This window comes from Sciurus carolinensis, chromosome 13 (assembly GCF_902686445.1).
Source record: "Sciurus carolinensis chromosome 13, mSciCar1.2, whole genome shotgun sequence".
In the NCBI taxonomy this organism is placed as follows: Eukaryota; Metazoa; Chordata; class Mammalia; order Rodentia; family Sciuridae; genus Sciurus; species Sciurus carolinensis.
Genome location: NC_062225.1, coordinates 5,887,599 through 6,026,777, shown reverse-complemented (window position 1 = coordinate 6,026,777; position 139,179 = coordinate 5,887,599). Strand labels below are relative to the sequence as shown.

The 139,179-nt window shown below is 51.6% G+C and overlaps 4 protein-coding genes across 14 annotated transcripts in view; 2 read left to right on the top strand and 2 right to left on the bottom strand.

Annotated features, from left to right (window-relative positions):
• Lman2l (lectin, mannose binding 2 like) overlaps positions 1-16,678 on the top strand; it is a 24,043-nt gene extending 7,365 nt beyond the window's left edge. Inside the window, 5 exon segments of the mRNA XM_047523451.1 lie at positions 10,088-10,120; positions 11,201-11,362; positions 11,456-11,570; positions 14,854-14,973; positions 15,276-16,678. Of these exon segments, the coding sequence (XP_047379407.1) occupies positions 10,088-10,120; positions 11,201-11,362; positions 11,456-11,570; positions 14,854-14,973; positions 15,276-15,418 (573 nt within the window). The 3' untranslated portion in view covers positions 15,419-16,678.
• Positions 16,679-17,813: 1,135 nt separating this feature from the next.
• Positions 17,814-66,598, bottom strand: Fer1l5 (fer-1 like family member 5). Its single transcript, XM_047523067.1, has 53 exons — positions 66,514-66,598; positions 63,748-63,800; positions 63,113-63,204; positions 62,458-62,566; positions 61,095-61,149; positions 60,522-60,631; positions 59,155-59,283; positions 57,140-57,202; positions 56,374-56,424; positions 52,742-52,772; positions 51,126-51,241; positions 50,887-51,001; positions 50,491-50,543; positions 48,591-48,659; positions 45,588-45,631; positions 45,412-45,494; positions 45,245-45,336; positions 44,243-44,371; positions 42,444-42,621; positions 34,273-34,397; positions 33,453-33,553; positions 32,652-32,829; positions 32,420-32,575; positions 31,275-31,406; positions 29,809-29,972; positions 29,475-29,589; positions 28,802-28,904; positions 28,108-28,286; positions 27,865-28,017; positions 27,584-27,722; positions 27,399-27,476; positions 26,439-26,620; positions 26,083-26,244; positions 25,712-25,816; positions 24,769-24,915; positions 24,532-24,694; positions 24,400-24,425; positions 23,816-23,866; positions 23,612-23,716; positions 23,295-23,414; positions 22,656-22,817; positions 22,408-22,499; positions 21,858-22,028; positions 21,514-21,662; positions 21,146-21,285; positions 19,854-19,942; positions 19,546-19,641; positions 19,248-19,389; positions 18,950-19,049; positions 18,681-18,874; positions 18,402-18,511; positions 18,042-18,189; positions 17,814-17,927 (listed from the first exon to the last, which is right to left on the bottom strand). Exons 1-53 carry the CDS (start codon positions 66,596-66,598, stop codon positions 17,814-17,816), a joined length of 6,048 nt encoding a protein of 2,015 aa, XP_047379023.1.
• A 4,977-nt stretch (positions 66,599-71,575) lies between these two features.
• Kansl3 (KAT8 regulatory NSL complex subunit 3) lies at positions 71,576-122,736 on the top strand. Of its 10 annotated transcripts, none has more exons than XM_047522178.1 (23): positions 71,576-71,637; positions 72,668-72,932; positions 77,090-77,260; positions 87,971-88,061; positions 88,177-88,362; positions 92,912-93,043; positions 93,258-93,374; positions 93,454-93,555; positions 93,639-93,710; positions 94,703-94,777; positions 94,946-95,103; positions 97,947-98,010; positions 98,378-98,578; positions 98,741-98,897; positions 100,245-100,322; positions 101,420-101,611; positions 101,988-102,057; positions 102,409-102,533; positions 102,668-102,786; positions 103,174-103,396; positions 103,636-103,769; positions 108,086-110,214; positions 117,204-118,969. In XM_047522178.1, the coding sequence occupies exons 2-22, from the start codon at positions 72,718-72,720 to the stop codon at positions 108,104-108,106; spliced, it is 2,703 nt and encodes a 900-aa protein (XP_047378134.1). In that variant the 5' UTR covers positions 71,576-71,637; positions 72,668-72,717; the 3' UTR covers positions 108,107-110,214; positions 117,204-118,969. The 10 variants fall into 10 exon arrangements, with proteins under 10 accessions (XP_047378134.1, XP_047378139.1, XP_047378136.1 ...); XM_047522183.1 differs by having other exon boundaries at positions 71,618-71,637; positions 72,790-72,932; XM_047522180.1 differs by lacking the exon at positions 71,576-71,637 and having other exon boundaries at positions 71,880-72,932; positions 108,086-108,135; positions 108,245-110,214; positions 117,204-118,970.
• Positions 122,737-130,717: 7,981 nt separating this feature from the next.
• The window catches only part of Arid5a (AT-rich interaction domain 5A), a 14,003-nt gene continuing 5,541 nt past the window's right edge, over positions 130,718-139,179 (bottom strand). The window contains exons 2-7 of one of the 2 annotated variants that reach the window (XM_047523505.1): positions 136,989-137,107; positions 136,147-136,267; positions 135,815-135,867; positions 135,358-135,455; positions 135,055-135,214; positions 130,718-134,774 (exon numbers count right to left, since the gene is read on the bottom strand). In XM_047523505.1, coding sequence (XP_047379461.1) covers positions 133,566-134,774; positions 135,055-135,214; positions 135,358-135,455; positions 135,815-135,867; positions 136,147-136,267; positions 136,989-137,107 — 1,760 coding nt within the window. In that variant the 3' untranslated portion in view covers positions 130,718-133,565. The remainder of the gene's footprint in view (positions 134,775-135,054; positions 135,215-135,357; positions 135,456-135,814; positions 135,868-136,146; positions 136,268-136,988; positions 137,108-139,179) is intronic. The other variant, XM_047523506.1, reaches the window with a different exon arrangement.

The following is a 139,179-nucleotide window of genomic DNA, read 5'->3' as shown; positions in this document are numbered from 1 at the left end:
GGCATGGTGGTACATGACAATAAAGCCAGCAGCTCAAGATGCTGTGAGGCTAGTCTGGGCAGCTTAGTGAGACCTTGCCTCCGGAAAATAAAGAAAGGAAAAGAGGGCTGGGGATCTAGCTCAGAGACAGAGCACCCCTGGGTTAAATCCCTGGCCAAAAAAAAGAAAAGAAGAAGAAAAGGAAGAAAAATTAAGGAAGACCTGAGTAACCAGAAAGATATGCCATGGCATGGATTGGAAGACTTAGAATTGTTAAAGTGGTAATGCTGCTCACGTTGATCAGTAGGCTTAATCCCTGTTTATCAAAAATTTAACTGGCTTCTTTGTAGAAATTGACAATCTGTTCTTGTAATCCATAAGGGACCCAGAATAGCTGAAATAATCTTGAAAAAGATGAAATTGGAGGCTAGTCATGATGGTACATTCTGTAATCTTCGCTTGTTGGGGGCTAAGGCATGAAGATCAGAAATTCATGGCTAACCTGTGCAATTTAGCCAGCCTGTCTCAAGATAAAATAGAAAGGGCCAGGCATGGTGGTACAGTAACTCGGGAGTCTAAGACAGGAGGATTACAAGTTCAAGGCCAGTCTTAGCAACTTGGCAAGGCTCTAAGCAACTTAGTGAGACCCTGTCTCAAAATATAGAAAAAAGATCAGGTGGTGTAACTCAGTGACATCATGCCCCTGGGTTCAATCCCCAGTACCAAAAAAAAGAAATGTCTGGGCATGTAGCTAGCTCAGTGGTAGAATACCTACCTTACCTGAGCCCTTGGGTTCAATCCCCAGGATTATAAAAAAATAAAAATAACTGGGTGCTGTGATACATGCCTGTAATCCCAGCAGCTCAGGAGGCTGAAGCAGGAGGATGGTAAGTTCAAAGCCAACCTCAGCAAAAGTGAGGTGCTAAGCAACTCGGTGAGACCCTGTCTCTAAATAAAATACAAAATAGGACTGGGGATGTGGCTCAGTGGTCAAGTGACCCTGAGTTCAATCCCCAGTATCCCCTCAAAAAAAAAAAAAAAAGAAAAAAAAAAGAAAAAAAACAAAAATAACAAAAATAAAAATGTATCAAGGATCTGATTTAAAAATTAAAACTATAGCCAGGCATGGTAATGCATGTCTATAATCCCAGCATCTCAGGGGGCTGAAGCAGGAGGATTGTAAGTTCAAGCCTGGCCTTAGCAATTTAGTAAGACTCTAAGTAATTTAGTGAGACCCTGTCTTAGAATAAAAAGGGCTGGGGATGTGACTCACATCCACAGGGTTCAATCCCCAGTTTACCCCCATGTGCCCCCCCAAAAATTTAAAACTATAAAACTCATAGAAGGAAATACAGGTTTAATTTTTCATAACCTTGGATTAGGTAGTGGTTTCTTAGATATGACAGGAAGATAGACTTCATCAAAATTAAAAATTTGCATTCATCAAGAAAGTAAAAAGACAACACATGGAATGAGAGAAATTATACACACATATCTTGTTAGAGACTTTTTTTCTGGAACATACAGCACTATTACAACTCAAAAAGAACCCAGTTAAAAAATGGGCAAAGCATCTGATTAGATACTTTTCCAAAGATAAGCAAATGGCCAGCAAGCACATGAGAAAATACTCCTCACATTAGCCATCAGGGAGAAGCAAATCAGCCACTCAGGATGGCTAAGATAAGAAAGATGGATGATATGTGTTGACAAGGCTGTAGAGTGGTCTGCTAATGGAGATATAAAAGGGTGCAGTTGCTTTGGAAAGCAGGTATTTCTTAAAATGGTTCAAGATAAATAGAATTTATATGATGCAGCAATTCCACTCATAGGTAAATACCCCAAAGAAATGGAAACACATCTACACAAAAATGTGTACGAATGTTCATAGCAGCCAAAAGATGGATGGATACACCTCACTTGTCCATCAGCTGATGAATAGACAAAACATGATATATTTATATGGTGGAATATTCAGCAATGAAAAATGAAGTTGTGATAGGTGCTTCAATGTGGATGACTTTTGAAAACATCTTCTAAGTGAAATAAGCCAGTTACCAAAGGCCATATGATCCCATGTATATAAAATGTCCAGATTAGGACAGCCTCCAGAGACAAAACAGTGGATTAGCCGTTGTCAAGGGTTGGGGCACTTGGGTGGGTGTGGAGAATGACTCCTAGTGGGCACAGGGTTTCATTTTAGGTTGATAAAACTAAGACCAGTTGTGATCATTACTCTTTAACTCTGCATGTACTAAAAGCCATGAAACTATATATGTAAATGAATCATGGTATGTGAATTATATCTTAGTATTACTGTTATTTTAAAACTTGATTTAAAGAAGACCCAATCATCTTTTCTTGGCACTATGAGTTCATGAGCTGATGATCATTGGTGGTGCATTTGAACTCAGATGGTAGTGAGAATTGCTGGGAACTCATTTGCATTCTTTTCTGTTGAAATGAGAGTAATAGCAAGAGACTTCCTGTTGATGAGAGCACAGAAGTGCAGCCCTTGGCAGGTTTGACGCTCGTTCTTCTCTGAGATCTTTGGGTCTCACCCAGTGGAGGCAGAAGCAGTTGTTTAGAGAGTGGGGTGAAAAGCTCTCTAATCTTCCTAGGTCAAGTATTGTAAGGCACTCCCCGTATATTTATATTTTTTTGATGTAATGGTTGTTTTTCCTCTGAATTGGGAGAAAATTAATATTACTTTGCTGTCCACTTTGAAAACACATTGTGGTTGGGTGTGATGGTGCACGCCTGTAATCCCAGCCACTCTGGAGGCTGAGGCAGGAGGATTGGAAGTTCAAAACCAGCCTCAGCAATTTAGTGAGGCCCTAAGCAACTCAGCAAGACCCTGCCTCAAAATAAAAAATAAAAAAAGGACTGGGGATGTGACTCAGTAATTAAATGCCCCTGGGTTCTATCCCTGTATCCAAAAAACAACAAAAACAAACCCTAAAAACAGCAACAAAAAAAATAAGTAAAAATACATTGTGGGCTAGGGGTGTAGCTTGGTGGAAGAGGCAGTGTTGAGCAAGCATGAGGCCCTGGGTTCAATCCCCAGCACCACACCAAAGAATAAAGAAGTATAATAAAAACATACTCCCTCAAGCCTTTATCCTTTTTTTTTTTTTAAATACTGTTTTTGTTGTTGATGGACCTTTATTTTTATTTATTTGTTTATATGTGGTGCTGAGACTTGAATCCAGTGCTTCTTGCATGCTAGGCAAGTGCTCTACTACTGAGACACAACCCCAGCCCAAGGCTTTCTCTTGAATACACCATTTCACTTTGGTCTTTTTACTGTTGGCATAGAGAATCTTCAAATCATTAAAGGAGTCCCATGACTTAGGTTCTCTTATTATCACCCCACGGCATGCGATTTAAAATCTTTATCTGTGTTAGGTGGAGTGACACTTTCTGAGAGAAACTCCTGGAAGTCAGGCCTATAGAGCACATGGGGGCCAACTCTAGAGGGGAGTAGATCCTGAGCTGGGCTTCGCTGGTGAGAACTGGCTTTGGAGGGAAGTGCGGAAGTGGAATGGCTTTCTGCTTATGAAGGTGAGAAGGAGATGTGTTTCTTGTCTCTTGACAGAAAGCAAGAGAAGAAGAGAGCAAGAGCTGGTGCTCTGGGTGGGGTTTGCTCTGGGTCAGCCTTCCCTTTGGGTTTTGACCCTTTGGGGTTTGACTGCTTAGAAAGATGCACGCACAAATAGGAGTTGATATACAATTTTAGGAGGTTTACACTCCCCAAAGTACAAGGATAAGCAGGATCTCTTGTCCTATAGAGTTGATGACTCTTCTCATTAACAGAAAGGATTTGTGTGGATTGAAATGATGGCAGTCGTGAAATCAGGCCCTGTGGATGAGGCAGCATTCTGAAACTTGGCACTTGTAGTAATGTGGGTGGGTGGTCTATGAACTTGAACCCCCAATTTAAAGTTTCCTGATTTTGGAGTACTCCATTAGTCCTCAAGTTGCTTGATTTGGGATTGTTCTAGTGGGACCACAACTATGATAAATGAGATTAAAATGATTCCTTGAGTTTCTTAGATCATGATAGTGTTCAAGAATATGATGGTCTTATGGCAGTTAGTGGGCCTGCGAGTTCCAGTTTTCCATGTCTTCCAGTTGAGGAGCTGTGAGACCTGGATCAGAGTCGCCAGTGTGGGTTCATGGAGTTGAGGGCTATGGAGCCTTCTCATGCCGCCCTGTACTGGGAGAATCTCACTGATCACGATACCCACTCTAAATAAAACGGGCATTGCTCAGTTACTCTGTCCCTATCCAAATTCCTGCATACAGGCCTAGGTAAGAGTACTGTGGGACCTGCAGCTAAAAAGTGACCCGTTTGTCTAGAAGGCAGTGAGTGATCCACTGAGGGAGATGAGGGAGAAGCTTTGCTTCTAGAACATCTATACAAGAGCCATTGATTTTATTTGTTATTTTTATATAAAGGTTCATTACAGAAAAACCAGAATAGGCTGAAAAAGAAAACTCTTTACTTTTTTTTTTTTAACTATTTTTTTTAGTTGTTTGGACATTTATTTATTTGTTTGTTTGTTTATATGTAGGGCTGAGAATCAAACCCAGTGTTTCAGACGTGCTAGGCAAGTGCTCTGCCACTGGGACACAACCCCAACCCAACTTTTTTTTTTTTTTAAAGAAAAATATCACATCCCATTCTACATACTGTTCATATATATATATATATATATATATATATATATATATATATATATATATATATACACTTTTGAAAATTTTCAGACAGAAAAATTGGAGTATGGTATGGTGAAAACTAGATTCAGATTTGTCTTTTTTTTTTTTTTTGGTGCCGGGGATTGAACCAGGGCCTGTGCTTGCGAGGCAAGCATTCTACCAACTGAGCTATAGCCCCAGCCCCAGATTTGTTTTTTTTATTTGGATAAAACTTTCATACTTACCAATAAGTTATAACAATATGACAGAATTCTGGAATGTTATTTACCCAGATTCTTTCAAATGTTAAGTGTTTTACTACATTTGCTTTGTTTTTTCTTTTATGTCTGTGTGTTTGTGTTTTCATGCATGTGTGCCTATTTTTTCTTAACTAGCTAAGCGTACCTTGCCTTCGTGATGCCTTGTTAATCCTAAATACATGTGTTTTTCCTAAAAATGAGTTCTTTTACGTAGCCAAATGGTCAAAGTTGGGACTTTTATGATAAAAGTACTGTTTTCTAATCCTTTTTAAAAAATATTTTTAGTGGTAGATGGACACAGTACCTTTATTTCATTTATTTATTTGTTTATGTGGTGCTGAGGATCAAACCCAGTGCCTCTCTTTCCAGGCAAGTGCTCCACCACTGAAATACAACCCCAGCCCTGTTGTCTGCTCTTTAAACACTGTTCAGATTTCATCAGTTGTCACATTATGTTCTTTACAGCAAAAGGAACCCCGGTTATATCTTGCATTTGGTTGTTGTTTCTCCTGTATTTTAATCTGGAACCATTTTGCAGTATTTTTGTGTGTGTGTGTGTGTGTGTGTGGTTTTTTTTCCCCCTTTTTCTTTTTGTACTGGGGACTGAACCCAGAGGTGCTTTTTCACTGAACCACATCCCCCAATCCTGAGCTACATCCCCATCCCCTATTTTTTATTTTGAGACAGCATCTCACGTAAGTTGCTGTGGCTGGCCTCGAACTTGTAGCCCTCCAGTCACTGGAATTACGGGAATGTACCATTGTGCCTGGCAGTTTTCTTTGTATTTTAGGGTATTTTTTTAGACCCACGCCCTTATTATTATTGTTTTTTAATAGTACGTGTGAAACTTTTTTTTTTTTTTTTTTTTTTTAATGTTGATAGAAAAGCATAGAATGGTGATCGAGTCAGGGCTCTGGAACCATCCTCTGGGTTTCAAATCCTGATTCCACTGCTGTGCGCTCTTGGATAAGTTTTGTTGTTGTTGTTGTTGTTGTCGTCGTTTTTGTGGTGCTGGGATTGAACCCAGGGCCTTGTGCACGAGGCAGGCACTCTACCAACTGAGCTATATGCCCAGCCCCTGGGATAAGTTTTCTTGCCTGTGAAATGGGGATACTACTGCTACCCACTAGGGTTGTGGGAACTTAGTGAATGCAGGTGTGTTTGGTATGGAGGACAGTGCCCGGCAAGCTGTCAGTAAGTTGGCCGTTGTTCCTTCTTTAAGTGGATTCCTCAGGGACATTTTGCAGACTGCTTGGCAGTAGATACTGTGGCAGCATTCTCTCCTTTCCCATCCTTCTTTTCTTCACATCTGCATTTCAGAGAGCAGATGGGCAGCTTAGCAGACTGCAGTGACTTGGCCTGGGAAACACTGGTCTGAAGGAGTGGCTCTCAGATGCTGGTTCCTGAACTTATGTTATTGGCAACAGTTCTTCTGGCCAAAGAATCAGAACAGTGCAGTAATTTTTCATAAGTACTAAATGTATCTAGTCACTGTGTCATGAAACTACATGGTCCTTTTTCATTTTTGGTGTTAAAATGTCCTTTTGTAAAATGGTGTGTATTATCGATGATTGTTTTAGCATTATTGTATATCAGTATATTTATTATGCAATGAAAAAACACTGAACTGATTAACCTTCAAATTGTTTTTAGGGGCTGGGGATATAGCTTAGTAAAGTGTGTGCCCTGCGTGCATAAGGCCCTGGGTCTAATCCCCTGCACCACACACACACAAAAAAAAATGTTTTTGGAGGGGCTGAGGTTGTGGCGGCTCATTGGTAGCCCTGGTTTCAGTGTAAGGCCCTGCGTTTGATCCTCAGCACCACATAAAAATAAAAAATAAAAGGTATTGTGTCCATCTACAAAAAACAAATAAATACATAAATAATAAAATAAATACTTAAAAATGTTTTTGGAAATTTTACTGATTCACGACAGACAAAGGTCTGAGAATTACTGCCCTTAATGATGAATGTTTGAGGACTGGGGTTGTAGTTCAGTAGTAGACTGCTTACCTAGCATGTGTAAGGCACTGGGTTCTATCCTCAGGACCACATAAAAAAACAAATAAAATAAAGGTATTGTGCCCATATACAACTAAAATATTTTTTAAAAAATGATGAATGTTTGATGTTGAACAATATTTGTATCTAGAAACTTATTAGTTTAGCTATTGATTGATTGAACATTTATTACCTTCCTCCTGAATGCCAGACAATGTACTAAATGCCGAACACATCTCAGTTTATCCTTGTGGTTAACCAGTGAGCTGTGCATGATTCTCTCTACTTCCAGGAGAATCTCAAAGAGGTGAAGAGGTCCACACAGGTTGTGTAGCTGTCAGTTAGAACCCAGCACTCCCTGATTACAGGGGCTCTGTGTGCTTTTCCTTTTTCTTTTTTTCCATGCTGGGATTGAACCCAGGGTCTACACGCAAGACAGGTACTGTACCATGAGCTACATCACCAGCTCATGTTTTTTTCTTTTTCTTTCTTTTTTTTTTTTATTTTTGGTACTGGAGGTTGAACCCAGGGCATTTTACCACTAAGCCACATCCCCAGCCCTTTTGTATTTTTTATTTTGAGACAGTCTAGCTAAGTTGCTGAGACTGGCCTTGAACTTGAGATCCTCCTGCCTCAGCCTCCTGAGTTGCTATGATTTGGGTGTGCACCACCATGTCTGGCTTAGCCCATCTTTTTTCTATCTAAGGATTTACTTCCTGTGTACTTGGGATCCATGGAGTTTTAGCCTAGAATCCATAAGCTCATTGTTCAATCAACAAGTGGTAGAGGTAAAATTATCCTCTAAAATGATCTGGTAGTGACCTTGTAGTACAACAAGTCAAAAACATTTCTCTACCCTGCAAATAATCATTTGGATAATAGGTGGGAGTTCCTCATTTCTGGTGACTCTTAAATTAGGAATGAAACTACCACCTTGCCTGAATTGGTGTGATTCTTCAGCCTTTGGTTCTAGCTAGAGGCTGCTTTCCAGGGGGAAATCTGCTACTGTGTGAAATTAGTGGCTATCTGAGAAACACTTGAGGAACTTCTGCCTAGCTGTGGAAAGTAAGCCGGCATTTAACGACTTACTACTAATGTGGGGTTAAAAGTTGAAGGCAAGTTGTGAGTTGCTGAAGCAGACAAATGACAGCTGTGGAGTATGGGGCTGTGGCCAGTGCAGCGTTTCTTTGGCTGCACGTCAGTGTGCTGTGGTGCTTTTTAAAAAGTACATACTCCTGTGCCCCATTCTAGACCTACTGAACGGCACACTGACTAGGGCCCCGTATAGACGCACAGATGGCAAGCTCCCCCAGGTGATCCTGAAGTGCTGGTTGTACCTAGCAGTGATCTTACAGTTGGATGCCACACCATTCTTGGAAAGAGTGAGGCACTCTTAGGCTAAAGATTACTGCCTAGTTACTTTATAAAGTTGCAGCTTTATAACCTTTTTTTTTTTTTTGTACTGGGGATCAAACCCCGGGCCTAGCCCATGCCAGGTAAGCACTCTATCATTGAGTTAGATCCCCAGCCCTTCTTATTTTGAGAGGGTCTCACTAAGTTGGCCAGGCTGCCCTGGAACTTGCAGTCCTCCTGCCTCAGCCTCCCCAGTAGCTGAGATTGTAGGCAGACACCATGGCGCTTGGCTCAGCTTAAATTCGTGACAAGGGGTTGGTACTAGATGTAATATGGGAATCAAGCTGTGGGACATTGGAGCTCCCTAGGGTATTTTTAATCCCTTCTTTTCTTTAATTGTTCACTGAAATTGCAAACTTTTTCTCAGAAGTCCATTTCTATAAACTATGATATGCCTGCAATTCCCTTGTTATAAATGATAGCTGTAGAAGAGTCATTTTATGGCAATTTAATCGTCTGCTGTTTGGCTGTATACCTTTCTGTATCCTGTGCATGTCCTGCTACAGGCATAAAAACAGCTGGTGATTGCTCTGGGGCCTCCCCCAACTCCTTGCTGTGTCTCCTGCCCCCAACTCAAACCAGCCACCTCCTCACTAGCTCAGACACACTGTCATCTTTGAGTTCCTCATGTATGCTGACCTCATGCTTCTTGTGCCCCAAATCTTGTGGTGGCCTCCCTCTAAGTACTTGGGTCTCAGTTCAGGTGTTGCCTCCTCAGAGAGAGAGGTTCCACACCAGCCTCTGTCATATTACCTGTGTTATTTTCATAGCATTTATCACCATCTGAAATAATTTTATTTACCTGCTTATTGTTTGTTTCTTCCACTTCCATGTCAGCTCCATGAGAGCAGATACCCATCTGTCTTGTTTTCCTTTGGACCCAAGCTTCTGGAACAGGGCCTGACTTGTAACGGTTGCTCACTAAGTACTAGAAGAAGGAGTGCTTTGTGGTCCATCCCCTTCCCTGCCCTTCCCACAGGGCAGGGCTGAACCTGATGTAGCTTTCTCTTGATGCTGGAACCTTCCAACTGTGGAGGTTTTCTGAACAAAGCTTGACGCTCTCAAGCCTGATGATTTTCTAAATCTTTCCTACGGCAGTTCTGCAGAGCTGCTTCCTTACCCACGTGTTGTGAGAACGACAGTAGTTGTTTGAAAATAAACATCCATTGACTCAATTAGAGGATAAATGATTCCTTTGAATTAGAGCTGATTTCATAGTCCCTCAAACAGTGGGGTTTTTGTCTTCTGGGTGAGAGTTGTATCCTAGGCCCCTGGGCAGCAAAAGACATCACAAATTTAGAATTTAGCCCTGCTTGCCTCTCCCATCCTCCCTTTTGCTCTGGAAATAAAGTAGTCTGGAAACAGGCAAGCTTGTGACTGTTGGACTCCCAGAGACATGCGTGGGACCTGTCTGGCCAATGGGACACTGTTTTTTATAAAACTCCTTCTGAAGCTTCAGGACCTTTAGGATAGAGAGGTCTTCCTTGTGGACTCCTTTGAGAATCTGATGACAGTAACAGACCTTCTCAAAAAGATGTACAAACACGTGTGCATATGATTTTGTATATAGTTTTGAGCCCTTCATGGAACCTAAAATTCTGTTTGGGGATTTTGGTTGGTTTGTTCATCCATTGCAGCTGGGTCAGCTCCCCCATGGCTGTTTCTTTCTGACTTGGTCTTCTGTCTTCTGTGCCCTCTCTTGTCTAATAACCTGCTGGACCCTCTCAGGCCCAGAAGAGACGATACTCTCCAGGAGTCCAGGTACTCAGTTCTTGACCCACCATGACCATCCCTTATTCCCATGTGTCCATCCAACATTTGTGCTACTTAGAGTCCATGTGGCTGTTGTCTCAGGAGCCCGTCTCTTGTCTCGACTGCATCTCCACCTTGCATGTTGACTGTCTAGGACAGGGGAACTCCCCAAGGAGTGGCATGCCTTGTGTTATGTTCCCTTTTCATCTCCCTGTCTCTCTGCATTGCCTTGGCATGGGGTTGTTCTAGAAGGGTTAGTTTAACAGTTCTAACGAAGAATTGGCTCCTACATCTCTGTTAGAGGTCTCTGGAGTAGATGGGAAAGCAGGTTACGGGGAAGCTTTTAGTTTTTCTCCTGGGGTGGAGGGGACCCTCGCCCCCTCATGACTAGCCTTACTGGAGGAAGTTACTTGTGAACAAAGCTTAACTGGGCTGCAGAGGCTTCTGACTCAGCAGTCATTGTGGCTGGTTAAGCCTGTGCAGCAGCTGGGTTCTGGCATTGTGCTTTCTGAGTCTTCATCCAGTTAGTATCATATGCTGCTTGTGGGATTTTAGAATTTGAAAGGAACTATCCTGAATGGAAGGATTTCCCTTCCCAATCAAGTGGGTATTTTCAAAATACCTGCTATATGCAAAACACTTAGCTGGGAGTCTGGTGGAGGATGAATGGGACTGAAGTGGAGATCTGGGAAGAAACATAATAAATAATTATTTATCTCCAAGAAATAGTTGGGAAGGTGGGAATATTCACGTAAGACGGGAACCCCTGACACTAGACAATGTGTAAGTGCCAAGTGGCGTCCTCTGGGAGAATCCACCTAACTCCAGAATCTCTCAGGGGCTTTCTCAGGCCCACCCCATATCAGGAGCAAAGAGAATCACTGAAGGTAAGTAGGGAGATCATGGCTTCCTGGGTCCATGTCCCTGGAGTGAACCTTGGCCGTGGGTGCTCAGGGCTGCTAATGACGAGGCTTGGTCGTCTGGTCTGCTAAAGACACTTGGCTTGTAATGTGCAAAATTCTTGTTGCAATGTGGGCGTTCCTAGGCGCTCCTCCTCACTGTCTCTGCTTTTCCCTCTCTGTGTCCCAGCGGGTATTTCCCTACATCTCAGCCATGGTGAACAACGGCTCCCTCAGCTATGATCATGAGCGAGATGGGCGGCCCACAGAGCTGGGGGGCTGTACGGCCATTGTCCGCAATCTTCATTATGACACCTTCCTTGTGATCCGCTATGTCAAGAGACACTTGACGGTGAGTCCCGGTCATGGACCAGCTGACTGTGTGGGCCGTCTTACTCCTGTTCCTGGGGCCTGTCCCTGATTGAGTTCTTCTTTTTTATTCTAGATTATGATGGATATCGATGGCAAGCATGAGTGGAGGGACTGCATTGAGGTGCCTGGGGTCCGCCTGCCCCGGGGCTACTACTTCGGCACCTCCTCCATCACTGGGGATCTCTCGGGTACTGCTCTGTGCACTCTGTCTGCCCTGAGTATGGTTTCTAAGTACCAGGCCTTGTGAAGCCCCTCGGAGGGGAGAGCCTGGTTGGGAAGCAGTGCTCTGAGTGCTGCTTCCTCATATGTAGATCCCTTAGGAGCCCCAGCCCAGGCTGTCTGGTATGGGAAGGTGGTGGTGCTGACACAGCAGTGTTTGCCTCTTCAGCCAGCCGGCTCTTCCAGCCTGGGTGCTGCACGCCTTTCTTCCCCCTCTCTTCTGCCCCTTCCTGCTTTCAGGCCCTCTCCCTGCATCTGCCAATGTGCCCAGCTCCCCTTCTCCTTGCCTATCATTCCAGCAACTCGGGAGGCCGAGGCAGGAGGATCACAAGTACCAGGCGAGCCTGAGCAACTTAATGAGTCCCTGTCTCAGACTAAAAAATTAAAAGGGCTGGGGATGTGGCTCAGTGGTATAGCACCTTGGTTCATTTCTAGGGGGATTGAAAAAATAGAAGACAAAATAAAATAAAACCCCATCCTTAACTCTGCCATCCCTTTCTGACTGACCCCAGACCCTCCTTTTTGCTCATACTGAGAATGCGTTGTGTATAGATGCTCTTCATTCCTCGGGCATGTGTCTCCTTCCCAGGCTGTTCTCAGACCTGCATCTCTACCTTGCTGTCACGAGTTACTTCTAGCTTCCTTGCTACTCGCGGTGCTCTGCTCTTGGCCTCGCTCAGCCCACTTACTTGTGTGCCCCGAAGCTCGCCTTCCTTGACTTCTGTGGCATCAGCAGTGCCTGGTCCCCACTCTTCTGTCTCTTTCTCTTTGTGCCCAGTCATGGATTCCCTGTGTGCTCGTTAGCCCCAATCGCCCCAATCATAACACCATTTGGGAAGAGATAAGGGACTGAACTTGCTTTTTTTTTTTTTTTTTTTTAATTTTTTTAGTTGTTGATGAACCTTTATTTATTCATTTGTATGTGGTGCTGAGAATTGAACTTGGTGCCCTATAGATGCCAGGCAAGCGCTTCACCACTGCACCACAACCCTAGCTTTAATTAATATAACTTATTATGGATAAAGCTTGATTTTCAAATAGAACTTTCTTGTGGAAAGATGGAAAGGCAAGTGCCACTTTGGTTGGGCAGCAGCTGCTCAGCTCTAGCCATTTTTGTCAAAAGGAAATGTGGGCTCATGAGCCCAAATCTCCTGGATCTTTGTTCAAGAGAAGCTGAAAATGTGGATTTTTTAAAATGAAATCTTGGGGTTTTAAAATCCCTGGAAACTAACTTTTTTTCTTGGGAAAAAAAAAAAAAAAACTGTTTTGAGGTACGCTACGCCTAGACCAGAAGTGCCCAGTTTGAAGAGTTTGACAGATACGTACACTGCATAAGCACCTCTTGGGAGCAGCGCAGAACTTGCCATCACTTGTCAGAAGTTCTCCGTGCCCTTGGCAGTACTCCCCCTGCCCTGGCTCTAGGCGGGCTGTGCTTCCTGCCACAGGGATTTACTGGGCCGGCCAAAGCTGTGGGACAGGGCCATCCTCAGCACAGGGACTGGAGCCTGGGCTTGGAATCGCGGCCTCGTGTTTTCCTTTGAGCTCACAGATTTCCATGTTGACCTCCTGGTGTACTGTTTTTTTTTTTTTGTTCTTTTTACTTATGTACTTCTTAATCGGAAGTTGTTCCCAGCTGCCAGCAATGGCAGGAGAGAATTTTTTGTTTATCCTAAGGAGTTCTTTGCCTTGGGCTTTCAGGGATAAGGCTTAGCTTAGCAAGTCTTGTGTTCTCAGCCTATATAAAACCCCTTTCCTCTAAGGCCTTTCTTGTTGGCATCATCTTATTTGTTGTGCAGTTGCTTTTTGAAAACTGCAGCGACATTGTTGAGACATTGCCCGTCTGTCTCATGCCCCTGCATTATGAATAGCATTGCCTTGGCTTTTTATCCTGTCCCACAGTTTAAGCTCAGTTCTGATAGCTAAAACACTTTTCCAGTTGAAGATAAATCCAGTTTTGTACTATCTGGGGATCTGCTAAAGAGTCTAGCAGTTCATCCAGGTGTAGTTGCGCATGCCTATGATCCCAGTGACTTGGGAGACTGAGCCAGGAGGATCACAAGTTCAAGACCAGCCTCAACAATTTAAACTCTGTCTCTAAATAAAAAAGAAAAAGAACAAGGCATGTAGCTCAGTGTAGCTCAGTGGTAAAGCACTGAGTTTAATCCCTAGTCCCCCCCCAAAAAAAAAAAAGAAAGAAAAATAATTCTAGTAATCCAAGCAGCCATGGATGGTATCCTAATAATAGAAATGATCAGAAATTCAAGCCCCAGTCCATAACCAACCTTGCAGCAATATGTACCCTTCACACTTACATTTGTGGTCTCTTAACACCAATTCCCACTAAAAGGAACAGAACTTCCTCAAGAAATGGCTGGTGCCAGTTCTGAGGCAGGAAATGTACAAGCCTGGAACTTTTCAGAAAAGTGAGGAAAATATCAAAAAACTTCTGAGTTTGTTTAAAAAGACGCAGGAGCCAACTTGAATAGCTCCCACTGACAAGATGGGTTGAGTTGAACATGAATAGAATAATGCCAGTGCATTGAAACAAAATACTTTTAAATCTTAGGGTGATGCTTGGGAAGGGACGAGGAGTCCAGCTTCTGATTCCTTGATCTGGCGTATCAGGTACTAGCAATCATTCCCAGAGCTGTGGAGAACCGGGCGTCTGGAGCGGCAGTGTCTTCCATGCCTTGTCTGTGCCCTGCCTGTCTCCCACCAGCAGCTGCCAAGAGACCCTTTCCTGCTGTGTCTGTCTGCATGCGAGTCTGTGGTCTCCACCAGGGGGAAGCCACACGCTCTGTCCCCCTCGCTCTGCTAGAAGGCTTTAGGGTATGGCATTTAATTCTCATAAACGTTATCTCTGAATGTATTACTTATACAAGTAATGCACGTTTGTTGCTAAAAACAAATACAGAAGAATATAGAATATGCCCTGTTCTCCATCCTTATTTATGGGGGATTGAACCCAGGGGTGCTTAACCACTGAGCCACATCCCCAGCCCTTTTTTTATTTTTTATTTTGAGACAGGGTCTCCCGAAATTGCTTAGGGCCTCGCTAAGTTACTAAAGCTGGCTTTGAACTTGGGATCTTCCTACCGTGGTCAGCCTCCCAAGTCCCCGGGATTACCCCAGCTCAATTATCTTTTAAGGTCACTGCTGGTTAACCATGGAGCAGAAGCTGAACCAAGACATTGACTCTAAGATGCCCCATTTCCCGATGGCTAAAATAGTCTTCCTTACTTTGTCTTATAGATAATCATGACGTCATTTCCCTGAAGTTGTTTGAGCTAACAGTGGAGAGGACCCCAGAAGAGGAGAAGCTACATCGAGACGTGTTCTTGCCCTCGGTGGACAATATGAAGTTGCCTGAGAGTGAGCTTGGAGGCCTACCTGGGGAGTGGTCCGTGGGCAGGAGGAGGCTGCAGTGTGCATGCGGTCGGGTGCCTGGCACCCACGGCATGCAGGGCAGCGTCCCTTCTTGCGATGGGTCTGCCTTTCCTCTTGTCCTCCCGTTACGGAAGCAGCAGGCAGAGCGTGCTTTTAAAATCGAGCCGTCTGCAGGGGTCTAAGCTCTGCCCAGAAGTGGGTATCAGAACCTGGGGCGAGGCACCAGTCAGGTGGTCCTTCCAGTGGGGTGGGCCGTGTATTCTGACTGGCTTCTCTTGCCTCCTCAGTGACAGCCCCTCTGCCGCCGCTGGGCGGCCTGGCCCTCTTCCTCATCGTCTTTTTCTCTCTGGTGTTTTCTGTGTTTGCCATTGTCATTGGCATCATACTCTACAACAAGTGGCAGGAACAGAGCCGGAAGCGCTTCTACTGAGCCCTCCTGCTGCCACCACCTCTGTGACCAACACCCATGAGGTGTGGAAGAGCAGCTGCTGGCCAGAGCACACCATCTGGAGAATCTGCTCTGGCCTCCAGCAGCCAGTCAGGGACTGTGTACTGGAGGTTTGAATGCAAGGACCCTGTGTTCCCATGGTCATCCATGGGGACATTAACCTAGTCCAAGAAGCCACACGCCCCAGGACAATGCTGCTGTGATGTGCCTTTCCCTGCAGTCCTTCCCCTTGGGAGTGAAGAGGCATGAAAAGAGTACATGCTGCTGTGATGCAGAATCAGAACAGGACGGGACAGCCCAGCTTGGACTGGACTCAGCAGGCCTTTCTCCACAGGGAATAGAAAACTGCTAACTCACCTTCTGGACCTGTGTTTCCTGGGTTTTGCTTTTTGCCCAAGCCTATCAACCTGAGGAGCTTTCCTTGGAAATCGGGGTGGAAACTTCCCTGGTGCACCCTTCCTCTGTGTCTCCCTCTGTTCATTGTCCTCTACACGTGCCACCTAAGCTGGAAGAGATGTTTGGATTCCTCTGTGTTGGGACTGCGGAGCAAACTTGGCTTTCTGACCCTCATTAGGTGACCCCAGGGCTTTCTGCTTGGGCTCATTGCTCTAGCCTTTGTTTTCTCATGTGGGTCTGGTTTGGTTGGTGTGTTGGTGGCCTCCTTAATCAGATCCCTTGAGCCATTGGTCACATTTGACAGTGTGCAAGTCAAGGGGAGCCTCAAAGACTTTGTGGACACCATGAGATTGACTGTGAACCCGACTGGGTCCAGGGACGACACGGAAAGCAACATCTATCGTGTGGTCTGACCAGGTGGAGATTTTGTAGACTTTCTGGAACCTGTTTAGCTGCATGTTGTGTGTTTATCGTGATGTTTGGATTCCCGTTTTGAGTGTGGGAAGTATAAGGAAGCTTTCTTATTACCTGGGCTTGGATCCCTCCCAAGGGGGAGTTTGACTTTCCTTAATGGAGAAGAATCAGCTGCTTCTCTCATGTTGCAAATCTGAGAGCAAAAGACGGTCATCATCTGTGCCTGAAGAGTTCATGGTCAGAGCAGCACAGCCTGAGTGCTGTCCCCTGTGTGTCACCTCTGTTCCACTGCCTTACCTGACAAGGGGGTCACATGCTGCTCACCTGTTTGCCCTGTGATTCAGTTGGTTACAGGCCAGTCTCCATGGAGGCCTAGAACTCCTCTCCTGTGGGCCTCTGTAGCCTGAGGGAATTCTTAAACATGGCTGCTGGAACCAATCATGAGCTTCTCTGTGTCCTTGCTTGTGGGGGTGGGCTGAGGGGAGGTCCAGACCTTTTTCCTGAGCCTCAAGCCCAACACCTCTTCTTGGCTGCACTTGGGTCCTTCCTATGTGCTCCAGAGGACGAAGGTGGACTGGAGGCTGATGCCATCCTCCTAACTCCTTCCTCACAAGAACAGGGTAGCTCCAGGGCACTGACGGACAGGTGGGGACCTAGAGCTTGGCCTTAGGACCAGGGAGCACCGGGGAAAAAAGAAAAAAAAAATGTTTTGTCTATCTTGAGCTCAAGGGGAGGACAAGTGGACCCTTGCGATGGCCAAGGTGGGTGCGGCGGAAGGGGTCTTGGCACAGGGGAGGGGTGAGCATCTCGAGGCTTTTCAAAGAAGGTACGGAAGCCATGAAATGCAGTCCCCACCCAGTCGAGGACCTTGGCTTCTGCCCTCAGAGAAACGGGCAAGAAGCGCACCCTGCCTGCTCATGTGTGTTCTGCTGTGGCTCTCACTTTTAGTTCTAGAAACAAATGTGGGGGTGAATATTGTTCTGGGTACTGTAACCCCAGGTGTGTGCCCGAGGAGGGTGGCGTCTGGTCTGGAGTGGCTCACGTGCATGCACATGTGGGGTGACGGCAGTGGCCTTGGCGTGCTGCTGACCCAGGAGAGTCCTCCTTTCCTTCATTTCTTCTGATGGAAAGCCTCGTAGTGCACAAGAGACCCCGAGGACTAGAGGGCATGTGTAAAGGTGACGTCATTCCATTCCCGTGAGTCTAGTCTGAAGACTGGTGATTTCAGCCTTTCGTGTTGTCTTCAACCCCCAAATTATAAGGTGACTCGCCTTATAAAACTTGTTTATTTCAGTGGAAAATTACAACTCTGCTCCCCTTGTTGGAAGTGGTTTCTGAGCACAATAGCCAGAGTACGCTTAGCTCCTTGTATATGTCCTGGAAGACAGAAACAAGGACCTGGTAGGAAGCCGGAGGGAAAGGCTGGCGGCAGGGAGGAGAAGAGCCAGGCCCATGTGGGCAAATTAGTCTTGTGGAGCTGGAAGTTCTGGAAGGATAACACTCAGGTGATTCTTGGGTCCAGGGAGGGGTTTCAGCTCATGATCTGTTAAAGCTGTAGAATCAGATCCTAGGCAGCAGAGTTGGGAGGCTTGTTTTGGTTTTGTGGATTCATGACATTGACTACTTTAATGGGAGGTCCCATCCGAAGTTCAGGTTTGATCCAGGTCATGGCCAAATAGCTCTAGAGAAGACAGACAGCAGAATTAGCCTGAAAGGGCGACCCAGAGGCATACTGGGCAGAGTCTTCCCAAGAGCAACCAGTGCCCTTGTCCCCGTCCCCGCCCTCGCCACTCACTGGAGCTGCATAGATGAATTTGAACAGCATGTACGCCACTATCGACAGGACCACGAGGCCTACGATCTTGAATCGGTAGCGTTTACAGCAAGCGAAGCAGAAGTTTTTAATAGGTGACCTCAGCCACATTAAAGAACCGCCAGCACGTCTGTCCAGGATGGGGAGGGGCCCAAGAACAGAGGGCAAAGAGGAAGCTTCAGGTCAGTGTCCAGAACCCAGAGCTTTCTTTTGAGGGAGGGCGTGTCCCCCACACCCAAACCCATTCTCCTGCTTTTAACAGCTGTAGTACAGGAAGAAACTACCCCTCCTACTGGGAGGCTCATTCACTGCCACACACAAACCGAGGAGACGGGCCCTTACGGAGGAGGGTGCAGTTTGGGGTACTGGTTGGGCTCCGACTGGCCTCTGCCGGCCGGCCTGATGAGGGCCTCCTTGTCTGTCAGGATCTCCAGAGTCATCTTCACTTTGCCCTGGGAGCACCACCGGGGAGGGAGGCGGAAGACAGGGAGCAAGGTGGTTTTAGGACCATACCCCAGCGTTCAGAGAGGAAAAGGATTTAGCCAAGGTCCCCAAAGTCTGTTGGAGCCAGGCCTTGTGGCAGAGCAGTCCCATTCAAGAGACACCTTCCCCAGTTCCTACCGACAAGCGCCACTTGTCGCCACTGTGAACCTGGCAAGGCCACCATCCTGTTACAACCTTCTTCTTAAAGAGCGAGAAGCGCTTGTACTGGGTGAAGGGGGTCTGCTTGGAATCGGTGTCCATCATCTTGAGGGTACATTGATTGGCGTGCCGGGCTGGGAAGGGCATGTCGGTCAAGTCCAGCTCCAGGACCCCTGAGCCCAGAGAAACGCCATCAGCAAGCAGGCCCTCCCTGACCTGTGGTCATAAGCCCTATGCCAGGACCTCACCTAGGAAGCCTTCACTAGAGAAGATGTCATTGTCCCAGATCTGGATGATTAGCCGGGCTGGGAACTTCATGGATGTGGGGTCCAGGCTCCATATGTAATCCTGGAAGATTCCGAAGAGCACGTCCCCCAGTCTGCCTTCTCGATGTTCCCCTTGGAACCTTACTAGCCCGTACACTGCAGGGACGGGCTATCAAGGAAGGGTCTCCACCCGAGGACGGGCTCCCGTCACAACTTCCAGTCTCTGGGTGGGGGAGCTCCCGGCCTGGGCTGACCCCTCCTCCCGCTGCTGGCCTCTCACCTTCTGGCTCTGGACGCACACACACTCCGCTGCCAGGTAGTCCATCAGAAAGATGAAGCGCCAGTTGAAGTTGCCCTCCCCAGTCAGGGAGTGGTAATGGATGTCTGTCTTCTGCATGTCCTTCTCCAGCCCGAACAGCCACCTGGGGCCAGAGTCCTTTCATCTGGGGCTCATGGGTGTGGTCCCCATTCCCGCCAGGCCAGGGGGTAGTGGGGAGGTGTCCCCCTCAAGATTAGGAGGCCCAGGCAGGGTGACCACTGGGGCCTGGCTCTGCCAGAGGCCTCTTCCTCCACCTCACCCTTTGACGTAGATGTCGCTCATCCTCTCTCTACTGAAGGTCTCGTGCACCAGGTCCACTTGGGCCGTTTTCCAGATAATGCAGCGCAGCTCATACCTGCAGCCACCGTGCTCTGAGGCTTTGCTGAGACAGCCCCAGCCCCAGCCTTGGAGGAGGAAAGGCCTGGAGGCTGCCCGCATACTCTTGCCCAGGTTGGGGAACTTGGGTAGAAAGCACCAGTGGAGCTTCCTCTCTTCCCAAAAGAAGAGTTCCTGCCACTCAGGATCATGATACCAGGCACCCCAGTTGGGACCTGGGCTGTCACTCACCGTTTAGGCTTCCTGGGGTTGATGTCGACTGGTGGCCCGGGTGCCCCCAGCTTCTTGGGGAAGATGTCCACCCATATTTGCAGCTTTCCCTAGAGCCGGGGTGGATTCTGGTTGGGACTGCTGACCCCAGGGGATTGTGGCATAGAAGTTCCTTTGAGGTGGCAGGTGACCTTTCCGTTTTGGCTGGGGAAGTGTGCAGTGAGGTGGGGCATGATGTCTCCAAGGCCAACGGTGTGGCCCAGGACTTCACTCAGGTCAGATCCTGAGGGTTGAACCCTCAGCAGAGCGTGCTGGTGACCTGAGGACAGGGCCCACACTGGGGTCGAGCCTTCACTTTTTTTTTTTTTTTTTTTTAATTTTTTTCTTAGTTGTAGAGGGACACAATACCTTTATTTTATTGATTTATTTTTATGTGGTGCTGAGGATCAAGCCCAGTGCCTCACATGTGCCAGGCAAGTGCTCCAACACTGAGCCCTAGCCCGAGCCCAAGCCTTCATTTTTTTTAAGCAGCACAGTGACCCTGAGTAAGAATAAGCTGGCAGCTGGAGCCGGTCATTTTCTGTTAACGCGACCACAGCCTAAGACATGAATGAAGCTGGCCACGAAGCCCAGAGGTTTCAGGAAATGACGAGGGAGGAAAAACGGTAAGAAAACCAGCAGTGAAAGGGCCACGCCAGCCTTGGAAAGGGAGCACTGTGCCCGTCTTCCAAACCCCCTTGCCTGATTTTGTTCTTTGGAAGTCGATCCACTTGAGAAAACAGGTTTAATGAGAATGGTTACAAAAACGCTCAGCAGAGGACTTTATCTAGACTGTAGCCTCAGTTTGAGAGATTTGAGAATTAGCTGAACCATTTTGGTGGCTGGAGGGTGAAGGATAATTAGGGTGCCCTTGGGGATCTGTGTCCCACTGTTTGGGGTTCCTTGCCACGGAGCGAGCAGCCTGCATTAACAGTCAGAACCAAGGTTGTAATGTCTACTCTGCTGTGAGGCGTCCGCTCCCCACCCCTCTGGAGTCTGGGCTGTGGGGTGCTGGCTGGTAGGGCTCCCTAGCATTTCTTGCCACAGATGTGTGGCCTCCATTTCTTGTAGACAACTTCCCACTTCTGAAATTCTCTAAGTGACATCACTCAAACTTCTCAAATGCCATGTGCAAAACACGCTTGTCTCCTGTGCCTGCACATACCCAAATGTCCCGTCCTTGCCTCTCGTGGTGGGCGCTGTCCTGGTGGGTGGGCACCCCACTCCTGCTCCAGCCCATCCAACGGGAGGTGGGGGGCCCTCCAGTCTTGTACCTGGTCAATGCCTGGCTGGCTTTTACTGTACAATGTGCGAGTCTCCACGTGCTCAGGCACCAGGCCCAGGGTGTTCAGGATGTATAGCGCAAGGCGTTCCTTCTTGGGCCCCAAACCATGGACAATAGGGGGCTCGGTCTCTGGAGGGGAGGGCGGGGATCGTGGGGTTGTTGGTCCTCCTACCTCCTAGGCACCCTCCCGCCCAGCCTGGGTGGAGGCCAGGTTGCCTTCTACAGGAGACAAGGGAGGAGGGTGGGCTGCCCTCCGTCTCGGCAAAGCTCCTGGTCCTCCCCTGGTCCCCTCCATCTGGAGCCTCCCTGGTTTAAGGGGCCAGCATCTGTGCTCTGGTGGTGTGCTGAGTGTCTCACCAAAGGTGTGCAGGCTGATTTCCTCCCCGTTGTATAAGACAGAGTCTTCCTCCAGGTCGAACACAGGTGGAGGCTGCCCTTTCCGCTTGGTGTAGCGCTCCAGGAGGTAGCTCGGGCGTACCTGGTCGCGCCATCTAAAGGGCCCTGACCTGTGTGGTTACGTGAGGAACCAGTGGGGAGCTGGGCCTGGTTCTTCCCACCTCTTCCCCCGCCTGCTGCTTTGTGCTGCAGGACACCAGTGATAGAAATGTGGAGACAGGACAGATCCAGCCTGGCTCCCAGCCCCTCCCCAGGGAACTGTGGGCTCATCCCAGTCCCCATTCCCTGGACAAGCCCATTCTCACACAAAGTAGGATTTGGAGAGCCCACAACAAGCTCCGAAACCAGACAGGAGTCGGTTTTCCAAGTCGATGACTGTGCTTCCGATCTCATCATCAGGTGAAAATAGGTCAAAGTCAAAGAGCTGGATTTCCAGGTCCTTCTCCAGAGGGATGTTACAGGTCAGCTCAAAAACCCTGGAGGTGAGGACGCTGAGACTGCAGAGGCTGTGCTCCACACTCGCTGTGCCCTGGGGGCCCCCCTTCTCCATCCCTTTCCTCATTCATGGTGAGTGTGGAGAGCAGAGCGAGATGGTCTGCGAATAGCCCTACCACGGTCATCACTGGGTATACATTCTGAGGCCTGAGCTCCCTCCCAGGCAGAAGCAAGAGAGGGCAAAGCCACCTGCCCCTGCGTCTGTCGTCTCTACCTGTGGAGTGCCCCACCCCCCGTGCCTGAGGCCCTGTTCTTGGAGGGAACTTGGTGGCTGGGAAGGAAGGCCAGGGTGTCTGCTGGCATCCACCCCCAGCATGGTGTGGAGCGGGTAGAGCTGGGGTCGGTGGAGGGGCAGCTCACGAGCCAAAGACAGGATCCAGAGTTTTGGGGAGATAGGCGTCTCGGCTGCCAAGCTTTGTCTTCCCCAGTTTCAGGATCACATAAGGGTCACACTGGGGGTCAGATATAAGCAGGGAAAGGAGAGCAAATGGGGGAGTTCATCAGGTTGGTCAGGGAGAGTGGGCGTGGGGCCCCTTGTGTCACATGGGGCCTGTGGGTATCAGCAGCCCCAGGAGCTCCAGCGGCCGGCCCGGGCAGGGCGTGCTCACCAGGCCGTTGTAGTCCTGGGGCTGCAGGTTGAGGGCCCGCACCACGTACACCCGCACCATGCACAGCTGAGGGAAGTCGTCTCTCTCGGGCAAAATCAAGAACTGGCGGGGGGGCTCCTGGCCCTCTGGATTCTCAGGGAAGGGGTAGATGCGGAAAAGGCCCTGGGGAAGGGGAGGTACTGGGGACCCAGCCTGGCAGTGCTGGTCAGTCCAAGTTCAGCAGAGGGAGGGCTGAGCAGAGGGTGGCAGGGACAGAGGCTGAGAGGACAGAGGCAGGCGTAGCAGAGGTCTTCCCCAGGCGCCAGGGTGTTGGCGGTGTTGGGCAAAGGAACCACAGTGCGGAGGTGCAGTCCCAGTTTCTGGCGATGCCAACACTCATTCCACCCGCCTCCACCCCGTCAGCTTTGCACTGGTTGTCCAAGGCTCCGTGGCCTTGGGACAGCAGCATAGGCCAGAGCTGGATGTGAGATGACCCTTGCTCTCCCCTCTGAGGTCAGGCCTCCCCGAGTCTCTGTGGAGGCTACTCTCTGCTCTCCACTCCCAGGACCTGCCGGCCTGGTCCTCTCCATGAGCACACAGAGCAGGGCTTTCGTCAGTCTTCTAGGGACAGAAGGAGCACAAGGAGCTGGAGCCACACACCTTGAACTCGCCCACCACAGGGCTGTCCGCCTTGGGCTGCTCCTGGTAGAGACTGAAGGTCTCGCAGAAGTCCTGCAGGCCTTGGAAGTCTGGCACGGCCTCCAGCTCACAGTCGTACACCTGCGTGGGAGCAGAGCACCCCCGGCTCGGGGGATGGAAAGACCACCAGCTCCCAGGGCTTCCCCCAAGGGTCCGCCCGTCAGAGGAGCCAGGGGGGCGAGGGGACAATGCAGAAACTCCACTGCCGGTCCCCACAGGACGCAAGCTAGGTCTGCTGCCCTCCCTGTGGGAGGCGCCCCTTCCCTGGCCCTCCAAACCTTTATGGTGTGGTACTCCTTGTACTTGTACTTCAGGGCCCTTTGATTGTCGCCCGTGGCCCAGAAGAACTTGCTCCACCAGTCCACCTCGTGCTCATACTCATCCTGGGAGGGAGAGGGTCGCGCTGGCCTCGGCCGGGTGAGCCCCCAGCCCCCTCAGCTGCCAGGGATGGTCCTTATTCCCTGCGGCTGGGCCTACTTCACCTCAGCTTTGCTGGACTTGAACCAGAACTTTTCGCAGAGAAACCAGAGGAACTGAAAAGGAAGAGGGTGGACAGGGTGAGGTCGGCAGCCGGAGCCACGGGGCTCTGACTCCTGAGAGGAGAGGGGTCGTGGCTGGGGTTGGCTGCCTGGCTCCCCCGCCCCGCACGTCACATAGTTGAGACCCGGGCCTGGTTCTCAGTCTTCCCAGTCCAGGGCAGTGACCTGGGTTCTAAGGGGCTCAGAACTGCAGAACTGCCCAGCCCCCAGCCCGGGGAGTGGGAATCTGCTTCGGAAGAGACACCCCAGACTCCCATGTGCCACTCGTGTGGGGAGGCTCTTGGGACTAAATCCCTGTGCCCGGGACCTTCCCCAGCAGCTCTGCTGCAGCTCCTCAGGGGCCAGGGTCTCGGCGTCTAAAGCCAGTCCAGGCATCTAAAGCCAGTCCCGGCGGAGGATCATGGTCTTAGCAGTGGCCGCTAGGCTCCCCACACTGGGGCACAGATGCCAGGATTTCCTCAACCGCCTCCTCAGGGACAGGGTTGGCCCCTAAGAGGTGGGGGAGGGGGCCTCGGGCCTCTTCTCACATCGTGTTGCTTCTTCTCAGACAGCGCTGCAGAGAGAAGGCGGTGGCGAGCCTCAGGGGAGAGGCTGAGGAGGACACCAGCCCAGGAGCCTCCCAGGACACCTCCCAAAGGGGCTCCCAGTAAGGGACATACTTGGAACCTGTGGGGGTATGTAGCCCTGAACCCAAGGGTCACAGAAGTAGGGCTGGAGGACATTGATGTTGGCCTGACCCACCACCTTCTGCTGGCCAAAGTCCTTTGAGTCCACCACCTTCACCACGAGGGGCAGCGCGTAGACCGCCTCCGTAGGCATCAACTGCAACCCAAGGGCAGAGTGAGGGTGAGGCCCCTCCACGAGGAGGCTGCGCCAGTCGCCCCAGGGCCTCTTACCACCGTGAGGAAGAGGACCGACTCCAGGAAGTTGGGGTTGCTCTGGAAGTCACTGATGGGCTCTGTGCTCAGGGACTGCTCCCCAAATTCCACCAGGAGCTTCGGGTAGTGCACCTTCTTCATGTTGCGAAGGCCCCAGGCCAGAATCTGCTAGAACCGAAGAGGGCAGGTCAGGGTGGGGCGGTGCCTCTGTAAGGGGGTCCTGGTTGCAGGGAGGGGCCTTGGGAAGGACAGTGTGGCAGGGTGTATGCGGGGCCAGGGAATGAGGTCATGTGGAGAACCCAGGCTGCAGGCGCCCAAGGTCTCCCTGTCCTGTGAGGGACTGTGCTTGTACCCAATGTCTCAGGGTCCTCTCAGGCCATTCAACTCACGGCTGCCCTGTATCCCAGAGAACTCCACGGCACCCTGTGTTTCCTCTCTCAGCTGACACTGGGCACCCAGGAAGTCTGCATACCTTTCTTGGTGAGGGCCTCCTTGGGCCCAGGGAAGGGGCCTGACCCTGGAGAAGCCTCCAGCCCCTGGAGGAATGGACCACCCTTTGCTCTTTGCCAAATTGATGGCAGGGCCTCCACGTTGCAATGCTGGGCCCTCCAGGCTACTTGCAAAGGGACATCCTGGCATTTGGAGCCAGGCAGGGCTGGGCCTAAGCTATGGCTCTGTCATTTAGTTCCTATCCCTGTGCATGGACTGTGTTCCCTCAGAACCTCGATTTCCTCCTCTGGAGGCTCAAACATGAACGTCACTGCCTGTCACCACCCGCCAGTCTGGCATGAAAGTGATTTACAGTGTTCTGTCCGAGACTCTGCTCACTTCTCTGTCTTCCTCCATCCCCCAGGGGGTGTCATCTTGGGTTCCAAGCTCTGAGCAGGTGGTCAGGAGGGCAGAGCTGAGAGCGACAGGGTGCTGCATGTGCTCGGGCAATGCTGTCCCCCACCCCACACACCTCAATGGCCATCTTCTTTAGCGTGGGCTGGATGCTCTTGGGCAGCATGTAGATCCCGTTCTTCCAGGGAACACTTAAGATTGGCAGATGCTTCTCTTTCAGCTTCTGGAGAGCAGACGCGGGAGAGCAGAGAGTGGGACCTGCGGCTGCTCCTGCTGCCCCTGCGCCTGGCTCAGCAGCTCAGCCGAGAAGCCCAGACCCCACGGAGTTGGACTGGAGGGCAGTTAGGGGACAGGCTGCCGTCACCAAGCCATTGTTCTGGTTCCCAGGCCCCAGCCTTTCGTGAGGGGTAGAGGTGGGCCCCCCTGGCTGCGGAAATCGGTGGCTGGGGCAGATCATGGAGGGACAGCCAGGCCTCCGTCTCCCAGTACCTCGGTCTCCAGGATCAGCTCACAGGATGCCAAGATCTCACCCTCTTCTTCTCCCAACTCTTTTACAAATGGGTGCCACCTCAGGGGCGGCAGGATCCAGTCTTGGAGGTCCAGACAGACCACAGGGGGCCACATGCTTCGTCCCCATAAGATCTCCTTTCCCTGGAGGGGAGGGGAAGTGCGTGAAGTGTGGAGGCAGGCCCAGCTCCTGGGCAGGGCTTCCGGCGAGGACCAGGACAGACATTCCCGTTTACCTGGTGCTGGCTGCACGCCCAGCCTCGCTGGGGCAGGTTCTGAATGCCCTCCTCTAAACCCCTCAACAAGCCTATGGTCCTCCTCCCAGCCCCTGCCCGTACCCAGGGGTCGCGCTGCCACAGTTCCAACGCCACAAGCGGGGGGTTCTCTTTGGTGTCCTGGGGGTTCTCGTACAGCAGGAGGTGCTGGAAGATGAGCGTCTGGGCCCAGGTGGGGGCTGCAGAGTTCACCAGGACCTGGGTGCACTGGCTGTGGTTCAGGAAGACCACCCGAATGAAGGGCCCTGGAGGGGCGAGCAGGGCAGGAATTGCCAAGTCGGTCTCTGCTCTCCTCGTAGAACCAGGCCAGGCAGCCAATGCTCCTGCCCACTGCCCAGCAGGGTGCCTTGGTGTAAGCTGCAGAGTGATGTCGCAAAAACCCAGAGGCTGGGAAGACTTGGTTCCGGCCACTTGTGCTTCACGCCCACCATGGTGAAGCTGGGGCTGCCCAGAGGTGAGGGCAGGGGCCCCTCTGGAGTGTGCTGGGAGGACGCGCCACACCTCAGCCCCTACACGGCAGCAACCAGTGGTCCCTGGGATGTGGGTGGTGAGGCCCGTGGACATCCTTGGAGCCCTGCCACCTGCTCCCTGGTGCCTGTGAACAGTGCCACTGAGTTCCCTCTCAGTGGGTCTTCCTCCCAGGACTGCGGACAGGCTTCTCCCACGCAGGGCTGTCTCCCCACCCCCCCTTCTGTCCAACCACAAGTGACCTGTGGTTCCCAGTGTGTCACCCTCTCTCCCCTTCACGTCTCCTCCGTCCTCTACCAGGTCTCACGAGGCAGTCACCCCTGGGTGACGCCTCCTCAACTCCCGCTTCCGATCCCTCAGCCCCGCCTTGGAGTCTTCGTCTGGGATCTTTTCCCCAAAACTAGAGAAAGAGGTTCTTGGGAGGAGTCTGCATTTTTGTCACGTTCTTCTGTTGGATTCCTTATGCTGTCGGGTGACCACGTTGCCAGCACACCTCCCCCCATCCCGCCCCGGGGAGGCTGGGGACAAAAGCTGAATGACAAGGGACTCTCCTACCCTGGAATGTCAGGATCTGGTTGGACATTGAATTCCGAGCCTGGTAGATGTAGCAGAAAAGCTGGTAGTAGTGGGGCTCTGGGTAAAGAGGAGCCACATCCGTCACGGCCCCAGGGTCCCCATGGTTGCCCTCTGCCTCCTGCCACCCCCGCCCTCCGGTGCTGGCCCTCCTGTCCAGGGCTCACTGTTGAGGATGCAGTAGATGAAGGGCATGTTGGGCTGCCGGGTGTCCTCAGGCTGGGGCCTCCAGGTGTCCTTCAGAGTACGCCACGTCCACGCCTTGGGATCCTCTTCTTTCTTGGGGTGTGCTTGCAGGTCCAGGATCTGTGCCCGGGACGGCCACCCCTGAGGCTCTAGGTGCGTCCCTGGCCCCTCCCCGACAGGCGCCACCCTCCCGAGCCTGGGCCAGCTGGGGCCCTGCTCCTGTGGCAGCAGGCAGGCGCCACCCTGTCCCTGGAGGCTCTACCAGGGATCCCTCCAGGAGGAATATGGGCGCGATGCCCCTGTCCTTGTTGGGGGCCAGCCTGCGGTGCCAGCAGCGGCGGCGGAAGCGGCTCTGGGGGTGCGGGTTCAGGTGGAACTTGGAGCCGAAGGTGCCGTACTCCCAGCCCTCTCTCTCCTTGGCCTGCTCCTGTTTCGGGGAGGAGCGTGAGTTGTGCATGCTCCCCCGCTGCCCAAGGTGCCCTGCCTGTGCCCCCCAGGGCCCTGCCCCGTGGCCTCTCACCAGCTGCAGGAAGGAGAGGGTCTCTTCCTCAAGGCCCAGCTCCCCGTGGTCCCGGAAGCGCACGCGCACCCAGTGTCGCCGCCGGCGCGAGTGGTAGGTCTTCTCCACGGAGCTCCAGACCTGGGGCAGGCCCGAGGGCGGGATCCCCACTCCGTACTCCCAGCCTGCAGGACAGCACCGTGACCGCTGTGTCCCAGGGGTAGGAAGCTTGGGCAGGCCTGGGAGACGGGCACTAGTGGACAGGTAAAGGGGTGGGGTGTCCCTCGCGTCCGGGACACCTGGGCACAGCTGCCTGTCCTACAGATGAGGAAGGAGACTCCCAGAAGGCCCCGCAGCTGGAAGCAGCCGAACTTGCATCCGGAGCCCTAGCCAGAGACTCCCAGCCGGGGCTCCTGCCTGGAGCTACCCTGGTGAATTCGGTTTCACATTCGCAGACAGCGCCACACCTCATCCGGCTGGCCTTAGGAGGCACGCACAACCCGCACCACCTTAACACTAGAGGTTGGGGGACCCTAGAGGTTGGGCACCCCGGGAATCCAGGCCCAGCCCCCTCAAGAGCTTGGCCACTCAGGCTGCCAGAAGAAACAGAGACCCGAGGCCGCCCAGGATGGTTCTGGGTGGCTGTGGTGATTCGGGGTCCCCAGGCCTTCGTGACCTCAGCCCCAACCAGAGAACTGACCCTCGCTGTCCACCGCGCGGTTGAGCTCCACGATCCAGTCCTTTCTAAAGTGCCAACCTTTGGGGCACCTCACATTCTCGGGGGCCTCCACAGGGTGTCCATTCTGTAGGGACAGTGGAGTGAGGGAGGGGTCCCACAGACCTGCCATGGCCTCCCGCCCCGGACCCAGCAGAGCTTGCTCCAGCCGCTGCCACCCCAGCAGTCCCTCAATATGCATCAGTGACTTAGTGACTTAGGCCACCACAGGGTGGCCAGCGGCCAACGGGCTCCTTCCACTCAGATTCCTATTCTGTTCCTCAACCTCGCTTTCCCAGGGCTTGAGCCCCACGGGAACAGAGTGGGTACAGCACACTCCCCTCGCGCGGAACGTTCTGTGGACCAGCGTGGGTTCCGGCAGCCTGGGACTCTCCCCGTCGGGGTGAGCACGCCTTCCACGGGGCCTGGAGGCGAGCGGTTGCCTGCCTGCGCTGCTTCCACGTGGTACTTAAAGTCTCTGGCCTGCACCAGGGCACGACCCCCTCCGCCAGGCCAGGGGAGGGTGCCTGCAGCTCACGGGGTCCCCCAGCGTGGAGGGAGCAGGGGACAGACTCGGCTCCTTCCACTGGGACGTGCCTGCTTCCCAGGCTCCCGGCTGGCTGCCATCCACCCCCAAGGCGGCTCTGGCCCCGCTCACCACGTCGGTGTTGGGGACGGCGGCGGGCACCCAGGCGCCGGTGGCATCGCGCTCCTGGTTCTCGTACACCTCCTCCAGCACCTGGCTCTTGTTGATGTCTACGTCCAGGAGCAGCCTGGGGGCAGCGAGACCCCAGGTTCCACAGCTCCCTGAGCCGGCGGGTCCCCAAGTCATCCTCCGCTGGCCAAGGGCTGCCCTGGTGCCTCCCCGCCCACTTGGCAAGGAAGGATCAGGTGACAGGCAGGATCATCTGCCCCGGCAGAGTGCCCACCTCTCTGGACTGCCACCAACAGGGAGCGTCTGTGCCCTGGCCCGGGCCTGGCCCCTTCCTCACCTCTTCTGTGGTTCCACTATCCAGTTGTCCTGCCAATGCCACCCCGGGGGTTCCCTGAAATCCGTCTTGGGCAGGGCCTTGCGTCCCGTGACATCAGAGAAGTTGGGACAGCGGTTCAGCCCCTGTAGTCCCCACTGGTCTTTGTACTTGGCCTCATTCTCATACTGTGGGAGCAGAAGCCCGGTCAGGACCTACCCCAACTCCAGCATGCAGTCCTGGGGGGTCAGGCCCCGCCCTGGGCCCCCACACCCTGGAAATGTGGTAGCCAGACAAGAAAGGGCCTCACCCCCATCATTCAGATGAGGAGACTGAGGCGCAGGCCACACCAGCCCGTAGAGTGGGTGACGCCTGAGTTTGAGCTGGCCCCTCAGCTGTGACCCGCCCCCTCCCTGGTCACTGCAGACCAGGGCAACCCAGCCCACGCGCCCCGTGCTGCCTCTGAGCCCTCTCCTCCAGTTCCCGCACCTCCCCCTGAATCTCCTCCCCATCTCGGCATCGCCACGCCCTCCCCAGATCTGGTTAGACAGAGACACTGCTGTCCCTCCATGTCCTCAGGAAACTGGTTCCAAGACCCCCTCCCATCTCAGATGCTCGAGTCCCTTAAGTTAAATGGCCTGTGTTCGCCTACGACCCAGGCAAACCTCCGTTACCGTGGACCCTGTCCGGATGACTTTCCATACTATTACAACTTGAAAGTGTTATACTGCATTTTGGGGGGAATAATGACAAGAAGGAAAACACAATCTGTACTTGTTCCTCACAGATGCAGCCATCGCAAGCCTAAGTCCGTCTCCACCCCTGTCGGTGAACCCGCAGATGCGGAGGCCGACCACGTCACGACGGGCTTAACTGCACGGCAACTCAGACCACAAGTGAGGCCCACTGAGAGCCTGATATTTGAATCTTACTTTCCTTCTGCTGCCAGACAAGGTTCCTGAGCCATGTCCTACCCTGGGGAGCAAAGGCCACCTCCTGGCCTCTGGCTGGCTGCTCACCCTGCCACCACACCCCCCAGACTGATGGTTGGGTGGGCAGATGCCTCCTGTCCTCCTCCTCTCTGCTCCAGGCCTCCCCCACTCAGGACCACCAATCTAGGGCCCAGCTGGGGTCTGCAGGGTCCTCGGTTGCCCTGCTGGGGACAGAGAGGCCCCATACAAGTGACAGCCTTGTTCACCCCTCACGCCATGGCCAGTCAACCTCCACCAGGGAGGGCATGGCCAGGTCCTGCTTTCGTCACCAGGGCCTGTCCCCTGGGTCCCCGAGGGGGCAGTGTAGGAGATGCTTCAGTCTCTGCTCCTCTCTCCATCTCAGAGCTGGTCAGCAGGAGTCCCTCCGTCTGGGCTGGACCACTGCAGCCTGCCGCCCTCCCGTCCTGAACCTCCGGCTGGAGCCCAGACCCCTCACCCCAGGCCTGGTCCCCTCCAGCCCGCCTGCCAGCCTTTCTGTTGTGCCTGGCCGTTGCTCACCGTCTCTGCGTACACCACGATGTCCCCCTGATGCAGCAGCTGCAGATCCTTGCTGTCGGTGACATTGCCGAGCCACATGCACACCCGGAGGTAGCCCGGGACTGTGTTCTTGGGTCCTTCACCCTCTGGGTACTGAGCCAGAGGCAGGTCAATCCCAGCAGGTGCCAGCCCCCGCCCCAGGGGTGTGGCAGGGGGTGCACACACTCAGAATGGGCTACCCCTGTCCCTTCCCTCTGCCCCTGGATCAGGGTCCTGGCTTCCATCCCCAGTGAGGCCAAAACGAAAAAAAATTGAGTGTCCTTCCCTCCAGACTGGGAGGCCACATGCCAGTGGTCACACCCTGTGACCTCACACCTAGCAGGAAGCAGGGTGGGGACATGGGAGATGCTGCCTCGGGAGCCCGGGAAGGTCCCACTGAAGCCATGATCGTGGTGACACTGGTGATATTATCTGGGGCATGCTTGGCACAGGCCAGCACGGTGCTCAGTGCCAGGCAGGCAAGGCTACACCAGACCCGCTCTACAGAGGGGCAGACCGAGGTCTGGACAGTCAGGAGCGGGCCCAGGTCACACAAGCCAGCAAGCTGCAGATCCAAGTCTCAGGGGTTCTTGGGGAATGAGGAGGACTCCCTCGGGAGGGGCCGTGCAGGACAACCAGAAGGGCAGAGGGCAGGCAGGTCTGGCCAGGGAAAGCCCAGTGCGGCCCATCTGCTGAGAGGTGGACATGGCCAGAGGTGGCTGGGCCAGTGGGGAGGTTGTCCACTCTCTGGGAGGCCATGGGGAGCCAGATAGCTCTGAGAGTCCACCCGCCTTCCAAAGGGGACAAGGCTGTCACCAGGGCTGGGAGGGGCTCGGCGGGTGGACAGCTTTGTTTATACTTTGCCTCTCAACCGAGGGGCCATTGCCTAAGCCTGTTAGGCACAGAACATTTTGGAGGTCACCCCATCACGGTCCAGGGAGATGACAAGAAACTAGACCAGATGGTGACCGTGACAGTGACAGAGGAGACGGGCGTGGGGCACATTCATGGGGACGTGGACGGGCATGGCTCCCATGTCTGGGCCCAGGTCCCTCCCGGATGCAGGGTCAGGGAGAGGAAGTGGGGCCACGCCCTGGGCCCCGGCCCTCCAAGGACCCGCTGCCCACCTCCAGGAGGAGGTTCTGGATCTTCCCGCAGAACTGGCCTGAGTGCAGGGCCCCTGCCTGGGAGAACAGAACGGTGTGGGCGGGCACCCGGGCGAAGGCCACGCGCTGCTCCTTGGCCATCAGCCAGATCATCACGTCCGGGAGGCTCACCTGGGGCTGCCAGGGCGGGAGGGCGTCAGGACCCGTGGCAGCTCTCAGCCCTGCGCCCAGAGGTCTGCGTGCCCGCGCCCACCTCCGGGAGCACCACGTCCAGGCGGCGAAGCCAGTCCTCCACTGTGGCCACCATGTCCCTGGGCTCGGCTTTCTCAGCCTTTTGGGCCAGTTCTTGGAGGAGCAGGTTGCGGACCTGCCATTTCTGCCTGTCCAGGTTGGTGGCTTTGGGATGATCCTTCACGCAGGGCAGAGGGTTCCTGTGGCCAGGACAGGGCAGCAGGCGCTGGGCCTCTCTCACACTCCCTAAGTCACGGCCTCTGGTCTGCTGCGGGCCAGCGAGCCTTCCCCAACCTCCAGGTCTGTGTCTGCCGCTGGCCTGGCAGGAACCCCAGCCTGCTCCCTGTGGGCCGGCCCATCCACCAGCGTCTGCAGTGTGACAGGCCGGTGCCCACGGCCTCCCCTGGGGAGGGAGGCTGGCCCTGAGACAGGGGCCAACCAGACCCTGGGGCAGAGGCTGGGAGAGCCTCTCCCGTGAGTCTCCAGAACAGGCAGAGGCCGGAGGAAGGAGCAGTGGGAGGGATGTGGCGTGGATGCTGTGGGCTCGTCTGGACTGGTTGGGTGGGAGCATCAGCCTTGGGAGTTGGGACAGCAGTGACCAGGCTGTGTGGGGAGGCCAGGGCCATTTTCTGGGGAGTGTGGATGGGAGGGGAGAAGAGATCAGGGTTCAAGCCCAGCAGAGATGAGAGCGGAACTCACAGGTCTGGAGGTGGGGCAGGGGTGTGGCTGAGCCCCGCCCCTGGGGCCCCGCCCCTTCTGGAGCCCCACCCCTGGTTGAGCCCCGCCCCTCCTGGAGCCCCGCCCCCGGGCGCCCGGAGCCTACTTGCAGTCCTCTGCCAGCTCCCTCAGCAGCTTCTGCCACTGGAACAGCAAATCTGGGTCCCTCGGGTTCCGGATGGACTTCAGGGCGTCCAGGTTGGCTTTCTGCCAGCAAGAGGGAACGGGAGAGAGCTGGTCTCATCATGGAGCTCACCAGGGACAGGCTGCAGGGCGGATGGGCGCTGACGTGGAACCCAGTGACATCCATCCAAGGCTATCCCAGGCCCTTGAAATACCAGGAGATCCTCCTCGGCCCTGTTCCTGCTACCCGACAGATTGGGTGGCAGGGAGGCCCCATCCGAACCGGAAAGCAGTGCAGATCCTGGACCCTGAGCCCTCATCTGGAGGCACCCGGTGTGGGTATCCTGAGATCTGTACTCCTTGACAGCTACGTAAGACCCTCTATGATCTGACCCTTCCCAGCTTCTCTGGCTTCATTTTCATGCCCCATTCCTCTGCAACTTCGAACACTGGCACGCCACCTCACAAACTCCTACACAGTCCTCAAGACCCACAGTTGTCACCTCCTTTGTAAATACCTCTTCTGACTCGTCCATCCCCCATCCCTTTGGCCCTAAACCTCTGGGCGCCTGGATCTCCACGGCAGCCCTGGTGGCACAGCACAGTGACCCTGTGCACATCCCATCTCCCCAGATGGTGGGGACCAGGGCAGTGAGTTCGTCTGTGCCTCTTGGGTGCCTGGCACTGCATCTGGCACCCTGGTCTCCACGGTGGGAACGTCCAGGTGAGCGCGTGACCCGCAGTCCCAGGACACGGGCAGGTTCCTGAGGCTCCCTCCCTGCCTGGTGCTCCCTGCCACTCACCAGGCGGTCCCGGACGACCTGGAGGGCGTTGAGGCAGCTCAGGCGGAAGCCCACGTCCTCCCAGTTGGAGGTCACCGCCACCATGGGCTTGGTGTCGTACCAGGGCACGTAATGGTAGGTGCTCCCTAGACGGCAGTGGGAGGGAGTGTCGGAGGAACCCTGGGCGTCCCTGTCACTGTCCCCTCGGCGGACCTCCCCTGGGCCACCTCATTGCTCACTGCGCTAAGTAGACCCTCCAGTGGTCTGTGCACCCGTGAGGGATGTGGCTGGCCCCTGCCCAGCCTTCATGGTGCTTGGGACACTTGGTCCCTGGTTTACAGGTGCAGAAGCCCAGGTCAGCCGCTGGAAGCAGCTGAGCACAGTGCAGGCTTCTGACCCGAGGCCCGTGGGGCAGCCTGGAGGTGGGGCTCCCTGCCAGGGCCCTGTGAGGCTGAGCAGCCGGGGACCCGCCTGGGCAGAGGGCTGTGGTGGAGAGAGGGGTCTGAGTTCCCCGGAATGTTCCAGATGAAGAGGGGAAGCTGGAAGGATGTGAAGAATTCGTTTTGTGAAAGGCACTGTAGCCTTGGTCTCAGAGGAGGAAACCCACGGAAGCCAAAAGGCTGAGGGTTTTTTTGCTTATGAGTTTGTGACATTGGGGATTAAACCCAGGGGTGCTCTACCACTGAGCCACATCCCCCTTCTTTTCTATTTTTTATTTAGAGACAGGGTCTCACTAAGTTGCTTAGCCCGGCCTCAAACTTGAAATCTTCCTGCCTCAGCCTCCTGAGTTGCTGGGATTACGGGCATGCGCCACTGTACCCAGCAGCAAAAGATTTTTAAAAAGCCTGTGAGGCCAATAGCTAAGTTATGAAACCAATATGTGCCCTCCAACAGATGAATGGATACAGAAAATGTGGTATATATACACAATGGAATATTATTCAGCCATAAAGAAGAATGAAATTATGGCATTTGCCAGTAAATGAATAGAACTAGAGAATATTGTGCTAAGTGAAATAAGCCAATCCCCCAAAACCAAAGACTCAATGTTGTCCCTGATACGCAGATGCTAACTTACAAAAAGCTGGTGGGGGAGAATAGAAGTTCACTGGATCAGACAAAGGGGAATGAAGGGAAGGGAGGGGCTGGGAACAGGAAAGACAGGAGAATGATGGGGACAGAACTTTCACATATGAACACACAGACCAGTGTACATCATGTACAGCCACAAGAATGGGATCCCAGTTAGAATAAGTCACACGCCACGCATGTATAACATGCCACAATACCTTCTACTGCCATGTATATCTAAAAGGAGCAGAAAAATAAATTCACAATATTAAAAAAAAAAAAAAAAAAGCCTGCGAGGCGAGCAGAAGCCAAAGCCGACTTTTCTCCTGTGAATCTCTGGCAAGTCTGGGGGCCTTGTGCGCGTGTGCGCTGAGGGGCGCGGGGGCAGGAGAGAAGGCGCGGCTGCCCACGGTGGGGTCGAGCAGGATCCCCGCGCTCGGGGTAGATTCGGGAAGCCCCGACCCCAGCACCCCAGGATGGGGCCGGGCAGCGGAAGCGCGGGTGCCGCCCAGGCCGCGCGAGCGCCCTGTTCTCACAGGAAGGGAGGCAGGGAGGGGGCGGAGGACGCCAGGGAGGACCAAGGCAGCGAAGGGAAAGGGGTCCCCCAGGATCACTGCCTGCCACAAAGCTAGGAGAGAGGCCGGGGACGCGCAGGAGTCCGCAGAGCCCTCGGGAGCAGCCAGAGCGGCCCTGATTCACTCTCGCATCCTCCGGCCAGTGAGAGAATACATTTCTGTACGGTTTTGTTTTTCTGGCATCAGGGATTGAACCCAGAGGCCCTTAACCTCTGAGCCACGTCCCCAGCCTGGTGTTTTTTGTTTGTTTGTTTGTTTTGTTTTTGTTCTTGTTTTTTGGCTACAGGTTCTCCCTAAATTGCTTAGGGCATCACTCTGTATGTTATTGAGGGGGGCCTCCAGTTTGGGATCCTCCTGCCTCAGCCTCCCCAGCCACTGGGATCACAGGTGCGCACCTCGGCACCCAGCACATTTCTATAGTTTTAAGTCATCCAGGCGGTGGTGCTATGTAAGCAGGTCTGGTAGACAGAGCAGGTGCTCCCAAACCCCCATCCTCAAGGCCCCAGTGCAGGGAGGGTGCCGGCACACAGCAGGGGACAGCCAGACTACTGCCGCCTTCACTGTGGCTCCGGGCTGAGGGGAAGAAAATCTGCCCCAAGGTCACTAGCCCAGGTGGGGGCTCTGCGACCACACTGCCTGAGAAGGTGGATGACTGTAAAGCAAAGAAATCAAAGTGGCCCCTGGTGGGCAGTGGCCCAGGTAACAGGAGTCAAAGGAAAATCTACTCCAGAGAAGGGAACTTTAGACAGACCTCAAAGAACTCCCACAAAATTCCAAGAAAAGGAGCAGTTCGGAACGCACATGCCTGCTCCACAACCCAGCAATCCCCTAGGTCACGGGCTACACAGCAAGGACAGCAAGTGAGCTACAGCACACCCAACGCCACCTCAATCTGTGAACCCATCACACGGAGAGACCAATGAGCAGCGGCCATGGTGGCACACGCCTGTAATCCCAGTGGCTCCGGAGGCTGAGGCAGGAGGATCCCAAGTTGGAGGATAGCCTCAGCAATTTAGGGAGACTCTGACTCAAAACAAAAAGTAAACAGGGCTGGGGATGTAGCTCAGTGGTAAAGCACCCTTGGAGGAAAAAAAATGTTAAAAAAGAAAATCAGTATGCCTAACATGGTGTGTGGAACGGTGGTAAATGCCATGGAGAATAAGGTGTGTGTGTGCCGGGAGCTGCCGGCTATGTTAAGCAGAATGCTTACCTAACACCTCTCCATAAGATCCAGAAGTATCCAGAATGTAGCCCAGAGAGCCCACCAGATGGAAAATGTATAAGAAACATTTAAAAACACAGAGGACAGATGGAAAGCTCCCTAGAATGAGTTCTAGAAGGAAACAAGCCTGAAGGAGAAGAGGAAATTCACAAGGAGAAACGATCTTGGGATTTTCCAGACTCATTGGAAGACCCTGGTTTCAGCCTCTGGTACCGAGTGAATCCTCAGAATGACAACAGGCAGAGACCCAAGAAGGCTGGGTTCTCAGGAGGAGCACGGGAGACAAGATGGCAATTTCCCTCCTCGGTTCTTGGAGAGCTTACAAGAGCAACACGGAGAAGGAAAATAACTTCGTCTCCAGTAAACAAGGAGAAAGGCAGAATCTGCAGACTCCAAGTGCATGGAAGGGCTGCCAAAAGCCACCATGGCCACACGGCAGCCCTGAGGGGTGAGGGGCAGCAGCAGGCGCCTGGGGGGCAGCGGAGAGGGGCAGATCCAAGGAGGTGACGCACAAATACGAGCAGGACGCAGAGGAGGAGATGTGAGCCTGCGGAACACAGAGAACGGGTGGAAGAAAAAACCCAAAACCCCAGAGAAGAGGAGACAACAGAAGCAGCAGCCCCGGGGAGAGCAGCCCTGGAGACGTTCAGCGAGGGGCACAGAAGTGAGGGAGGAAATCAGGAAAGTGACCAAAATAAGATGGAAGGAAGGAGTCAAAAAAAGATCAGGGGGAAAATGACAGACAGGAGAAAACCAAGGAGAACAGTGCAACCCAAAAGTGGGGCCCTGGGCGTAGGAAAACAAACAGTGGGACTGAATAAGTATTTTAAGATACAATTTAAGAAAACTCACATAGGGAAAGGGTTGTCTTTTTAACAAATGGGGCTTGAACAATCCAGTGTCCACACAGAGATTAATTTAAGATGAATCACAGGAAAAAAAAGAGAACAAAGTGAATCATAGAGCTAAATGTAAAAACTAAAACTATTAAAAAGAAAAATAGAAAAGTTTTGTAATCTTGGGCCTGGTAAAGAGTTTTTAGACACCATTAAAAATAAATTGACTTTGATTCAAATTTAAAATATCCGCACTGCAAAAGATACCAAGAAGAAAATGAAAAGGCTGGGCGTGGTCGCACATGCCTATAATCCCAGGGCTCAGGAGGCTGAGGCAGGAGGATTGTGAGTTCAAAGCCAGCCTCAGAAAAAGCAAGGCCCTAAGCAACTCAGTGAGACACTTCTCTAAATAAGATACAAAATAGGGCTGGGGATGTGACTCAGTAGTCCAGTGCCCACCCACAAAAAACTAAAAATAAATAAAGGTATTGTGTCCATCTACTAAAAAATGTCTTTTAAAAAGACAGTGTTAAATCGGCCTAAGGATCAACACATAAATCAATGAAATTCTAGAGAGACCACAGTCTATGGTTGATGGATCTTCAACACAGGAGGCAATATGAGAATGAACAGCTTTTTCAGTAAAGAGTGCCTACTGGGAGATATAACCAAATGCAAAAATGAAGTCGAATTAGATCATCATCAACCTACACGAAGGAGCTAAACTTATGGAATGCAACACCGGAGACCGTCTTCACGATCTTGGGTCATGGTCCAAGGCAAGTATTCCTTAGGCCGTATAAGGTATGAGCCATAAAAGGAAAGATGATCCACAAATTGAAATCAATATTAGAAACTTCTGGGGCTGGGGCTGTGGCTCAGTGGCAGAGCGCTTGCCTTACATGTGTGAGGCCCTGGGTTTGATCCTCAGCACCACACATTAAAAATAAATAAGTAAAGATATTATGTACCTCTACAACTAAAAAATATATTTTTTTTAAAAAATAGAAACTTCTAGGGGGTGGTAGGGGGATAAGAGAAGAATGGAGGAACTTTGGATGGTATAGAGGGAAATGGGGTGGGAGGGGTGGGGGAAAGAAAGACAGTGGACTGAGACAGACAGTATTACCCTATGTACATGTACGATTACACAAATGGTCTGAATCTACATCATGCACAACCATAGAAATGAAAAGTTGTACCCCATTTGGGTACAATGGATCAAAATGTAGTCTGTAAAAATAAAGATAAAAAAAGGGGAAAAAATAGAAACTTCTGGTTTTAAAAAGGCACTAGAAATCAAGCCAAGTCAGAGACTGGGAAAATATTGCAGAATATATCTGATGAAGGACTTGAATCCAAAATATAGAAGATGCCAAAGAGGCAAGTTGGTGAAAGACAGACAGAAGACTTGATCAGTCCCTTCGCTAACACATATGTGAATGAGATGTGTTGATCCCCTGGGCTCAGGAGGCTGAGGCAGGAGGACTGCCAGTGTGAGTGAGCCTCAGCAACCTAGCAAGGTCCTAAGCAACTCGGTGAGACCTTGTCTCTAAATAAAAAATATAAAGGACTGGGGTTGTGGCTCAGTGGTAGAGCACTCATCTAGCATGTGTGAGGCCCTGGGTTCGATCCTCAGCACCACACAAAAATAAATAAATAGATTAAATAAAGGTATTGTGTCCATCTACAACTAAAAAAAACTAAAAAAAAAAAATAAGAGCTGGGGATGTGGCAATGTGGCTCAGTGGTTAAGCATCCCCGGTACCAAAAAAAAAAAAAGCGAATGACCAACTTTCTGTATTTTCAGCTGGGTGGTGAATTCACGGAGCAGATCTGGTGAGAGAATCCATGAACAAATCACTAAGAAAAATGCAGCCAAATGGGATGATGAAAGAGATGAGCACGTTTACACACAAGGAAAAATCATGTGTCTGTATTCACATGAGAAAATGCTCCGCCCTCATTTAGAGTCGGGAAAAAAGCAAATGAAGTTCTGCGAGATGCGAGCTCTCCTTCACTAGACTGGTTACAACGAAAAGGCCGGGCAACACCAAGTAGTGGTGAGAGCGGAGCCGACGGCAGTTCCCATACCACGCTGGGAGTGTAATTTGGTATAATCGCTTTTGCTTGGAGGGTCTCGTCCACTCCTAGGTGTATAATTTAGAAGAGGCCTGGTGCTTGTGACCAGGAGACATGTACAGGGATGTTCATCACAAAATCATTAGACTAGCCAAAAAAGACACAACCCAAAGGTCTACCTATGCCACATAATCTATGGCCTGATCATGCCACGGTGCAGGGACTGCAGCCCCGCAGACCTCTATAAATACATGCTGCTGAAGGAAGACGTGAGACAGACCAACGCAGGGGACAAGAGTACACTTCCGGCAAACAGAAAAGCAGCACGCTGTCTAAGAGTTCACACGTGGGGGTAAGAATTAGGAAGATAAGGAGGATTGGCATAAGAGGATCGGGGTCCTTTCTGGGGTGACTGATTCAGCGTCTTCTAAGACACTAACAATTTTCTGCATTTTAAGGTGGGTGGTGAGTTCATGGGAACTCATTTACACTGCACATAAACTTTTTGGTGTAAGCATTTCATAATATAAAAAGAAGCAGAACAGTATGTAAAATACTGGGAACCAGTCACAAAGAACCATGTATTGTATGATTCCATGTATATGAAATGTCAGAGTAGGAAAACCTATGGACAGAAATTAGACTGGCAGTTGTCTAGGGTTGGGGAGGTGGGAGGGAAAAGGGGAGAGACTGCTCCCAGGCCATTTATCCCAATAAAGCTTTTATTTAAAAAACAGGTAGCGGCAGGGTGCAGTGGCACACCCCTCTAACCCCAGCAACCCAGGAGGCTGAGGCAGAAGGATCACAAGTTCCAAGTCAGCTGCAGCAACTTAGGGAGGCCCTAAGCAACTCAGGGAGACCTTGTCTCAAAATAAAAAATACAAAGGGCTGGGTATGTGGCTCAGTGTTGAGTGCCCCTGAGTTCAATTCCTGGTACCCGAACAAAACAAAACAAACTAGGCAGAGTATTGGGACCTACAGAAAGGCTCTCAGTGGGTGGTGAGGTGGTGAAGCTGAAGACGAAAGGGAGACAGTTTTGCCGTGGCCGCAGTTCTCAAATTTTAGCACACACACAATCACCTAGAGGGTTTGTTAAAACACGGCTTGTAGGGCCCCACCCCCGGATTTTCTGATTTGATAGTCTTGGGTCGGGTCAAGAACCTGCATTTCTAACAAGTACCCAGGTGATGCTGATGCCGCTGGCCCAGGGACTGTACCACTCTATAGTACCCAATGTAAGGGTCCAATAAATGTATACTGGATGAGCGAGGGATGGTGACTGATGGAGTGTTTGAGAGAGAGGATGGGCAGGGGTCGATGGATGGGCAAAGGATGGATGGACAGGGAGTGGATGGTCACTGAGTGGATGGATGGATGGGGGATGGATGGTCACCAGGTGGACAGATGGGCAGGGAGCAGATGGTCACTGGGTGGACAGGTGGATGGGGGGTGGACGGTAACTGGGTGGATGAATGGAGTTCCAGAGTAGTGAAGGAAATGGGGCTAGAAGTTGTAATATGGAAAGGAGTGTAAAGAAGAACATGAAGTCTAGACCTAGTTTTGACTCTGGGTTCACTGCCTATTCGCTAGGCAATGGTGGGTGCTATGGTTTAGATAAGAGGTGTCCCCCAAAAGCTCACATGTGAGACAATGTAAGAAGGCTCAGAGGAGAAAAGATTGGGTTTTGAAAGTCTTTACCTGATCAGTGAATTAATCCCGAATGGGATTAAATGAGTGTTAACTGGAGGCAGGTAGGGTGTGGCTGGAGGAGGTGGGAATCGGGTGTGGCTTTGGGGTATATATTTTTGTATCAGGCGAGTGGAGTCTCTCTCTGCTTCCTGATCACTGTGATGTGAGCTGCTTCCCTCTGCCACGCTCTTCTGCCAGGATGTTCAGCCTCACCTCAAGCCCCGAGGAACGGAGCTGCCTTCTATGAACTGAGACCTCTGAAACTCTGAGCCCTCAAATAAATCATTCCTCCTCTATAATTGTGCTGGTCAGATCATGTAGTCACAGCAGCGAAATAGTTGACTAAAACAATTGGCAAGTGACTTCATATCCCTGAATGTCATTTTCCCCATGTATAAAATGTGGGTAAACAATGCCTATGAATGTTCCAGAGCTAATATCCTTGGAAGAGCTCACTCAGGCCTGGCAGACCATTGCTGCTTTCTATTTATTTATTTATTTATTTATTTTGGTACTAGGGATTGAACCAAGGGGCACCCTACCACTAAGCTGCACCCTCAGCCCTTTTTATTTTTTATTTTGAGACAGGGTCTTGCAAAGTCGCCCATGGTAGCCTTGAACTTGCCATCCTCCTGCCTCAGCCTTCTAAGTAACTGGGATTACAGCCATGCGCTCCCACACTGGCTTCTATTCCTTACAGAATAGTCTGATGGTTACCATCATATATCACTGGGCTGTACTGTGTGGTTGACACTAGAGGCTTGTAATTCAGGTCCATCTTGTTTCCATAGGGGCCGATGCTGACCTCGAATTGGATCAGGTTCTTAAAGTTGGGCATCATGGTACAGGAGAGGAAGACGACGCACAGGCCATACTTTTGGCGGTTCTGCTGTTTCTAAAACGATAACCATCCCCATCCCCCATCCATAAGTAAAGGGGAGAACAAAGCCACACTGAAGATCAGGAAGAGATGCCCTGTTTCTTTCAAAAGCCACCTTTGCTTCTCTTCAGAGTGAGCCAGGCCTTTAATGAGACCCTTCTTGCACCCGGTTGGTCAAGAGTGAGTCTTCTCAGGACCTCTGTCACTTGGCCTCCCCTCCTGGAGTTGGACAGAAGGGCCTCTACTCTGGTCAGGCCAGCCCTTGCCCATTCTGAGTGGAGGAGCACCTTCCTTTTTGTCTAAATCCCTCCCCCCAGAAGAGTGGGTCAGGGCAGGCAGGGTGCGGGGCTGGGGTGGCGCACACACCCCCCCCAAAACCTGCACCTTTCCGCCTCCTGCCTCAGCTGCTCACTTCCCACCATGCCTCTTACCTGCCCAGGCCCTCTGTCCACATCAGCCCCTTCCATTTCTGTCACCAGCTTCTGCTCTATTTCTGCATTCCCCATCTGCTCACCGGCTTGACTCCCTCCTCTTCTCCCACCCGAGCCTGTCTGGCTGCCATCCAATCTTGTCTCCTTCCACTTCTCATACAAGTTTCTTGGTATCTTGTTTCCTTACCCTGTCTCCAACTTCTCCCTCTCTTCTACAGTGGCCCAGCATCTCTCCTGAGCAATGGCTACCAGGGCCTTCCTGAGAAACTTGCAGACACCTTTCAGTTCTCGCCGTCTTTCATGTACATTAGAGATCCACCATCACCCTCTTTCCCCTCCCAAGAGGGTTTCTGCAGACTCCTCCTCCCCCTGCCTCTCAGCCTATGGCTCCTGAAGCTCCACGCTCAGACCCCTTCTCCTTTCACTCCACCTCTCTCTCTGGGTCATAAATTCCAGACCACAGGTGCAAACCCTGGTGACACATCCTGGTGGCTAGCAGTCTCAAGAGGCTTGGCAATATGGATGTTTCACAAGCACCTGTCAGAGATGGGATTCATTATCTTCCCCAGACCTGCTCCTCCTCCAGAGGGCCCACTTTGGTGCCTGACACCCCTGACTACCTTGTCCATCGAAGCAGAGAATGGACAGGAGCTTAGAGGGTCAGCTTCACTTCTTATGTCTTGTTGGTCACTGACTCTGACTATTCTGTTTCCAAAGGGTCTCTGGAATCTGTCTCCTCAAACTCTCCTCTACCAGGACTGTCTCCCCAATTCTCCTTACTGGGTAATCCCCAACCTACTCCCCTCCAATCTATTGTTAATACTGCTCCTCATGCCCTTTGCCAATTCAATGGTCCTTCACTGCTTTGGGAAGAAATTCAAAACCCTTACATTATTTTTCAAAGCCCTGAGAACTAGGGCATCGATGAACATTCCTCCTCCAGTAGGTTATGCATTTCTTAAAATGAAACCTTATCTTTACTGGGTGCCCCCACCTTTCCACCAGCCTTACCTTACCACTGGAGATTTGGCAAACATGAAGGTGCCAGTGCGGTCTTAGTAAATACTAAGGCGGATTGAGCAAGCATCTTTACACATCCAACAGCTCGCTCAGTCAGGGGTTGGTACAGGGTCAGAAACTGGGGTCCACGGTAGATCTGGGGCAGGCCAAGGGGCTCTCTTCCCCAGGCTGTTTCCCATAGTTACCTCCACCCGGATCACGTCACGGGAGAGATCCTTTATCCAAGTTTCTTGCTGGGACTTGACTTGGGTGACTAACTCCATGTAGATTCGGCCTCGGTAAGCTAACCCATCCTTAATAGAGCTGTGAACACACTATGGCAAGAGAGAAGGAAATGGAGAGAAGGGGTGAGAGGGAAAGGGCTGGCACCTGCTGCCGGAATTCCCCACATCAAGGACAAGGTTGTCTGTGACTGCCTGCCTGCCGGCCTGCCTCCGGGTGTCTCCAGCCACAAACTCCGGAAAGAATTCCAGACACGCCAGACACCTGTGTGGCTGGGAACCTCTGGGCCTGATCCCTTTTCTGCAGCCTTAGCATCCACTACTCATGTTCATGCAGACCACGTGCCAGCCACCTTGAAGGGATCTCACTGGACGGGGGCTGATAACCACTGAGCATGCGCTCCTCGACTGGCCAATCAGGGCACACGCCGCCTCCTTGGCCACAGTGATTGGTCGGAGGAGACCACACTCGATGGAGGGAGGCCAATTAGAGTGCTTCCCTGGTTCCCAGCCGGCCAGCCGGCGCCGGGGAGAAAGGGAGGGAAGGAGCCTCCTACCAGTGTCTGCCTTGGGGCGCCTGGGGCTCCTCCTCACTCAGAGTCCTTCCCAGACTCCTAACTTTTTCATTTAAGCCAATTCGAGCTGGGTTTCTGGCATTTATCCCCATGTCTTTCCACGTCTATCTGCGCCAAGCCCTTTCCTGAAACCTGCCGAAAGTCTTACCCAAGGTCTCGTCTCAGTGCCCCTTCCTCCGTGACTGTCTACAGCACCCCGTCTGTCCCTTTATGGGGCCACCGCTTTTGTCCCACAGACACATGGCTACTTATGTACAGGTTTCCTGTCCTCCCCTGGAGTGTGGTGGTCAGAATTCAGGGCCGAGTCCTCCCCAGGCATTGCTCAGGCCTCCAGTTTTACAGTGATAACTTTTACCTCCGCTGTCCCCTAGAGCTGACACGAGGAGCTTACAGTGTCTCCGTAGATCCTGAAAGGCGCCTTTTTACCCCCACGCAGAGTCAGGAAGCTGGGGCCAAAGCAAGGCAGGAAGCCAGAGTACATCCCTGGAAGGAGAGAGGGTGAGCGCAGGTGGGACCGGGTGGGAAGGGTGCGGGAGGTTGGGTCTGGGCTTTTCTTGCCTTCGATCTCTTCTCCCGAGGACGAGATCTGGTTGAGGCACAAGCTGACAGTCCCGATCTCATCCCAGCAGTTCTGCTTGGGGCTAGGGAGAAACACACTCCGTGGACTGAGCCCTCGCCCGGGCTCCTGGTTTTCCTCCCCTTTGTGCTTCAACTTCTAGAGCCCCTCTGCTCACCAGTTCATGACTCTGAACTTGATGTAGCTGGAGAGGCAGGGCAGCTGCAAAGTGAAGGCAAAAGAGCAGTGGGTCACCCGGGTGGCCCGGTCCTTGCAGAGATATTGAGAGTGACTGGGAAGTTCGGGGGTCAAGGGCCAGCTCTGTTGCCAGTCAATCCCAGATGAGCTAAATCTACCAGGGCCCTAATAGAGGTTTGGCCTTAGGTTCAACCACACCAACTTAAAGGAATCCCTTGAAAGGCCCTGGGACTGTGTCACATCATCATTCTTGATCTTAAAATGATCTATTAGTTTAAACTTCAGGACTCAAGAGACCTGGGCCCTCCCTCACTGTGGCCTGATGGAGGATTATGACCCTTACACAACCCTTCAAAGTTTCAATGAGTGCTCATCAAACCATCTCCTCAAAGAGTAAATAAATAATAATAGCTACCACCGTGGGAGGGTTTCTGTTGTCTACCAGCTGAACCATTTCCACAGATGAGCTGAGTGAAATTCTCCACAACCCCACCAACCAGGTGCTATTAATGTTCTCATTTTCAGCTGGACTTGGGTGGTGCACACCTGTAATCCCAGCTGCTTGGGAGACTGAGGAAGGAGGATCACAAGTTCAAAGCCAGCCTTAGCAACTTAGCAAAGTCTTAAGCAACTTGGCAAGGCCCTGTCCCTAATAAAATACAAAAAAGAACTGGGGATGGGGCTCAGTGGTTAAGTGCCCCTGGGTTCCATCCCTGGTACAAAAAAAAAAAAAAAATCTCATTTTCATATGGGGAAACTGAGGCATGAAGGGGTTGAGTTTCCTGAAGTTCTCCTGCTTCATGCAGAGGCTGAAACCTCAGACCTCTTAACTACTCTGCCATAACCCAGTGAGGGCTGTGATTTGTCCCTATATGCAGATGGAAATGAGGCCCAGGGACACAGAGGGATCTTCTCAAGGTCATATAGTAAAGAGTGGCATCAGGATTTGAATTCCAGGGGCTGGGGATATAGCTCAGTTGGTAGAGTGCTTGCCTTGCAAGCACTAAGGCCCTGGTTTCAAATCCCCAGCACTGTAAAAAAAAAAAAAAAAAAAAAAGGATTTGAATTCCAGTTCCTGGGTCTTATCTCTGCATATGTTTTCCCTCATTATTAAAAAGAAAATAATAAGGGAAAAACTCTTGTGTAAAACAGGGGTGCTGGGTTTGAGACCCTGAGTGGGGTCCCCAATCCCCTTATATGGGGCCTCTTATCCTCCTCATAGCGGTTCCTGAGACGTGGCTGGGAACCTCCGGGTTCTCCACCCTCTTCATTCTTTCTCCCCCTGCCCTGGTGGCTGGGGACCAAGTGAGGAGTGAGGAAAGGGCTTTCTAGTTGAGCACATAGTAAGAAGTAAGAAAACTGCCCACGTTAAGGAAGAACACTAGAGGCAGAGAGAGATGGGGGCCATCAGTCATCCAGGTCATCCAAAGTTATGAATCCTCCAAGTTCAAACTCATAGCCAAACCATCTTTTTATCCACTCTGTTAAGAATTGTCCCCTGGGTTGGCGATATAGCTCAGTCAGTAGAGTGCTTGCCTTGTAAGCACAAGGCCCTGGGTTCGATCCCCAGCACACACACAAAAAAGAATCATCCCCTATCCCAGTTCCTCCTCTAGATTCAAGTGTACTGTTTCCCCTGCTTCTCTGGGGCCTCGGGCTGGCCATCACCACGGGCCCATTTTCAGCAGTGCCCCAGCTCTGCTCTCCCTGACCAGGTGGCCTTGGGTGCCACCACCTGTGTGTAGTCACCCTGCCTCCTCACAATGAGGCTCACATCTGTCTGCTACCCTCCCAAAGGGCTGGTGATGATGACCCCAAATGAACCCAGCCCTGGAGACCATGTTCTAGGGGCATGAGTGAAGTCCAGAGGTCTTTGGCCACCTTTACATGTTGGAAGGCCAACATGTGATCATCCACAGAGGATCTGGGCCACATAAAGCCACAGAAAGTGGGGAGGGACCCCAGCAAGGGTGGGAGATGCACTAGGCCTCCTCTTAATTCCCCTTGTATCTTAAGAGTCTATAAGATCATCTAAGGCAGTAGGAGTTAGGAAGAATTGTTGAAAATGATGACTCATTAGGAGGCCAACTGGGGGAAGCTTCTAGAAGCAGCAGGGTGGGAGTTTAGAGGAGAAAAAGGAAGCTAATTTTGTATTGCACAATGAAAGCTATCAGAAAGCTAAGCACTCTCTGGGTGGGCAAAGTGATACAACACAAATTCCTCTGCACTTGCACTTATGAGCGAGCTCAAGTTGCCCCACAGAACTGCGAATTCTTATTGTACACACAGTTCTTAGGAGTTGGCATTAAGGTCATTAAGGCTCCACCTAGGCTTCAAGAGAGCTGTCATGCACGACAGATGACCTAGAAGACTGAAAGCTTGAGATCAGACTATGCACCCCAGAGCGCAGAGCATTCTGGAGCCACTCGGTTAAGAGGAAACAGCCCTGTGCCACATACGGTGTAATAACTAGGCTCCCACATGCTTGAGGCCATCTGCGGAGAGCTGTAATTATCTTCAGGGTACTTTGCCTTGAAGGCAGAAAATGTATACTACAATCTAGGATGAGCCTTTAAAGTGATTTGCTTTTTGTTTGTTTTGTTTAGGAGATGAAGTCTCACTCTGTTGCCCTGGCTGGTCTCAAACTCCTGGGCTCAAGTCATCCTCCTGCCTCAGCCTCCCAAATAGCTGGACCACAGGTACCCACTACCGCAGCCCCTTTGTTACCTTTGTTTAATGTGGTGACAGGGCACATTTAAATTCTCTGGAAAGTGCTGTTGCATGGTTCACTCATTGCCTCATACTGGATAAATCAATCAAAGTTTTCCCTGATCTGTCTTGGGCTTCCTTGTGCTCTCTTAAGGTCAAGCCCGTGACTCCCCTCACTGGGCTCCCAGCCTCACCTTCCATCCACACTCCCACATGAACTCCCAAAATTCCCTTCCCCTGGGGGGCAAGGGTGAGCGTGAAGGAACAGCCGTACCTGAATCTGGAAGGTCAGGATCTGGTTCCAGATTGGGTTATCGGATTCAGTCTGCACAATCGTCTTGAGCTGGGAACATCCCAAAGCAGGTGTTATGGTTTGGACCCTCAGTGTCCCCCAAAGATTCATCTGTTAAAGGCTTGGTCCCCACCCGATAGAGCTGTTGGGAGCTGGTGGGACCTTTAAGATGTGGAGCCTGATGGTAGGAAGTGAGGTCAATGGGGGTGTGTCCTTGAATGGGAGATTAGGACCTCAGCCCCTCCTCCTCTCTTTGCCTCTTGGCCACCAAGTGGTAAGCAGCTTTGTTTCACCACGCGCTCCCACCATGGTTTTGTGTCTTGCCACAGGCCCAAAAGCAGCAGGGTCAGCCGACCATGGACTGAAACCTCTGAAACCATGAGCCAAAATGAACCTTTCCTCCTTTACACTGTTTCTCTCAGGTGCTTTGTCACAGTGATGGAGAGTTGACTAATACAGCATGGTCAGTGCCAGCCTGACCCTTCCTCCCACTACTGGCCTCACTTTCCAGCTGTCCCAGTCCAGCCCCCAGATGAACTCTGTGGCACCAAGTGATCGGGCTTGTCCTTGAGGGTTGTCCTTGGACAACCTCTCATCAGCTACAACTCCAGTCCCTTGGTTACTTATCTCAAAGCATTTGCCAGGTCTGAATTCCTCAGTATTTTTCCTTAAATCGCCTTCCAGTGAACTTTTTTTTCTCTATATTCTTTTTTTTTTTAAGCAATGCTATGAACACAGGACCTCATACAGGATAAGTAAGCACCCTCCCCCTGAGTTACATTCGTAGCCCTTGCATTTTAAATAGGTACAGATAGGGCTACAACTTTTACTTCATGAGTGCATACACATAGTTTATGCTAGATAAATTCTAAGATCCCAACTGAAAAATGGCCCACCCTACAGCTGATGACAGAATACCCTTGAAACCATCAATTGACATAAAATTTAAACTTAGCCTTACTCTAGGCAATGGTGGGTATCTATGAAATCAAGTGTTAGTTGACGTTGTTAAACTTTTTAGGTACACAAACAGATCAAACATTTTTAAAATGTGTTTCCCTTCTCACCCAAGAACCTCTTCACTAGCTCTGGCAGATCCCAACTATAGGAAAACAAAGGCGACGAGTGGTGGTTTTAAATATGTACACATACTCTTTAGTACTTCTCCCTTCAGAAGGTGGACCTTAATTCTTCTCTTCTGACATGTGGGCTGGATTTAATGACTAGTTTTAACAGATAGAAGTAAAATGATGTTTTGTGACTTCCAAGACAAACCTATTTAACTTTGACCTAGCCTTCCCCAAATTTGAACATGGGATTTTTTTTTTTTTTGGTACTAGGGATTGAACCCAGCGGGTACTTTACCAGTGAGGCAAATCCCCAGCCCTTTTCATTTTAAGGCACAGTCTCACTGAGTTGCTTAGGCCTCGCTAAGTTGCTGGGGCTAGCCTTGAACTTGTGATCCTCCTGCCTCAGCCTCCTGAGCTGCTGGGATTCCAGGCCTGTGCCTGGTGCCTTGCCACATAGGACCTAACCCCTGCCGGCACATTTTGGGAAATGCTACTTGGTGTTTTTAGAGGTTCCTGGAAGGTTGGCAGTTCTCTTGCCCGGGTTTTTTCATTTACAGATGAGGAAACTGAGGCCCAGGGACCGTAACACTGCAGTTGGTGGGCTGTTCTTTCGTCCACTCATTTGCGGGCCACGTTTGACTCCCGTGGGCATCTTCTCCATGCGAGGCCCTGGCCTCCACCCCTCCACAGCCCCAGCCCAGGGGCTCACACTGCTCCTTGGTAGGTGAGGCGGGATGCCATTTCTGGGGTCCCAGCCCACTGCTGTTCCCGGGTGCCACGTTCTCTAGGGTTGAGACCCTTCTTCCACTTACCTTCTCCCCAATGAGTTCCACCTCCAGAGTAGGATTCACTGTTGGGCGTTTCTCTATGAATAAGAAAGTCTGAGATGGCAGCAGCTTTTTTTTAGGAGGTGGAAATGGGAAGGTAACACACTACTTAAGCCCACCCCTGCGGTGACTTGGTTTACTAGCCCCTGGGCAGTCCTGTCTGCAGGGACCGCTCTGCCCCTTCTGTGTGGGGTGGGATGGTCCACAGGTACAGTGAGTCTGCATCCAGGCATCAAAGGCAAGGGGACACCCGTGCGACCTTCGTCAGACGGTCTCGGAGGACTTCATCTCACCCTGCCCCCCACCCCACATCTTAGGTCAGTATCCAAAGGAATGAGGCTCCACGAGCTTCCGGCTGCTCCCCTGCCCCCCGGCTCCAACCGGAATGAAGATCCTCCGCGCAGTAGATGAAGAACTGTAGGTAAGCCATGTTGATGGGGACTGTCATCGACTTGAAGACCTGGACTTCGGTATCATAGGGCAGCTTCTGATCCACCTGAGAGCAGACAGGGTCGGGCGTGGGAGGTCACAGCCAGGGCTACCCAACCTCCCGCTTGGCGCAGGCACAGCGGGTGAAGGAGGGATGTGCAGGTCAGAGGCCAGGGCAGAAGATGCCTCACCGGAGCCTGGTCGCCTGCACCGATGGCACAGATGGTGACTTTCAGGTAGCCTCTCACACCACTGCTGGACTTATCTGGGTGGCACAGGCCCAGCCATTTCCTTATGAGTGCGTGACCTGGAGAGGCAGAGGGGATGTGGGAGACCAACCTCGAGTCTCCGTCGCTCTCCCTGAAACCAGTCGCCCATGCTGGGGGTGGGGGAGCAAAAAACGTGTCTCTCACATCCTGGGTCCCATCCAACGGTGAAGGAACTCGGGAGCCCCTCAGCTATTAGGGGATGCTGGTGTCCTCCTAGGGTTGCCAGCTATTGCCTCCATGAAAGAGGGACCCCCGTCCACCCTGGGAAGCTGCTTCTGTGACTGGCCTGGTCTGGAGCCAGACACGATGGAGGCAGCCACCTGCCCCGCCCCAAAACCCAAATCTTAACCTGGTAGTATGTCCTGGCCAAGTCATGGTGGACACTGCCACTCAAACTCAGTATCCCACAGAACAGGGGTTATAGAGGTCGGGGTGCGGGGGGAGGGATGGAGAGAGGATGGCCACTGGGTACAGGGGTGCTGTTGAAGAGGAGGGAATAAAGCTTCTACTGTTCCAGAGCACGTAAGGTAACTATGGTTGGCCATAACTGTCCATTTCAGGGGCTGGGGTTGTGGCTCAGTGGCAGAGCGCTTGCCTAGCACATGTAAGGCACTGGGCTCCATCCTCAGCACCTCGTGAAGATAAATAAATAAAATAAAGGTATTATGTCCATCTACAATGAATATATATCAGTGTATATATTATATAATTGATCTATATATAAATTATATAATATTTATATATTATTATATAATTCTATATGTATCATTTATATATTATATAATTGATATATATATCCATGTGATATATATTTATTTATATTATATATATTTATATTATTTACATATATTTATATATAAATATAAATTGTTTCAAAATAGCCAGCAGGAGAATTCTGAATGTTAAACACACACAATGATTGAGGTAATAAATATGCCAGTTACCTGATCTGATCATGACACATTGTACACATGTATCGAAGTTTCACTTTGTACCCCATAAATATGTACAATTGTTAGTTGTCAAAAAAAATATTTTAAAACCAACTTAAATCACCCAATACTGGACTCATGAAACAGAAATCCAACTCAGGGTTGCAATAAAAGTTTAGCATTTGACCCAAAGGGATGCCCTGAGTTGTTCAGAAGAAGATGCTGCTATAATAAAGTAAGGGCTGGATGCAGTGGCACACGCCTGTCATCCCAGTGGCTCGGGAGGCAGGAGGATCTCGAGCTCAAAGCCAGCCTCAGCAACTTAGCAAGGCACTAAGCAACTCAGTGAGACCCTGTCTCTAAATCAGATGCAAAATAGGACTGGGGATGTGGCTCAGTGGTTAAGTACTGGGTTCAATCCCTGGTACCAATAAATAAATAAAGTAAGATAAAATACCATAGAGTACAGTAAAATATTGTCAAGTACAGAAAGTCATTTGTGCCCTCTAATACTCTCTCCCCATGTGGTGGGATTTTGAGGTGATTTGACCCTGGCTTGATTTTTCTCAGTAGGACACACCTGGAGGGGTAACAACTGTCACCTACCTGGACAATGGTAGATAAACCCAATGTCTGTCTGAAAAGACAAGAGTGGAGTGAGGGTTAGTGTCGTGCTGGGCACAAGCTTCCGCATCCTTTTGCCAACACACGTGCGCTAGAGGCTCAGTCCCCAGCTTGGTACTCTTGGAAGGGGGTGGAACCTAGGGGGAGGGTCATTGGGGGCCTGACCCCAAAGGGTGATTGTGGGACTCTGGCGCCTTCCTCTGTCTCCCCCTTACTTCCTCGCCATGAGGTGAGCTACTTTGCTCCACCCTGCACTCCTGCCATGACAGGGCACCAAAGACCCAAAGGAACAGGTCCAATCATGGACTGAAATGTCCATGACTGTGAATCCTAATAAGCCTTTCCATGTACCTGTGTCTACATGAGCCCTGGCCACACATACCCTCCTGGCCTGCACCGTACCAGACCTCAGGCCTTCCGCCAGGGAGAGGGAGAGCCACAGCCTCTACTCCTACCGTGACCATCCCAATCCCCCAGGACAGGACACACACATGCACACATGCGCGCGCGCACACACGCAGTCTCAGGGATTCGTGATAGTAGGGGAACCTGACTTAACACAAGCCTCCAGCCAAGGTTGTCACACCCACCTACCCCATGACCGTATTTGCTACTGGCGCTTGACACAGTCTTTGCCTTAACTTGTCTGAATTTTACAATAACTGGGAAGGGAGGCCCATCGTCACCTCCACTCTGCACAGGAGGAGCCTGAGTTTGAGAGACGTGGCCAGAGCCTTAAAAACAGTGAAGAGGCCTGCACTGGAATAGGCTTTACCCAAGAGAAATGAAGGCATGTGACCAGACTAAGATTTGTATCTAAATGTTTACAGTAGCTTCACTGTCATAGCCCCAGTGTAGAAGCAGTCTACATGGCAACTAACAGATGAACCGATAAACAAACTGTTACGTCCATACAATGGACAATTACTCAGCAATAAAAAGGAACAAACTGTTGCTATGTGCAACATGGAATGAAGCTCAGAATAACTGCACTTAGTGAAAGAAGCAAGATGAAGAAGGGTATATACCATAGGATTCCATTTATATGACACTCCAGAAAATGTAAACAATCTATAGCAAGAGAGAGTAGATCAGTGCCAGGCATGGTGGCTCATGCCTGTAGTCCCAGCAACTTGGGAGGCTGTGGCAGGAGGATCATAAGTTTGAGGCCAGCCTCAGCAATTTAGCGAGACCCTGTCTCAAAGATAGATAGATAGATAGATAGATAAATAAATAAATAAATAAATAAATAAACAAATAAAAGGGCTGGAGGATATAGCTCAGTGGTAAAGTACTTCTGGGTTCAATGCCCAGGAAAGGAAGGAAGGGAGGGAGGGAGGGAGAGAGAAACGAGAAAGAAGAAAGAAAGGGGAAAAAATAAAAAAGAAAGAAGGATCAGTGATTGGCTAGGGATGGGAGGAGGTAGGATGGAAGTGAGAGGAAGGAAACTTTTGGGGGGTGATAAATATGACAGATATTTATTATCTTGATTATGATGGTGGTTTTATGGGTATGTACTTATTTTAAAATAGATTACACATTTAAATATGTGCAATTCATCGTATAGCAACTGTATCCCAATAAAGTTATAGCAAAACAAAGCAAATACAGGCTCAGCCACTCCTGATAAACAGCAGATCTAGGCAGCGACCAGCAATAGCTACCCACAAGAAAGGAGCCCCACAGACATTCTGCGCCTCCTGCTGAAGTCACCTTGCTAAATAATTGCTCCCGGTCTGATCAAGCCTCTGGATAGGGAAATGGGGCAGGGGATGAGATACGACTCCCTGGAAATGCAATCCGGACTGGAGAATAACAGGTACAACTACTTAACAAGTAAATTGCAAGCTAAAGAAAAAAAAAATTTAAAGGGGACCAACGGAGGACTGGGGCTGTAGTTCAGTGGCAGAGCACTTGCCTAGCACATGTGAGGCACTGGGTTCAATCCTCAGTACCACATAAAAATACACAAATGAAGTAAATGCATTCTGTCCATCTACAACTACAAAAAAAAAAATTTTTAAACGGGGGGGCAATGGAATAAGAAACCTAAACTGCATATTAGCTAGCTGCAATGAATGCATCTGGTTTGAATCCTGATTTGAACAAACTTTAAAGAATTCTGACTGGGCGTAGTGGTGCATGCCTGTAATCCCAGCGGCTGGGAGGCTGAGGCAGGAGGATCACAATTTAGCGAGGCCATAAGTAATTCAGTGAGACCCTGTCTCTGAATAAAACATAAAAAGGGTTGGGGATGCAGTGATTAAGCACCCCTAGGTTTAATCCCTGGTACCGAAAAAAAAAAACAAAACTGAACTTCAGTATCCATATGCAATATTTGGTGTGGAATCAAGCAATATTTGGGACATGGTGAATCATAACTGTTTATATAAATTACAGGGGTCTGTTGTTTTAGACAAGCTACTGCATTGAGTCCCAACAGACTAGACTAAATATCAAAGTGAGTCACCCATGCTGAAGTTCCACCACTTAAATTATTATGTGACCTTAACAATCGGGAGAGTAAGAGCCAAATTCCCCAACCAGGTGCATCTGTATGACAATGAACTTCCTTCTGTTTTAATCCTTATGAAAAGGAACTTCTTATTAAGCAGTCAGTTATTTTCCTATTATTCTGTCCCCCAGTCCCTACCTCACAAGAAAAGGAACTCTGTGACGACCAATCTGCTTTTCTATCTTATTATTTTGGAGTGGGTAAGTAGGACTTGAACCCAGAGCCTCATGCATGCTGGGCGGATACTCTTCCTCTGACCTGCATCCCGAGACCTACTGTGTTTTGAGGTGGGGTCTTGCTAAATTGCCCAGGCTGCCCTTGAACTTGCCTCAGCTCATGAGTCTCTGGGATTACAGGCACGCACCACCACGCCTGGCTTGTTTTTCTTTTTTGTCATTCTCTGTCCATAAAACCAACTACTTCTGTACAGCCCATTATTTTGTTTTATGCAATCAAGTATCACCCCATTCTGGAATCTCAAAATAAAACCTATTAAAATCATTAAACTAAATTGTCACTTTGTCCTTTGACAGATCTAAGAAGTATCTGTTGTTTACCTAAGATTCAAATGTAACCAGGCATCGTGTATTTAAACTAGCAGTCAACCTTTTCCTGATATTCCTGGATTTTGAGACTCTTAGGTTCAACCCTCCCTGACTCTATAAACTCCTTCTCCATCAGCTGTGTCTTTTAAAATTACATTGTTTTACTCTCGTCCTCACGGTCAGCAATCTTTCTTTGGATTTCTCCAACGCTTAATGCTGGCCTTTTTGTTTCCTTCACTCCCCTGACCTGGAAGCAGAGATTTGACGTGTGTGCACAGTATCATGGGTTTGGGTAACTCAGGATGGCACCCAGTACTTCCCTAATTGCTATATACTTCAATTCTCACAGTGACCCCGCAGGTTGGGTCTATTATTATTCCCACTTTACAGACAAGGAAGTAGAGGCTCAGAGTAATTTGTCTAAATCACCTAGTTGGTAGGGGGATCCAAGCAAGCCTGGATCCTTCCTTTCCCCTAGATCTGAGCCTGGCACCCAGTGAGGGGTTCGTACAACTGTTTTTTACCAAGCCTACTACTTTATATGCTGGGCTCACTTGGAATCTCCCGATCTCTGCTTTGGATCTTGCCAATGATGAGTTCACCACCTGCAAGGAGGAGTTCCCAGAGAGATCTTAATTATTCACAACCCCAATTTCCCCCATCCCCTGTGGAAGCAATAGGAAGGATCTATCCAGGGTCCTCTGGGATTTATGGAATGATTCCTAATGGCCAGTGCTTACACGTGTTTTTTTCCTCGTTTACTTCACAGAGGAATCCTGTGAGGTTCAGATGTTTAGTTCCATTTCATGGATCAGAGAGGCAACCCACTCGCCCCAGGCCAACACAAAGCAAGGCATTGCACTGACTTTTGGCACTACGTCTCCTCACGGTTGTTTCTGTCTCGTTCCCAAGAACAAGTAACTGCTTTGGGGGGCGAAGGCTCCTTGTTCTCCTCAGACGTGTGATAGACACTTGTTCTCCACTGGGAGTGGCTCCCTCTGGTTGGAGAATGGAGTCGTCCACTCTGAGGGGCCTCTGGGGACGTGAGAATCCTGGCACATGGAAGTGGTTACCTGCCTACCTCAGGCCCCCTCTCAGGCCTGCCTGTCGGCCATCCGGGACATTTGTTAAATGAGTGAATGAATGAGAAATCTGGACTACTGGTGGTGAAGAAGGTGGTGGAGAGGCTGTTTGGGGTCAGAGAGACAATCTTAGGGGACCCTGACTCTAAGGGCAGGGGCTGGGACTGAAGTGCTTCTCAGGGTTGAGGTAGGACAAGAAAGTGGGGCCATTTTGCTGGCGACCAGTTTGGCTCCTCACCTGGATTAAGATGACCTCATCAAAGAACTTTGCAGGAATCTCATGGAAATTCTGGAAGAAGATCTGCGAGGCAGAGAGAATTGGTGGGGTGTGAGGTGGACCCATGTTTCTCCCACCACTCCATCAAGGACCCAGTACAAACCTGAAACCTCAGAACACTGCGCTTCTTTCCCCAACCTGAAGCATTTCAATGACTTTCAGTTTAAGACCACCCTCGTGTTCCTCCAGGAAGACAGGATTCCTGGGCTCCCGGGGGGCTTTCTATCCAGGCAAAGGGGGAGGGGGCCCCGGAGAACCTAACCAGCTTGCTGTCCCAGTGTTGTGTCTGGATGCAAGGTGTCCCCCCAAAACTCCTGTGTTAAAATGCAATAATGTTCAGTGTTGAAAGATCGGACTGTGACAGCTGTAACCTAATCAGTCTGTCCTAGTTTGAATGACCTAACTGGGTGGTCTTTGTAGGCTGGTGGGGTGGGCCTGGAGGAGGTGGGTCACAGGGTGTGCCCAGGAAGGACTGCTTCCTGGCCACTAAGAACGGAGCAGCGCTCCTCTGCTGCACAGACCCACCAGGATATCCTGTCTCACCTTGGGCAACGGGGTTGGCCCACCCTGGACTAAATCTCTGAAGCTGTGAACCAGAATAATCTTTTCCTCTTCCAAGTTGTTCTTGGGTATTGCTTTCGCCAGCTTTTTCACTGTTGTGAGTAAAAACCTGACCGGAACAATTACAGAGGAGGAAAAGTTTATTTGGGGGCTCACGGTTTCAGAGGTCCCATTCCATAGTCAGCAGGCTCCATTCCTCAGGGCTCGAGGTGAGGCAGAACATCATGGTGGAAGAGCGTGGTGGAGGGAGCCAGCACACAAGGTGATCGGGAAGCAGAGAGAGACTCCGCTCTCCAGATACAAAATATATACCCCAAAGGCACGGCCCAATTCCCACCTCCTCCAGCAGCACCCTACCCACCTTCAGTTACCACTCTGTTGATCCCATTGGGGATTCATTCACTGGTTGGGTTAAGACTCTATAACTCAATCATTTCTCCTTTAAGCCTTCTTGTCTTGTCTCCCACATGAGCTTTTGGGGGACACCTCACAATCAAACCATAACAGGTATTCTGGTCACAGTGATGAAAAACCTTCACCTCCTATGTTGCCCTGCCCAACCCCTCCAACCCCTCTCTCTGCAGTAGCCAGAACCTCCTTTCTTCTGACACTCTCCTGCTTAAGTTCTCCATGGCTCCCAAGGGCTGTCCATGAGAGGACTCCACTCTATTTTGTAGACTCCCCTCCAGCCATCCCCATTTGCAGTTCTACCAACAAATGAAGCCGCTTCTTGCTTCCAGGTCTTTGAAAACACCGTTCCTTTCTCCTGACTCATCTCCTCCCCCACAACCCCCTCCATCTTTCCCTGGTAGACTCTTCCTCCAAGGTCTATGGAGCCTTGTCTGAGTCCCTCCGCTGCTGCCCCAGCCTCGCTGCTCGCTCACTCCACCCATCTTCCATTGTCCCGTGGTCTTTTATTCGTTCATCTCTTCACCAATGAACAGACATCGATCAGACATGATGCTGCAAATTGGGGATCCAGCAGCAACATGGTCTGACCTGCATTTTTTTTTTTTTTTTTTTTTTTTTTTTTTTTTTTTTGCGGTGCTGGGGATTGAACCCAGGGCCTTGTGCTTGCGAGGCGGGCGCTCTACCACCTGAGCTACATCCCCAGCCTTCCCCAGCCTGACCTGCATTTTTGAGGCTCTGTTAATAGTGCTCCCAGACCTGCCAGCACTCGTGTTCCCTGATGAAATTGCTTTGGGGTTCACGTGCTGGGCCCGCTCCCACCGGACCACCAGCGCCTCAAATGCAAGGCTCCAGATGATGGCGTTCTGTATTCCCCGTGCCAAGCACAGTGCCCAGCCCCCAGCAGGTGCTCGGTAAATGCTTGTAGGAGAGCTACCTGAAGACACCCTGATGAGAAGCCTGCGGAAGCACCCACCTCCACCTCCCGCCTGCCCCGCGTAGCCTACCTCGTTGAAGAAGGGGTTGCTCCCCATCTTCATCCGCGTGTTATACTGGTGGCCTGCAATAGTCACCTTCGCGACGGCCTTGATGTTGTTGCTCATGAGCTGTCGCCCTTCAAACACCTTCACCCGAACCTACAGAGGAGACACACAGGGGGCGCTGGGGGCCCAGGCGCCCCTTCTCCCCGGGGACTGTGCTTTCCGTTGTTCTGAGAAGCAGCATTCTACGTGCTGTGGGTAGGGAGAGATCCCCTGGGGAAAGCTAGGAGCAGCCGGACCAGGGCAACCTTGGTTAGCAAAGTCCTGGGCTGCCCTGGTAAAGAGCTAGATTTTCTCCCAGGACACTGGGAGTTTTTAAAGCAGGTGTCTAACAGGATGGCCGGTCATCATTGCTTTCAAAGACGACCACTTTAACTAAAAAATAGACGGGGAGGGCTCGGGTGCAGCTCAGGGGTAGAGCACTTTCCTAGCATGTGCAAGGTGCTGGGTTCACCAAAGAAAGGAAGAACGGCCAGGAGAGAGCGGGGTCTGGGAGTTCAGGAGGAGGCGTCTGTGTGGTCGTGGGAATGATGGGTGGCCCTGGGCAGGGGATGGGCATGGAGCAGGAGAAGTGGGGCAGTTGGTGAGGGGAAGAGCTAGGATCTGGCCATTGCCTGGATGCAGGAAGAGGGGACGTCAGGCCTCCTGAGTGGGTGGCCTGCTGACTTCCTCTCCTTTTCCTTTTTTTTTTGTACCAGGGATTGAACTCAGGGGCACGCAAACACTGAGCCACACCCCCAGCCCTATTTTCTATTTCGTTTAGAGACGGGGTCTCACTGAGTTGCTTAGCGCCTTGCTGCTGCTGAGGCTGGCTTTGAACCTGCGATCCTCCTGCCTCAGCCTCCCTAGCTGCTGGGATTACAGGTGTGTGCCACCACGCCCAGCTAGGTGGCCTGCTGGGGAGCTGGCAGAACTGTGGCAGCAATGTTAGGCCGCAGGGTAGGGATCAGAGGGAAGCTGGTAAGACATGGGATGGGCTTCTGGACTTCCCCTGGGCCCCCTCACACCGTCCTCAGCCTCTCTCGCATAGTTCACTTTGACCTTGTAGGAGCCTCGCTTGTGTAGCCTACAGTCCGAGGACTTAGAAGGGCGGGTCCATGCCTTCTGCCTCCCAGCATCTACAGGGGCCTGCAGGTGCACACTGGGCCCCTCCTCCCACCTCACCAGACCGCCTCCAGCCCCCCAGAAAGGTCCCTGGAGGAGCAGGGGATGTGGGGCGGATCTGAGGCCCTGAAGCTGGGTCTGACCGTGACCTTGTGGAGGGGTGGAGCTGCTGGGGAGCATAGTAAAGATGTCAGGTGGGTTATGTGACTTTCAACCTGGAGGAGCCTCACCTGAAAGTGCTGGGGCTTCGAAGACAGGGGCCCCGGCACGGTGGTGCCGGGGACCATCAGTTTCTGACGGACAGCCTCTTTCACAGTTATGCCCAGCAGGTCTTCCTTGTCTGGAGAAGCAGCCCAGGGAGGGTCAGAGGCTGGAGCTCAGGGGGTGTGGACGCATTCCCTGCTTTCACCACTCTGCCCCCCACGACCAGCCACTGACCGAAAACACGGCTGAGAGGTCCTGACTGTTCTGACACGTCCTCGCCAGAACATTCCCAGGGGCCCCACCCACCCTCGGTAACTGTGGATCCCCGGACCCAACTTTTCACACTGGGGCTCTTGGAAATGGCCATCCCGTCTCCTCCTATGCCCACCGAAGGCTGGGCCTTTGTTTGGAGATGATGAGTGGACACACCAGGAGACAGATGGCCTTAGCCAGATGTCTGCGGAGCTGGCCACTAGATCTGTGTAGCTTCCAGGGACCCTAACCTGGTCATAATCCTTCTGACAGCCTCTAGGGCTGGGTGTCAAAGGTTCCAAAGAGCCCATGGAGCTATGCTTGGAGAAGCCCAGGGAAGGACAAACCTGTTCTCTCGAAGTCCTCTTGGGTCATATGGAACACCTGTAGATTGACAGTACACTGCAAAGCAAAGGCAGGGGATTTGTCAGCCAGACCCTGGAATCCTTGGCAGAGTCACAGCACCGGAACCCCTCGCAGGCCTGCTGGGTTCACAGCCAATCCTCTGGGAGTTAGTGACAATGCCCATGACAAGGGCCCACGCCGTGCGTGGCTGGGGTGCAGGGAAGTCCTAAACCGAAGAGGGGAGAGCAGTGGGTTATAGCAGAGGATGCGGGAGGATGAAGGAGCCACACAGTGGTGGCGATGGCAGAAGATGGTGGCAAGAGGGTGGTGAGGAGAGGAGGAGGTGACGGGGCGCCCATCCAGAACCATCTCTCCCCGTAGTTCAACCTCTCCGACCTCCTCAAAGACCTCCTCGCTGACGTCCTGCCTTCCAAGTCCTCGCCAAGAACCAACCAGCTTCACACCATCACCAGGATCCCTCGCTACGATCCCCAAGGGCTGAGCCATCAGAGCAAGGCCGCCACTCAGTAGCACAGACCCCAGGGTCCTTCAACTTGGCCACCCCCTGCCTCAGATCTGCCACCTCACCTTCATCCTCCCACCGTGTGCCAGAAGCAGAGGCAGCCCACCCGCCTCTTCTCCAAGTGCTGAGGATCCCGCCTGGGTTTGCCTTCTTTTCCGGCCCACTGGGAAAAGGCAGGCCCTCCTGAGAGACTGAATATACAAATGAAGGAGGCCATGCCACACAGAAAAGTAGAACAATGACCACGATGGCAGCAACCTGCAGGGATTAGGGAAGCTAATCCATTGTCTAGAACAACCAGCCCAGGAAGCCAGCCTTGGGAAGTCCAGCTCTCGGGAAGTCAGACCGCTATCTCTAACAGCAATCCAGGAAGTCAGACAATGCTCATCAGCCTCAAATGGCCAGGACTTGATGAATAACAACCTGACAGCTGCCCTAATTTTTGTTCCCATTTGCAACTTAGGACCGAGTAGAGAAATAGGCACCTGAGCCAATCACAGGGGGGCCGGGATTCTAGTTAGCCTGTCTTCAGCTTCCCATGCAACATCTCCACTCTGCTCGTGCCAAGCCTGTCCTTTCCCTGCAAAAAGCTTTCCCATTCCCCTGCCTGCCTTCAAGTGTCGGCTAAAACTCAATTTTGCATCCCAGTGTTGACTCTTGGGAAGGTCAATTGATCCTTCCCAATAGATGGCTGGATGGGGAGATGCCAGGTGCATGTCAGGGTGGGGGAATCTGGACACAACAGCAGTGGGCTGCTGCCCTGCTCCAGGGCAGAAGCTCAGGTCTACCAGCTGCTTTTATTTCCTAAGCTGCCTGCCTCAGCCTTCCTGGGCTTGACTCACATCTGTGGGCTCCATGGAATGGTTGAGCAGCATCAGGTCCTTCAAGAAAAGGATCTCACGTGATTTTTTCTCCAATGACTTGAGCAGTATTGTGGCCACGCCAATGAACCTAGGGAGGCAAGGAGCAGGTGTGAGATCCAAGCCAGGGGAAGGGGTTTCCTCCTCTGTCCCAGGAATGACCTTAGCTGGGGCTAAAGAACCTCCTGGGAAAGCAGAAGATCCACCACAGGGCCCAGGGCTCTCCACTCTCTGGGAAATGGCTCGGAGCTCCCAAGCAAATACTACTGATTGGACCAAGAGTGGGCACCTGACCAAAGCTGAGCCAATGAGATTCTCTGAACTGGAATAACTTCGCTCCCAAGGGGATGTTAGTCTCAGTGGGGCATTAGATGGGGCCATGATAGGAAGCCAGGATTTAGCAAGGGAGAAGCAGGAAGTCGAGATGGCTTCAGAAGGTCATGGCCGCTGCTGGAAGCCCAGGTTCCGATTCTAGCCAACTTGAACTAACAGCCTTCCAGTCCCCACCCCCTTTCCTCCTTGATTGACTGAAGGGCGCCCTGTCCTTGCATCTGAATGAGTTTCGAGAGAGAAGAGATGGATCTGCTGCCGCTGCTTTGGTTGGGGAGTCAGGCTCCCCTGTTTCTCTCGGCCTCACCTTTCTTTCTTTGAAGAGCTCATGTCCCGAAGGATGATTTGCAGGAAGGAGTCTTTTTCCAGGGGACGGTTCCAGAGGTACCATATTAGGGTCTGTGGGGGGCATGGAGAAGTCAGCATCCTTCCTTCACCCTCCCCGTCACATCCTCCTAGTGAGGAAAGGCTGGGGCAGGGCCTGGCACCATGTTTTCCTAAAACCCAGGACCTTCCCTCATGTCTAATTTCCTGAGATGGCATTCGCAATCTTGCCCAAGGCATGGGGTATCCTATCCGGGTTCCTTGGCTTGAACTGTAAAGGTGTGTTAGGAGTTAAGGGGCTTGGGGGTGGGGCAGCAGGAATGAATGAAAGAGGAAAATGGGGGATCCTTGTCTCTGCTTTGGGCTTCTAGATAGATGAGGATGGTCTGGCCCAGATCAGCGGATGGGCCACACCGTGGTCCACCCAGAGTTGGGGAAGAAGCACTAAGAAAGCTGCGGGAATGTGACCTTGTCAGATTGGAAATGCCTTGGCCTCCGGAAAGTGGGTGAGGCTCCCTGTCTGCTCCCCAGACCTCTGGGCACCTGCCTGGACCCCACCACCGCCCCCTTGCTGTTGGGGTCGTTGATTCCTCTTCTGGGTTTGCCCTGTGTGTCTACCTCATTCCATATGGGGTCATTCCCTTCTGCCACATGAGTTCTCTTCTTCATATCTGCAGAGACACCAAGGGGCCAGCATTGGTGGCGGGAAATATTTCAATGTCTGGGCTTGAGTGGGGTCAAGAGACATAGCACATCCTAAGGACTTTTCCCATCTACTTTGGCAGGGATGAGATGGCATCGACTTTATTTATTTATTTTTTTGGCAGAAGGGGGAGGATGTTTAGAAATGTCTCACTTTTTATCACCCGACATGACAGACAACTCTGTGTTCGTTCCATTTTCTTCCTAGGTACATGGTTCCCAGCGTCTTACCGTCAAGTGGGCCTATGAGACTCATTCTGGTCAATGGGTACAGGAGCATATTTGCCACTGCCAGGCTCCTGAAATCTCCACCGAGTCTCCATTCTCCTCGTCCCCTTGCTCCATGGCCACCCTCATGTCCTACTGGCAGAGAGATGACTTCACACCCTCGAGGGCCAAGCAGCTGATCCCCTAGGGCCTGCCCTGCCAGAGAACCCTCTACTCAGCACCATCCATGCAGAACCTGGTGTAAGAGGTAAACTTGTTTTGTTAAGCACTGAGATTCAAGGTTCATTTAGAATTAGGGCCAAGCCTAGAGTACCCTAAGATACCCTGAGACATCTGTAATGGACTGAGCTCTCGACCCACTCACACGTCTCTCCCCCAAAATGTCCTTAACTGAAGAAAGTCAATAGTCCTGCAAGAGGATTTGTAAAATGCTAAATTACTTTGAGCTTCTTCTCAGGGAAAGAATGTGAAAAAACGTGTGTGTGTGTGTGTGTGTGTGTGTGTGTGTGTGTATTTCTATGAGCCAGGGGTGCAGGGCAGTGGAGGTCATGGGGAAAATGTTGGGAAGGACAGGACAAAAGGAATAAAACATCAAACATAGCTAGATGCAGTGCCCCATGACTGTAATCCCAGTGGCTCAAGAGGCTGAGGCAGGAGGATCTTGAGTTCAAGGCCCCCCTTGGCAATTTAGCAAGGCCCTCAGTAACTTAATGAGGCCCTGTTTGTTTTTTTTTTTTTTTTTCCGGTACTGGGGATTGAACCCAGGGCCTTGTGCTTGCAAGGCAAGCACTCTACCAACTGAGCTATATCCCCAGCCCTGAGGCCCTATCTTTAAATAAAATATAAAAAGGGCAGGATATGTGATTCAGTGGTTGAGTGCCCCTAGGTTCAATCCCTGGTACCAAAAAACAAAACAAAACAAAAACATCAAACATAAATAGGGCTGGGCATGGTGGCACACACCTGTAATCCAAGCAGTCTGGGAGGCTGAGGCAGGAGGATCACAAGTTCCAAGACAGCCTCAGCAATTTAGCAAGGCCCTAAGCAACTAAATGAGACTGGCTCAAAATAAAAAACAGAAAGGTCTGGGGATGTGGCTCAGTGGTTAAGTGCCCCTGGGTTCAATCCCCAGTACTAAAAAAACAAAACAAAAAACCAAAACAAATAGGAAGTCATAAGGTTTGGGTATATCTGTGAGTGAGCCCAGGGTTCTGGATTTTAGGCATTTTTGTCAGAGATATTTCTAGAAGGAGGAACACAATGATATGGTGGAGAAGATGGCTCCAGTCAGGGAGAAGAGCTGCAAGTCTTGCCGGGCTAAGTCAGTCAGCCAGGGCAAATGCCTGCCGAACTCCCAGGATGCCTCTGTGAACCTGCACACTGGATACAGGCACCCCTGCGGGTCCGTGGTACCGCATGTTCCTTCTCTGAAGGTTGTCACATAAAACAAGCATGGCTTTAAGACTAGAAAACAATAGTAGAGGAATTTCATTCTTGGTTTTTCCAGGAACTACTGTTGTCCCTAAGTATCTTGGGAAATTGGTTCTGGGCCCTGCTGTGGGTATCCAGGTCAGTGGATGGTCAAGTCACTCAGATACAATGACCTACTATCTTCATATAACCTACATACATCCTCCTATAGATATTTTTTCTCTTTTTCTGTGGTGCTGGGGTCACACCCAGGGCTTGGTGCATGCTGGACAAGCACTCTGCCACCAAGCTATACCTGAGTCCTTCCCATATACTTTTTTTGGTACTGGGGATTGAACCCAGGGGCACTTAGCCACTGAACCACATCCCAGTCCTTTTTATTTTATTTTTTTTATTTTGAGACAGTCTCACCAAATTGCTTAATTACTGAGGTTGGCTTTGAACTTGTGATCCTCCTGCCTCAGCCTCCTGAGAGCTGGGATTACAGGCGTGCATCACCCTGCCCAGCTTATCTTTCTTTCTTTAAACCTCAGTTTACAGCACAGCCCTAAACTATATCATTATACATGACAGTATAATGAACTTTTGATACATCATACATAGATGGAGTATAATTTCTCATTCTTCTAGTTGATCTCTTCTAGTTATTTTTTATTTTGGGACAGGGTCCTGCTAAGTTGCTGAGGCTGGTTTTGAACTTGCAACCTCCCTGCTTTAGCCTGTGAAGCTGCTGGGATTACAGGTGTGTGCCGCCATGCCCAGCTTTTTTTTTTTTTTTTTTTTTTTTTTTTTTTGTAGTGCTAGGGATCAAACCCAGGGCACTGTGTTTACTAGGCAAGAGCTCTACCACTGCACTACATCCCCAGTCCTTAGATGACAGCTCTTGAAGGTACAGGACAAGGGCATGTCATCACTGGGTCACACAACATGCCTTTTACATACTAGGACATTAATAAATGTATTTTCTTCACTGAATGCATGTTGCCTCTTGGGGCGCCTCCCCCCCCAGACCTTGGCTCTCACCTCTGAAGTAGGCAGTCAGGCAGGGTCTGGGTGGGGGGACAAGGGGTGGTTCGATCTTGGCTGACCCCACAAAAAGCCGCAGCATCTCCAATACCACTTTCCTTTCCTTCTTTCTTCTGTAGCTCTACGGCGTCCTTCTTGGGGTTCTTTGGTCCAGGGTTTCTCCCAGGGCCCTCCAGCACAGGTGGAACTTAGCAACCAAGGGGATGTCACAGAAGTGGAGGGTTCTTGGTTCTGGAGAGGAATCTCGGGGGATAAGGAGAGGTTAAAGTAACAGAGTACCTATCAAGTGAGTGGTTTGAGGCAACTGAACCTCCACAAATAAAGTCATCTGTCTGCTTTGACATTTCCTCTGTCCTTTCTCTTTCTTCCTATTATTTCTATAGGACTATAGGACTGGGAACTGCAGGAAGTGAGGCCATCAGAGAAGAGGTTTAGGAAAATCAAGGGCTATTTCTTTGAGGTCTCAGGGGGGGCTCTTCTTCATGGGGAAGCAAAATATTTAGGCCTCCTTTTTTTACTAAGGGAAAGTTTCCTGAGTTTGGATATAGTTCTTCAATAAAGGGAAATCAGCTTTATTTTTGGAACCAGCGATCAAACCTAAAAGGGCATCACCATTGAGCCACAACCCCAGCCTCCCTGCAAATTTTCTTATATTTTATTTAGAGATAGGGTCTCGCTAAGTTGCGTAGGGCCTCACTAAATTGCTAAGACTGGTCTTGGACTCGTGATCCTCCTGCCTCAGCCTCCCAAGTCTCTGGGATTACAGATGTGCACCACTGCACCCAGCTAAGCCAACACAGTTCTGTGGTGGCTATCTTTATTGCTTTTTAGGTCTCTGCATGAGGGTGGAGCTGAGTCATTTGCTCAACCCCCATTAGGTGAAGTCTTGTCTGTGTTAGCTTTGAATCTTGTATAAGTTACATCTGATCCAATGGTCAGAGTGAAGAATTAATGAATGTTTAAAGAGTGCACATTAGAATTAATGAATATTTTAAAAGTGTGCATAATAAGCCTACCACTTATTATGCACTCTGAAAGAGGCATGGCATTCAAAGATTGAAAGCTGAATGTTTGATCATAGTGCTTAATTGTTTTCTAGGGCCTCAGATTTAAAAGGAAAAAGGTACTTCCTGGTAGTTTTTCTTGAAATCTAAACACAATGCAATGCTTTTGGCTCTGTTAATGATTTTCCAAACTAAGCACAGTGCAAGAGATCCTGCAGAGGAAAAAACTGACATTATTTGGCTAAAACTAAAAATTCCTGTGCAGAAAACATAAAGACAAATATCAAAGTAGAGAAAACATTGACTACATATTTAATATCCAAAAGGTCATTTGCTTTTATAGAGCAAGACCCTAACATTCAATTAAAAAAAAAAAGATGACTTCCCCAAAGAAAAGGATGGGTAAAGTTCACTTCAGACGTAGTGTGTTTTCAAAGTTTATCCTGTCTTAGGATGAGTCAGTACATCATTCCTTTTTTTGGTTGGCTAAATCCATTGTATGAAGATGCCACATTTCATTATCCATTCATTAGTTGATGGGCTTTGGGATTATTGTCCTAGTTTGTTTATTATGAATAAAGCTGCTCTAAACGTTCTTGTACTTGATTTTATGTGTGTATATATTTCAATTCTTTTAGATATAAACTTGGAAGTGGAATTCCTGGGTCATATGCTAATACAGTGTTTAACTTTCTGAGAAACTTCCAGGCTGATTTCTAATTAGGCTGCACTATTTTACAATCTCACTAGCCATGGGTGAGGGTTTGAACTTCTCCGCACATTTGCTGACACTTCTTAGCATTTATTTTTATTATTATTTTTAAATTAATTTAATTAAGTAATTTTTAGTATCAGGAGATGAACCCAGGAGTGCTTAACAACTGACCTATGTCGCCAGCCCGTTTTATTTTTTGTTTTGAGATAGGGTCTCCCTAAGTTGCTTATTAGAGTCTTGCTAAGTTGCTGAGGCTGACTTTGAACTTGCAATCTTCCTGCCTCAGCCTCCCGAACTGCTGGGATTACAGGTGTGCACCACCACACCTAGCTTAGCTTTTATTTTGGATGTTGTTGATGTTGCTCTTGGTTTTTTAGCTGTCCTCGTGGATATAAAGTGGCAAAGATTCATTTTTCATCTTGAACTGTGTCTCTTACTCGCTTGGTGCTCTGTTGTCAATCAGTCAAGCCATGAATTGGTCATTGATCAGTCTACCCATGAACCATGACCTGTGCTGTGTTCTCCGGAGGATAGAAAAATATTAGTATGCTGACTTTGAGGACCTATTCTTTACAAAAAACACAGGAGAGTTAGCAACACAAAGCTGCCCACTGTTGGAAGCAGCACTCCTTAAGGGGAATTGCATAGCCCTCTTCAGGTTCCAGCCTGTGTTTCTTTCCAATTTTGTCCCTCTGCTGTTTGGGTTTCAGTTCTACCTTTGCTATTTACTAGCTTTGTGACCTTGGGCAAAATATTTATCTCTTTGAATATGATCACAATAGATCCTAGTAGGTAAAGCTGTTGAGAAGATTAAATGATTTAAGTAGTTTATGTATATATAGAATTTACTTGGTGTTCTCTAAATGCTAACCTTTATTATCACTGTTAGAAGTGAAGTAATTATTTCTGTGCATTAAAAAGAAGAATGGGGGCTGGGGTCTTGGCTCAGTGGCAAAGCAATTGCCTAGCACGTGTGAGGCACTGGGTTCGATCCTCAGCACTGCATATAAATAAATAAATTAAATAAAAGGTATTGTGTTCATCTACAACTAAAAAATATTTAAAAAAAAAAGAAGTATGTTTAATCAGTGCTGTGTCCTCAGCACCTAGAACAGTCCTCACCACGTTGTAGGAACTTAAGAAGTATTTGTGAACAAACGAATGAACGAATGAAGGGCACACGTATGCTCTAGGTTGTCAGAGGGAAGAGAGGCAATGCAACCCTGAGAGGGCCAGTTCTAATCAATCCATAGTGACAGTCTGGAGTGATGTGTGGAGCAGAGGATTTTGAAGTTGCATCTGGATTCAGAGGTAGAGTGGACTGTGATTGATTAACTATGTCTGCCACGGGCATAGGAAAGCAAAAAACCTCTGCCCCTCAGCCCGAAGAGTTTGCTACCTCTGCTGTGAAGAAGGTTCACTGTATTATGGGAAACAGTTCAGAACTGCAGCCACAATTAACCCCTTTGTCTCCACTACCCACTTCCACCCACTTTTCCCTGTGCAATCAGGTACCCATGTGGCGTTGCACAGGCGCTCTGGAGCACTGTCTTTCTCTGGACTAGTCTCTGCACCCTGTTTCCATCGGTGTCACAAGTCAGGTGTCTCACTCCTGTCCTAATAAGGCAACCCCAATGAAACCATCCACTAGACACCCTGAAATGGGAGGACTTGACTCCTGGGTGTATTTTCCATGCCTGGGACCTTGCATTTAAGTCCAGGCTGAAGCTGGTGTGTGTGGGTGGATGATGAGTCAAATGTCACAGAGGCCAAGGAGGTGGAGTGCAATGGCCAGGCCTGTCTAGTGCTGTCATAGCCTCTGACTTTTCAAGTGAATTGGAAATCTGGGCTTTTATACAAAATCTCCCAAGTGTAAAATGCTTGGAACAGAGCAAGTTGTGGTGGCGCATGTGTGTAGTGCAATCACAGTGATTTTGGAGGCTGAGGCAGGAAGACTGCAAGTTCATGGCCAGCCTGGGCAACTTAGTGAGACTCTGTCCTGATGTAGCTCAGTGGTAGAGGGTCCCTGGGCTAAAATCCCAGTTACCCGCCCCCCCCCCCCCAAAAAGTTTGCAGTTGAATACAATTTTAAGATTTAAGAAAGTAATGTGTGGACTAAAAAAAATGGCATCAGGCTGTATTTGGGTCCTTTGTCCCCTCTGGGCCCTCTCCAGGCTTTCCATTCCCTATCTCTTGGATGACCTGCCTGGTCCTTCAGCACTCAGCTTCAGTGATTTCCCCTTCTAGACACCTCTTCAAACCCTCAGTGGGAAATCTTTCTTCTAAAATATTCTTGGGGGCAGGTGTCCTGTGTGGTAATTACCATCTTGAAGTCTATTTGTGTTCTTGACAGGTGACTGTATGACCCAGCTTATCCTCTCAGCATTTGCTCATTTAGACATGAGGGAAGGCTGAAGTCTCACCTGCCGGCATCCTTCCTAAAGTTTGGGCGTTCAATGTTGGGGCTGAGATTCCACCCACACCCCCAAGCTCTTCCAGCTACCTTCCCTTTACTCTTTAAACTCCTCAGGGAAAAGCCTTGGTCCTGACTCTCCTCTATACTTCCTGGAAGGACCAACAACACTCAGAAAAACTCTGCATAAACACTTTGTTTTGCTATTTATTCATTTTCCCGTGCTAGGGATCCGACCCAGGACTTTAAGCATGCCAGGCAAGTGCTCTATCAACGAGCCACACCCAGCCCCTTGTTGATTATTTTTAATAAACTTTATTTTTTAGTTTTTGGTTCACAACTTGTTTTTAAATTAATTGCTCTATTTTAAATTTAATTTATTATTTTTACTGTGGTTGTTTCTTCTGTTAAGAGAAAATTCTTAACGAGTAAAACATTTTTTAACATTTTTGGCCCTGCTGGGGCTCGAGCCCAGGGCCTCGCTCATACCACTGAACTTCAGCTCCAGCTCATTAATAAATCCCATTAAGTCCCGAGTTTTCACTTCTATACAGGACAATGGTGAGTTAACAAGCACATTCCTGAAGAGTCAATCCAAAGGGGCTGCTCTGGCGGAAGTGGGTTTGCTGTACGCCTCCCAGCCCTGACTCTGGGTCTGTGGGGCGCAGGGAAAGGGAGCAACTGCGGAGGGGACGGCAGTTACTGGGGGCTGTCGGAGCTGACCTCGTCCTTCGCACTCGCCTTCCCTGCTGAACTTGCAGGCGGCGGAAACTTGCTTAGGACACGCGCATGCGTTCCCAGCTCCGCTCTTGCGCACCGGGTCGCTGGAGCTAAATCCACTCCGGGCTTTGCCGCTCACCGCCCCTCCCTTCCCCGGCGGCAATCCGTTTCCGCGTTTTGCGCGGTGCCGTAGGGCCGGGGCGCGGAGGCGGTAGCGCGCACGCGCGCTAGGGCCCGGCCCGGGCGAGCGCGCGGCCCGACGACTGCGGGTGAGACGCAGGCTCGGCCCCGGCGGGGGCGGCGGGCCCCGGGGGCCGCGGCTGCGGGCGGGGCGGCCGGGGGCGTCGGCGAGGGCCGCAGGGCTCCCCCGGCATGCGGGAGCCGCGGGCCGGAGCCCGGGCCCGGGGCGGGCCGGGAGTGCGGGCCCGGGGGCGGGCGGCTGGGGCCGCGGTGACGCCGCCGCCGGCTGGGGCCGCGGTGACGCCGCCGCCGGGCCGCCGGGGGAGCGGGAGGCGGGAGGCGGGGGCCGGGCGGCTCCTCCTCGTCGCGAACCCGCGGCGACCTTGGCCAAGTCTCCTGGGCCCCGGAACCGCGGTCGCGTCGGCCCTCTGGGTCTCACGCCCTGCCTCGGGGAGGGGCGCCTCGAGGTTCCGTGGCGGGAACCCGGAGGCCGCCGGAGTGGCGGGCGGTTTGCTGGGGCTCCGCCGGGCGGGAGGACTGGCTCCCGGGGAGCGCGCCCCGCTGTATTTCCCCAACTTCAGCGTATCGTGAAGTCGCTGCACAACTTTTGTTGAGCATAACACGGGAGCAGGGGAGAGGGCACCCGGGCCGATTAGCCGCCCGGCGGCCCGCGTCGCCCTGCTTGCCGGAGGGGTGCCCACGAGCGCGCCCGGCGCTGCCCACTTTTCCTTTAGAGAATGGGAACAGCAGAGCCGTAGCTTTTTGGAATTCATGGTTGTGATACCTGTTGTTTGCTAGAACCCTTCCCACCCACTTAGGAAAGTGTGGTGCTGACCGAGTACGTTCAGTGGCAGTCCAGGGAGGTCTTTGTGAACCGTGGAGGCAGTCAGCGCTCCAGTAAGGGGATTTTGGAGAGGTTGCTTAGGGTTAGCTCAGGGTACCATCACCCCTTTGGTGGTAGTTCTGGAATCTCAGGCGCCGTCCCAGCGTGGGTAGAGATGTGCTGTGTAATAGACACGCAGTAGGACTGGTAGCGGGTCCCAGAAGCATGTTAGATAGTCTTGGTTGGGAGAAATTTAGACTATTCGAATTGACTTAAACCGGAACTTTTTGCCGCAGGTGACTAGCATGCAGATACCCATGCTCTGACTTGCTGCCCCTCTACTGACATGGCCCACCGGGGTGGGGAGAGGGACTTCCAGACTTCAGCTCGTCGCATGGGCACCTCACTGCTCTTCCAGCTTTCAGTGCACGAACGGGAGCTGGACCTGGTTTTTCTGGATCATAGCTATGCCAAGCCATGGAGTGCCCACCCAGATGCCAGTAGTGCCCGCCCCACCCGCATGCTCTTTGTTACTCCCCGGAGGCAGCACGAGAATACCATGTGAGTTTGGGCTTCTTTTCTAAAGACTGCTACTACCCAAACTGGGCAGTGATCAGATGGTGGGGATTAGAGAGGATTTTCTTGGGGATGATTTGGGGGTGTTGTGTGGGAAGGTTGGATGTTTAATTCGGGCATCTGTGTTGAGCAGCATAAAAATATCAGGCCTAAATGTGGACAGTTGCACCAGAGATATCTAGGAAGTTAGAAAAGCAAGATGGGTAAAGGAAAGCAGACACCCTTTTTTACTTGGATAAGCCATGTATGAAAAAGGAAATTGAAGAGAATAAACTGGTGAAAAGAAATGTTGACAAGTTGATTTTTAAAGATGACCACACACAGTGGGTCATGGTGGCCCACACCTGTAGTCCCAGCAACTCCAGAGGCTGAGGCAGGAGGATTGTGAGTTCAAAGCCAGCCTCAGCAACTTAGTGAGTCCCTGTCTCTAAATAAGACATTAAAAAAAAGGGGCTGGGGATGTGACTCAGTGGTTCAGCACCCCTGGGTTCAATGCCTGGTTCCAAAAAAAAAAAAAAAAGATTGGCACACAGGCCACGTATAATGGCACATGCCTGTAATCCCAGCAACTTGGGAGAACCCCAAGTTCAAGGCCAGCCTCCACAATTTAGCAAGACCCTGTCTCAAAAAGGACTGGGAGTATACCTCAGTGGTAAAACACCCCTCGGCTCAATACCCAATATCAAAAATAAATAAATACACACATACAGACAGACATAAAGACATGCCATGCAGTATAAGACCTTGTGTCACTTTGGTGCAGTGCTCTGGTTCTCTTGAGAGTGCCAACAGTAGCCATTTTGCATTTCCTGGCTTCACATTCAAAGGTTAGGACCAGATTCCTAAGACATTGCCCTTTCAACTTAGGTTGTTATAGAACTGCCATCATGGGTTAATCAAAACCCTTCTTAAGTCTAGTATTTTCAACCGGCCTATGTTATAGGCTAAGGAAGTTTCATAAATGTACTATCTAATAGGTGCTACAGTTACATTTGGCTTAAATAAACCTGTTTGGCAATTCTTTTGATATTTAAGGAAGTCTGATTTCTTATAGTTCAAGATTTATTGATATGTTCTGATGACCAAATAATGCCCTTAATTATAATCTTTTGGAGATTTCTTTTAATTTTACCTAATTTTGATCTTTTTTAAGCACAGGTTTTAGTTTTTTTGGGGAATAGATATCTTGTATTTTGCTTCTTTAGATTCCACCTCACCTCCACCTTTGAGTCTTAATGAATTAGAAGGACCATGATATGTTTTATTTTTATTTATTTGTTAATTTTTTTTTTTTTATTTGCAATGCTGGGAATTGAACCCAGAGTCTTTTCCATTGTTTGGCAAAAGACTGTACCACTGAGCTAAAACCCTGGCACCTCATGTGTGTGTGTTTTTGTTTTTGTTTTTGTTTTTTAATTTTTATTTTTGCAGACTGCATTTTGATTTATTGTACACAAATGGGGTAGGACGTTTTCATCTTCATGGTTGTACACAATGTAGATTCACACCATTCATGTAATCATACATATACATAGGGTAATAATGTCTGTCTCAGTCCACTATCTTTCCTTCCCCTACCCGTTCCTACCCCATTTTCGTCTATACAATCCAAAGTTCCTCCGTTTTTCTCTTGCCCCCCCCTGGTGTTTTAAGTACGTGTAGAATAGTGGTTTTTAATTCATTTCCCAATGATGTTAGCACTTTTTTTTGTTGTACAGGACATAGGATCTGTGACTTTAGGGAATAGTCTAGCATATCTTTTTTTTTTTTTTTTTTTTTTTCTTTTTTTCTTTTAGGTATGGGGGATTGAACCCAGGGGCACTTGACCACTGAGCCACATCCACAGCCCTATTATGTATTTTATTTAGAGACAGGGTCTCACTGAGTTACTTAGCACCTCACTTTTGCTGAGGTTGGCTTTGAACTCGCAAACCTCCTGTCTCAGCCTCCCGAGCTGCTAGAATTATAGGCATGTGCCTTCACACCTGGCTTCCAGCCCATTTTTAATATTTTATTTAGAGACAGGGTCTTGCTAAGTTGCTGAGGCTGGCTTTGAACTTGTTATCCTCCTGCCTCAGCCTCAGGAGCTTCTGGGATTACAGGCATGTGCCACTGTGCCTGGCCTCCTTGACATTTTGTACAGGTTTTTTGTTGTTGTTTTGTTTTGTTTTTGTTTTCATGAAAGGGGAATCTCTCTATGTTGCCCAGGTTGGTCTCCATATCTGGGCTCCAGTGACCCTCCTCAGCCTGGTCTACACATGTGCACCACCATTCCCAAGTATAATCTTGATGCCTCTGTCCTAAGCCATGACTAAAAAGCCCCTTTAAAGAGCATTTGAGATCTTTTCCTTTTTGTTATGTAAAGCTTCTTGCTGACATTGAATCTCCTGGGTCCGTAGCTCATTATATTACCTTTCTTTCTTTCTTTTCTTTCTTTCTTTCTTTTCTTTCTTTTCTTTCTTTCTTTCTTTTTTTTTTTTTTTGAGATACTTGAGATTGAACCCAGAGCCTTGCACGTGCCAGGCAAGCACTGAGCTACATCTTCAACCCTTTTTAAAAGTTTTGAGACAGGTCTCCCTGAGTCACCCAGGCTGGTCTCGAAATTGTGATCCTCCTGCCTCAGCCTCACTAGTAGTTGGGATTATGGGTATCTGCCACCACACCCGGCTTTGTGACATTTTCTTCAAGTGAGGTTCTATAGAGGTAGTTATTTTGGTAGTTAGAAAGTCATTTCCTCATACAAACACTGTTTCCATACACAGACCCTGAAAATAGGAATTTGGCATATTGTAGGAACTATTCTTTAGGCTGTTGTGGCTGGAATATGGTGGCAGTTGGATTGTAAGTGGGAGGTAGGAAGAAGTTGGCAGAGTGGTGTGAGTGGTATGAAGTCAGTGAAGGATTTTAAGCTAGAAATCCAATTTATATTTTTAGAGGATCACTTTGGGTGTTTAGAAAGTAGATTATAGTTCATGAATGAGAGTAGCCTGAGATGACCAACTAGTAGCCTGAGATGAGCCAGACATGATGATTGCCTGGAGACGGATGGGTACAAAGGAAAAGGTTCAGTTAGGATGCCCCTTAGATCTTTGGCTTGAGCAGCTGGATAGTGCCATGAATCGGGAAGACTGAGGGAGGATAGGTTTGGGATGCGAAAATCAAGAGTACTCTTGTAGGCGTACATGTCCACAAGTGTTAACTCAGTGTCTGACTCGAGAAGATAATCAGTTCTTTTGCCTACTACCAAATCTAGCTGCACAATTATTTACTTCATTTCATAAAGATATGATTATTCCAGTCATGGGGAATGGATGCAATAAGATCATCAAGGTCAAAAAGTTAATATGATGTTTATGGACAGCCAGTAGACCAGACTGATTGGCATGGTATTTCGGGTGACAGTTTCTCAGTGTACCTAATGAGTTGCGAAAGGACCCTCATGGCACTAGAATTTCATTAGCATCATTTTAAAATGTGAAAGAGCCTTCAGAGACCCATTTATATTCATTTTTTTGTAGGCTCTGCACAAAGTGAGTTAAATAGCTGAGCTAGCTGCATTCCAGGTGATCTTAGAGAATCACGTACTTTTACAAGTTGACCACCAGTTAACTTACTAATGAAAAGGAAGATTTATATGAATCATTTAAAATTCCAGACTAGTGCTGTCCAACAGAATTCTGCAGTAATAGAAATGTGTGATCCTGTGTGGACTAATATGGTAGCCAGTCTGCTGAGCATGAGAAATGTGTTTGTGTGATTAGGAACTGGATTTTTAAATGTAGTGATTTTATTCATTTAAATTTATTTAGGTAGTCACGTGTGGCTTACAGCTTCTGTACTTGTAATTATAATTATTTGTATCATGTAACTATTTGCTTAAGGAAAATATTTGTCTTTTTTTGAAAAAGCTGTGGTCACTTTTTGTATAACTCATTTTAAAATGATTTTATGTCCTTCCGCACTTAATAGAGAGGGCAGAGATCTAGAGAAATGTGGGAAAGATGACTTGGGATCAAAATTTCTCGTGAATGTAATGTGCATATGCCTAAGTTAAAGACATTTTTCGGTAACCAGATGATTTTATAACACGGGTGTTGTGTGCAGTGCATGTGGCCTGGTCCCATTTCCTCACCTGTTCACAGTGAATCAGACGTCCCAATAGATGTGGAGACTGTCACATCGACTCCCGTGCCACTCTATGACAATCAGAAGGCGCGCAGCGTGATGAACGAGTGCGAACGGCATGTCATCTTCGCCAGGACAGACGCAGATGCCCCTCCTCCACCAGAGGACTGGGAGGAGCATGTCAACAGGTAGGCCGCTCTTCAGAAGCATGGGTTAATGTCACCACCCAGTAATTATTTTGTACCATCCTCTTCATGGAAACATTTATTCAAAGCCCATAAATTTCATGGAAACACATTTATTGTAGCCCCATAAATTGGAATGTTCTCCTAACTCTGCCTTATAACTGTCAGCTCACTGCTCTGAGCTCCTTGAGAGCAGGGTCTGCATCTCAGCATCCCTGACACTAGGGCGTTGCCTGGCATACAGTAGTCAGAATGTTTATTGAGAGCTCGGCATAATCCCAGCCACTCAGGAGGCTGAAGCAGGAGGATTGCTTGAGCCCTTGAGTCCTGGCTGGGCAACATAGAAAGACCTTCTCTCCCTCTCCCTCTTCCCCCCCGTCCCCCGTATTGACAATTGAACCCAGGGGTACTTCACCACTGAGCTACATGCCCAGCCCCTGTAAAAAAATTTTTTTTAAAAAAATTTGAGACAGAATCTCACTGAGTTGCTGAGAATGACCTCAAATTTGTGCTCTTCCCGCCTCAGTCTTCTGAATTGTTGGAATTATAGGTGTGTACTACTATGCCCAGCTAAGAGAATCCTCTCTTTAAAAAAAAAAGTTTGTGAAATAAACAAATGAATTAAATTTGATAGGTATGACTAGCTCTATAGCTTATGTTACAATATAGGGGTCACACAGACTACAAAAATATTAAATGTACATTTGTAAGATTTTATATTTTTATAGTCCACACTAGTATAGTGAAAATGTTTTAGAGTCACATGAAAAGCCAACAGATGTTTGAGTGGCTTTAAAAAATGGATTTGCAGCTGGGCATGGTGGCACATGCCTGTAATACCAGCTTCCAGGGAGGCTGAGACAGGAGGACTGCAAGTTTGAGGCTAGCTAGGGCTACTTAGATTCTGTCCCAAAATTAAAAAAGAAAGAAAGGGTTGAGATTATAGCTCAGTACTAGAGTACTTGCCTAGCATGCGTGAGTCCTCAGGAATAATCCCCACTGTTATCAAACAAAAGATTTGCAATCCGTGTTTTTGAAGGTACATTTCAATTCAGTTTCCTGGGTTTGCTGGCTAGTTTTTGTTTTCCTGCCTCTTCCTGCCTTCAACAGAATCAGCATTGTTCCCTCTTTCTGTGTTCATTTTGCAAACATTCATCTTTTACATAACAACTTTAGGGAGATGTTATTTACATACCCTATAATTTACCTGTTTAATGTGTACAGCCAGTGCTTTTTAGTGTAAATTAAGAGTTGTGCCCCCATTACCCTAGTTAGTTTGATGAACTATTTCATCACCTCAAGAAGAAACTCTGTTTCCATTAGCAGTCACTCCCCATTCCTCCCAACCGCTCTGGTCCCTGGAAGCCACCAGTGTGCTTTCTGTTGTAGATTTGCCTATTCTGGACTTGGTGTGTATGGGATCTTGTACTGTGTGTTCTCCGTGATGGGAGGCTTTGGCTTGGTCTTAGCGTGATGTTTCCAAGGCTCCTGCCTGCGGGAGCATGTACTTCATTCCTTTTTGTTGAGTGATAATTCCATTGGTTAGATAGCCCCACATTTTGTTTGTCCACTGATCTGTTGATGGACTTTCAGGTTGTTTCCACTTTGGCTGTTATGGTTAATAATGCTGTGGACTTTTGTGTACTGTGTGTGTGTGTGTGTGTGTGTGTGGTGTGTGTGGTGCTGGGGATTGAACCCAGGGCCTTGTGCATGCTAGCCAAGCACTGTACTGAGCTATATCAGTAGCCCCTCTGTACAGGTTTTTGTGTGGATGTGTTTTCAGTTCTCTTGGATATGTACCTAGAAGTGGGATTGCTGGATCATACATATAATAACTCTGTCGTTAACTTTTGAAGAATTGCCAGACTGTTTTCCAAAGTGACTGCATCATTTTGCATTCCTACCAGCAGTGAATGAAAATTATAATTTTCCTATATCCTTGTCAACACTTAATATTTGCCTTTTATCTTCAGCATTATTACTGTCATCCTAATGGGAGTAAAGTAGCAGCTCATTATGGATTTTTTGGGGGGCACTTGGCCACTGAGACACAGCCCCAGCTCTATTTTGTATTTAATTTAGAGACAGGGTCTCACTGAGTTGCTTAGCGCCTCGCTTTTGCTGAGGCTGGCTTTGAACTCTTGATCCTCCTGCCTCAGCCTCCCAAGCCACTGGGATTACATTAATGCACCACCATGCCCTGCTCACTATGGATTTTGATTTGCATTTTTCCCAGTGACTGTCTGTGTTCATATCTACTGTACATAAGGGACTGTTGCTCTTTGCATCAGAAGCCTGGTAGGTGGTACACCTGCCATAGTGTTGGAGAATTTTTATCTTCTAATAATGAAAAAGAGAACTCGAGAGGTAGGGAAGTTGGAGGGGGTGGGCGTGATCTCTGAGGCTGGTCAGAGGCCAGCAGCTGGGAGCATTTTTGCTTGTGTTAGGACAGCCACGTTGAGGGAGGAGCAGCTCTGCCCCTTGGTTGAAGAACTAGTAAAGAAGTCGGGTGGGGTCCTGGATTGGAACTAACATGTTGCCCTAGGAAGAGGAAATGCTCTCCGCGGGCCAGATGGAGAGGAAAGCTGCCTCGAGTGGAGCACAACCTCTGTAAGACTGCCCGAGTCAGTGGGTTCAGCACGAGGATGTAGCGCCAGTGCTACAGTCAGTGATGAGAAATACTACAGTAGTGGTGACAAAAGAGAGCCACCTTGTACTGAGCACTTTCCAGGTGCCAGAAGTTGTACCAAGTGTTTGATTTGTGTTTTCTCTTAATCCTCCCAGTGACTCTTGGAGATGTAGCCCTCTGTCATCTCTGTCCTACAAGATGAAGAAAACCCCCTAGTTAGGAAATGGTAGAACAGGGGTTTGTTCAAACCAAGCAGTCTGGCTCCAGAGCCCAGCATTCTTGACTGCCACCTCCTCAGCTCTATGGGCAGGAAAAAGAGTAAGGACAGTTAGTGGTGCTTGAACAGCATGCCCTCTTATGGTTATGTGTCCCTTTGTGGTATTGTCCACTGCCTTGTCCTTTTGTGCAGTTTTAGAAAATACATGGGAAAACTGCCAGGTGTTTTTATTAGTTCACCTTGGTTATAGTTAAGAGGGTTTTGGAGACAGGCGTGGTGGTGCATGCCTGTTGTCACAGCGTGCTCTGGAGGCTGAGGCAGGAGGATTGCAAGTTCAAAGATAGCCTCAGCAATTTAGCAAGACCCCGAGCAACTTTGCAAGACTGTCTCTAAATAAAATATAAAAAAGGGCTGGGAGTGTCCCTCAGTGGTTAAGTGCTCCTGGGTTCAGTCCCTGGTACCAAAAAAAAAAAAATTTTTTTTTGGAGACTATTCATGTTTATCAAAGTCCTTAGACACTTAATAATACATGGGAATACCAGTTTATAATTTATAAGGAAAGATAAAACTTCCAAGCTGAAGAGACACTGAGATGACCTGGCCCAAGTGTCTGTCCTCAGTAGAAGAGTACAGAAAGCCATTCTGTTCCTGAAGTGGTAGGTGGGTGGAGCACATGCCAAAACCCCCTCGCTGGCCCGCCTTGCAGAGAAACACTGGCAGACTCTCATCTCAGGCCTGCCTTTCTGTAGTTTCCATGGGGGCCTCCATCCTTCAGCTGTGACGTTGCCACAAATTAATATTGTTCAGCTATTCTGGAATACTCTATATCACATTATTTGTTCTTTAGTATTTGAAGAGAATTTGGGGGTGTCCACTCATTAGCCACAGGCTTGAAAACTGTATCTTTGGACAGGTCACTTTTGCTCATGACTGGTTTCATTATCTAATGGTCCTTATTAGCTTCAGCCTCACAGATCACCATTTTTTTTTTTAATCCTGTCCCTGAATCCATAGTCTGTTTGGAGTTTGTAGTTCCTCTGCTCTGATTATAATCATCTTGTTGCTGTTCTTTCCTTTGACTTGATTGTTAAATTGCTGCTTCCTTTCTTTCTGCATAAAGTCATGTAAGATTACAGTTTCCCACATTGAGAACTCCATGGACAGCTCCCTACAACAGCTCTAGATTTCTGTCCCCAGAGAGCATCCTGATGACTTTTTATCTGTGGAGTCAGAAACTTACTTTCTTTTTTTTTTTTTGCGGTGCTGGGGATCGAACCCAGGGCCTCGTGCTTGCAAGGCAAGCACTCTACCGACTGAGCTATCTCCCCAGCCCCAGAAACTTATTTTCTTTGTTAGGGCTTTTGCCCCCTTGAATTATTTCGGTAGAAATGCCTTCAGGTAACCTTTACTGCATAAAAAGTGAGATCCCACTGCCACCACTACCCAGCACTGACTTTCTCTGGGAATGGTGGATATTTTGTAAAATGGTTTAAATTTTTCTCTTTGCTTGTTTGTCTAGATCAGGGGTTGGTAAACTCAGCTGTGGGCCAGATCTGGCTCTTTGCTTGTTTTGTGTGGCCTTTTTAAGTGGTTGTCAAAAAAAAAAAAGAATAGAAGAATAGTATTTATAACACACGAAATTCAAATTTCGCTGCCCATAAATAAAGTCTTATTGGAATATAGTCATGCCATTCATTAAGTGTTGCCCATGACTGCTTTTATGGCAGAGACCATATGGCTCCGAAGCCCTAACATAGTTACTTTCTAATCTCTTAAAGAGGAAGTCAGGTGACAGGGTCTGGGCCTCGTCCTGGAGACTGTGTGCCCCAGTTGTGTGCCTTGGAGGACCTTAGAAAATGGTTTCCATTTGCTGGCACAGCAGCGCAGTCCTGACTAGGCTAGGCCAGCTTTCCCCCTTCTCCAGGAGTGTCAAATGGCAAGTTACATTGGATGCAGTTTTTAGAAGAGATTTAACAAAATACTCCTTACACATGATACTTCTCAGCATCTGTTCAGATGGATTTTGAGACAAATCCAACATTTCGATGAAAGAATCTAGTGTTTGAAAGCAGGCTGTCTTATCTTAGAAATCAGAACTTCTGAATTCCAGCTTAAACCCCCACTTGTCCTTTTCTGAACTTTCTCTAAATTTACATCTCAATATGGTATGTGTCTACGTAGAAGTTTTAGGCTGGAAGTTGGAAATTCTGTGCCTGAGATGTTGGCACAGAATTTTGTTGGGTCCAGATTCTTTCCCTCCCTCCCTGCCCCCACCTGCTTTTTGCTCCCTACCTCCTTCCTTTCTCAGGGTGAATGGAGTTTCTCTGATATTCTTTATCTCTCCTTGTTTGACTTTTTTTTTTTTTTAACAATCCTTTAAATATTTTAATGTTGAATTAGTCTCCCTGGAAATGGTATCAGAGAAATAATGACCTTTGAAAATATCAAATTTTTCTAGGACCAATGGGCTCTTTTGGCCGCTTTGACTGGGACAGGCAAGAGGTCAACATATTATTCAGAATCGGTCAGAGCATGGAAAACAAAAGATGATCTGATCTTTTCTAAGAAATGAAGAAAAGCGTTTCTGCACTCTTGAGAACTGAATAGGTTCAGGTGGAGGCGGGGTGCAGGGGGAGTGGTTGGCTCACCACAGTGCCCATCAGCTATTTGACTGTTTAGACTTGTATTTAAAATTCTGTCTCCTGTTTTTAAATTTTTCCTTAATTATATCTTTTGCATGCTCTTTATCTTAATCTTGGGGTAGATCATTTTTTTCTGCCCACTTAATTTTCCAGCCTCCCACGAAGCCGACAAAATACAGAGAACATGTTTCAGTTCTTGGGATTACTTTGTTATATATACAGCAACAATCCTAAGAACCTTTTCTGGGATTTTAGACTCTCAGCTTGTGGTTTTTAAATTTAATTTCAGCTGTCATGGTGTATGGTAGCTTCTAGACCTTCTTTCCTTTTGTTCACATCATTTTTCTTTATCTTTTTGGGTTTTAGAATAAATATAGAGTAAGAAAAACAAACAGAGAAAACATCCTGTTGCATGATAAAGAACAGGATAATTTTGGAAATGCTGTTGGTACTTCATAAATCAATTCTACCTCCTTCTCTGTTCTTGAAGCTTAAGTTTGCAGTGTGATTAATAGACTTTGAGAAAGTTCCAGGGGTTGTTGAACATAAAAAAATTATATCCAACACTTAACCCTGGTTGTTCATAACAAGCATTATTACTGGAGGTAAGGCTACAAATATAATCCCTCTTTCGTGTTGTTGCAGGTTCTTTGAACATATTTTCACAGAACTGGAAACTCACTTTTAATACAGGTTACCTTTGCTCTTTTATTTCCAGTTCAAGAAATTTATTTTACAGGGATGCTCGCAATAAATCATGAAAATGTAGATAGGTAGGTCTGTGTGCGCTGGAGGGACAGGAGGGGTGACCATTGCAACTGACATAAATAAATAGCAGTGAGAGATGCACCCCAAATGCCTACAAATAGAACTTAACCAACATTAAAAACAGAGGCGTATTACACAGGACACAGCCATGTGTCTCCAGAGAGCTTTTTCACACTATTCGTGAGCATCCTCTGTCTCCTCCAGCCCGTACCCAATCCTCACTACCACCTGAGGATCACTGGACATAAGAGAGCTGCTACTCATGTGGATGTCTGTGTTGTAATAACATTAAGGAAAACAGGATTATGAACTGGTGGTCTGGAGTTACTGGTCCCAGCAAACCTTCCCAGGGTCCCAAGGAATCCTTGGTCCTAATGTGGAGTTGAAGCTTTCACTCCCTCTCTCCCAAGTCCAGGGTCTCTCTCTTTTTTGCGGGGGAGTGCCAGAGATTGAACTCAGGGGTACTTAACCCCCAACCCTTTTTAAATTATTTATTTATTATTTTTTTAATTATTATTATTTTTTTAGTTGTTGATAGGCCTGTATTTTATTTATTTGTATGTGGTGCTGAGAGTTGAACTCAGTGCCTCATGCATGCTAGGCAAGTGTTCTACCACTGAGCCACAACCCCAGCCTGCCAGCTCTTTTTTATATTTTATTTAAACAGGGTCTTATTGAGTTGCTCAGGGTCTCACGGAGTTGCTGAGTCTTTGAATTTGTGATCCTCCTGCCTCAGCCTCTCGAGCTGCTAGGATGGCGTACACCACCTCCCCTGGCCCCCGCCCCAGCAGTCCAAGTCCAAGATGTCTGAGTATCAGACCACAACGAAAATGGGTGAATCCTGATGAAGTAATAGAAATTAAGCCAAGAGAAATAGGCTAAAAAAAAAAGGACAATCCCCAGAAACCTAAGACTGCTTCTAATGCCCCTATCAGGGAGGGGGAGCTGTGTCAGAAGAGCAGGTGGCTTTGGAGGTTAACGATTTAGCAGTGGGGCCCAGTGGCACATACCTGTAATCCCAGGTACTCAGAGGATGAGGCAGGAGGATTACAGGTCCAAGGCCAGCCTTGGCAGCTTAGTGAGACCCTGTCTCAAAATAAAAAGTAAAAAGGCTGGAAATATGGCTCAGTATAGAGCATCCCTGGGTTTGATCCCCAGTGCCACCAAAAAAAAAAAAAAAAAAAAAGGATTTAGCTATAGCAAGGAAAGGTTTGAATATTTGTAGAAGGGGCTTCCGAAGAAGAGTTGCCTGGTTCTGTCTCTGATCATGGATTTCAGCTGTTCTTGTCAGTGATCGTAGCCAGCCTGAAAGTTGGATGGACTTGGAAATCATCCCGTCCATGTCCAGGGCACACAGCCAGCTCTTTATTGGAGAGCTGCATAGAGTTAGCATTCTCCTGGATCATGTTGTAAAACTGGAGATGTAGTAGTTGGAGTTTTATTTTGCAGAAGGAAAGGAGGTAAGGCATTTTCCTCCTTTCCTGTGAGTATTTGCTCACTTGTAGGGAGCACAAATAGTTGTACAGAGTAAGTTACAAAGAGTAATCTGCCCAATGGTGTTCCTAGAGCCGTGGCCAGTAGAAGTTAGGTTATCTCGTTGGGCAGGGTGGTGGTGTGGTGGAAAGGATTCTCGTGTGCTATGAATGAAGTAAGAGAGATCGAGACTGGGAATGTTTCAAGCAGCTTTTCTGGCGGTTGAGCCATCTTGGTCTGGTGAAGGACTCTGCTCCTGGCACAAGCTTTGCCTTTACGTTCCTCTCTGCTGCTCTGTACCTGTGTGTCCGATGGGGTATGGAGTGTGAAGGGTTGAGTCTGGACCTGGGTGTAGGGTGACACCGTTCATCCATTATTATTCCCCAGGATGTCAGGCTGTTTTATGTCTGGGGATGCAGGACTTAAACGAAACCAAGCCCAGTCCCGAAACCAAGCCCAGTCCCGCCAATTTGGCTTTTACTTTGTAGCAAAGGGAGACAAACTGAACACCAATACAGTGACTAGAGTGTGAAGTGGTGATACAGCTTCTGCTGGAAAAGGGTTAGAGAGTTCCAGGGTGGGATTGGAGTGTTACAGTTTTAAATAGGAGGGATTAGGGGAGCCCCGCTGCAAGGGATACCTGAATGTGACCTGAAGTAAATGAGAAATGGAGCCATTGTTTCAGTTCAGGGAATGAACGGGAAGGCCAGCCCGATTGAGGACCGTGCCTGATGTGCATGGAAGCAGGGAAGCGGGGTCCTGAGCAGGGAATGGGGACCCTCTGAATCAAGCCGCGTGAGAAGGGCAGTCATGATGCTGAGGCAGAGGCAGTGGGGGCCACGCGGCCATTGCGAGCATTTTGATTTTAGCTGATTGAAGTGAAGTCCTGAAGGGCTTGGCAGAGGAAGGATAGGATCCAACTTGGGTTTTCTTGTGTGGTGCTGGACATCGAACCCAGGCCTCAGGCTCGCCAGGCAAGTGCTCTACACTGAGTGCCATCCCCAGCCCTGACTCGGGATTTTGATTGACCTTCCAAATTCATTTTCCCAACTGACATTCCAGAGGTACTGCTTTTTATTTCCAACAACAGAATATGGAGGGAATACCATAACCCAGTTTATACCTCGTAACCCAGTATTATTAAACTAAAATTTTTTGCCTACTTAATAGTTAAAAAAAATAATATTTTCTTATTTTAATCTGCATTTGTTTATCTTTGAGGCAAGGTCAGCTGTACTTTTTTGTGACCTGCCTTTGCCTTTTCATATTCTTTGCCTGTGGAGTTCTTTACTCTTTATCATATTAATTTTCTGGAGCCTTGTTTTTGTTCTGGGGATTGAACCTGCTTGACCTTGCCCTTGCGATTCTCCTGCCCCGCTCAGCTTTCCTAACGGCTGGGATTACAGGTGTGTGCCCCCATACCAGGCTCCGGAGCATCTTTCTTATTTTAGTGCAATGGCAGTTATTTTTCCACTCTGTTTTGACTTTATAATCCTCCTTTCCTTTTACAGAGGTTTGAATTTTTTTAAAAACTATTTTGGGCTGGGGAGATAACTCAGTTGGTAGAGTGCTTGCCTTGCAAGCACAAGGCCCTGGGTTCGATCCCCAGCACCCCAAAAAAAATTTTTTTTAGTTGCAGATGGACACAATACCTTTATTTTATGTTTAGATTTTTTTTTTTTTTTTTTTTTTAGTGTGGTGGCTTACACGTGTTAGGCAAGCACTCTACCACTGAGCCACAACCCCAGCCCTAAAGTTTGAAATCTTTATGTAATTACATTTATCTCTCTTCCTTTTTTGGCTTCTAGGTTTCTTAGGTTTTGTCTTCTTTCATTCTTAGAAAGGCCTGATTCTAAGATAGATAGGTAGGTATATGGTAGGTAGATTGATTACTGTTTTCTACTTAGCTAGTGGTTATCTCAGCTCTACTTTGTGACTTTATCCCTACTGATAGGAAATACTACTTTGATTTATCTTGGTTGGGTCTAGCAACCACTTATATTTATAAAAATAATTTATTGAGCAGTTTTTTCTAATGGCAGGGAGAGTCAGTAAGCAAATATTACCGATTGGGTATCTTTAGTTGCCTTTCTCTTCGTATCTTTAGGAGGCTTGCTAGTCTGAATTAGGGTATCTACTAAGATTGCCAGGAGGTGGGTGAAGGGGAAGGTTACCAGGATCCACACTTGTGTCTGGATACAGTGATGTGGGATAAGAACAGCAGATAGATTCCTGGCTTCAGAGTTTACTGCAGGTGGCCATGTGTATGCTGGTGTCCTGTACTGGGATAATAAAATGTTAACTTACGTGGAACACAGATTTACTAATTTTGTGGCATAGAGGAAAATTTTTAAAAATGTGGAAAAGGGGCAAGATTAGTGCAGGGTGGAACTGGGACTGGGGGAATAGGCATGTCCTTGGTCACATTTCTTTTTTTTTTTTTTTTTTTTTGCGGTACTGGGGATCGAACTCAGGGCCTTGTGCTTACGAGGCAAGCACTCTACCAGCTGAGCTATCTCCCCAGCCCCACATTTCTGTATTTTTGTTTTTAAAGGTAGTGTAAGTGGACTTCTTACCTTAGTCAAGGTTTTGGTACAGTGAAATGCTTGCTGATCCTTCTGCCTTTGTGTGAAATGTGCAGTCTTTGAAATTCAAATATGTTTTCACAGTGGTCCCTGTCTTCTTTTGCTTATGTGAGTTTTTTAGCCATTAGGTAAATAATTAGCTTTGCTGGCACTAAAAGACTTCATTGCGACTGGTCTTGACTTGTCGAAGGTGTGATTGATACAGATGTGTGCTGAGGTGATTCATCGGCAGGATTGGGACCAGAATCTCGTGTTTTCCTTCACTAGCCTTTGACTAAGTTACCTCAGGTTATATGTGTTCATAATGGCATCAAAAAAGATGACAGTCTTCTTTATGTGTGTCTATACATGGGGTATGTCCCTAGGGTTTGACTTAATTCCTCAGAGTTTCCATTATAGGACTGGCTGGACAATGGCCCAGAACAAGCTCTTCAACAAGATCCTCAAAGCCCTGCAGTCTGATCGCCTTGCCCGCTTGGCCAGTGAAGGGGTAAGAGCTCAGACACTGCCCCGTGCGGGCCTTCTGCGTTCAGGCCTGACTGATTTGTACCCACCCCCACTTGCTAACCAGGTGGAACTCTTGTTCCTCTTCTTGCGTCTTTCAGGCTTGTAACGAGCCAGTGCTGCGCCGTGTAGCCGTGGACAAGTGTGCAAGGCGGGTGCGGCAGGCCCTGGCCAGCGTGAGCTGGGACACCAAGCTGATCCAGTGGCTGCACACGACCCTGGTGGAGACCTTGAGTCTGCCCATGCTGGCTGCCTACCTGGACGCTTTGCAGACCCTGAAAGGAAAGGTAAGGCTGTGGTTGGCGTCTGCCCTGTGCTGGGGGTTGCCAGTCCCTGATGTGGGTTCAGATGTGGGGTTGGGCAAGGTCATTACCTGGTTGGTTTGGAGGGCAGGGCTAGGCAGGTATGCTATTAAAAATAGGAGGTAGGATATCATTTTACATTTGGTCTGGTGTGAACGTCTCCATGCCCTCTCCAGGGTGAGGCGTGGGACTGAAAGCCAGGGTACTCATAGCCTTACAGTCCTGGCTTGCGTCATCGCACCCCCCCCCCCCAACTGAATGTAGCGGAAGAGATGCAGGGGCGGTGCTGGAGAGTGTGAGAGGCAGACCTGTGTTGCTGGGGGCTGGGGGCCAGGGGTTTACAGGGCAAGGGGTGCCCTGGCTCTGGTCTCTCCTCATCAGGGGAGGAGCCTTCGGTGGCGCCGCGCAACCCGTGATAACCGATTACAAGTGTTACCACCCCTGCTGTCTCCTGCAGGGTGCAGTGTCTCCCCTGCAGATCTAGCATGTGTGCTAGCGGCTGCACTGGGCCTCAGTGTGGTGGACAGCAGGTTCTAGAGGCCAGTCACCTGGCTGTCTTGGCCCTGCCACTGACCTACAGGGGATGCTCAGACCTGGGTCTGTGTCCTCATCTCCAGAAAGTTCCTGGTAACAATATCTGTGTGGAATTTCTGTGAGAATTAAGCTATTTCTTCAAAAAGAGTGGCACAAAATTTTAGCACATAGTTAAGCTCGCAGGAACAATACTCTTATAGGTTCTGGAAATGTGTGATGTACTTTGTCAGGCAACCTGTGTTGGTTCAGTTTTTTTGTTTTTTTTTTTTTTTTTTTTTGGTGGTGCTGGGGATCGAACCCAGGGCCTTGTGCTTGCAAGGCAAGCACTCTACTGAGGGAGCTATATCCCCAGCCCTCAGTTCAGTTCTTGACTTCCTCAGCTATACCAGCTGGCTTGCTCGTTCTTGCTCTCTCTCTCTTTTTTTTTTTTTTTTTTTAAAGTAGATTTTCTTTCTCCTTTGCAGGCAGCTGGCCCCTCTTGCTGCTGTAAGTTGCCTGGCCACCAGCTTCCTCCAGCCATATCCCAGAAACTTTCAGACTCTGTTTCTTGACCTGGTTTCACATTGCAGGATGCTGAGTTTGTTAGAAAGCAACAGAAGACAGGCTTCGTGTAAAACTCAGGATTAGAGATATTCGTGTTTTTATGGTAGGAAGTTTGGCCCTAATTTTTTCACTCACTGGGGTGAATAAAGCAGAAACGCTCCCTGTTCTGGTGGACCTTATTTTCTAGTGGAGAATGAGATGAGTGAAAAGAGACCCCAGATTTCGCCATGTACTGCTCCTCCACAGTGGGGACCCTGAGCCTGGGGGTGAGTGGGCCTGGGCTTGGGGACAAGTGGGGTGGGACCAAGATAGCCCTTGGCAGAGTGGCAGAGTGGTGGCCTGTTCATAAATACATTCTACCTGTGGTAAAGGCACAGCCATGATGCGTGTGCTCCAGAGGATGAGGGCTGGTAGTGCCCAGGGCAGGGCATTGGTGGCACCAGTTCTTGGGTGGCTGTGACTCGCTAGCCAGCATGATGGCAGTCTGAGTTCCCTTGTTTTTTTATTCATTTTTTAGTGCTGGCTTAACCACTGAGCCCTTTTATTTTTATTTTTCTATTTTGAGAGAGGGTCTCACTAAGTTGCTGAGATTGGCTTTGAACTTGTGATGCTTCTGTCTTAGCCTCCCAAGTTACTGGGATTACAGGTGTGGGCCACCATGCCCTGCTGATTCTCCTTGGTTTAGAAACAAGTTTGTGTTTCTTCCCCATTTAAATGACCTGCTGGGTGTGGCCTGTGCAAATGAGGTGCATTCACATATTTGAGCATGACAGGCCCCCCGAGGGGCTCCCCAGGTGTGCACAGGGGCTGCAGGCCAGCTGCTGGCTGGCTGTGCGGGTTGCTGGAATGGCATAAGTCCCCTTGGTGTACTAGTCAGACCTGCACTGTCCCCTGGGGTATACTCTCCAGGGTGCTCCCTCTACCACTGGACTCTTGCTTTCCATGACTGTTTAGTACAACACACCCTCTGCTCGTTTCCCAAAGGGTACAAAGGATATGGCATTGTTTGGCTTTTAAGGTCTCTGATGTTGTTAAGGTGCAGCTGGAGGGGATGGTGCTCTTGGCCCAGCTGCTCTCTGCCCAGCTCCATTATGAAGAGGGCAGGGAAGGTTGGGGCGCAGCTCCTACTTGTGTGCCCAGAGAGTGCTGTGCTGGGAAGGAAGGAAGCCTAGTCTTTGTAGCGCCAAACAGAAAAGTCACTTGCTGATTAGTTCTGTTGCCAGAAAGCGCGTTTCCAGGCTTTGGGGTTTCATAGGCATACTCTGCTGCCAGACGACCTCTGAAGTCAACTCTGATATGGAGTCCGCCCCCTCCAAGTGTTGAATAGGGAGGAAGCTGTAGGATAGCCAGTTTGGGGTGGGGCTCTTTGGCAGTTTGGGCTAGCGTTTGTCACCAGCTCTACATTCCCTCCTTCCATACTCTGTCCTGCACTCGAGCCCACCCGTGCCTGGCGTGAGCCCCGCCTGTTCCTTCCTCTACTGCTGTCTTGTCCTCTGGAATCCTGCCTGTTCTTATGCCCTCTCACTTCACATGCTGCATCTTCAGATGAGAGTTGCCTGGGACCCGTTCCTTCTCTGAGGGTTGGTGGGGACCAGCAGTGAGGGGCTCTGCTGCTCCTCCGCAGCTGGTGGCCCTGCTTCCCCATGCCTGTGTTACTTGTGTGTCAGTCTTCCTCACCCTTGCAGGTTTAATTACTCTGCGGGCCTGGCCTGGTGCTTTGTAATGGCAGCTGTTGAATATTATTTATCTTGGTATAGGGAATTGAACCCAGGGGTGCTTAACACACTGACCCACATCCCCAGCTCATTCTAAAAAACTTTTATTTTGAGACAGGATCTCACTAAGTTGCCCAGAGCCTTGCTAAGTTGCTGAGGCTGGCTTTGAACTTCCGATCCTCTTGCCTCAGCCTCCTTAGCTGCTGGGATTTCAGGCATGCACCACCATGCCCAACTGCGTATTTATTTTCTGAATTAACTAAAACAGTCTCATGATTATAATCCCCTAATTTCTCTTGCAAAAATCTTCTTAGTCTCTTTTTTGTTGTTGGCAGTGCTGGATGGGAATTGACCCTTAGGGCTTTATGAATGGTAGGCAGGTACGCTATCGCTGATCCCCTGGTTTCTCTGTTTTCAAATTATAAGCGGCTTATTTTTTCCTGCTACCTCTGAAGTCTAACAGCCTGCATCAAACCATGATACTTTTCATTTTCCAATCTCTCAAGACCTTTTCTTTTCCCTTCTGAAAAGGATCTCTAATATGTAAAAACCTTTTCTTTTCCCTGAGATCACTTTGGCCTCTTGTGGACAGCATGAAATTCAGATAGTTCTTCGCACTGTAAGCATCAGCATGTTTGAAACCCATATTTATAAATCTGCGAGGTCACATCTTTGGTGGCTAGTGAAAAACAGGATATGGTATAAATCATGATGTACACAATAGAGTTGGATGTGTTTTTTGAACACAATAATAGGTTTCATTAACAAGCCACAACTTGAAGGTTGTACTCTAGAAGAAAGTGTAATTTAAGAAAAATATATAAAATCAGCAAATGTTCACTGAGAAAATTTAGAAAATACAAAGATATATAAAGAAAAATGTCACCATAATTCCACAGAGATCATTATATTGACATGTGGCATATTTTACAGCCTTTTTCTGAGTAGAGATAATTTTTATATTTCTGTTTTACCTGTAGCATTTTAGCAAAATTCTTTTCCTTGCTTTTTCTGTCTCTTCCTATCTATCTCTTTCTGTCTGTCTCCCAGTACTAGGGATTGAACCCAGGGTGCTGTACCACTGACCTGTATCCCCAAGCCCTTTATTTATTTAAATTTTGAAACAGTCTCACAGCTCAGGCTATCCTCAAACCAAAAAAGAAAAAAAGAAAATAATCCTTAATATCCAGTGAGGTGGATAGTTTACTTAACTACTCCCTAACATATACATTTAGGTTGTTTTTGTGTTTTGATTGTTATAGAGAAAGAATTTGTCTCTGTGCAAAACTCTCCTTGCTCTTGTGAATGTGAGAGTATTTTTGATATAATTTCTTTTTTTAGTACTAGGGATTGAAACTAGGGGCACTTAACCACTGAGCTACATCCCCAGCCCTTTTTAAATATTTTATTTTGAGACAGGATCTCACTAAGTTGCTTAGGGCCTTGCTAAGTTGCTGAGGCTGGCCTCAAACTTGTGATCCTCCTATCTCAGCCTCTCAAGTTATTGGTATTACAGGCATGCGCCACTGTGCCGGGCTCTGACATAAGTCCTTAGGGAAGGTTCTCAGAAGTGAAATTGTCGGGAACAGGGATGGGAATAAACTTAGGTCCCAGACACACTTCACCAGGTTGCTTTCAGAAGGAGCGCGCCCCTGTCCTCCCACCGTGGGGCAGGCTTTTCATGCAGCCACTTATTTGCACCTTTGCTCACACTGAAGTGTCTTCACTCTTCTTCCGTCTAGATCCCGACCTTGATTGACCGCATGCTCGTGTCCTCCAACACGAAGACGGGGGCTGCCGGAGCTGAGGCCTTGTCGCTGCTGCTGAAGAGGCCCTGGGACCCTGCCGTGGGGGTGCTTTCTCATAACAAGCCAGTGAGTTGGGCGGCTCAGGCTGCAGCGCGGCAGTGAGGTGACTCAGGCCCTGGAACCCTGGCCAGAGGCAGACGTAGTGTTTTCCTTTATCAGTTCGGTGTTTTAGTGCCCGACAGCCCTCCGTAAGCACAGGGGCCTGGGCTGGGTGAGGAGCGTGCCAGCGGCGGTCCTGGAGGTCGCGGTGAGCAGGCTCACGGGCGGGTTCTCTCTGCAGAGCAAGCTCCCTGGCTCCCCTCTGATTCTCATCGCCTCCTCGGGCCCCTCCAGCTCCGCCTTCCCCACCTCCCGCCGCCACCGCTTCTGGCAGTCTCAGCTGTCCTGCTTGGGCAAGGTATGTGAGGCCAGGGCTGGAAGAGGAGGAGCCCAGCAGGAGCGTCCGCTGCTGTGGCTTGACGCCCCTCCTTCCTCAGGTCATCCCCGTGGCCACCCATCTGCTGAACAGCGGCAGCGGGGTGGGCGTTCTGCAGTGTCTGGAGCACATGATCGGGGCCGTGAGAAGCAAGGTGCTGGAGGTGAGTGCCCTCCGCCGCCGCTCAGGCGCGCTGCCCTGCACCCGCCTGCGGCTGCGTCCTCACCTTCTTCTCTTCCCACAAAGATTCACGGCCACTTCCCGCACAAGCCCATTATCCTGATTGGCTGGAACACGGGAGCTCTGGTGGCCTGTCAGGTAAGTGGCTTCCGGCTCTCGCGGAGGTTGTCTTGGGTGCGCAGCTCGCTTCTGACGCCCGTTGGGTCCCAGTGCTGGGCCTTACCTACATGGTTGCATTTTAAACTGTCGGAGGCAGATGTTGGTCTTTTGACTTCATTGTGGACATTTTTAAGCGGGACCAGAGGTGGAGAGAGCCAGTCAGTAGGCACAGGGCCTGCCCTGCTCTACCAGAGGGCAGCTGTGGCAGGCTCTGCCTCCCCTGCCTGCTTTCTCCCCCCCAGGTTGTTTCGGGGAAAATCTCAGATATCATATCTTTCATTCACATATATGTCAGCATTTCTTAAAAAAAAAAGAACTCCCAAATTTCTTTTTTTCCCACATATAAGTTCCATCCAATTCTCCAATTAAAAAAATTAATCTCATAGGCACAAATTAATAGCTCTGGAATTTGATGTGCTGCTCACGTCCTATCCCTTTATAAGACATCAAGGAGCCTTTCCTTTGTCTTAAATTGTGTGTCCACCAGTTTGTTTAAGTGTCCCTGACATGACATGTCCAGAGCCCCCGTACTGCCCAGTCTCATGCTCAAGTCCTATACCTAGAGCCCAGAGAGGAAGAAGACATCCACTCGTGCTCCCTGCTCCCAGAGACGTGGGGTCAGCAACTGTCCCGTGAAACCTGGATGTCTGGAGCAGGTGTTAAGCCCAAAAGAGAGTTTGCTCTACTTAAGGGAGAAAGGCACCGCTTGTTGCTGTTGTATTTACCCTTGGTGGAGGAAAGTGAGGAGCAGTCTCAGCCTAGCTGGGTGACGAGGTTGACGTGTGAAACCTCCTGTCCCAAGGTTCTGCCCTCTGAGAGGACCCCACTTCCCTTCATGGCAGCTGCCGTGGGACAGCACACCTTGTGTTAGGATGGGGAAGAGGAGGTGGGTCTGGGCATCTCCTGCACACTGGGCATGCTGAGGGACAGTGAGTCACTTTCTCCTTAACAGACTGTGCCATTATCCACAGGTGTCAGTCATGGAGTACGTCACTGCCGTTGTCTGCCTTGGGTTTCCTCTGCTCACTGTGGACGGCCCCCGAGGGGTAAGAGCGAGGTGAAGCCAGGTCGGGCTGCTGACAGTGAGGGGACAGCAGGTGAAGCCAGGCGGGGCTGCTGACGGGCAGGGGACAGCAGGAGTGCGTCCTTATCCATGCTGGGGTCAGTGCTGTGTGAGTGTGAACTGGCCAGCTCTAACCCTGTACCTCCTTTAGGATGTGGATGACCCCCTCTTGGACATGAAGACTCCAGTCCTCTTTGTCATTGGTCAGAATTCCCTGCAGTGTCACCCTGAAGCCATGGAGGACTTCCGGGAGAAGATCCGTGCCGAGAACAGCTTGGTGGTGGTGGGGGGAGCTGATGATAATCTCAGGTGGGCTGGAAGGTGGTGCTGGGACTGAAGCTGCTCTGCTAATCAGTGAACAGTAGGCAGAGAGGCATTTTAGTTAATCTCACATCTCTAGAAAAGTTGCAAAACTGGTACAAGAAAATCCATATACCCTCCCTGGATTCTCCAGATGTTGGCATGTTGTATAACCGAAGTATGATTCTCAGTCAGGAAGTGGACATCGATGTGATGGCATTATCTAATCTGTAGACTCGAATTTCATAGGTTGGTCCCTAATGCCCTGTTCCTGACCCAGGAGCTAGTCCAGGGCCACACGTCCCCTGTGGTTGCCATGCCTCCTCAGGCTCCTTTCTTTGACTCCCTACCTGTATCCCATGGTACTGGGGTCTGAGCCAGGGATGCTCTACCACTGAGCTACACCCTGCCCTTTTTGGTTTTTATTTATTTTAGTTAGTTTAATTTTTGGCACTGGGGGTCTAACCCAGGGGCACTTTATTTTATTTATTTTTTTGTTTGTTTGTTTTCTTTAGTTGTAGATGGATACAACACCTTTATTTTATTTATTTATTTTTATATAGTGCTGAGGAATGGAGCCCAGTGCCTCACACGTGCGAGATGAGCGCTGTACCACTGAGCCACAACCCCAGTGCCCAGGGACACTTTATTGTGGAGCCACATCCCAGCCCTTTTTATTTTTTGAGGCAGGGTCTCACTGAGTTGCTTAGAGCTTTGCTAAGTTGCTGAGGCTGGCTTTGAATTTGTGATCCTCCTGCCTCAGCCTCCCGAACCACTGGGATCACAGGCATGCGCCACCACCTGGCTTTGTTTTTAATTTTGAGACAGGTTCTTGCTTTGTTGCCCAGACTGGCTTCAAACTTTCAGTGCCTGCCTCAACCTCCTGAGTTGCTGGGTCTACAGGTGTGTGCCACAGTACTAGGCCTCCTTTGTCTTTTATGGCCTTGACACTTTTGAAAATTATTGGCCAGTTATTTTGTAGACTGTCAGTTTAGGATTTTGACATTTTCTTCTTGTTACATTGAAGACATGAAATTACTGTTTTTCCCTTTGTGATTAGTAGTTACCTGGTAGGGAGAAGGTTTCTTGAGACTGTAAAAATATTCTTTTGTCATTGTACTTTCATTGGAGTTAGGCATTTTTAAAAATTGTACTCCCTGTTGAGGATGAATAAATGTAGATATTATTTGTATGAAGCCTTCACTTGATATATTTTGGAGTGTAAATACAGCCAAAGTTTGGAATGAGATGGCCGCTCTTGCCTTAACATGGTGGGGCGGAGAGCCTTAGTTGTGTTGTCATGAAATGTACTGAAAAAGAGGGCGTGTCTTTTTTTACATTGTTTTTCGTAGTAATGCAGAGGTTCTCATCTACAGGAGGAAAGGTGTGTGTGCTGAACTGGTATAAGGAGTGAGTAGAGGTGGTACTGCTCTTTCCCAGTTACCCGTGAGCTGCTGACAACACTTGCCTGGTGTTTTTTGTTTTTTTATTTTTGTTTTTGTTTGTTTTGCAGTAGTGGGGATTGAATCCAGGGGTGTTCTGCCACCGAGCTGCATCTCCATCCCTTTTTATTTTTAATTTTGAGACGGTCTCTCTAAGTTGCTGAGGCTGGCCACAGACTTGGATCCTCCTACTCTGCCTCCTCAGTAGTTGGGATTACAGGAGTCGCTGCCTATCTGGCTGCATGGTGCCAAGAGTGTTGGACGGAGAACTGTGAGCCCTCCATCAGTACTGACCCCTTGCTTAGAAATTTGGGCCCTCGCTGTCCTCATCTGAGAAGCGAGGGTGTTGCACATGTTGTGCAGAGGCCATCAGCAGTCAGGCTGATGGGATATCAGGATTCAGAGTTTCAATAATATTGCTCTCTACCCTGGAACGTGGGGGCCTGGTTGTCTCTTTGCCAGGATCTCCAGTCAGAAGCCAGGTTTTTTGTTTGTTTGTTTTTTATTCGTTTATTTATGTGGTGCTGAGGATCAAACCCAGTGCCTCACACGTGCCAGGCAGGTGCATTACCATGAGCCACAACCCAGCCCAGAAGCCAGGGGTTTTTTTTTTTTTTGTTTGTTTTTTAATTAAATTTTTTTTGTTGTTTTTACAGACTGCATTTTGATTCATTGTACACAAATGGGGCACAACTTCATTTCTATGGTTGTACACGATGTAGATTCACACCACTCATGTAATCATACATGTACATAGGGTAATACTGTTTCATTCTACTATCTTTCTGTCTCCTATCCCCTCCCACCCCACCATCCAAAGTTCCTTCATTCTCTTCCCCCCACCACCAACCCCCCTCGTTATATATTGTCATCCACTTATCAGAGAAATCATTTGGCCTTTGGTTTTTTGGGCTTGGCCTATTGCACTTAGCATTATATTTTCCAAGTTCATCCATTTACCAGCAACTGCCAGAATCTTATTCTTCTTTATGAGAAGCCAGGGGGTTTTAAGACTAGCTTTCAAAGTGGGGGATCTAGCCAACTACGGTCATTTTCTCTTATCCCTTTAGACCTAACCTGGGACCCCCTTTCTTCTGCTAGTCCAGTAACCTCAGGGTTGGAGGCTTGCTTGGGGGACCTCTCAGTGAGGCCCCAGCAATCCGGATGGACATCACCTGTTGAGACAGGCGTGGTACCTGGAGGGGACAGTCCCAGGCACCGTGCTTGCTTCTTCACATGGGTAACTGAGTTCAGTCCCACAACTCCTTGAATGAGGTATCACGATTCCCCATTTTGCCATGAGAAAACAGGCTCAGAGAGGGTGCATCACCTGCCAGAGGGCTTATATTGTGCTGCTTCCTGGGTCCAAAAAATGACAGAAGTAAGCATTTTCTTTTTTTTGTCTCTTAGGATAAGCAAAGCAAAGAAGAAATCAGAAGGGTTGACTCAAAGCATGGTGGACAGGTGTATTCAGGTGAACAGTTGTCTCCTGTTTTTCTCAGCAAGGCCTCTTCTCTTGCCTTTTAGGTTTGGTCTTGTGAGCAGCAGCTCACTGAAGGTGTAGGGGTGTCCGCTGGGGCCTCTGCTAGGCTTGAATCATGAGCAGGGGAGAGTGGGGACAGGGGAGGGTGTCTGCTGCAGTGGGCTGGGGGCCCTGCTCAGAGCCACCTGCTGGCCTCCTCTGCCAGGGCTGTTTAGAAGCCTGGGCTTCTGCAGGCTCTGTGAGTGGGGAGCATCAGCACACCTGAGGCCAAACCTCGGTAGAGTCGCAGAGTTTGATACCATCTGGGGTTCCTGTCTTCTGGCGGAGGACTCACCAGCCTGGCTCCTTTCTGCACTAGGACGAGATTGTGGACTTCCTGACGGGAGTGCTCACTCGCGCCGAGGGTCATGTGGGCTCTGAGCCTCGGGATCAGGATGCTGAGAAGAAGAAGAAGCCCCGTGACGTGGCCCGCAGAGACCTGGCCTTTGAACTCCCTGAGCGGGGCAGTCGACCTGCTTCCCCAGCCGCCAAGCTGCCCGCCTCACCATCAGGCTCAGAGGTAGAGCAGGCAGGGGGGGCGCTCCAGCTGGGTGAGGCCCTCGGGTTGGCTCTCCAGCTTCCTGGGGCACCTGTGAGCTCCTCTGAGGAGGCGCCAGGGGACCTGCCGGCTGCCATGAATCCAAGCAATGTTGGCTTGTCTCTTGGCCTTCTCACCGTTCAGGATCTCTCCAGTGTGTCCAGCAGCCCCACCTCCAGCCCCAAGACCAAAGTGACCACAGTGACCTCTGCTCAGAAGTCCAGTCAGATCGGGAGCTCCCAGCTGCTGAAGAGACACGTGCAGCGGACAGAAGCTATGCTGACCCACAAACAAGCCCAGGGTACAGGCTCCCGGCCCAGTAGCCTCTCGTGGGTTCTGTCATCCGCAGGTGGTTTCACGTGGTGGTTGGAAAGCACTGGGTCTGCAGCTTTGTCCAGGAGGATGTGCGTGGCTCCTTTCCCACAGGCCTGTCCAGGCAGAATTGGGCTGCAGCGAATCCCAGGGGCCGTGCGTTAGTGGACTTTGTGGTCACTAGTTAGAGCTTTGTCTCGGTGTGCTGGAGACGTCGGGTTTGTGAACCAGCTGCCTGTATGTTGGCGTGACCTTTTCTGACCTCTCATTGGGGAAGCTATGCTTTCTTTTGCTCCAGGCCCTGCCTGGCACTCCTGCGGGGGTGTGTGTGGAGTGACTGGCTGAGTCATCCGATTCTAGGGCATATCACCTGGTGTTGGCCCTTCCTTTGCTTTGCCCTTCAAGAGTTAAGGTTCCCACTCTGGGGCCTCCCACAAAGTTGATCAGACCTCTGCAGATAAGTTTAAGATGAGTCTGGGAAACACTTGTGTGGTTGAAATCAGTGTGGGCGCCTATAAGGCCATGTGAGGAGCTATAGAAGGGGGAGAGGGTGGTGGGTCAAGGACGCAGCAGCAGCAACCCCCTCCCCCAACCATGGTCATTCAGGTGGGCCACCCTGAGCCAAGATGTTTGGTCATTTGCCTAAGTGCATGTGTCATCGAGGTTCTCAGATGGGAGTGGGAGTGTGTGGGAGGAGGTGGTGGCTTGAGTTGGCTCTCAGGCAGAGGACTCAGGCGAGAGGTGTTGCTTTTGGTGGAGCCAAAAGTCAGGACTTGACCCCAGGCCTCTTGTGAGATTGCTCATAAGAGTATCACTAACCAGGAGCAGAGGGTGACTGGGTGGGCAAAGGCAAAAGGGAGACTGGGCCCCTAGGGTCTGCCTGGATGCCCTGTGGCCTGTCTTTTCCTGAGTGGTGAGCAGAGCTGTCCTGGGTGGACAGTGTCCCTTTAGATGGGTGTTGAAGATGAGCTGCGGTCTGCCGTGCCTTTGGGCAGCATGCTTGGTTGAGAATCTAAGGAGTTCTGGTGGGCTGGGTTGAAACAGGACCCAGAGTGTCGTGGGAGACGGGAGCAGCCGTAGAGGCCTGGCTAAGCAGGGAATGAAGGCCAGCACAAAGGAGCCCTCGCTGTGACCCTTTCTCTCACTCTGCCCATGCCCAGCTCCTTGAGTCTTGCAGTGGCCCTGTGAGGCCGGTGTGTCCCGTCCTCAGGGACAGGGTCAGGAAACCCTTGCAATGACCTCAGAGAGCCCCCGGACCGTTCTCGTCTCCTCCTCATTCCCTCTTCTCCTTCCTCTGGCTGCCTGTGATTCTGTAATTCTTTCTGATTCATTCCAGCACAGTTTGCTGCTTTTCTGAAACAAAACATGCTGGTGAGGAAAGCTCTTCCTCCTGGCGCCTCCTCCTGTCTCTTTGGTGAGTATGGCTCTTCTCTGCCGTCCTCCATCTCCCTCATCTCTGGCCTCCTCCTGGCTCCTGTTCTCTGTGGCTGCCTCCCTTCTTCACACCGTGGTCTTGGCGCTCTGTTCTTGTTTGCTGCTTTCTCTCTGACTGTGGTTCTTTCACTAGGACTCCTGCTCTGCTGCTCCTTTGTGTGCCTGTGGCCATTGCTTGTGGCCTGTTTCCTTGTCTTGTGTCTTCCCAGCCTTTCTCCCTGTGTCCCTTCTGGCAGCTGCAAGCACACCAGCTCCTGCCCCCCACCACCTCTGAGTTCAGCCGTGCATTTATCCCTAAGCACCCTTCCTGGCTGGTGAGCCCTGACTGGTGACCCTGTTGCCAGGGGCCCCATGCTCGGTGACTGCTGCCTTCCTTCCCACCTCCAGCCCTGCTCACCTGTGCTGAGGGGCTCAGGAGAGTTCGGGGCTTCAGGAGGAAGGGACCTGTGAGGAAAGCAAAGGAAAAGTTAGGTTCAGAGGTGTGGCCGTACCCACAAGTCTGTTGGAGTCAGGGGAGGGAAAGCCTGTGTGTTAGCAGATGTTCTGGGGACTGGGTTGTGGCATCGGCCACCACTGCCCTGTTGCCTCCGGGCAGGAGCCGTGAGGCTGCCTGGCTGAGGAGCTTCCTCACCTTGCCTCCGCTCAGAGCCAGCCTCAAGTCCTGGGGACAGCCCTGCTCAGGGCCTTCTGGCAGGCGAGCCCTCAGCCTTGGGCTCTGAGGGCAGGGTAGGCTCCCGAGAGCGCCATGAGAGCCTCCTTCTAGAGGGCTGGCGGTCTGCTCCTCCGTGGGCTCTTCATAGAGTGCCTACTGTGCCCCGCTGGGGGACGGTGTGGGGGAGGGCTCACAGCAGCTTCCATCTGGGGAGGCCTGTTCGCCGCACTGCGGTGCGTCTGTCTGTGGTGTAGGCCTTTGCTGGGCAGCGTGTCTTCTGTCTGTCAGCTCCTGCCAGCCCAGCGCCCTCCTTCCCCACTGAGGGCAGGCCGAGGGAGGGGTGACCCCCGAGAAGGGCGGGCAGGGCCTGAGGTGGTCCGTGCTGTCTTGGCTCCCGGGGGATCTCACCCAGCTCCGTCTCTCAGTTCCCATTTCCTCAGAACCAGCAGAAGAGGCAGAGAAGGAGGAGCTCCGGGTCCAGCTGAAGCGGCACCATCCCTCCAGCCCTCTTCCTGGCAGCAAGACCTCCAAGCGACCCAAGATCAAAGTATCCCTCATTTCTCAGGGGGACACAACTGGAGGACCTTGTGTTGCTTCCCAAGGAGGCGCTCCGGATGGTGAGTCTGCCAGCCTGTTAGTAAGGACTGACCGGCTGTCTAGGCTCTCAGCCTGGCCCTCGGGAGGCTGCTCCATGGGTGGGCGACTCCTCGGGTGGGTGACTCCTTGGGTGGTTGGCCCCAGAGGGGAGGCGGGAGGCACCGCGGGCCACCGAAAGCTCCGTGTGTTTTGTTCCTTTGCTTTCGGTGAAAGGTGGTGAGAGACTCCAGAAGTTGAGACAATAGAGAGGAGGGACCCCACACCTCTCCTGCCCCGTCAGCTCTCCTGCCTTCACCCTCAGTCTTTGCCTTAGCATCTTGTTATCCTGGGTTGTGGGTCTTGGGAACCTAGGGCCAAGTAGGACTGGCGGTGACTTTGGTGTTTCCCATCTTACAGCTGCCGGCGGGAAGGCCATCGCTGTGACCCTGGGGCAGGTGTCAGCAGGGGGACTTCTCCCCACAGCCAGGTGTGTTTTCCTTGTTTGGTCCTGGTCCCATCCTCCCTTCACCGCTTCTCTGGCCCATTTGTGTCTTGGAAAGATGGTGGCTCCTTTCTTCTGTCGGTTATGGGGGTATGGCTTCTTTCTGGCTGGTATTTTTCTCTTCGATTTGAGTCAGCTCAGTTCATTTTTACCTGCAGAGCATTCCCTGGGTCTTGCTCTGAGGCCTGAGTTCTTGACTTTAGGCCTGACTTAGCAGGACCAGAGCCTGGGTGGGGTCAGAAGGTGTCCAGTTAAGGCCTTGTGGGCCCACTCACCCCTCGTGTGACTTGAGGTCAGTTGCCTTCTGACCTTTGAATGAAGCAACTCTGTTTCCAGGTCCAGCGCTTCTGAAGGCATCGCAGCCAGCCCAGCCCCCTCGGTCTCCAGCAGCACCACGCCCAGCGCCCTGCACACGCTCCAGAGCCGCTTGGTGGCCACCTCTCCTGGCAGCTCCCTCCCAGGTATCTGGTTGCCCATCTTCCCTACCCCCAGCTGTCTTTTTGGTCTGTTGCTGGAAGGTGACCGTAGAAAGCAGCAGAGCTGCTCGTGGACCTGGGTGACTGACCTGTGCTGGTGCTGTCCCGTCCTCTCCTAGGTGCCCCATCAGCCAGCAGCCTCCTACAAGGCCTCAGCTTCAGCTTGCAGGACATCAGCAGCAAGAGCTCCGGGCCCCCTGCGAACCCCGGCCTCCCTGGCCCTGGGCCAGCCGCACAGGTGTGCCTCTGCCTTCCCTGGGCTGGGCAGCTGCGGGAGGAGGCTTCCCCGCCTGGTTGGTTTGGGCAGGGTGACTGGGTCTGGAGCCAGTGGGCCAAGGACAGATAGCCTTCTTGCCACAGCCAGGGAGCTGCCAGAGGTTAAGGTCCATCATTTACCATGTGGCCTCGGGTGAGATTCTTTACCTTTCTGTAAAGTGAGGTCGCGATCGTAGCCCCCTTAGAGTTGTGAGACTCAAGATGGTAAGTGCGGGATGCCTGGAAGAGGACTTTGCCCGTGGTGTGCGCTCGGCACGTTCGTCTGCGGTCGTAGTGCCGGGGGCCCTTTAGGCTCCAGCGTTGCTACTGGGCGGCAGCTTCTGATCACCTGGGCTTGTGTGTCCCACAGGCCACCAGTGTGAAGTTGCCCACCCCCATGCAGAGTCTGGGTGCCATCACCACAGGCACCAGCACCATTGTGCGTACCATCCCCGTGGCCACCACTCTCTCCTCCTTGGGCGCCACTCCTGGTGGGAAGCCCACGGCCATCCACCAGCTACTGACGAATGGGGGCCTCGCTAAGTTGGCAAGCAGCCTCCCTGGACTGGCTCAGATCTCTAACCAAGCATCAGGTGAGTCTCGTCAAACTGTGGGGACCAGGTCTGAACCCCACGCCAGATGTCCAGGCATTCCCACTGGTCTCAGCTGTATGGACCCGTCCTCCAGAGGGCGAGAGGACACCAGAGGTTCCCTGTTGCTTCTGATTCACTGATAGGGCTTAGATGCCCAGCTGGGGAGGAGGCTAGGGGAATGGGAAGCCTCAGCAGAAAGTGGATGCTGCGGCCAAGACCCTGCATGCTGTCTCTGGCAGGCCTGAAGGTCCCCACCACTATCACTCTCACTCTCCGTGGCCAGCCGAGCAGAATCACCACGCTCAGTCCCATGGGCTCAGGAGCAGCCCCGTCCGAGGAGTCCACCTCCCAGGTGCTGCCCTCCAGCTCCCAGGTGAGTCTGCCTGGAAGGACCAGGACAGGGGCTGTAGTTCTGGGTGACCTGGGGCTGGTCAGCTGGCCGGCCGGAGGAGTTGCCCCTGCGCTGTGCTTGTAGCCAGACCAGGTCTGACTCTGGAAACTTGGGCTCAGCTTCGTCATGTCTAGCCTTTCCTCCGCCACACTCCTCGCACACGCGCAGAGCCTGGTGTGTGGTGTTCTTGGGTTCTCTCCTCCCTTCCTCCTGTTCTTGGCCTCCTTGTATGGGGGTGGCTGGAGGGGCAGCGACCACATCCTCCCACGACCTCTCGGTGCTCTGCCTTTCCAGGTCTGGGTGCTCATTGCTGTCTTTTCAGGTAGGGTACAGCTGGGTTTGTAGCTCTTGCCCGTTAGTTGCTCTTGGCCAATCTGATTTCCACTGTGATATTATCAAGTGTCACCTGAAAATTAGAGGTTAAACCCCAAAATAGTACAGTGCAGGGTTGTGCGTGCTTCTCCCCAGCGTGCCCTGTTCAGCCACAGCCTTCCTGCGTATGGACACTGCAGCAGGTGACAAGTGCCTGGGCCACCCACAGGGCTTCCACCTCTTCCTCTTTGGGGAAAACTGCAGACATCAGTGACTGACATTCATTGATTGGGGTGCTAGCTGCCTCTTTTTGCAGAGGGTAGAAGTGTTTTTATTTGACTCCTTGTTTTTTCTGTTCTAAGAGCAGTTGTGTTTCTTTTAAATTTTGATTCAAATATTATAGAAATTTAGAAGGTAAAAAGTTCCCATATTGCTCCTCCCAGAGGTGATACTCTAACAGCTTGATATGGAGTCTCCCAGATTTTTTTCCTATATAAAGTACATTATTTATTTTAGGGAATGAAGAGATCATAGGGGATAGGTCATTTTGTAAGGAGCCTTTGTCTATGATCGTGTTGTGACGTGTTTCCCTGTCAGCTGAGAGACTGTCTTTTAGAGCTCGACTCGTGTTTACTGTGGGGATGTTGCCAGCACATCTCAGCACCTCTGAGGGGCTGGGTTTCCTTTTGTCATGGGGTGAACACCTTTGTTCCTGATGCTTGTGTCTCTCTGAGAGCGTCTCTCTGAGCTTGAGACCAGTAAGTGGAGGGTGTGTGCATCTAACATCTGACCAGCCGCTGGCTAATTACCTTCAGCACATTTAGCCAATCTCCATTTCCAGCCACAGTGGTAAAAATACCTAGTTTTCTGTATTTTTGTCCATTGTAGAGATCAGTCTTTTTAATTTTATTAATGATGGTTGAAAAATGAAATTGTTATAACGTACATTCTCCTAATTATTTCTGATGCTCATCTTTTATGAATTGTCATATTTATTCTTTGATTTAAAGCAGCTTTATATTTTAAGATGCTGATCCTTTATCTGTTACGTAATTGCATATACTTTATTCTAGCTAGTGGCTTGTCTTTGTCTTCTTTTTACTGAAGCATTGAGTGCTTAACTTTGATTTCAAGATCATTTGTCATATAGACATTTAGATCTTATGTAGTAAAATCGTTAAATATTTCTCTATGTGCATCCAGAGTTTTGTGTCTTAAGAAAGCTTGTCCTATCATAAGACTATGCACATCGTCTTCTCCTGTTTGTTTTCTAAGTTTCTGGTTGTGGTAAAATGTGCACAGCGCCAGCCTCACCACAGGGGCCTTGCATGCCCACACTGCCCACACTGCCGTGCAGCCGTCTCTCACCGCCACCTCCGGGGCCTCGCCCTCGCTTCCTGAAGCTTGTGTGTGTCTTCTCCCAGTGCTTTCTGGGTCGCTTTGTTGGTGGTCCCCTTGCTCAGAGGCGAGGAGGAGTCCGTCCTTCTGCACTCGATTGAACTCAACTGCGCTCACATTCCATCTGTTCTTAGCCTGGATCCGTCTCTTCCTGTGGTTTGGAAACGCAGCTCCTGAGGGTGCTGGGCGTAGAGGTCATTGGCACGCACAAGGCCCTGGGTTCAGTCCCCAGCGCCACAAAAATAAAAAAAAATGAAAATGCAGATCCTCAAGTTTGCTAAGATCATCTTTATTCTTTTTCTTTCTTTTGTTAAATAATGGGTTTTTGATTTTGTCTTTTGCTCTTTTCTAATCGAAGAGGAATGAGCATGAACATTTCCTTTTTTTCTTTTAATTGGTTAAAAATATGAGTTACTTTAAGAGATTTCCGAATATTGAACTGTCTGAATTCCAGATTGAGTGGCTCATTCATTACGCCCTGTTCTTTACTTTTCGAGATGGGTTCCTCACCCAGGCAGCCTGGACTCGCCATCTTCTGCCTGGGCCTCCCGTTTAGCTGGGATTATAGGCCTGCACCACCACGCCCGCTTCCTACTCTTCTGTTCTTGGAAGTATCCTAATTATTCTTATAGTGGATACAAAGGAAACACGACCCTATCAAAAGAGAACAAAATGAGAAAAGAAACCAGTGTTTCCGAGGAAAAGCATGTTGTTGCTTCTTTGATTTGCTTTTCTTTTGCCTGGGATTTCAGCCTGTCTTATCAGTGAGATTGGCTGATAGTTTACTTCTCCCCTCTTTTGTGTGTGTGCACACATGTGCATGCACACTGTCATTGTCCAGCTAGTCCTCGTAGAATTGTTTCAAACAGGAAGTGTTTTTTTTTTTTTTTTTTTCCCTCATTCTCTAAAACAATTAACTAGTGAAAAAGGCTCTGTTCCTTGGTGGTTCTATGGAAGTGACCCACAAAGCCCTTGGACCCTGTTTTCAGGCTAAGTACCTTTGCCAGTGCCATGCTGATGCAGAGCTATACCCCAGGTGCCTTGGTCCAGCCTGCCGTGGCCTAGGGACTGGTTAGGGTTGGGAAGAGAGTCGGTCGTTGGGGAGCCTCGTTTTCCGTGGCTGAATTGAAGGCCGGTAGTTAGAGTTCTGGTCTTAGGCCTACTGGTGCTGATGTCAGATTAGCTTTCCCATGAGAAAAATGGGTGTGGCACTGGGCGTGGGCCCTCGGTGGTCCTTTTCCACCGGGGGGCAGGTGTGAGGCCAGGGCTTGCTGACTGGCCACTTCTACACTGCCAGACAGGATGGTATTGAGGGAAGATCACAGAACAGGCCCTCTGTCTTCAGCTAGCTTGTGATCCTGAGCGAATTACCTGACCTCTCCAGGCTTCGCTTTTCTCATCTACTTTAGTGAGGAAGTTGACTTTTATCGGGGAACCTTGTGGAGGGATTAGTAGCGGCTCAGATTCATCTCAAGTGTTGGGAACACAAATGTTTAAATGTTGAGAAACAAAGCACCTATTTTTTACGTTTACGAGGCAGTTGGAAATTTGAACACACACTGAGTAGTTTGTTGATACAAAGGAGTTATTAACCTTTTTATGTATGATTATGTTTTTTAAAAAATCCTTTTATATTCTGGGCTTACCTACTGTAATATTACGGATGGAATGAGTTTAGAAAGGGTTGTCGGCACCAGCTAGACTTCTGGAAGGTCTGCGAAAGCTCTTAATTATCTGTTAGACTTCTGGCGCTGACAAGTACTCCTGCATGTGTCCTTCGTGGGAATGTCCTGCCGGTGCCCTTATAGCAGAGAAGCTGCAGAGGGCGGACCCCGTTGAGCTCGGCAGGGTCCTGAGGGTGGACTGCTCGCTCGTGGTCACAGCTGGCCTTCTCTGTCCCCTGGGCCACACGGGAGGCAGCAGCACCTACGTGCTGACCCTGTTTACTGCTCTCCTGCAGAGCCAGGGGTGGTCCCTGGAGGTCCCGAGGTCAGCCTTCTTCCTTCCTTCCCCTGTGCCCTGATCCCTGACTGGGTCCCCAGGGTTTCCCAAGTGTGGAGTCTGGAAAGCTGGTGGCGGCTTGCTCAGCAGAGGCCAGCCCTCACCTCGCCTCCTCCCTCCCAGAATTCCGTGTTTGTTTCTGGGGTGCTGAGGGTGAAACGGCCTGAGCCCCACTCAGGGCTCAGTGTGCAGCATCCTCCACACCTGGCGTCCAAGACCTACAAAGCGCAGTTGTCAGAACAGCCAAGGAAACCTTCCCTCGGTCCTGTCGCCCTATGGGACTCTGCATTCCTTCCTGTCTTCAGGCGCGAGAGCGGCCCCTGGGGCGAGCACACGCAGCACTCTGGGTGCTCTGTGCTCTCACGCTGGATCCTCAAGCCACCCGGGCACGCAGGCGCCATCACCCATGTCTTCCAGGCCAGGGAGAGGGCTGTGGGGCCCAAGCCACCTGCCCAGGCTCACGTCCTGTGCGGGCAACCTCGTCCCTGCTGAGGGTTACTTCTTGGGACACATCAGGAGTGGGGCGGGGGCAGAGGGCCACAGGTAGTCGCTACGTGCTGACCCTGTTTACTGCTCTCCTGCCACAGCGCCTGCCTCCAGCACCCTGAAGACGCCGTGCATGCGTCCTCCTTGCCAGGTTGGTGACGGCCACCTCGCGCTGGGCTGGTGCGCGGTCCTGCTGAGCTGCGTGTCTGAAGACCTCTTTAAGAAACGGTCATTTCTGCCTCTCCGCCAACTGTCACCAGGGTTGGGCCTCTGAATCTCGAGAAGTCATGAGGCCAGGTGGTACGGCACAGCCAGGGGAGCACATGGTCCAGGACCTGCAAGTCTGCTTCCTGCGATGCCCGCCGCCTCCGCAGACGTGGTCGTGCGTGGATCAGGGCTCTTCCCCGCCCGGCACAGCTGGACCTGCGTCGGTGCTTGCTGCCTACTGCATGTCAGGAGGGGCCGCGAGCCTGGTCTGGCTGTGGAAGTGAGGAGTGGGAGCCGCCAGCCAGGGTTCAGGACCAGCGGGGCTCGTGGTGGACGTCACTTGCTTCACTGAGCAGCTGTGGGATGAGAAGCTGCCTCAGGTACTGAGCAGCCGCTGGCGCTCCTGGCTCCGCAGTTCCCTGGTGAAGGCAGAGAACTGGGCCGTGCCGTCTTCCAGCCCCTTTGCACTGTAGGCCGCGGGAGCGGCGGCTGCCAGGAGGTGACAGCTGGCCCTTTGTCCTCTTCGTCGTGCATGGGGCGGTTCCACAACTGGAGAGCCTGCAGGTCCAGAGGGGCTGCGGAGGAGTGAGCAGCGAGGACAGCTGGCGGACGTGCCAGAGAGCCCTGCGGTGCAGGCGACTTGGGCCTGGGCACTGGCTGGGGTCAAGAAGCAGGACTGCCAAGTCGGGGCCCAGCTGCTGTAGTGCCGAGCTGTCCCTGGAAGCATGGGCAGCAGGGTGACAAAGGACATGCGCCAGGGTCTCTGTTTCCGTTCCACACATTGTTCTGTCTTTTGCTTCTCAGTGGCAGCGACCTCACTGGGCAGGTTCTGAGTGCCAGCCTGAGCCCTGCAGGTCGTGGTCCCCAGGGACCTGGTGGCTGAAGATGGAACCCAGACCCCCACCCCACCCCTTCCTTCCACACCTCCAGGGTTTCCAGCCGGCTGATGAAGAGGCCAGCCCCTTGTGACCGTTCAGCCAGGACCACCTGTGTTCAATCCCAGGACCTCAGAGCAGCCCGAGCAGCCATCACGAGGGTGTGTGCAGCGTTCAGGAGCCTCAGAGAAGGCAGGGCGGGGCCAGTGCGACAGGAGTGGGGCCTCCCTATAGCCCAGGCCCCTCCCTGGTCTGCAGAGCTGCACAGCTGGGGTTCACAGGGCAGGCTGGCATGTTTGCATTAACTGGTAGGCACCTGCTTTCTGGAGTCCAGGAGGCATGTTAGTAAATTTGAGGAAGGTATGAAATCTGAGACAGCCAAGGCTCAGGGGTTTGGTGGCTTTGTAGAGGATCGCAGCTCGCCAGAAGAGCAGAGCATTAGCACCGTGAGCCTGCGTGACGCCTTTGGGACTCGTTTAGGACATGCAGGAGGCCATGGACAGCCCTTGTGACCGGAGAGCAGCCCAGATGACACTGGAGAGGCTGCTCCTGAAGGTGCTGGGACCAAAGGCAGACTCAGGTGTTGTCCTGCCTTGATGGCAGGTCCTGTGAGTGACTTCTGAGGCTCAGGCTGTACGTCTTCACTGCAGAAGTGGAGCTGTGGGGACACCCACTGATCCTCGCCCTGGAGGGACTGGCCAGCAGGGGACATGGTTGAGGTCCATGGAGTCACACTCCCCGGTCCATCTCCAACCCCCTTTTGAAATATGGAAGGAAGTTTTGCCCTCCCTCTCTGGTGGCAGACCTGGGGGCCACGCCCTCAGAGGGCAGTACTCTTGGTGGGGAATGCGGAAGGATCAAGAAGCCTTTAAATTCTTGGATGACGGATGTGGTTGATGTCCTGTGGAAGAGTCCTGAGCTTTGAGGAGGCGTCACTGAGGGGCAAAGACCCCATGTCCACCCTTGGTCCCACTGCTAGAGCAGCCTCGGGCTGGATGAGTTACTTAGCTGAGCACTGTGACAGTTCTGTCCTTACATTGGCAGAAACAATTAAAAACCCCAGACCAACCCGTGGATTGCTCCATCCTGTTTTCATTTGACTTGGTGTTTTTCTGTGCCTGGTGAACGAGGCAGGAGACAAGGCTGAGGTAGGTACCGTGGTGCCTGTGATCGTCCCGTCAGCGCCAGGCGCTAGGTGAGGACACTGAGGCACAGAGGAGTCACACAGCAGGCAGGCAGAAGCGAGCCAGAGCCTGGGCAGGCTCATGTCTGTCCTCTGTGCACTGTGCTGGGGTCCCGCATGCGAGACCAGGAGAGTAGCCAGGAGCTGAGACGTGGGCGTGGCCTGCAGGGTGGTCCTTTTCAGACCGAGCAGGAGTGTCGCTCTGTATATTCTCTTTTTTGTGGTAATGGGTGTTACCAGGGATTGAACTTGCAGCACTCTACCACCAGCCACCCCCAGCCCTGTTTTGCATTTTATTTAGAGACAGGGTCTCACTGAGTTGCTCAGGGCCTTGCTAAGTTGCTGAGGCTGGCTTTGAACTCGTGATCCTCCTGCCTCAGCCTCCTGAGCCGCGTGCGCCACCAACCTGGCCTCCCTCTGCATATTCTATACCCATCCCACCCGCAGTAGAGAAAGACCTGGGGATGGGTGCGTGAATTCCTTCAGGCTGTTTGTGAATTGACCCAGAGGCCCCTCCTTAAACCCCGCCCTATGCTTGGCAGTGGGCCCCTCTGCTGGAGGCCGTGGCTCCGCTGGCTGCTGGCACACGTGTGCCGTCATCTCCGCCCTCCCGAGGAGAGCCCTGCTCCTTGCCACCCACTTGGCCCCCAGCCTCCCCACACAGGGGAGCCAGAGCAACAGGTGTCAGGCCTCAGAGGCAGAGGGCAGGGCCCAGTGGACCAGGGGCCACACCCCACTTCCCTCCGCCTTGCTTGCCAAGTGTTGCTTCGGTCACGTCGCGTGGTTTTCGGGCGCAGCCCATCCACCAGAAGAGCCCTGACAGCAGCTCACGCGGCAGCCTTGCCGTTCGGGCTTCTCTCAGTGCCTCGCCTGACTCAGACTTGCGGAGATCATCTTGACCTTGCCCGTGAGACTCACTCGGCATCCTCATGGATGGCGGCTCCCTCCCTCCTCCCGGTTCTGAAGGTGTGAGCCTGGTGGCTCCCCCACCCAGAGGCTGTTCTTGTGCCTTCCCACTTCGAGTTCCAGTTGCCACCTCTTTAGGAAGAGGTAGAGGGATAAAACAAAGGAGCGCTCTCAGGCCCCTGTTGGGCTCCTGCAGTGTGTGCGTAGTTTTTAATATGTGTCCCCGGCCAGGTCCCCAGTGCTCACATCTCAGAACTATAGCGCCACATCAAGATCAGGACTCTGACACACACGGTGTGCGTTCAGCTCTGCTGTACCCCTGCAGCCCCGGTGGAGACCCAGAGCTGCTCCGTCCACACCGTCTCCCTGCGTCTCTGTAAATAGGAGCCTGCAGTATGTGACTTCTTGCTTTCCTTGGTTTGGGGTTTGGTTTTTTGTTTTTTGTTTTTTTCCTTTCTGGTATTGGGGATTGAACCCAGGGGCACCACTGAGCTGCATTACCAGCCCTTTTTTCTTTATTTTGAGAGTCTTGCTAAGTTGCTGAGGCTGGCCTTGAACTTGATGATTTTCCTGCCTCCACCTCCCAGGTTGCTGGGATCACAGATGTGCACCCCCCAACAATAGTCTGTGACCTTTCGAGGTCCTTCCACTTGGCATAGTTCCCGCATGTCAATCCAGGTCGTGTGCATCAGCAGTTTGTTCCTTTTATTGCTGAGTGCATACGTGGCATTGCCATGTCACCTCCATGGACCCATTCACTCTGAGGACATCCGGATTATTTCCAGTTTTAGCTATTACAGGGAAAGCTGCTGGGCCAGTTGAACGCAGGTGCTGGCTCACGTCTTCCTTTCTCCCGGTGAAGGCCGGTGAGTGGGCTTGCTGGGCCCTTGGGTAAGTCTTCAGTTTTCTAGGAAACTGTCAGGCTTTTCTGGAGTAGCATTCACGTTTCCAGCAACCTGCCTCCGCCAGCATGTGGTTCTGTCCTCATCTCTTACGTGCTGTTCTGAAAGGCGTCTGCAGCAGCTCACTGACCTTTTTGACTTGTCAAGGTTTGCTGACAGCCCGGGACGTGGTGGTATGTCGTGGGGTCTGTCTGCGAGTGCAGATGGAGCTGCAGGTCGCGGTTGTCAGGCCCTGGGTCTCTTTGCTGCTTGCCTGTCAGGCTGTTGGTGGCGCTGAACTCCCCAGCTACACCATGGGACTGTCTGTCTCCTTTCAGTTCTGTTGGGTTTTGCTTCATGTCATTGGCATTTCTGTTAGGTGAGGTGCACACATTTGGGATTCCTGTTTTTCTGGGAGATTGACCCATTTACCATTATGTAATGTCCCTCTCTGTCCCTGTCATTTTCTTTGCCCCAAAGTCTGCTTTATCCCATGTTAATGTAGCTGGCTTTTCTTGCTTGCTTTTTGGTTTGGTTTGGTTTGGTTAGTGTTGGGCTGGAGCCCAGAACCCGCACACGCCAGCCTCATGCTCTGCCACTGGTCTGTACCTGCCTCTTCTGACGTCTTCTGATTAGTGGTTAGTTGTTGTTTGTTCTTTGCTTTTGTTTTTTTGGGTACCAGAGATTGCACCCAAGGGCACTTAACCACTGAGCCACATCCCCAGCCCTTTTTATTTTCAATATGAGACAGGGTCTCAGTTAGTTGCTGAGTCGCTTAGTTGCTGAAGCTGGCCTCATACTTGGGATCCTCCTGCCTCAGCCTCTTGAGTCCTTGGGATTACAGGTGTGTGCCACCGTGCCTAGCTGCCATTCGTGTGTGGGATGTATTTTTTCCTTGTAACCTGCTTGTGTCATTATACTGGAAGTGTCTTGTGGACAGACTGCATTTAGCACAGTTTTTTTTCTCTGCCAATCTCTTTTAATTTGTGTTTTTAGACTGTTCCTATTGTATGTAATTTTAGATGAGTCAGTGCTTGAGTCTGCCATTTTAGCTTTGGGGTTTTGTTCTGTTGCTTTGTTTCTTTTTCCTGCCTTCTTGGGTTACTTGAACTGTTGTTTTTTGTTTTTTGTTTTTTGTTTTTGGTACCAGGGATTGAACCCAGGGTCACTTAACCACTGAGCCACATCCTCAGCCCTTTTTTGTATTTATTTAGAGTCAGGGTCTCACTAAGTTGCTTAGCATCTCACCAAGTTGGTGAGGCTATCTTTGAAATCTTGATCCTCTTGCCTCAGCCTCCCGAGCCGCTGAGATCACAGGCATGTGCCACCACACCTGGTTAAACATTTTTTTGGAATACAGGTTGGATTTGTCCCTAGTATTTTTGACCATGTCTCCTTTTATAACTGTTTCAGTGGCTGCTTTAAAGTGTTACGTTATATATAGCTTGTTTAGCAGTCTTCTGGTCTCCATATTACCTTCTCTTGCTTCCAGTATGATTTTTTCTCTGTGTTGAGAACCACATTAGACAGGGTTAAAATTTTTGTTTCAAATATAATTTAGGAAATGAGAGAAGTCTATGGTGGTCATTGTGTCTTACCCTTTCCATTTTTCTTTCTTCCTTTCTGCTGTTTCAAGTTTCCTTCTTTTATTATTTCCCTTCTGTTTAGAAAACTTGCTCAGTACTAGGGGTTGAGTCCAAGGGTGCTCTACCACTGAGCTACATCCCAGCCCTTTTTATTTTATTTTAATACACATTCCCGCTAAGTTGCCTAGTCGGACCTCAAACTTGTGATTCTCCTACCTCAGCCTCCTGAATCACTGGAGTGACAGGTGTGTGCCACCAAGCTCGGCCAGAGAACTTTCTCTAGTTCTAAAGGATGTTGGGCGCTGAGTTGGAAGATTAGAATTAAGAACTTTAGGGTCTGGAGATGTAGCTCAGTGGTAGATCACTCACTTAGCACGTGTGAGGCCCTGGACTCTATCCCTAGCACCACGAAATAAATAAGTAAGATTGAGGAGCCCTTCCAAGGCACCAGTAGGGTGAAGGATCGAGGTGGACAGCATGGTCATCATGGATGGCTTCCCTGCTGAGGCCAGGGGCAAGATGGCGGCACCAACCCAGCTCTCCTGTCCTCAGGCTCGGTGCTGCTCTGCCCTGCTCCTCACTGTGCCCTGTGGAACCAGGTGCTGCAGGGACCTGACACGTGGGCACAGAGGAGAGGAAGATGGCAGCAGAGGAGGAGGGGTGGACAGCTGGGTGGAGGGAGAGAACTACAGCCCCGGGCGGCAGTGTACAAAGTGAGCGGTGCGGATGAGCCTGCCTCGCCAGAGCAGGAGTGGAGAGCGCTGAGTGTTTGAGAAAAAGAAGACAGAGCCATGGTGCAACCTGGGAGGCTGAGGCAGGAGGATTGGGAGTTCAAGGCCAGCCTGGGCAGCTCTGCCATGTTTTCCACACACCTGGCCTGCAGGATTTAAGCTACGACCAAGCCTCCCCCTCACAGCTGTGGCTCAGACCTGGGATTTAACTCTGGCATCCATTTTAATAAGAGCCTTGGGTTATAGTAATGGGGGGACACCAGAGCCCTGGGCTTTCACTCAGCCCCTGCGCTTCTCCAGACGGCCTCCAGAGCTCTGCTGTGTAACGGCTGGCCAGTCTTCTGCCTCCTCCAGGGAGCCCTGAAGCCGTGTTCTGGCCACTGGTGACTCTAGCATGTGGGGATTCCACGTGAGGCACTCTTAATATGGATGCTTTATTCACAAGTCGGTACGAGCAGGAACGTGCACCAGGGGTGTGCAGCGAGTGGGTTTTCACAAACGCCTTTTACCAACATACAGATGAAAAATAGCACACTGCCAGGCCCCTGCTCCAGGCCCCTCTCCTGGCTCCTGCCATGGGCAGGTCTTGCTGGTTTTTAACTATAAAGACAACCAGCCAGGCGCGGTGTGGCACCTGGGAGGTGCCAGATGTCGGGGTAGAGGAGTGCAAAACCTGGTTCGGGGAGGATAGGGTGATGTGTGGCACAGCAGCCTGGCTAACAGGCTGGCAGAAGGCTCCCCCGTGCTCTGGTGGCCTTGAAGTGGCCTGTGGGGGCCTCATCCTTGTTCATGCCCCAGGAAGAACCTGAGATCCCAGCCAGGCCTGTTGACGGCGAGCCCCCGGGAGGGCCTGGGAAGCAGAGCCGGTAGGCGTGGGGCTCCAAGGCCAGTGACGCCCAGCCCCAGATGAGATTTAGGCTGGCAGCGGCCTTTCTGGGCTGAGCTGGAGCCGAGCAGGGACAGGGTGACAGGAGACCTGAAAAAGAACAATAAGGAGAAGAGTCTTGGTACCGAGTGTTCTTCCTTTTCTCTAAGCAGTTTAGTCCAGACGCTCTTAAATAGCAAGAACGGCGTTTGTGGGGACAGGAGGTGCAGGTCGTTGGCAGTGGCTTTTGCCGGAGGTGCTGAGAGGAGCCCCAGCTTCCCCTGGCTGATGGACATCAGTCACTGAGCCAGCTGTCGCTCCTCTCTCGTCTGTTCTTTTCCGCTCTTGGTTTACGGCACAAGGAACCTCGGGCCCACGTGTCAGTCTCAGCTTCCGGTCAGACGGCCAGTGCCGAGCCCCGGGTGCGGGTGGGATCCAGAACTCCAAGCGAGGCTGGGTCACGTGCGTTCGTCTTGAAGTGTGTCCTGGTCTCCTGAGACCCTTACCCGTGTTGACTCCCGTCTGGTGGCGCAGCTGAGGCTAGGAGGCCATCCCACCATCTGCTGAGGCCGCTTCGTGCTGGCCGTGGTGAGGCCCTTAGCTCCGTGGCCACAAGCCTGTTGTTGCCCTCCTCTGCGGCAGCCTCCACGGGGACCCAGACCTCTGTCTTCAGGGTGCGTGTGCCCAGACCTGGTCACCAGCATTCCAACAGTTGTTTCCCTGACTCCAGCCAGTACCTCCGTAGCGACATCTCCCTCGGCTCCAGTGGACGGCCCGAGGGCCGCGCTGTGCCTCTCGGGAAGCGTCGGTTTCACCGTCCTTCAGTCTCTTCTGAGGAATGCGTAACGGTGCAGCCCTTCACTCTGTGGGCGCCAACTACAGAGCACTCTGCAAGCCAGGCCCAGGTTACTTCCTAATCTGTCGCCTAGTCCCGAGGAGCGCCCAGTGGGGCCACAGGTGGCGCTGGCACGAGAGGAGGCAGTGCAGGGCGGTCAGTGTTGGTCTCGCTTGTGTCCGCTGGGCTCACTTGAGTCCAGTCTCCCATTTCTGCTGCACCTCCCACCCTATCCCTAGGTGGCTCAGATAAGTTTACATTCCTGATGGGACGCGTGGGTCACGTGGTCACTTGAGGTCTCCTAGCTAAACGTGGTTTTTTTTTGGCGGTACTGGTGTCAAACCCAGGACCACACATGTGCTAGGCAAGCACTTTACCGCTGAGCTACACCCAGCCCTTCGTCTTAGCTTGGTACGGGTTTGGGCCCAGCTGCTCTGGCACTTGCGGTCCTCCTGCCTCAGCTCTTCCAGTGGCGTGGGCCACTGTGCTCAGCGTAAGAATGCATTCTTTACTAAGGACCAGTGAAAAGTCGGCACGTTTTTCAAATGAAGTCAGAAGGATTCGCCCCAAACCCTAGCATTCTGTGCTGTGATTCTCCTGTTAGTGCATCTAGAGGATCCATAGGACGGCGTCTTTTGCAGACAGTCTGACGAGCCTTGGACCCAAGGCCAAGCGCAGGAGCAGCTGCTCCTAGCCTGCACTGGATGCTGACTGTCTTGCTTCAGTCTCCACCAAGTGAGTGACTGAAACACCACACTCAGGTGTGTTGCCTCCAAGCAAAACAACTCCACCAAGGAGTGTTCCTTTTGAGTGGCAGATGATTCAGAGTACAGTTGCATCTTCATCTTGGAGGTGACAGCTTCACGTGCTCCTGACCATTGGCTCTCTTGCTTCACTGAGCGATGGGCCTTTGAGTCCCTGGGGGTCTGTCTGCCTGTCTGCTCACAGAGGTCTTGGGGGACTAAGCTGTTGGCTCATCGGATCCAGTCAATACGACGTTTAGCAATCTTGTGGTCAGGGTCCCTGCACACTCTGTTGTGACAGAGCAGTCACATAACCCTGAAGCAAAACCGCGAATGTCTCCTGTTGGCCATGCCAGGTGGATGCACCTGTGGTCCTTAAGAGTTGGGTGAGAAGAGACATTTTCCAGGTCACTCGAAGCACGCAGGTGTCACGGGCCGTGCTGGGTCCTTCCAGGAAAGAAGCTGCATCGTGAACAGCAGTCACAGGTGGAGCCACCACCCGGTAGTTCTGTGATGGTCCAGTCTTCTCCTGAGACCTGAGCACACGCATGACCCGGAAGGTGAGTCGCGTGGACACGCGATAGGTCCTTCTGCCCTCCCTCTTGCACCTTTGATATTGGCGCGGGTTTTTGCATTTCCTTTTGGCCTTACGGAAGCCCATGTGTTGCATGCGTATTCTGATTTTATATTCAGAGCCTGGGGGCTTGGCCGCAGAGAAGGGCCACAGGTGCCCTGGGTCCACTGTCGTTCAAACCAGAGCTGCAGGCCCGTTCATCGGCCACCAAGGTAGCGTGGGAACCGGAGGCGGGCGCCAGCGAGGAGTGGCGGCAGGAGCCAGCCCTCCCTCCTTCCTGCAGCCCTGGCCTCCCTCCGTGCTCTCGCCGGAGCTTCACAGAACCGAGGCCAAAGCAGGACCGCGTGGCTGTGGGCCAAGGGGTTGAGTCCTCTTACTCACCGACATGCTTTCCGTCTCCCTCCTCCAGCCAGGAAACTTTATTTTTTTGGTTTTGCTAATTCTGCTCCTTTGACCTGTGGGTGCTGGGCACAAAGAATTCTAGATGTCGAGACTCGGGGCAGCAGGGCAGGCTGTCAGGAAGAGGGCCCGGCTCTGCCACAGGGCTGTTCTGGGGCTGAGCGGTCCGCTCCGGGTGGAGCACTGTCCCCCGGTCCTCGCGCATGCGCCCCTCGCGCTTGGGCCTCTCCCCAGCCTCTGCCTCCCTGCGGCCTCTGCGATTCCAGGGCCTCACACTAGCCAGTGCTGGTGCCGCTCTAGCCGCTTGCAGTTTCCTGCTGAGCCTTCGGTCAGGCCAGGCTGCCTCCACACGTGCGTTTCCACCTTCACCTGCCTTCACCAGGCCCCTTGCCGCCTCTCAGCCTTCACTAGACGCTCTTCGTAAAGACAACCGTTGTGCGGGGCTGGGCTGGGCTGTCACTGTGGTAGAGCACTTGCCTAGCATGCTCAGGGCCCTGGGCGTCATCCCCAGCACTGCCAGAATCACACCAGAACTCCAGCCATGTCACTGCGTCAGCAAGTGACAGACTCACAGGCCTCTGCTCAGTCCCCCCGACAGCCGCTAGGATCACAGGCATGCCACTGTGCCCGCCCCTCTGTTGGGTCTCTGAACACAGGTTCTGTCTGGGGCAGTCTGTCCTCTTGCCTGCGCTCCCCCAGCCTTTCCCCGTTCAGAGCCTCATGAACACCTCTGTCCCCTAGAACCTCCCCTGCAGTTAGTGCAGGGTCCTGTTATGTGGCTTTAGTGATGAGATGCCCCCCTTCCAATTTTTTCTTTCTTTCCTTTCTTTTTTTCTCTTTGTCTCACTGGTGGTCGAGCCCAGGACCTCACACATTCCAGGCAAGTGCTCTACCACAGGCCACATCACCATACCCCGAATTTTATGTGCCTTTGTTTCCCCAGCAGTGCTTACGTGATCAGGTCCAGCCTTGGCCTCACGTCATGGGGTTAAGCCCCCGTGCCTGTCCTGTATTCCACCAGCCTGTGCCGACTCGGCTTGTCCCAGGTCTTCCTGTTCCACCCATCCCCTTGCACACTGCTCACCACCTGGAAGTTCTTGCGTACCAGCTGTGTTTTTCTTTCTAGTTCCTTCCTTTGTTGTGGTCCTCACCCAAACAGATTACATGACCCTTTTTTTTTTTTTGTACAGGGGACTGAACCCAAGGGTGCTTAACCACTGAGCCACATCCCCAGTCCTTTTTTATATTTTATTTAGAGACGGGGTCTCGCTAAGTTGCTTAGAGCCTCACTAAGTTGCTGAGGCTGACTTTGAACTCACAATCCTCCTGCCTCAGCCTCCTGAGTCTCTCGGATCACAGGCGTGCACCACTGTGCCTGGCTCCATCTCACTGGCTTGCAGATAACAAAAGTCTGAGGTTTTCTGGCAGCCATCTTAAATCCAACCAGTTTTGGCTAGCCCACCTGAGGAGGGACTCATGGCCTTCAGGCATCCTGTCCCCAAGGATAGGCAAGATTAGGGTGGAAGAAATTCATCTCGGTCACTAGGCAGTGATGAGTAGCCCTTTTTCCCACTCCCCGCCTTTGTTTGTTTTTGTTTTATTTCAGTGCTGCGAATTGGACCCAGGGCTTTGCACATGCTAGACGGGCATTCTACTGCTGAGCCAGTTTTTTATTTTTTATTTTTTTGAGACAGTCCCACTAAGTTGCTGGGGGCGTTGCTACATTACTGAGGCTGGCCTCAAATTTTCCATCCTCCTGCCTCAGCATCCCCAGTGACTGGTACTAACTTTGTTTTCAAAGACAAGTGTGTGATACGTCTGATTTACAAAAAAAATGGGTCAAAGTAATTATTTCAGGAAAAAAACGTAAGTTATAAAGTGTAATAATCCTTGGGGCTGGGGTTGTGGCTCAGTGGTAGAGCGCTTGCCTAGTACATGGGAGGCACTGGGTTCAATTCTCAGCACCACATAAAAATAAGCAAATAAAAGTAAAGGTATTGTGTCCATTTAAATTAAAATATCTATATGTATATATACATATGTATATAAAATTCTTGAAATAATACGTGATGGATATTACCAAGTATATAGTTAGAATATACCAATAATAATGTTGAATTTTACATGAGCCCTGTGATCCTAGAAGCAGTGAAGGCTAAGACACCACACACACACACACACACGCTGTGTCCACAAAGCTTGCAGTGAAGGCCGCCCTTCCCTATGTGACTTAAATCAGACTTTGGGATATTCCTTAAGTATGACAAAGTCATACTTAGACCCTCCCAGTTCCATTCTTTGCCTCATAAATGATTAGCTGAGCTGTTTTGTCCTCAGATCTTTGGGAACAAAATTAAATTCTGCCTCCACTTCTCTCCTTCCTCCAAGGTCCCTGAGCCTTGGCCCATCCTCAGCCTCTGCCAGCACACAGCCTGGCGTCAGGGTCAGACCTCTCGGACCTGCTTCCCCATGGCACCATCCTCTTGCTGGACTTCCACACACACCTGGTCCTCTAGGCTTACTGACCCCTCTCCATGAAACACTCTGCCGAGGGTGGGTGGTACTGCCAGCGTAGCGCTCTTGTCCAGCATATGTGAGGCTCTGGGTTCAAGCCCCAGTACTACGGGGGGGGGGGGGGGGAACACCCCCATCTGAAGTTGGAAATGGCTTTCTCAGGCTGAGCGTGGAGATTGCCCATTCAGTCCGTCTAACACAGGCTGACTGTGCATATCTCCCAACGTTTGTCACTTCTCTTTTAAAAGTTCTGCTAGTTTTTCAGAAATTTTGGAGATAGCACCTTTGAAACAATTAAGTTTCTTCTATCTTCCTTCAAAATCAGCTTTGAATAAAACCTACCTTGCTGCCAGTTTGACTCCAGATATTTCTGGAGCAGTGAGCATGGCAGCCCGACCTTCCTCCCTAAGCAGTGTTAGAGCCCCAGGTAACACTTCTGGCCGGCCAGCCAGGAGCCATGTCCTGTCCTGTCCTGTCCTCGAGCACATAGTCAGGCCAGCAGTGATCTTTGGGAAGAGGGCTCAAGGGTGAGACATTCACAGCTAACCAAGATTACAGATGGATCTCAAGGGTAATATTCTTAATACTTAAATCCTACAGGATGGATCCCTTTCGGTCCTACTACAACCTCAACTTCCAAAAGTTACTTAATTGGTGGGGAAAATAGATCAATGGAAGTGGTCAATGAGCCATTGTTAGTAGCCCCACACTGGGGATTTTATTTCTGCTGGTTGAGTGGGTCATTTTGTGGTATTGGCCATCTCTCATCTAGGCTGTTTTGGCTATGGAACCTAAGCTCTTTGGGGCCCAGGTGAGCCATTTGGAGCTTAAGCGGTGTGGGATTTGAGTGACCATTTGCCCTTTGGGTACTGGTCAGTAAGGTAAACTTCAGAGGTTGTAAAAAATTTCCACCAATTATACTGACTCGGTGAGTGCGCTTTTGTTCATTGGAAGATTGCATGGTGGCCTTTGTACCTGGAAGTGCATGCTGCTTCACGCCCACTAGCTCAACAGTTGGCTTCACAGGCTGTTTTCCAGTGGCTTCAGCAACAGATTTTCCTACCAACATAGGGACTTCCATTTCAGAAGAACTTACCATATTCCCGGGTTGGAAGAAACTTTGGGAAACTTGTCCAGAAGGTGCATAATAAGGGTGCAGTCAACCTGCACCTTGAGCTGACCCTTCACCCCTTGACACCGGGGGCTCTTTCCGTGACACGCAAGATGGATTTCTTGGCCCACTGGTGAACCAGTGGAAAGGGATTCCAAAAAGCAGTGCTGTTTTACTTCGCGAACGTTTCCTGAGCGTGGTCTGTGCTTCAGTCTTCAGGTGGGCCTCTGTAGAAAGGAGTGGACTAAATGTATCTGCAACCATGCGATTTTAAGCTCGTGGGTTTTCTCCCCTCTGGTGAGTTCACTTCTTTCTTTCTCATCTAGGTAAGGTTTTACATTTTCACTATCTGATACGTTTTTCTATCTCTGAAAAAGAAACTCACTCTTCAAGTTTTGCTAACCTTAGTCTTGAAGGTGTAAATTTTGTGCCTGGCTTAACTTTGGAAATGCAAATTTAAGACTTAACAGACTACTTTCAGTATCAGCTCAAAAGTCTGGCTTTTAAAACCAGCAAAAGAAGGAAATCTTAATTCAGAGCTTTTCACACCTCAGAAATGTGTTTTCTTTTAATAAGTGTGTAATGCTTATATCTATAACATTTATGGTTTGTCTGAATTATTAATTATTCAGTAGAATTGGAAATTCACAGTGAGCCTATACTTTCCTGGTTCTAGGCCTAAGATAAGTCAAATAGCCAATGGCTTCAAATGCTTATAACCTACATATGGTTTGTGTTTCTGGTTTCTGTAATAATTTCATTTTATAATGTGCTAGAAATTGTGGAGTTTTGTTATTTTCATCGTGGTTGTTAATCATAAATCCTAGCAGTACTTTCAAAAATTAACTACCAGTCAGCGAGGTGCTTTACTGACTTCTTAAAATGTTAAATGGATTTTATGCTCTGTCTGGTGTCAAAAACCTAGTATGCTTAAGTTCTAGAGGAACTAAGAGTAATTTTTAAAATGCATAGGATTCAAGAAGTTGGCAGTTACTAAACTGTTCTCAGTAAAGTTTACAAAAGAACCAGCTTAAAAACAAAGATTGTGTGTTTCATTAGGATAATTTTCTGTTTTCTGTTGATTTTAGTTTTTTTATTATTGCATAAAAGAAAATTAAGTGCTACAAGAGTTAAGATTTATTCCAATTTCCATTTATGAACTACAATTTTTACAATGTTGTCATATATTTTGTTGATACAACTGCTGTAAATCTTTAAAAATCTGATGGTCTGAATATAACACTGTAAATCATGATTGTTATCTTAACATACTGTAAGCTAACTAAATTGTTTTGCTTAATTGCTAAGTTTTGTAAGAAATAAAAAGTTTGTATTGTTTGTAGTCATGTTTATTTGATGTGAGCTGCGTCCCTGTGGTTAATAAGGGGTGTCTTAGCTGGGGCACGCCTGTAATCCCAGCAGCTCTGAGGCAGGAGGATCTCCAGTTCAAAGCCACCTCAGCAACTTAGCAAGGCCTTTAGCAGCTCAGTGAGCCCTGTCTCTAAATAAAATACAAAATAGGGCTGGGGACGTGGCTCAGTGGTCGGGTGCCCTGGGTTCAATCCCAGTACCAAAAAAAAAGGGGGTGTCTTTCTTTGCTCACCCTACGTCTCCAGGCAGACTTGGGTTTCAACTCGGGATGCCTGTGAGACTGTTTCACAAGGGGCGTTTCTCCAGGGAGCGGCTCGCAGTGACAGTGTACAGAGGACACTTCAGCATGTTGTTCTTAACTGGTGGAATGACACGGATTCTTGCCCTCTGTTCAGAACGTCTGCGGTTCTGTGAACGCACCCGATGCTAAGGAAGCATTCTGAGTGGCCGCTGAGTCTCGAGGGCGCATCTGCAGGGTTGCTTTCTGCAGACAAACTGCTTTTCTTGGTATTAATTTGAATCTGTCATACAGGCCAATTACAGGGCTCCTGTTTGTGGCTTGCATTCTGCGACCTAAGAGCTAATCTTTCCAAACCATCTGCTGCTTCAAATTGGCTAAAAGGGCGACTTCCGGCGCTGACTCAAACTGTCACTTTCCCTCTGACGTGGGACCCCTCAGATCAAAGAGTGGCAAAAGCTCCTGTAGAGGGAGCCAAGGCGCCTGGCAGCTGCCCAGAGTCTCGGACGATGGCTGAGACGGGAGAACCAGGGCGCTGCCATCGGACCCCCGCAGAGCCAGGAGGCCGGGCAGGGAGTTGACCCGTTCAGCACCCGCCGCCTCGGGAGTAAGCACCGGACCTCATGGGTCCCCTGGACGGCCAGCCAGGAACCCTGTTCCCTCAAGACGGGAATGAACTCAACAGGGATTTGAGCTGACAGAACTGGGTCCCCGTCTGGAGTTGGGAATGGCCTATGCCGAAAGGAGGTGAGGCTGCGACCTCCCTCCCTGAGAGGCGCCAGGGAGGACGGAGCAGAGATTGCCCAAGCAGGCCTTTGGTCACTTCCTGCCTCTTCTTTAAATACCTGCTAATTTTCGGGGATTTTATAGATGGAATGTTGGAAACAATTAAGTGTCTTCTGTCTTCCTTCAAAGTGGACTTTGAATAAAACCTATTTTCCTACCAATTTGACTCCAAATATTTCTGGAGCAATGAGCATGACAGTTTGGCCTCTCTGGGCAGTAGTAGAGCCAGGTGGTAGCACACTAGTCTCCCCACCGTCACCACACTCCCATGCGACAATCTTCCCAATAAAGTCTATTTCTTCATTCTTTTCTGTTTTTGCAATGCTGGGGATCAAACCAGGGCCTTAGCCAGGCGTAGTGACGCACTCCTGTAATCCCAGCAACTCTGGAGGCTGAGGCAGGAGGATTGTAAATTTGAGGCCAGCCTCAACAACTTAGCAAGACCCTACTCAACTTAGGGAGACCCTGCCTCAAAAAAAAAAAAAAAAAAAAAAATTAAAAGGGTCACTGAGGAGGTGGCTCAGTGGTCAAGCACCCTTGATCCCATTACCAGTACAAAAAAAAAAAAAAAAAAAAAAAAAACCCGGTGCTGAACCACAGAGCCCTGCTCTACCACTGAGCTGCCCACCTCACTCCAGAGTCCGTTGTTCTTTTTTGACAACCAGAATTTATTAAGGATGTCAGAAAAGTAATTCAGCAAGTCCAGATTAGAGAAGTCCACAGGTAGGTGTAGATTTGAATCAGAAGCAAAGTTGAGGCCGCTCTCACTGCCGCTTCTGTTTAGTGTCCGGCAACGTGGAAGGGGGCTGATGAGCAGGACGGCGACCCGGGCCGCCAGGAGCTTCCCTGAGGGGCTCCGAGGCTGCTGTCGGGAACACGTCCCCAGACCAGCTTTCCTGGGGCCGATCTCACCCCGCTCGTGGCCCATCTGGCGACGTCAGGGAGGGCCTCGCTGCCACCTCTCGGGTCCTCCCGTCCCCTCCTCCTCCACTTTGCAGGACACTGTTCCACATGACCCAGGGCAGCCTTTCTGCTGAGGGTCAGCCACTCAGTGGGCCTGACCGCCTGCTGCCCTCCGCCCTCCACCGGCGGGGCCCTGGGTCCTGGACCCGTCGCAGCCTCGTCTTGAGATCCAGGTTGTCACCCTGTCCATCAGACGTCACCAGTGTGGACGAGGCTCCTGTAGCCAGAGACCCGTGAACTGAAAGGAAACGTGAGCTGCCCCCTCCGGGCCAGCCCGCGGCGAGGGACCCGCATGGGGCCACGTGAGAGCCGCTGGGCCAGGTTGGACACAGTGGAAGCTCCTCAGTGAAGATTCTGAGCCGCACCGTCTGGGAGCCGTTCTCCCAGGGACAAGAGAGCGCCAGTTGTCCCGGGAATCCCGCCGGCCTGTCCGGCTGGGCGCCACACTCCACCAGCGGGAGGCTGAGACCGGCCGAGGCGCCTGGAGCAGGGGTTCTGGGGAGCCTCTTCCTGGCCTGGACAGCTGCCCTCCCGCCGTGCCCGTGTGGCCGTCCTGGGCTCGTGCTTGGAGAGGGGAGGCGCGGCACGGTGCCCGCGTCTCTGGCGCCAGTCCTGCCGGCTGGGCCCCGGCCCCCATCCCCATCTCGGTTTCCTTGAAAGGCAGCATCTCCAGGACGGCCTGGGGCCTGGGGCCGCCACAAATGTCTAGGGCACAGTTCTGCATTTTGGGGACTGACCTGCTCCGTAACCCGTCGCGGTGTCCGGAGCTGGGTCCTGTGCGCTGGGCTGCCCAGTCACGTCCTGTTTCCCGGATGCTATGGAGCCAGCAGGGCACGGCTGTCCGGGATGCTCTGACCAGGTGTTCGGTCACACTGTGAGCCCAGTGGCACCGGGCAGGGGCAGTGGGGCAGGTCCTTCCTACCCATGCCCCGCTTGTGCCCAGGCTCTGCTCGCTGGTCCCCAGGACGTGGCTGGGCTTCCAAGGCCTGGTCCTGGGGCCTCCCGGGTGGGAGCAGCACCTTTCCAAACAGCGCTTTCGCTTCCAGCCTAAGCCGCGTGACGATCCCTTGCTGGCCTTGGAGCGCCCTGGTCCCCCTGTGGCTGGGCTGGAGCTCACAGGTGCAGCACCGTCGAGCCTGCGCCAGGCCCTGGCCAACCCCAGCTCCAGGGAAGACTCACAGACAACGCTGCGTGATTAGCACAGGGTGGCGGCTCCCTGCTCGCGATCTCAGTGCCACCACCTGCCAGAGGCATGGCGCCCTCTTGTCGGGCATCTCCAACCACCTGGGACAAGACACTCCGCTGATCAGATGGGAAGGACGTCGCTCCCTCTCTCCATACAGCCCAGGGGCTGTGAGACGCTGCGTTCCCACAGGAGCGTGGATCATGAATTCTTAAAGTTCTCGTCTGGCCACGCACACACGCACACACATGCACACAGACGCGTGCACACAGACACACGCACATGCACACACAGACACACGCACATGCACACACGCACGCACATACACAGACACACGCACATGCACACACGCACGCACATGCACACACGCACGCACACGCACATGCACACACAGACACGCGCACACACAGACACGCACATGCACACACAGACACACGCACATGCACACACAGACACACGCACACAGACACACGCACATGCACACGCACGCACATGCACACACAGACACACGCACATGCACACACAGACACACGCACATACACAGACACACGCACATGCACACACGCACGCACACGCACATGCACACACGCACGCACACACATGCACACACAGACACGCGCACACACAGACACGCACATGCACACAGACACACGCACATGCACACACAGACACACACATACACACACACAGACACACGCACACACACGCACACGCACTCTCACGCTTCTTTGGTACCAGGGATTGAACCCAAGAGCGCTCACCCACTGAGCCACACGCCCAGCCCTCTTCATTTCTTGTTTGAGACAGGGTCTCGCTGAGTTGCTCAGGGCCTCACTAAGTCGCTGAGGCTGGCTTTGAACCTGCCGTGCTCCTGCCCCAGCTTCCCAAGCTGCTGGGATCACAGGCGTGCGCCACCAGCCCAGCCTCACTCTATATTTTTAATTTGAGAAAAAAGAAAAATGTTTTTCTTGTTTTCTTTTTGTTTCATATTTCTCAATTCAAAATAAAATCTTAGCAAACCCTGTGTCCTTATTTGGGTTTGGGATGTGGTAAGAAGGGAGATAGAGGAAATGGGTCATTTTTTTTTAAGCCGAGGTCTGACCCTGCTGCCCAGGCTGACCTTGCAGGCTTGAGCTCCTGGGCTCAAGTTATTCGCCTGCCTCAGCCTCCAAAGCGCTGGGACTACAGCAGCACACTACTGAGCCAGCTCCGGGTAATCTTTCTTTTAAATTTGATTTCATTCTATTTCCTTTGTTCTTCCGAGCTATACATGACGGCGGAGTGTGTTTCGACATATCACACACATGGAGCATAACTGCCCATTCTTGTGGTTGTACATGAGGTGGTTCACTGGTCGTGTGTTCATGTGAACACAGGAACGTTCTGTCCAGTTCATTCTATTGTCTTTCCTGTTCCCATTCCCGCTTCCCCTCATTCCCCTTTGTCTAATCCAGTAAACTTTTATACTTCCCCTCCCTACCCTCCCTTGTTATGGGTTAGCATCCACATAGCAGAGGAAATATTTGGCCTTTGGTTTTTTTGGGATTGGTTTATTTCACTCAGCATGATATTCTCCGGCTCCATCCATGTACCAGCAAATGCCATGATTTCATTCTTCTTTAGGGATGAGTAATATTCCATTGCATATATGTACCACTGTTTCTTTATCCATTCATCTGTTGAAGGGCACCTAGGTTGGTTCCATTGTGAATTGAGCTGCTATAAACATGGATGTGGTTGCATCACTGCAGGATGCTGATTTTAAGTCCTTTGGGTATAAACCAAGGAGTGGGATAGCTGGGTCAAATGGTGGGTCCATTCCAAGTTTCCTGAGGAATCTCCACACGGCTTCACCGAGTGGCTGCACCAGTTTGCAGTCCCAGCAACATGTGAGTGAGCCTTTCCCCACACCCTCGCCCACACTTACTGCTGCTTGGGCGATCTTTTATTTCAGCTGCACGGGTGTATGTGTTACTCCTAGGCTCCCTAGGGGGCAGGAGGAGGGAAACTAAGACCCACCAAAGGGGTGGATTGTGCAAATAATTTCTTTCTTTTTTACTCTTTCTTTCTTATTATGCCAGCATTATTATTTAACTACACTGCACACGATTTTCTAAGCATTTTCCATATATCAGTGCTGACAAACCCAAGGAGGTAGACGCCCTATTGTCTACATTTTGTCATACAGAGAACAAAGCACAGAAAATTTCAGTTGCCAAAAGTTCAACAACTAGTAAGCATCAAAATCCTGGAGTCCAAGCTTTTAGCTTCTGCAACATGCTTCCAGCTGAGGCTGACCTTGAACTTGTGATCCTCCTGCCTCAGCCTCCCCAGCTTTGGTGTGCACCAGGCAGGATGAGACTTGGGATCCCTCCCAAGGCAGGGTCATTGCCCCTGGGCAGCCTGAAGCCACCATGGAAGATGGATCTTCACCCCTCCCCAACTCTTAAGTTCAAGGAGCAAAGCGTGGGCATGGCGGGTGAGAGAGGGATTTAGGATAAAGAGGGGGAACCGAGTCTCAAAGGAAGCGCTCTTGGGCCACTGAGGTGCAGGAAGTACCCAGGAGTGTTGGTGACTCCTGAGTGACATGCCCTCGGTCAACCTTGTCACGGGAGGACATGCCCAGCCGGGGACACCGGAGAGCATTGTGTGGCTCCGCCCGTCCTCCAGTCTGACCATAGCGCCCACCCGGTGGGCCGCTGTCCCCCTGGGGCTCCCTCGGGGTCTCCGTGGAGCGGCGTCTGCTTCCGGGGCGGACTCTGCCTTGGACTGACCGGGAGCCCCTCACGTCTCCCCAGATTCCTCGCCGAAGCGCTGCAGGTGGCCCCGGCGTGGGTCCCGCTCAGCCCTGTCCACCTGGCCCCTGGGGAGGACCTGCCCCTCCTCCTGGAACAGTCGCTCGACACCAACCTCCCCGCTGGTGGCCCCTCGCGCTCGAGTGGGAGGGAGGGAGGCTGGTTGCCCACACGCCGCTCCCGGCAGACATCACTGCTCCACGCGTCACGTCCACTGCGAGTCAGGGCGACGCTGCCCGCAGCCGTGATGAGGCAGCCGGCGGGCACCTGGGGGACTCGCCTTCCTGACCCAGACAGGCAGGATCCCACGGCCAGGGTGGCTGAGTCAGAGGCCAGGTGGAGGCAGCGGTCGGGACACGTGGAGTCTCAGAAGTGGCAAGTACAGGGCAGGGCGGGGACGGGGGGGACAGGCAGGGGACGGGGCAGCGGGGGACAGGGCAGGGGACTGGGGCAGGGCAGGGGATGGGGGCGGGGGGGACGGGGACAGGGCGGGGGACGGGGCAGGATGGCGGCAGGCGGGCAGAGCAGAACCACAGTTGCAGGAGGTGGTGACTCGCCTCCCGGGACTCTCACTGGGTACCCACGCTCCTGAGGCCGGGGTGACTCGCCTCCGTGTCACAGGCGGGGACACAGAAGGCCCAGCAGGTGGGCGCACCTGCTGTCCGGGGCAGCTTCTGTGCTGACCTGCCCGGAGCCCAGGGGCTCAGGCAGGATCGCATCCCCTCCTGAAGGCTCCGCCGGCGTCTGGCTCTCCCTCCATTCGGGGCTCGGGCCCCTCCCGCCTGGGCTGGGCTGGGTCCAGTTGCTGCCTCAGCCTCCCAGTTCCCTGACCCTCGCTGTCCACCCGCTGCCCAGGCACAAAGCCAAGAACGGGAGGAGTGAGAGCGTCCGGGAAGGCCCAGAGGTGGGGGGTCTTCCCGCCTCCAAGACCCCGGCTCCCCTCCAGCACCCCAGCCCCTGCCTCCCCGTGGGGCCCCTCGCACCCAGGGGCAGTGGCCAGAGAGACCTCGCTGTGGGCAGGTGACGCAGGTGTTCCAGAACCAGTGAGGGCCCGAGGAGCTGGGCCAGGAGCGAGTCCAGGGCCCCTTCCCTTGGCCACCCCAGAGCCTGCTGTACCTCATTCTGGATCCAAGAACACAAAGCGCGGTCACTGTGGATGTGCAGAGGCCCAGGGCAGAGTAGAGGCCCCTCGAGCGGCAGGAGCAGGGGCGTGGGAGCCAGGTCCGTCCCTGGCCACCGTCCCTGCCCATGGGAGCCGGCCTGCCCGGGACCTTTGGAGCGTCAAGCAGCAGTGGCTGGAGTCCCTATCTAGGGAGCTGACCTTCCAATAACAAAGAAGGGACGCTGCCCCTGGTGTCCGACGGCGCAGCTGCGTGCAGGCGAGCCCAGGGCAGGGGCAGGCCGGCTCCCATGGGCAAGAGGACGGTGGGACGGTGGTGAATGGCGGTCGCCCTGCACAAGGCCAGCAGCCCCTATAGCTCCAGGAAGTGGTTCCACAGGGCCACTTCCCCAGTTCCTTTTTAAAAAATTTACATTTTGAGACAGGGTCTCACCAAATTGCTCAGGGCCTTGCTAAGTTGCTGAGGCTGGCTTTGAACCCGCAATCCTCCTGCCCCAGCCTCCTGAGTTGCTGGGGTAACAGGTGAGCATCTCACCTGGTGAAACTTGATTTTTTTTTTTTTTTTTGGTACCAGGGGCACTTCACTGAGCCACATCCTCAGTCCTTTTTATTTTTTATTTTGAGACACAATCTTGCTAAGTTGCTAAGGCCCCACTAAATTGCTGAGGCTGACTTTGAACTTGGAATCCTCCTGCCTCAGACCCCGCCCCTGAGCTGCAAAATTTGATTTTAAGTGCAGTCGACTATATTTTAAAAAATATTAAAAAAAAAAAAATTAAAAAAAAAAAAAATTTAGCCAGGCACAGAGGCACACACCATAATCCCAGAGATGTGGGAGGCCAAGGGAGGAGGCTGGCAAGTTTGAGGCCAGCCTGGGCAACTTAGCAAGACAGCAACTTGATGAGACCCCAGCTCAAAATAAATAAATTAATAAACCAAAAAACCTGTCAGGGTATAGAGCTCAGTATGTAAAAGCGTCCCCGAGGTAAGTCCCCAGACCCACACATACACACTAAACACATCGTCAGGCCACTATCAGCAGCCTCCAGTCTTGAGGTCAAATCCTTGCTGAGCCGTAGGAGTCTCTGACTGACCTGCTGGGCTCCAGCTGCCCTTCTGAGAGGCACCTTATCCCAAGAAGGGGAGCCATTGCTGCCAGGCAACTGTGCCCCCCACTGCATGGTGCCCTTGCTGTGGACCCCAGTCCCTGTGGACCTGGACCTGGTCCATTGTGCTTGTGCAGTTCCCTTTGTGGTGGTTTCAAGGCTCCCCACAACCGGGCTTTCCAAGAGCCTTCCCACGGCCTCTGCATGGGCTCCTGTGGACACCCCTGACGGCCATCTCCATGGCCCTTGCATCATCCCAGCCACCTCCTTATATGTCCCCAGTTGTCCGAGTCCAAGGGGACCAGCAGTCTGTGCGTGCCACCACCCACCCTCTGCTCTAAGCCCTGTGGGATCCCAAGTTTGCACCCAGCTGGCGCCTGGTCTCACTGAAACTCATGTCACCTGTCTCCAGTGCAGCCTGGGGCCTTCCAAGCCACGGTCTGCTCCTGAGATCACCAGCCTCCTCCAAACCCAGTTCCCAGCCTTGTTGCCCGCTGACCAACGGAAGCACTGGCCAGACGGGCCCACAGCCCCACCACCCCAAGAATGGGTTCCCTCTCTGCCCCCGTCCTGGGCACCCCATCCCACCCGGCAGACCCAGAAGCCGTGGGTAAAACAGCAGGGCTGGGTGCAGGGTAGAGCGCCGCCTGCGTGCCTGCGGCCCCGGGTCAGACCCCGCACCGCCACAAATAGGCAGCGGGCTGGGACACGCGGCTGTCTTCCTCTTGTTCCAAGCAGGGGCCTGGCTGCCCCAGTGACCTGGGAGCCCCTCCCCAGCTGGGTCACCTCCTGACCCTCTGCCCACTCAGGCCTTCTAGCTCCTGGACTCCACTGGCCACAGAACTCCCTCCGTCCCCTTCCAGCCACTGCTCAAAGCCACCTTCTAGAGGCCCCTCGGGTCCACTTGAACGCGTGCCTGCAGAGCGGGTGGGGTGGCGGCTGCCCGGCGCTGCGCACGCTGCGGATGGCAGGGAAGGCGGGCGTACTCCGAGCCCCGAGCACAGAGCTGCGCGCCGTCCCCAGCCCAGCTTCTCCGCAGCGGCGCCTCCTCCGGGCACCGTGTTTGTTGTCTGCTCCTCTTCGGTCCCCACAGCCCGCCAGCTCCTGCAGCCTGGCTCTTCCTGGTGCTGGATGCCAGGCCTGTCTCCCTGGGAAGCATTCTCCACACCTGCCTCCAGAGGGCGCCGTCGCCACAGTGCTGCGCTCTGCGCCCGAGCCCTGCTGCCTGGCCACAGAGCCACCGTCCTATCAGGAGAGGCCTGCGTTGCTCTGCAGATGAAGGGGACCCTGCAGCTCCTGCCCCATCCAAAGCAGGACGCCCCCACCTCCCCTCAGCCAGGGGATCGGACTCCCCATGGCCCGTGGCCGAGCACCCAGGGCGTTTTCCTGGAGTGTAGACAAGTTGGTTCCTCTGCCTTTGGTCACCCTCTGGGCAGCGTGCGGATGTGAGTCAGGAGCTCAGGTCAGGTCACACGTAATTAGGCTGGCACCTCAGAGTCCCTCAGGAGAGGGGCAAGGAATCGGGAGATGGCCCCGCGGAGTCTGAGCGCCCACAACAGTGGTGGCCCCCACCCCTGGCCGCCTGCTGCGGATCTTGCTCGGGGTGGGGGCACCTGCACCCCAGCACTCCTCCACAGGCAGCTGCCTCCCACCCCGGCCACCACCCCGTGCCAGGCACATCCTGGGTCTGTCCTCAGCAGCCCCACCCGTGATCCACGGGCCACACTATGCCCCTCCCCTGGTCCGCAGCAGGGACTCCAGCGGGCAGAGTGGGTTCTGGTGGCGCAGATCAAAGGCCATCTGCCCACCCAGCCCGGCATCTGCCCCTCCTGCCTCTCCAGGAGCGGGTGAAGGCCGACCACCAGGGCAGCCCGGGCCTCAGCGTCACTAGCCCCACCCTGCCTTGGCACAGGAGGGCAGCCTGCGGTCTGGCCATGGGAAGGCTGAGCAGCAGGCCCACCTGAGCCAGGAGCTTGAGACCAGCCTGGGCAAGACGTCAAGAGCCCCTCTCCAGCCCTGAGGCTGGAGTCCCGAGGCTCAGCTGACCGGTGTGCGGCCCTGGCCTGGCCTGGCCTGCCGGAGCCGGTCCCCTGCCCGTCCTGAGCTTGAGTCCCGGCTGCAGGGCAGGCCGTCGTCCTGAGGCTCAACCAGGGAAGCGGGTGGAAGGCACCGGACACGCCCAGCCTGCAGACGCTCAGGCGGCTCTCCAGCGCAGGGAGGCCTCCAGATCCCAGGGCAGATCTCATCTCCATGGCGCCCCAGCTGGAGGTCCCAGCCATGGCCCGTGTCCCACTTGCAAGGGTCGCTCTGTACACACCTCCGCGCTGGTGGCGCTCACACTGGGGTCTTTTTATTAGGCTTTCCGCGGGAGACCTGGACGCCTCCACCTGCCCTCAGCCCCTCGGCCCGCTCCTGGGCTCTGCTCCGGGGTGCCGGGCAGCAGGCGCCCACCCTGCCTGTCCTCCCCAGGCCTCGGCTGCTTCCTTGAGATAAGCCAGTTCCCCTGCCTCCCTCTGCCCAGGCCAGGCTGCCGGTGCAGGCGCCCTGGTTGGTGGTCTGCGACCCAGGCCCCCAGCAGGGCCTGCCCGGTACTGCCCCGCAGGCCCGACCTACAGCTTGGTGTTGAGGTGCAAGAAGTGGGGGACCGTGCAGGCGGTGACGGGGGGCGCGTGCCAGGCAGGAGCTGGGCTGAGTCTGTGGCGGAGGGGGCTGTCAAAGCAGGTGGGGGGGAAGTGCACCAGGCCAGCAGCCATGGGCGAGGGCCCCGCAGTGGCCAGGAAGTGGGCCGGGAAGGCCGGGATGACCAGGGGGCTGAGGGGCAGTGCGGCCTGGCCCTTTACAGGGTCTGAAGTGCTGGCGAAGTTGAGTGGGCAGTGCAGCATGGTGCCCCTGTGGGCTTCCGGCAGGGCAGGCCCCAGTCCCGGGCCCAGCAGGCAGGAGAGGGCCAGGCCGGGGGCGGCGGGCTTGGTCCTGCCCTCCTTGGCACCGGCCTCCTGAAGAAAGGGCGGAACCGCCTGCAGTTTCTTGCCACCGTAGACAAAGCCCTCGTCTTCCCGGCCACGCTTGTTGCCCAGGCCTGGGCCGCAGGGGAGCGAGAGTGGGGCCACTGGGCTCTCGGCAGGGACCCTGGCCATGGGGGACACCCAGCAGGCTTTGGGCTTGGGGTAGAAGCTGCTCTTGCTGGAGCCTCCTTTATGGAACGCGGAGGGACGGCTGGCGTCCCCGCCCCACGCCAGTGGGGGCTCCTGCACGGATGGCCCCTCTTCTTTGCCAGGAGGTCCCAACAGCACCCCGTCTTTGAGGCTGGAGAAGAAGTCCCGGGGGTGCCGGCTGACAGGCTTCAGCACCTCGGTGGGGTAGGCGTGGAAACAGCCGGTGAAAACGGGCGCTGCCGGGCAGGGGCCCGCCGGAGCCTCCACCCTGAGGCTGCCACCAAGGGCCTGCGGTCCCTCCTGAGGGGGCAGCGGAGGCCCGGAGTCCTGGGCCAGCCTTTCCAGGCTCCGGGGGTTCTCCGGGGCCCCCCTGTTGGGGCCGCCGGCCCCGTGGAGACAGCCCTCCTCCTGGCACCGCAAGGCCTCCGCCTTGCTGACTTGGGCCAGGAGCTTCTTTTTGGCCAGTGGCGACATGATGCCATGGGTCCCTTTGCAGTAGAAGCTGGTCAGGAGCCGCCTGTATGCCTCAGGGCAGCCGCCGGCACTCCCAGGAGGCAGAGAGGGCCCCGGAGCCCGGCCCTGCTCTTTCGTGCTGTCCTTAGGGGGCTCCTGGCCGGGAAGCTGTGTCAGGTCTGCTGTGTCTGATTTGGTCTTTCCTGGAACCATCTAGAATGAGAACAGGCCATGCCTCAGGGCTGGGTGCAGACCACACCTCCTGACCGGGGCCTGCGCATCAGGGGTCAGGGGTGTCCAGGGCCCCTGTGGGCTTTTTAGCACTTTGGGGAAAAGTTTTCTAAAGGTGTCCTGTGAGTGGTCACGGCGTGGCGTCAGGACGTGGCCTGGTGAAGAGGCGTGGGACTGGGGGCCACGCAGAGGAGCTGGAGCCCGCGGCCAGTCAGGGCGGGCGGGAGGGGGCTGCGGGGGGCCGCTGGCCACCCGTGCTCACCTGGTCCACCTGCCTCTCCTCCTTGGCCTTCTTTGGCCGCTCGGGGGCCCCGTCATCGCCCCGGGGCTCCCTGGCCACCTTGTACTGCTTCCTGGGCTTGGAGGGGGGCAGCGGCTTGTCATCCTCTCCCTTCAGGTGCCGCACGTACGGGAGGACCAGCCTGCGGGGAGCAGCGTGTCCGCAGGCGGCCACCCCGGGGCCTCCCTCCCTCCTGACCCCAAGGCCGCCAGCTCCTCTGCCACCCGCCGCGGGGCTGGCCCGGGAGGGGCAGGCCGTCGGGTGTGGGCAGGTGGCCGCGCCTACCTCTCGTAGTGGCGGCGCGTGCACGTGGCTGCACTGGTGCTGCCCGGGCTGCCCCCCAGCTCGTCATACACATTCTTCCACAGGCGGCGGCCCGTCACCTGCGAGGACACCGAGTCAGGGACCTGGCGCCGCAGGGATGGGGGCAAGGACCGCACTTTCCCGGGACTCCTCCAGCCAGGGCGGGAGGCTGGAGGGGCCGTGGCTGCCGGCCCAGGCAGCGTGGGCAGCACAGGAGCAGAGCGGACGGGAAGAGAGGAACCGGCTAGAACAGCCGAGTCCCCCGCTGGACTCTTCCTTGGCCCTGCAGCCAGCGGGGCTGGACGGGGTCCTGGCTCCTCCCTGCCTGTCGGCAGCAAGGCCAGCCCTGTGGCTGCCCCTGCCCAGACCTCCCGGGTGCAGCAGGGGCGTGCGGGGAGGGGACACGAGCATGGCGGGGGCTCGGTGGCCTTCGGCTTACCAGCTCGTAGGCCCCCAGCTTCTCCACCGCCTTGTAGATCTTCCAGAGGTTAACTGGAGGGAAGAGGGCAGGGCGGCCGTCAGACTGCACCCTGCGCACCCAGGCGGGGCCGCCACCACGCCAGGCGGGCTGGGCTCTGTGCACGTCCGGCCCGGTGGTCACGTGGATGGAGTCCACCTCACGGACCCGGACCCTGCCGGAGGCCTCCTTTCTGTCTGGAAGCCCTGCGGGCGGGCAGTGTCCGGGGTCACAGAGCAGAGGGGCCTGCCCTGGCGTGCGGCCCGGTGGGATCCCTGCTGGGCCCCCCTCCCTGCCTGCACCCCAGGACGCACTCTGCTTGAAGCCGAGATGGGGCACCCTCTCGATGGGCGTGCGCCGCTCCTTCATGAACTTGTAGAGGCTGACCAGGAAGGCCTGCTCCTCCTCCCGCTCCCCGCCTGCCTCGGGGGAGTCCTAGGGAAAGAACGGGAGGCGTGGGCACAGGCCCCCGCCCGTGGGCGGCGAGGCACGCCCAGACCTCTGGCTGGGGAGGACAAGGCGCCGGCCCAGCCCCTCCCTAGCTGCACTGTCACCTGCAAGGGCACCGAGGGAGGACGGGCTGTGGGCAGGATGGGGCAAGGACTGCAGTTCTGGGTCGCGCTGGCACGGGCCAGCCCTCAGTGCCCAGCGTCAGAGGAGCAGCCCTGCCTCCTGGCCAGGACCACCTCTTCATCCCGCCCTTGACCTGTTACTCCTCCTCTGGCCCCTGTATCAGGCCGAGTTCCTGGAAGGCTTCTCCAGGCCCTGGGGTGCCCGGTGCTCCTAGGCACGGTGGGGCTGTTCCTCGGGCTGTTCCCAGGCCTCTGCTGCGGTGGCTGCTGCAACCCACCCACCGTGGGCCACTGTGATGTGCTCTTGGATGGATGGACGGGTGGGTGGAAACGCAGACTGACCTCGGAGGACAGTGTTCTGCCTGGCTGTGGTCAGCACGCGGCCGTCTTCCTTTGAAAGGAGGCCTCGGCTACCAGACCTATGTCTGAGGCTCGCTGCCACAGGGGCCGGCCAGCCCCTGGCCTGCTCAGCGCCCAGTTCTTGCACTTCTGGCGTGGGCCCCTGCTGGCTCTGTAGGGGCAGGGCCCTCCTGAGCGCTCGGAGGCCGGGGTGCAGAGACGTCCCGGGGAGTCGCGGAACCCACCTCCAGCTGGATCGGGCTCTGGCCCCTGCTCTGTGCACCGTCGGGTTCGGGGGACGTGGGGGGCTCCAGGGCATGGCCCTCCTCTGACTGTTTCCTTTTCCCTTTGACAGGGGGTGCTGCTGGAAAAGAGGGAGGGAGGGCAGGGGAGACTGTGAGCTGCGGAGAGGGGCAGGGCCGGCGCCTGTGCCCTCCGACCTCTGCTCCCAGGCTCCCAGGTGTCCTTGCCTTCCTTCCGCGTGGCCTCTGCCCCTGGCCCTGGCTGCCCTCAGGCTGTCCCTCTAAGCACATCTGTCTCTGTCCTCCCTTCTCTCCCAGCCATCTCCCACATCTCTGAAGACCCTAAGCCTCTGGGGACAAGTCAGAGGAAGTGGGCAAGACCCCCACGCCTGCCCCACACCCAGGCAGGAAGTTTCACTCAGTGAATCAGGGATGCTACAAGGCTCCTGTGTCTGTGGTCCCCAGAGCACCTCCCAGGGGCCTGGACAGGTGTTCCTCCAGGGGTGATGCAGATGAGTGCCACTTGTGACCCATCTGGCCTGTCCCTAAGCACTTGTGGCCTTCTAACTGCCCCACTTAGGTCTCAAGCTGCCTGTACTTGCCAGGGTCCTGAGGGCCCTACAGCTCTCTGCTGCCAAGTCCCTCCCCTGGTGGCCTTTCCCAGCCCCAGTGGCCCCAGCACTCCTATCTCACTGTCTCAGCTGCTCACGGTCATCCTGGCAGAAGTACCTGTCGCCTATGTAACCCTGATACCTCAGGAGACTTCCAGCCTCCAAATGCAGAGGTGTCAGATCAGCAGGAGCGAGCAAGGCTCAGGACAACCATTCTTGAATGCAGGGTCTGTCCTACCAAGGGCAGCCAGCTATGTGCCTACGGTTGCAAAAATGCAACACCACTGCCTCTGCAGAAGTTACAACCACTGGAAGCTGCCTCGGCCGTGAAGCAGGCTGGCAGCATCTGTAAGATCAGGAATGGCACATCTCACACCAGCCTTTTCTTGCTTTTCTGTTAGTTATTCTGGTATGAAAGGGCTCCTACTCCTCTCTGCTCCCGCTCCAGATGTCTGTATTGTTGGAAACCCGCAAGACTCCCCTCCAGCCTAGACAGGGAAAAACTCCCTTGGAACGATAAGCTGGTACCAGCATGACCCAGGGCCGCAGAAGCCAGAGGCATGTGGTGCTAGAATCTTTGCCTCTGACGACAGTTGGTGGTTCATGAGGCCCTGCTGAGCCTGCAACCGCTTGCTCACATCTCTCGCTCTTTCACGCACCTTCTCTCAGGCTGGGAAGGATCCATTTTAAAGAGAAGGAAACTGAAGCCAGAGAGGTTAAGTTGCTTGTCTCCCTGGTGGACCAGGATGCCAAACGAAGCCTGCATGGCACGGGGGGAGTGGCCGCCGTGGCCACCATCAACCTGTGCAAAGCCCTGAGCCTGTGGCTCAGTGGGAGAGCGCCTGCCTCGCATGTGTGAAGCGCTGGGTCCCATCCTCAGCACCGCATAGAAAGAAGGAAAGAACACAGGGCTGGGGACACAGCCCAGTTGGTAGAGTGCTCGTATCACAACACAAGGCCCTGGGTTCAATCACCAGCACCGCAAAAAATAAAAATAAAAAATAAAACAAAGGTACCGCGTCCAACTACAACTAAAAAAATATTTTTTAAAAATTTGAAAAGAACCTCAGCAAGTCTGGAGACCAGTCAGAGACAGAGAGACTGGGGTCACCCTCTTGGTGCCCTCTGACAATCAAGACACAGCCAGTCTCCAGGAATCCTGGGTGTTAACAACCGACCCGCCACAGCAATGCCTTTCCAACCAAGTTCTTGGCAACCTGGTGGCTTGGTCACTCCCTCTGTGACACGGGAGAAAGGCCTCAAATCCTTTGCTGACTGTGAATTCCAGGAGCTTCGGGGCATCGGGGCGCTCCTTCGCACTGGCCTTCCTCTCCCGCCTGCCTGCTGCACACGAGTCCTCTCTCCCGCTTCCTTCCCGCTGCCTCAGGTCCTGGCCATCAGCTCCGTTTCTGAGTGTGACCTGGCTCCTCCCCGGTCATGCTACTATCCCTGGACTTCAGAAAGAATGAGGTGGTTGAGCCAGGCAGAGGGTGGCATGCTGGGTGGCATGCCTGTCGTCCCAGCTACTCAGGAGGCTGAGGCAGGAGGATCACTTGAGCCCAGGAGCTTGAGGCCATCCTGGA

Bases quoted from the DNA above. Each gene is read 5' to 3' on its own strand.
- Fer1l5 (XM_047523067.1), bottom strand. From the start codon at position 66,598: ATGCTGCGGCTTTTTGTGGGGTCAGCCAAGATCGAACCACCCCTTGTC. The intron at 31,407-32,419 runs GTGGGCAGCGGG...CCTCTGGCTCAG, and splicing joins TCCAGAACCTCCTCCTGGAG to TACCCAGAGGGTGAAGGACC. The intron at 26,621-27,398 runs GTAGGAGAGTCC...TCGCCCCTCCAG, and splicing joins CCAGATCCTGACATTCCAGG to GGCCCTTCATTCGGGTGGTC.
- Kansl3 (XM_047522177.1), top strand. From the start codon at position 72,718: ATGGCCCACCGGGGTGGGGAGAGGGACTTCCAGACTTCAGCTCGTCGC. The intron at 101,612-101,987 runs GTGAGTCTGCCA...CCCATCTTACAG, and splicing joins CCAAGGAGGCGCTCCGGATG to CTGCCGGCGGGAAGGCCATC. The intron at 103,397-103,635 runs GTGAGTCTCGTC...TGTCTCTGGCAG, and splicing joins GATCTCTAACCAAGCATCAG to GCCTGAAGGTCCCCACCACT.